The sequence below is a fragment of the Sarcophilus harrisii genome, chromosome 3 (assembly GCF_902635505.1).
Source record: "Sarcophilus harrisii chromosome 3, mSarHar1.11, whole genome shotgun sequence".
In the NCBI taxonomy this organism is placed as follows: domain Eukaryota; kingdom Metazoa; phylum Chordata; class Mammalia; order Dasyuromorphia; family Dasyuridae; genus Sarcophilus; species Sarcophilus harrisii.
The window spans coordinates 303,747,516-303,875,436 of record NC_045428.1 but is presented as its reverse complement, the minus strand read 5'-3'; the positions used below and the strand labels follow the sequence as shown (position 1 = coordinate 303,875,436).

The following is a 127,921-nucleotide window of genomic DNA, read 5'->3' as shown; positions in this document are numbered from 1 at the left end:
TGAGAAAGAAAAACAAGCTAACAACAACCAAAAAAAAAAAAAGTGAAAATATTATGCTTTGATCCACAGTTCTCTCTTTGGATGCAGATGTCTCTTTCCATCACTAGTCTTGAAATCGTGTAGAATCACCACATTGTTGAAAAGAACCAAGTCCATCATAGTTGATTATCACATAATCTTCTTGTTTCTGTGTACAATATTCTTTTGATTCTCCTCACTTCATTCAGCATCAGTTCATGTAAATCTTTCCAGGCTTTTCTGAAATCAGCCTGCTATCATTTCTTATAGAACAATAATATTCCATTACATTCATTTATCCCAACTGATGGGCATCCACTCAGTTTCTAGTTCCTTGCCACTATTAAAAAGGATGGCTACAAACATTTTGCACATGTGGTTCTTTTCCTTTTTTATGATCTATTTGGGTTGCAGATCCAGGAGACACAGTGCTGGATCAAAGGATATGCACAGGTTGATAGCCCTTTGGGCCTAGTCTCAAATTGCCCTCCAGAATGGTTGTATCATTTCACAACTCCATCAACAATGCATGTATTCCAGTTTTCCCACATCCCCTCCAATTTTTATCACAAAATAAAGGTCATAGAAAGCCCATAAAATGAGGTCACTATTATTCTCGTTAATTAGAAGATACAGAAAGGTATCCTTTTTATGGGAAAGGACATTGTAGTTTTGCTCTGCAAGAAACTAGGAAGCACACTCCAGGGATTGGGATAACTTGTGCAAAGGTACTAGTGATGGAATGTCATATTTGGGGAAACAGAAGGAAAGTTGACTGTTCAGTTAGTAACCAACAAAATAGAACAAAACAAAATAAATGAAGGCATGGAAACACTTGTTGCAAGTAAGTAGAAGCACAATGGGTAATATCTTTGCCAAGTTTCTGAACTTGTTTGGATACTAACTCATATGTCTAACTTTCCTTTTCTTCATGCCAATCTCTGATTAGTTGTCAAATCTCATCAATCCTATCTCCACAACCTCTCTTGTTTACATCTTTTCTCTTTTTATACTGCCTACCTTTATCACTACTCCTTGATCTATTACAACAATAACTTAGATATAGATTGGAACTACAGCCTTTTGATGGGATTCTCAATCTGTCCTAGAACTTAATCTTATATAGAATTTAGGGCACTTTCTTAAATTCACATAGATTACTCAGACAAGACTACCCCAAATTCAAGATAGTCTGTGGATTCAGTCACACAAACTATCTCATGAGCCCCCACAGAAGTATTTACTTTTACTAATTGGATAGAAGACAAAATAAATTGAAATTGTGATGGAGAGAGCCATCTGCCTCCAGTGAGAGGATTATGGGGACTGAATGTGGATCGCGATATAGTTTTTTCACCTTTTTTATTGTTGTTTGCTTACTTTTGTTTTCTTTCCTATATTTTTCCTTTTTGATCTGATTTTTCTTGTGTAGCATGATAATTGTGGAAATATGTTTAAAATAATTGTACATATTTAGGGAGAAAAATCTGGAACACAAGGTTTTGCAAGGGTGAATGTTGCAAACTATCTTTGTATTTTGAAAATAAAAGGAGCAGATGAAGCCAAAATGGCAGAGTAAAAGCAGGAACTTGCCCTATCTCTCCCCCAAACCACTTCAAATTCCTTTAAATAATGGCTTTAAACAAATTTTAGAGCGTCAGAACACCCTAAAAGATGGAATAGAACATTTTCCAGCCAAAGGCAAGTCAGCAGAATAGTTCTGTGATACCAGGGTGGGAGTCCAGTGTGTGGTCCCAGCATAGCTCTGGATTCAGCCCCAACCCTGGTTTGACTCCGGCCCCAGCTTAACAACAGCAGTACTGGTGGCTTCAGACTGTTCAGCCAGTGACACCAAAGGGAGCCAAGGTCAGCAGAAAAGGTCTGTGGAACCAGGGTAGGAGCCCAGCACGAACTCCCAGCACAGATTGCATCAGGACAGTCTCAGCCTCCACTCCAGACCCAGCCCTGGTCCCAGACTCAGTCCCAGCCCCATCTCCAACTCTGGTCCCCTCCCCAGCTCTGGTCCCAGATCCAGCCCTAACCCCAAACTCAGCTCTGGTCTCAGGCCCAGCACTGGCCCCAGACTCAGCCTTGGCCCCATCCCCAGCTCTGGTCCCAGACCCAGCCCTGGCCCCAGACCCAGCCCCGACCCCATCCCTAGCTCTGGCCCCAGACCCAGTCCTGGCCCCGTCCCCAGGTCTGGTCTCAGACCAAGCCCTAGCCCCAAACTCAGCTCTGGCACCAGACCCAGCCCTAGCCCCAAACTCAGCTCTGGTACCAGACCCAGCCCTAACCACAGATCCTGTCCTGGCCCTGGCCTGGAGGTAGGACTTCTGAATCAACAACTGTGCTGGAGGCTTCTGGACTTCTCAGCCTGGGGACACCAGGGAGAACTCAAAAGGTCAGTAGAGATGATCTGTGGCAACCGGATGAAAGTCTGTTGTGCAGCCCCAGTGCACCAGCACAGTTCCAGCCCTGATCCCATCCTAGGGGTGTTGCTTTAGCACACTAGATCTTATAGCTAAAATGGAGCCGAACACTTTGAACAGCCACAGTGGGATGGGACACTCCTAACAGCTCCAAGGCAGAAAAAAATGTTTGTGGTCAGATTCCTAGAAGGATCTCTGAAAACACCAGCACAAAATCCCTGAAGCTTGGGACAGTATACCCTTCCTCCTTTAAACAGAGCCCTACTTAAACAAAGACTTAAAAAAACATGTAATAGACTAGGAAAATGAGCAGACAACAACAAAAAAAGTTTCTGGCCATAGAAAGTTATTATGGTAACAAGAAAGATCAAAACACACATTCAGAAGATGATAACAAAGTCAAAGATCCTACATCCAAAGCTTCCAAGAAAAATAAGAATTGCAAGCCATTCTCTAATTGATAAATGGTCAAGGGATATGAGCAGACAATTTTCAGATGAAGAAATTGAAACTATTTCTAGTCATATGAAATGCAAATTAAGACAACTCTAAGATACTCTCTACTCTAAAATACAACTCTAAGACTACGCCTCTCAGATTGGCTAAGATGACAGGAAAAGATAATGACCATTGTTGAAGGGGATGTGGGAAGACTGGGACACTAATATATTGTTGGTGGAATTGTGAATGGATCCAACTATTCTGAGAACAATTTGGAATTATGCTCAAAAATTGTCAAACTGTGCATACCCTTTGATTCAGGAGTGTTTCTATTGGGTTTATATCCCAAAGAGATATTAAAGAAGGGAAAGGGAATCATATGTGCAACAATGTTTGTGGCAGCCCTTTTTGTAGTGGCAAGAAGCTGGAAATTGAGTGTATGCCCATCAATTGGAGAATGGCTAAATAAGTTGTGGTATATGAATGTTACGGAATTATTGTTCTGTAAGAAATGACCAGAATAATTCCAAAGGGGCCTGGAGAACTTACATGAACTGAAACTAAGTGAAATGAGCTGAACCAGGAGATCGTTATTCATGATAACAAGAAGATTATGCGATCAATTCTGATGGACATGGCTCTCTTCAACAATGAAATGATTCAGACTAGTTCCAATTGTTCAGTAATGAAGAGAGGCACCTATACCCAAAGAGAGGACTATGGGAACTGAGTGTGGTTCACAACGTAGCATTTTCATTCTTTTTGTTTTTGTTTGCTTGCATTTTATTTTGCTTTTTTTTTTTTTTTACTGGTTTGATTTGATTTTTCTTGTGCAGCATGATAATTGTATAAATGTATATGCATATATTGGATTTAACATATATTTCTACCATGTTTACCGTGTATTGGACTGCTTGCCATGTAGAGGAGGGTGTGGAGGAAGCGGGGGAGGGAGATTGGAACAAAAGATTTTGCAAAGGCTAATGTAGAAGAATTATCCATGCATATGTTTTAAAAAAGAAAAAGCTTAAATTTAAAAAAAAAAAAAGAAAGAAAAACAAAGGCATATATTTAAACAAGATTTGAAAATGTCATGTATTTCCTTCATTATATGCATCTTTAGGCTGATCCTTTTGATCAAATGTATTATTGCTATGAGTAAGTACACAAAACCTGACAAAGATTTCAGAGGCTAAAGATTGTATGTAAATTTTTTCAATAATTTTTCATAATTATTGAACCTCTTTGAAAGGCTGTCAAAACTATTTTACAATTAATGATAATATAAATAAACAATGAAATATTAAAAAAAAAAAGAAAGAAAAATAAGAATTGGGTTTAGGCCATGGAAGACCTCAAAAGGTACTTTGAAAATCAAGTAAGAGAGAGAGAGAAGACAAATTATAAAAAGAGTTGAGAGTGGTGCAAAAGGAAATGCAAAAACCTAATAAGGAGAAGAATGCCTTAAAAAGCAAAATTGGTCAATTGGAAAAGGAGGTACAAAAGCTCACTGAGGAAACTAATTCCTTAAAAAATAAAATTGAGCAAATGGAAGCTAATGATTTTATAAGAAATCAAGATACAATAAAGCAAAACCAAAAAAAAAAAAAAAAAAAAGAAAAAAGAAAAAAATAGAAAAAAAGTTTAAAAATCTCATTAGAAAAACAACTGACAGGGAAAATATATCCAGGAGAGATAATTTGAAAGTTATTGATCTATAATTCTGATGGACCTGGCCATCCTCAACAATGAGATGAACCAAATCAGCTCCAATAGAGCAGTAATGAACTGAGCCAGGTACACCCAGTGAAAAACTCTGGGAGATGAATATGAACCACTACATAGAATTCCCAATCCCTCTATTTTTGTCCACCTGCATGTTTGATTTTCTTCACAGGCTAATTGTACACTATTCCAAAGTCTGATTCTTTTTGAACAGCAAAATAACTGTTTGGACATGTATACTAATATTGTATTTAATTTATACTTTAACATATTTAACATGTATTGGTCAACCTGCCATCTGGGGGAGGGGGTGGGGGAAAGGAGGGAGAAAATTGGAACAAAATATTTGGCAATTGTCAATGCTGTAAAATTACCCATACTTGTAATATAACTTGTAAATAAAAAGCTATAATAAATAAAAATAAAAATAAACCATAAGAAAAGAAAGTTATTGATCTACCTGAAAGTCATAATAAAGACTCTGGACATCATCTTTCAAGAAATTATCAAGGAAAATTGTCCTGATATTCTAGAACTAGAAGGTAAAATACAAATTGAAAGAATCCACCAATCACCTCATGAAAGAGAGGGCTTTGAAAAAACTTAGATGTACCCATGACTCCCCCAGTTGTTTAGAAGTGGAATTAGAGCTAGAGAGAACAAGCAGACTGGAGGCTGAAGCACAAGCCCTTGGATTCAGATTCATTCATCCCATCTCACAATATCTTGGTGGTAGGCTCTCCTCCTTAGTTTCTCCACTGAAACCAAGACTCTGGAAGGCCTCTAGCTGAAACCCTAGGCGAGGAGACAAGATTTTGAAAGAGATAATAAAGAATCTGGACTTTAACACTTGGATATTCTTGTGGTGATTACCCTGCTAAAAAGAATGCTGCCCCAGAGACCTCTGGATAGATAGATAGATAGTCCCCCAATTACTTAGAGACCACAAGATTATCTTTTAGAGGACCATAAAGAAATCTTTAAAATATTGGTAAAATATGTGGAAAGAGAAACACCTTGATGATTAAAGGTGGATTATTTGCAGAATGTTGGAGGGGATGTGGGAAAACAGGGACACTGATACATTGTTGGTGGAATTGTGAATACATCCAGCCATTCTGGAGAGCAATTTGGAATTATGCTCAAAAAGTTATCAAACTGTGTATACCCTTTGATCCAGCAGTGCTACTATTGGGCTTATATCCCAAAGCGATCATAAAGAAGGGAAAGGGACCTGTATGTGCAAGAATGTTTGTGGCAGCCCTCTTTGTAGTGGCCAGAAACTGGAAACTGAATGGATGCCCATCAACTGGAGAATGACTGAATAAATTGTGGTATATGAATGTTATGGAATATTATTGTTCGGTAAGAAATGACCAGCAGGATGATTTCAGAAAGACCTGGAGAGACTTACACGAACTGATGCTGAGTAAAATGAGCAGGACCAGGAGATCATTATAGAGTTCAACAACAATACTATATGATGACCAATTCTGATGGACCTGGCCATCCTCAGCAATGAGATGAACCAAATCAGTTCCTGGAGCAGTAATGAACTGAACTAGCTACACCCAGGAAAGAACTCTGGGAGATGACTATAAACCACTACATAGAATTCCCAATCCCTCTATTTTTGTCTGCCTGCATTTTTTATTTCCTTCACAGGCTAACTGTACAATATTTCAAAGCCCAATTCTTTTTGTACAGCAAAATAACTGTTTGCACATGTATACTTATATTGTATTTAACTTATACTTTGACATATTTAACATGTATTGGTCAACCTGCCATCTGGGGGGAAGAGGTGGAGGGAAGGAGGAGAAAAGTTGGAACAAAAGGTTTTGCAATTGTCAATGTGGAAAAATTACCTATGCATATATCTTGTAAATAAAAAGCTATAATAAAAAATTAAAAGAAAAACAAAGGTGGATTATTGTTTGGAAATGTAAGGAATGGTAACTCCTTTTGATCAAGAGTCTCCCAGACAAGCTAGTTCTTCTAACCCTGCTCTGAACAAAACTTTTGGCTTCTTGGCTTTCATATGTTGTGAACATTGGAATACTATATTTCATAGACCGAAAGAGCTATAATTATGACTAAGGATAACTTACCTGTAAAGTTAAGTATAATCCTGAATGAAAAAAAATGGATATTTGGCAAACAGACTTTCATATATTTGTGACAAAAATAGCAGAACTAAAGGGAAATTTTGACATAGAACAAGCAAGAGAAATTTTAAGGTAAACATATAAATGTAAGCGACTCAATAAGGTCAAATCATTTACTTCTTATATATGAAAATATTACCATATGTGGGGGTAAATAAAAATGAGCAACTCTCTCATACAAATGAGACCAAAAAAAGGAAAAATAGCTACAAAAGAAGCTAGTAGGAGCAAGTGTGTACAGAACTAAAAACCTTACTCTCATTAGGAATGGCTTAAAGAAAGAACAACATATATATCCAAAAGTGTATGAAAGTCTCCTAACTTCAAAAAGAAATAAGAAGAGGATAGAGTGGGAGAAGAGCTTAAAAGAGGGAGAAGAAGGGCAGACTAGTAGGTAGATGTAAAATAGAGGAATCTAGAGTGACAGAAATAGGATGGGAAGGATAATAAAGAAAATAGGAAAGAAGAAAATAAACAAGTAATTATAGCTTTACCCATAAAATGGAAACAGATTAAAAATATGAACTCAATAATATGTTGCTTTCAGGAAATGTTAAAAAATGTGAGATACACACAAACATAAAATAAATACAGGAGTTGAATTTCTTAAGTAAAAAAAGTGAAGGTAGAAATCATGATATCAGATAAACTTAAAACCAAATCAGGTTTAATGGAAAGAGAAAAATAGGGAAATCATTAAGTGTAAGCTATATGAATAAAAATTATTTTACAATATTTAAAAATAACTAAATAGAAAAAAGTTGTAATAGTACTATAATGTACTATTACATTATGAAATGATGAGTTGGTAGAGTTACAAAAAATGGAAAAATTTGGATTTATAAAAGAAGATGTTATCCACCTTTGGAAAAACAGAATGTATATGTGCAAATAGATGTATGATTATGAATAACTATGTGTTATATATGTATGTATATGTGTGTATATGTATATATATTTATCTATACATAGAAATATACATCTATGCTTAATTGCAATTTTCTTGGAATGGAGGATAAAGAGAGGAAAAGAGAAAAATAAAGCAAAAAGTACATAGCAGAGAAAAAAAGAAAACCTACAAGGAAGCAAAGAAAAGATATAGTTTTGAGCATAATGTATTATATTTATTATATAGTCTTTCCTAAAATGAGAATTCATTATTGTTGTTTGAATTTTTTATGTTTTGTTGTGTAGTAATTTTTTTTCATTTATTTTATATTTATGCTTAAAATAACATTTTTAAAAGAATATAAAAGTAGATATCATCTATCTTCTGTCTTTTCACATACTCCATAGTTCATTGGTTCCAAAACTTCATCTCTGGGAAAATGAAAGTAAAAAAATGATGAAGATCATACTTAAACTACCTTCTTTCAAGTCCTCAGGGATGGGGCCAGAGGTGTATGGGGAAATAGCAAAGGTGAATGGAGAAATGGATATTGCTAGAGTTGGTTTAAAAAAAAAAAAAGGAGGCAGGACGGCAGCTAGATGATGCAGTAGATAAAGCACCTGCTCTGGAGTTACATTTAATGCTTACTATCTGTGTGACCCTAGCAAGTCACTTAACCCCAATCACCTCACCCAAAAAAAATTTTTTTTAAAGGAGGAAGGACAGGGTGGAAATACACCATTCCTTAGGTCCCTCTGTCTTTCAAACTCCTATTTCTTTTTCTAAAGCTATTTTGTGTTTTATGATACTTGCTATGTGGTCAAAGCACTCACCTTTCTTTAGGATGTCCATTATCTTCTGCATTCACGGATTGGGAGCTTCTGGAATAAGATACAAATCAGAACTTTAGAGAAGAGACTTGCTATAGGAAAACAGGAGAGAAACATAACTTCCAAGACCTGTAGAAGCTGTATGGCCAAAATATAGGAACAGGGATCATTGTGTGACCCTGGACCAATCACTGATTTTTCTTGGCCTGATGTTCTCCTCTATAAAATGAAAGGGTCAGACCAGATGGTCCTCCCAGGAGTTCTAAATCCTTGATACCCTGATTTGTAGGCAAAGAGACTGGATTTAAATCCTGGTTCTGCTCCCTACTACTTTTGGCATCTTGGGAAAGGCGTGTTCCCTTCTCTAGGGCTTATTTTCCTCAGCTGTAAAGTTAGGTGGTTATATTAGATGATTTCTAAGATTCCTTCCAGATTTAAATCTTGTGGCCTATAGCAGGAATAAGGAGCCAGGTCAGCCTCAGTATTTGGAATACAGCTCTAGGATTTCATATGGGAGGGTGGGGAGAAAGGACAGGATAGGAAAGATATGGTACAATGGAAAGAGAACTGGACCTTCTTTTATATTTACTTACCTGTGTGATCTTGGGCAATTAAGCAATTATTTAACTTTCCTGAGTCTCATTTCTTCTTCTGCAAGGTTCCTTCTAGTTTTAGTTTTACGATCCTATGATGCCATCTTTTTTTTTCCCTTTTTTTTAAATTAAAGCTTTTTATTTTCAAAATATATGCAAAGACAATTTTCAACAATCACTCTTGCAAAACCTTGTGTTACAAATCTTTCCCTTCCTTCTCCCCACTCCCTCCCCTAGACTGCAAGTATATTAAACATGTGTAATTTTTCTACATATATACATATATTTCCACAATTATCTTGCTGCACAAGAAGAATCCGATCAAAAAGGAAAAAGATGAGAAAGAAAATAAAATGCAAGCAAACAACAAAAAAAGGGAAAATATTATGTTGTGATCCACACTTAGTTCCTACAGTCCTCTCTCTGGGTGTAGATGGCTCTCTTCATCACAAGATTATTGGAAATTGCCTGATTCATCTCATTGTTGAGTTTATTGTCATATAATCTTCCTGTTGCCGTGGAGACTGATCTCCTGGCTCTGCTTAGTTCACTTAGCATCAGTTCATGTAAGTCTCTCCAAACCTCTCTGAAATCATCCTGTTGACTATTATGCCGTCTTTGTTGTGGCTGAGTCAGTTTTTCAGTCATGTCTGATTATTTGTGACCCTATTTGGCATTTTCTTGGTAAAGATACCAAGGAGTAGTTTGTCATTTTTAGGAAACTGAGGCAAACAGGATTAAATGACTTACCCAGAGTCACATAGCTAGTGTCTGAGGCCAGATTTGAACAGGAAGATGAGTCTTCCAGACTCCTAGCTACCCCATGCTTCCGATGTAAAAAATTCCACAATTATAAACTTACTCCTTCTGGTTCAGATTTATGTCCTGTTAAAATGTGAATACTTCTGAAAGAACTAACTGAAGTATCTATCAGTCATTTGAACCTTAGTGTCTGTGATTTCTTGGCTGTTCAGTCTACATCTGAGGAATGCATATTTCTTCCTAATCTACTATTCTTTCCATTATATAATGCTGACTCCCTATGAGGGGAAGAAGAAAAGGCTTCATGACGGGGGTGTCAACTAAGTTATTCTTTGAAGACAGGTAAAGAATTTGAAAGGTAGAAATGAGGAGAGAACACATTTCAAGCATAGAGGATAGTTTGTGCAAATGCATGAAGGTGGGAGATGAAATGTTAGAACTCAAGGAATGGCGGGTAATAAATTTTGGTGAAACATAAGAGTCTGTGGAAGAAAGTAATATGAGATAAAGCTGGAAAGGTAGCTTAGAGCCAGATTGTGAAGTATTTTAGATTCCAAACCAAAGAGTTGCCAATATAATTTGTGTTTTGTTGTCTTCTGTACTCAAAGAAAACTAAAATGACATCATGATGTTGGAATAGTATATAGTGTGTCCCACTGTGGCTGATCAGATCAATAAGAGCTTTAAAGGCTCTCCCATTTATCAGGCACAAATAATCCACGTGAACTAGAGACACTAGGGAGTCACTGGTGATTTTAGAGCAGAGAAGTGACATGATCCATCAGGATAAAAGAAATCAGATTTATTTAACTCCTATTTTGCTTTCATTTCCCCCAGGAAGAATATTTAAAATGAAAAGCAATGAACAATACTGTAAAAATGACAGTTCAAAGTTCATGAAGAAACAGCCTAACCCTTTTAATTAGATAACAAGGTACTCAAGGCATTGATATGATTTCAAAGCTGCTCATCCTAGAGCATGGGAGAGTTGCCTGTAGACTAGAGAATGCTAAATGTCCTAATTTTCTAAATGGGAAAGAGTATGTACTCAGAAAAACACAAAATGGAAAGTTTTATATTGATTCCTAGTAAATTTCTAAATCATATCATTACATTTTTGCTTTATAAGACTTGAAAAAAATGTGGTATTTCTTGGAAGTCAAAATAGGATAATCATGTTAAACTTATCTTAAATGTTATTGGTGAAAAAAAATAAATGTTATTGATGGGGTTTTCTTATTTGAAGCAAGGCACTGGTAAAGTTTCTCAAGACATTATAATGATTATCTTTTTAATAAAGTAATTTAAAATAAGATAATAAATAATACAAGAATAGTAACTAGAAATAGAATTATTAAAGGTTCAAAAACTTTATTTTCTTTTTTTTTTTAAATTTAATTTTATTATAGTAACTTTATTAAGAATCCATCCGAAATTTTTTTTTATCCCTTGCACTCCTTCTTTCCGATTTTCCCCTCCCACCCCACCCCTCCCTAGATGGCAAAGGGGTCCATATATTTTAATATGTCCTAGTATTCCTAGATACAATGGTGTGCGATCCAAACATTTCTTGTTGCCAAGGGAGAAATTGGTTCATAAAGGTAAAATAACCGGGAAGAAAAAAAAAGAAACAGTTTTTTTTTCATTTTTTTTTTTGGGTTGTCTTCTGCCATCATTGATCAATTGACAATTGGTCTCTTTGTCCAAAAATCCACTTCCACAGTTACATCTTCCTTAATATGTTGTTGACATATAAATGATCTCTTGGTTCTGCTCATTTCACTTAGCATCATTCTTTTCTCTCAAGCTTCTGTATTCATCTTGTTCATTTCTTACAGAAAATAATATTCCTTTCATATACCAAATTTACCCAACCATTCTCAATTGATGGACATCCACTCAATTTCAACTTCTAACCAAACAGGGCTGTCAAACATTTTGGCCAATACTGGTCCCTTTCCTTCTTTAGTATTTCCTTGGGTATAAGATAGAAACACTCTGGATCAAAGGGTATGCACAGTTTGATAACTTTTTGGGATAATTCAGATTGCTCCAGAATGGTTGGATTTTCCCAAACTCCATCAATAATTAAATGTCCAGTTTCCCATCCTCAACACTCATTTATTTTTCCTTCATTTTAAATCTGACAGGTGTATGGGTATCTCAGGTTTCTTAATTTGCATTTCTCTGATTTTGATTTGGAACACTCTTTCATATGAGTGGTAATGATTTCAATTTCATCATCTGAAAATTTCTTTATATCCGACCATTTATCAATTGGAGAATGGCGGTTTCTTATAAATTAGAGTCAGCTCTCTATATATTTGGAAATGAGCCTTTATCAAGAACCAACTGTGAAAATTTTTATTTTTCTTCCCCTTCTAATCTTGTTTTTAGTTTTGTTTGTCAAACTTTTTAATTTGATTAATAAAATTTTCATTTTTGATTAATAATGGTCTCTAGTTCATCTTTAGTCCAAATTTCTTCCTCTTCCCAAAGTCTGAAATAAACTATCCTATTTCCTCTAATTTGTTTATTCCGTTCTTTTTCAAATCTGGACCCATTTTGATCTTATCTTGGTTTGATTGTTGTGTGGATCCATGAATAATTTCTACCATACTAATTTCCAGTTTCCCAACGTTTTGTCAAATAATAGTTCATCCCAAAAGTGGGATCTTTGCGTTTTCAAAACTGTTTATATTGACTATTCTGTCTTGTGAACCTAACCTGTTCCACGATCAACTAATCTTTTCCCAAATAAAATGGTTTTGGGACTCTGCTTTATAATATATTTTAGATCAGGTAAGAGGCCACCTTCATTTGATTTTTCATTAATTCTTTTGAATTCTTGACTTTTATTATTCCATTGAATTTTGTTTTATTTTTTAGATTTTAAAATATTTTTTCTTGGAATCTGATTGGTATAGCACTAAATAAATAGATTAGTTTAAGTTTGTCATCTTTATTATTCCTCGACCTTCCAGAACATGATATTTTCAATTTTTAATACTTTATTTGTGTGGAAAGTTTTTGTAATTTGCTCATATAATTCCCTGACTTTCCTTTGGTAGTGATTAAATTTTTATCTTGACAGTTATTCTGAATAATTTCTTTTGTATCTCTTGCTGTTGGATTTTTTGGTGATTATAAAAAATGCTGAGTTTATGGGGCTTTTTTTTTCCAACTTTGCTAAAATTATGGATTATTTCTAATAGCTTTTTATGAAATTCTAAGGGTTCTCTAAGTTACCATCATATCATCAAAAGGTGATGTTTGGTTTCCCCTCCTATTCTGATTCTTTAATCTCTTTCTCGACTCTTTTTGCCAAGGCTAATGTTTCTAATACAATTTGAATAATAATGGTGACATGGGCCTTCTTCCTCCAGATCTTACGGGAAAGATTCCAGTTTTTCCCCATTGCATTCACTGATGGTTTTAAATATTTGCCCCTGACTATTTTAAGAAAAGTCCATTTATTCCTAACTCTCAAGTGTTTTATTAGGAATGGATGTTGGATTTTTATCAAATGCTTTTCTGCATCTATTGAATGATCATATGGTTTTTGTTAGTTTGCTTTTGATATATCAATTTGTAATATTTTCCTAATATTGAACCACCCCATTCCTGGGTTTCCTACTTGATCATAGTGTATTTTGGGGATGATTTTCTGTAATCTTTTTGCTAATATTTTATTTGTTTTAGTGTTTATAGAGAGGTCTATAATTTTCTTTCTCTGTTTTCAGCCTACCTGGTTTTTATCAGTACCATGTCTGTGTTTAAAAGGGTTTGGTGGACTCCTTCATTTTTTCAAATGTTTTATATAGCATTGGGGTTAATTTTCTTTAAATTTTGGTAGAATTCCATTAAATCTATCTGGTCCTGGAGTTTTTTCTTAGGGAGTTGGTTATGCTTTTCTATTTCTTTCAAGATGAGACTTTTAGGTATTTCTTCTTCCCTTTAATCTGGGAAATATATTTTTGAAGGTATTCTTCCATTTCATTTTAAGTTTCAATTTATTATAAAATTGGGCAAAATAATTCTAATTATTTCTAATTTCCTCTTTTAGTGGGAGTTCTCCCTTTTCATTTTAAGACTAACAATTTGATTTTCCTCTTTCCTTTTTTAATCAGATTTACTAAGGGTTTGTCTATTTTGTTGGTTTTCATAGAAAACTCTTGGTTTATTAATTAATTCAATAGTTTTTTTTTTACTTTCAATTTTTTGATCTCTTTTTTATTTTTTAAATTTCAAGTTTAGTGTTTATAGGGGTTTAATTTTTCCTTTTCTAGCATTTTTTAGTTGAAAATTTTGCCTTCTCTTTTCTACTTTATGCAAGTAACCCTAGAGATATAAATTTCCCTTATTACCACTTTGGATCATCCCCACATTTGAATGATTTCATTTTGTCATTTCAGGTGAAGTTATTAATTATGTCCATGATTTTTTTCCAAATCTTCTAGTAGGGAATTTTTGTTTCAATTATTTTTGGTCCTTTCCTGCTTTTTTGGGTTAATTTTTTTGCATCGTGGTCTGAAAAGGATGCATTCACTATTTCTGCCCCATTTGAGTTTGGGTTTTTTATGTCCTAAATTTGGTCTATTTTGTATAGGTTCCATGAACTGCTAAAAAAAAGTGTACTCTTTCTTCTCCATTTCTTTTCTCCAGACTTCATATCTAACTTTTTTATATTCTATTTACCTTTTGACTTCTTTCTTATTTATTTTGTGGATTTGATTTATCTAATTCTGAGGTGCAAGGTTAGGATCCCACTATTATAGTTTTATCTATTTCTTCTTGCAGCTCTCTTAATTTTCTTTTAAATTTAGATGCTACACCACTTGGTGCATATATGTTTAATATTGATTTCTTCATTTTTAATGCTATCCCGGCAAGAAATACCCCTTATTCTTTTAATTAGATCAATTTTGTTTTTGCTTGATCTGAGATCAGGATGGCTACCCCTTTTTGACTTCACCATATAGTAGATTTCTCCATCCTTTTTACCTTTATTTCCCTGTATCCCCTGCTTCATGTGTTTTGAGGAACAATTTGGGGATTTGGCTTTTAATCCATTTCTAATCCTTCCTCTTTTGGGGTGGTTACCCCATTACATTTATGTTAAAATTCCAATTCCGTTTATTGCCATCTTGTTAACCCTATTTTCTTTTTCCCTTCTCCCCACCCCCTTCCGGTATTAAACTTGGGCACCCTTGCTTCCAGCCCTCCTTTTTTTAATCCCTCCTCCCCACCTTGGGTTCCCCCCTTCTTCTCCTTTCCCTCTCAGTTTCGATTCCCTTCTGTGGCTTATTCCTTCCCTTTTCCTTTCCCCTCCTTTTCAATAGGATGGGAAGTTTCCCATATATTGAATATGTCTAAAAATTTTTTTCTCTTAAATCAATTCTTATCAAAATCCCCTAATTTTCCCCCTTTTTCTTAGAATAATGTTTCCTTTGCCTCTTTGGAGGAATGTAACTTTACCCTTTTTCTGATACAAGTCTTTCACCTCAATTTCTAGAACAAGGTAACATTATTTTTTTATACATCTTTACAGAAAATAGTTAAGATTTTTTTTACCTTTTTTAGGTTTTTCTTGAGTTCTATATTTAGATCAAAATTCTTTTAAGTTCTGGTTTTTTCACAAAAAATATGAAATTACTTATTTCATTGAATGTCTTCTTCCCTGGAAAAAGATCTCATTCCTTTGATTTATTTTTGGTTGCATACCAGTTCCTTACCGAATATCATATTCCCCGATCTTTTAATGGATGCTAGATCTTGGGTATTCTTATTGGCTCCTTTTATTTGTTGGGTTTTCTAGCCGCTTGGGTATTTTTCCTTTGTTTGAGGGTTCCAGCTATATTTCTTGTCTTTGATTTTAGGATCCCCTTTGTTAGTGAATCCTTTAATGCCCCTCTTTTTCTATGACTTCTGGGCAGTTCTCTTTTTTCTGGAAAAATAGTGTCAGGCTCTTTTTTTTCTTTTTTCTGGGGTCAATATTCTCAGTTTTCTCCTAGACCTGTTTTCCGGTCTGTTTTTTCCCAGAAGGTATTTCACATTTTCTCCATTGTTTGGTTTTGGTCTTGTTTGATTCTTCTTTCTCCTTGGTTTCAAATTAGTTCATTCTTATTTTTCAATGAAGTTTTTCTTCACTCCTTTTTTTATCTTTTCTAATTGTCCAATTTGTTCTATGGAATGTTTTTTTCCCATTTATTCTTTGATATTTTCTGTTTCAGTTCACTACTCTTATTTTCAAGTTTTTTTCTTTATCCCTCTGTCTTTAAATGGTGGGATGCTTCAGACTCTCTTAAGCCTCCTCTCCTTTTCCTATTTTTCTTCTAGCTCTCTTTGAGAGCCTTTTAATTTCTTCTTAGTTCATCTGTGCTGATGAACAGATGATCTCCTCCTGTGGGGATTCACCTGAAGATAATCTGTTTTAGTCTCCTCAGGGTTTAGAGTCTGTTCTCTGTATAAAAGCTGTCAATCGTTAAAGTCCTTTTTAAGTTTTTGCTCATTTTGTCAGAGAAGAATCAGAGACAAACTAGCAAAGAAAAAAAAGGAAAAAACCCACAAATGGAATCTGCTTTTTTGGGGGAGGGGCTGGGTGGCGTTATGGAGCTTCCTCTACAGACTGAGGGGGCAGCAGGGAGGCACCAGCAGGACTGTGCTGCGCCTGCGCTCTGAGACTCTGAGAGCGTGCTGAGATGCTGTGGGGGAGGGGTGGCCGGTCTCAAGGAACTCCAGCTGTTTGGGGTTGTATTCTTCACCCTGGTGTTTTAGCTTCTCTGCTGGGCTACTGACTTGCTGCCAGGGGCAAAGTATCCAATCCTGTGGTGAAGCTCTCCCCGCAGAGACGGCTGAGATCATCTGCTCAGCTGTGAGCTGCCTGCTGAGCTCTCACTGCTGCTGCCCTCAGCCTGTGCACGATCTAAAACCATCCCCTGCCCTCGAGCAAAAACAGACCTTTCCTGGTGAATCTCAAGGATGTCTTCTCTTGGTAACTATTTGTGGGGTTTTTTTTGTCAGGCATTAATTCAGAAGCTTGTAATGAGATGGGTTCTGAGAGAAAATGCGGAGCTTACACAGCTGTGTGCCTCCTCGCCGCCATCTTGGCCAGAAGTCCACAACTTTATATTCAAAGTGTTCATTAATGGCTGGAGAATTCCTAGTAAAGTGTTATAAGACTGTGAAATAATAAGGTTGATTCTGTGTCTTTCTTTAATTGATCATATTTGCAGTTAATTGATTTTATCTTGTTACTTCTAAGTCATGATTCATTGTCTCTGAACTTAGTTCAGAAATTCAATTGTCTTGTGTAATGAGTTAAATTTAGAAATCCAATTCTCTTATTAATCACTGGTCTAATCTTGTGTCAAGGAAATCTGTTATCTTTGAAGGAGGCAAGTGGACATCAGGGAATCTGATCTAGTGTCTTCACACTACCAAACTGTCTTTCGAGGATGTCAGATCTGTTATTCCAAATGTCTGGTCCATCATCTCCAATCTTGAACATTTCTTAATCACAGAAGGGAAGAAGGGAGTTATTACTAGCCCTCATTCCCAATTTCCAACAAATCATGTTGTCCTGATTCCCATAATGCTGTCTACTCTGTAACCAATTGCATTTTCCTCACTTTTGTAATTCTCTTTTAGTACTTCCAAAACTATGGTAAACCCTGTCTTGTGGTCTTTGGTCATCGAGAGGTCAGTGAACCCATTTATTGGTTATTGCTAACCTAACCAATAAATTGATCATGCTCAAGCCATTATCCTCAATTTGCTTTTAATTTTCTAACATAACAGCTGTGTCTGTTGGACATTCTTTTAAATCAATCACATGAATGAGTCATAGAGGGGATGCTTATCCAATGAGCAAATTACACAAAATAAATGTGATGGATGACAAAATTATGATTTAAAACAACCTTCTAAGCTAAGCTAAGCTAAGCCAAAACCAACACAATGAAATTAAGTGAGGTGGTGAAGGGAGGAAATAAAATTAACACATGCAATGGCCTAAAGGCATCACTATGGACACATGTAAGTGGGAAAAGTGAGTTGTCAATGTAGCAAAAATGAAAAAAAAAAAAAAGTAAGATAGCCACGTGTTGTGCTGAGGTGATAAATCCCTGAGAAATAGTTAATACTGAAAGCAGAAAGAAAGGAAGGAAGGGAGGGAGGAAGGAAGGAAGGAAGGAAGGAAGGAAGGAAGGAAGGAAGGAAGGAAGGAAGGAAGGAAGGAAGCATTTATTAAATACTTACTATGTTCTAGGCACTATGCTTAGTGTTTTACAAGCATTATTTCATTTGAACCTCACAAAAACCTTGGGAGGTTACTATTATCCCCATTACACAGTTGAGGAAACTAAGGCAGGTAGGTTAAATGACTTGTCTAGAGTCACACAATTAATTAAATGTCTGAGGTTAAATTTAAACTCATGCCTTCTTGACGCCTGCTACTGTGCCACCTAGCTGCCTCTGATAGAATCACAAATCTAACAAGACTTCTAAAAGTCTTATATTTACAATTTGTTTGCTTTTTTCTTAATCCAGTGCCAACCAGCCCTTAGCACAGTGCCTGACACATTGTAGTTGCTTAATAAATGCTTTTTGATTAATTAACTAACAACTCTAGCTTAAGGAAAAGCTAGTTTGGAAGCAGTTTAGTCAAGAAGTCTGTATGGCTGCTGAGTCTCACAAAACCCCTGGATCATAGATTTGGAGCTAGAAGGGGACCTTAGGAGCCATCTAGTTCAATCCCCTCATTTTATAGCTAATAAAGGTGAGGATCAGAAAGTTTCAGTCATTTGCCCAGGTATAAAATTATACAGGTAAGCTTTAGGAGAAATATGATTTGTAGGAGATAGAAGTGTTAATTTCAGCTAAGTAACTCATTTAACATTAAGAAATTCCCTTTAGCTTTAACTGAATTAATTAAATATAAACAGCCTTACCTTTTACAATTAGTTGACTAGGCAAGTGGTTGAAAGTAGCTCTCTAAACAAAATTTTAAAACAGGTCAAATCACTAACACTAACCTTGGCAATAACCCTATTGAGAAATGGGGCACTTTGTCCCCAGGCCACAGAAAGAACCTCCCTGTTCTTTCAGTGGGGAGAATTGGGAGGTGGGACTTTTCTATATCCCATAACTACACTGAACCCCCACTAGTGAAAAATTCCTGCAAAGGGATCTGCCCATGGCCTTTTGGGCTAATCCTGAAGGTTCTATCCTTTCTAGCTCTATGTTTCTATTATCCTACCATTACAACCACTTAGGTGAATCAAGGATCTCTCCTGAGGTCCCTGAAGAGAAAACTCTCTCTGCATTTTAACTTGTTAATGATTTGGCTAAGGTATTTGACATCTAGAGCATTGGTCTCCAGATTTTTTTGATTATACATCTTTATCAATAAAACATTTTGATCACATATTCCCAAAAATCTGTATATTTACTCATTCATAAGTTATACATATTTACTAACATTTTCCACCATGTTGTGTATTACAAAAATAGCATTAAATGAACATTTTAAAAGATGAGATAAAAATGAAATAATATTTGAACCTAAAGTTAATAGGGAGTCACTGGAGTTTATTGACTAGGAGAGTGACCTGGTCATAATTGTGCTTTAAGAAAAGTCACTTTGGCAATTATGTGGAGGGATTAGAGAGGGGAGAAACAGAGCAGCAAGAATAATTTGGTTTCTCATTGTTCAGTCATTTTCAGTTGTGTGTGACTTTTTGTGACCCTATTTGGTGTTTTCTCAGCAAATATACTTGAGTGGTTTTTTTTTTAATTTCTTTCTCCAGCTCATTTTACGAAGAAACTGAGGGAAATAGGATTGATGTGCCTAAAGCCATCTCACTAGTATCTGATACTAGATTTGAATTTAGGAAGATGAGGCTTTCTGACTCCAGTAAGGGCACTCTATCCATTGCACCACTTAGCTGCACCAACAATAAAATATAACAATATGCTAGCAGTGTAGGAATAGAATCAACAAGATTTAACTTAAAATTTGGGTATGTGGAATGAGGAGAGTGAGCAGCTAAAGATTACACTGAGGTTGTGAGCCTGTGTGACTGGAGGGATTGGTGTCTTCAGAAGTAATTAGGAAGTCTGGAAGAAGAGTCTGTTTGAGAGGAATGGGGTGGGGTGTCTGTGCATAATGGAATGACATCTGCAGTGAAGATCACAAACCATCTCATCTTGTTGGACTCACTCTGTCTCATCTAAAGTACCAAAAGAGTACCATCCTCTGAGGAGGAAGAGGAGGAGGAGGAAGAGGAAGAGGGGAGAGGAGGAAGGGGAGAAAGGAAAAGGAAGAGGAAGGGGGGAAAGGAAGAGGAGAAGGAAGAAGAAGAGGAAGAGGGAGGAGGAGAAAGGGAAGAAAGGAAAAGGAAGAAGAAGAGGAGGAGGAGGAAGAGGAAGGAGGGAAAGGAAAAGGAGGAGAAGGAGGAGGAAGAGGAAGAGGAGAAACATAAATGTGATGGGGGAGGCAAGTATATTTTCAAAATGAAGCCTGTGGTATTACTGCCATGAATGTCTGAATGGTGGTTAGGAGATTGAGAGCTATCTAAGAAGGGAGAAAGCTGGGAGCTTGCACAGCAGAGTGCTGGGGGGAGTAATGAGGAATAAAGGTAGCATATATTTGGGTTGAAGATAAGCCCTTTTCATTCTCTACTTAGTCAATCACATACTCTTTTGGATCAGGTTGTGGCCTGGAGGTCACAGGAGGGAACTGATACCACTGTGGAGACCACTGGACCACAGCAAGCAAAGTAATAGGCTTGTTGTCTCCACTGGTAAGGCCATGTCTGGACTTTGGTCCTCAATTCAAAAATTTTGAATAAGGGTCTGACTATGAGAGGCTAGATGAATTTAACTTAGAGACAAGAAGACTTAGGAAAGACATAATTGTTATATCTATGTATTTAATGCACTAGACTGTATTTCCTCATCTATAAATAGGACAAGATGGCTCCTGAAACCCTTCCAACTCCAAATGCATGAGTCCATAATTTTCCTCCATTGCTCCAGAAGATAAAACTCAGATCAACAGGAGAAATTTGGAAATAAAGGCCTTGAAGACCAATTTCAATTCAACAGAAGAAAGACCCTTTTAACAATGAGAACAGTCCAGTCTGGAGAAGACCTGCTTCAAGAGGCAGTACAGAATGTGAGGAATCCAGCAGTGATTGAATGAATGGCCACCTGTCAGGAGCGGTAAAAACTGGCTGAGACAGGATGACCTTTAAGGTCCCTTCCTGTTAGGGGAAGAGTGTCACAGAACATGAGATCAGAGATTTACTGCTGAAAAGAATATCAGAGAATAAGCTCACCCAACGTCCTCATTTTATAATTGAAGCAACTTGCCCAAGGTCACACAAATAATAAGCATAGATGATGATGATATGAACTTAGACCCTTCTGGCTCCAGACTAAGTATACTTCTACAATGCTAGGATATTTCTTGATAAGTGGGTGTTTGCTTGCTTGTATGTGTTTATCTGCATGCAGAATTATCTTTTACTTAATAGAATCTCATGTTTAAAGGATTCATCAACTAAGTCCCCAGAGCTCTCTAAGAATTTCCAAACTCAGAGAATTTAAATATTGTATGACACCATCTTGTTCTTTCTGTTGCTAAGGATTAGAGTATCTGGATCTTATTGTGTGATTGACCTACATTCCCCCAAATGGCCAGCAACAATCAGAACTTTCCCTATTTGATAGCATCCTGCTTTGATGATCAATGGCCATTAATGAAGACACCATCCATTAGTTAAATAAATACACACATGACTGGGAACAGAAGGCTTATGACAGAAAAAAAGACTAATTTTTTAACTATTATTAGATATTTTTAGGTTTCCAGGTAACTCCCTGCCTAGGAGATTGGCGGGGGGAGGGGGGGGGACTTTTTTTGTTTTTAAATTCCTGCTCTCTCTGCCTATTTCAAAGATGCTGGAATAAACCCTAAGAGAAGTCTGTGGAAAATCTAATATACATGCAGATAATAGGAAAAATGGTGGGGGTGTAGAGTGGGAGAGGAATAGGATAAAATAATACTTCAGAAGTAAAAGGAGAAATGTAGGGTGATTTGGAGCTGGTTGGTTTAAAATGCCATGTGAAGCAGATGATCCTACTGTCCAAGTTTAAGGAAATCCTTTCAACTTTGACCTTCAAGAATGTCTTTACATATCAGTCAGACCTTTGATCTGTGGGCATCAGGTTGAAGAGTCCAGTCTCCTAGGAAGCAGGATGGCCTCGTGGTAAAGGTTTTGGAGATCTGGGTTCCCTGGCTCTACCACCTAATCTCTCTGATCCTGAGTTTTTCCACTGCAAAAATGCAAGGATTGGATAAGAGAATCTCTCTGTGTCTTTTCTTCCCCCATATTCCTATAGCCTGGGATTCCTCAAGAAACAGGTTCAGTCTATTAGGGCCTTTTATAAATGTCAGTACAGGAAGCTAGACTATATTTATATTGACATCATGGTGGAATTTTTGATACTTTTTACTGTTGCCAAATTTTTCACAACCCACACATCCAGTTATGTGACCCTCATATAGGGCTGCCACAAACAATTTAAGATGTTTTGCTCTAGAAGATAGGATTTTAACTGGAATTTGAAGGAGGCCATGGGATACAGATGGTGGAAATGAGGAAGAGAGAGTTCCAGCCAGAAAAAATGCCCAAGGAAGTAGAATGCTGTGTTTGAAAAATGTCAAGGAGGGCAATATAACTGAATTGCAGAGGTGAGGGGAGTAAGATATAAAAAGGAAAGGTAGGAAGGAAACAAAGGGAAGCTACAAAGAGAAGTAGATAAAGCCCTGAGCCTAAAATCAGGAAAACTCCTCTTCCTGAATTCAAATCCTGCCTCAGCCACTAAATAGCTATGTGACCCTGGACAAGTCATTTAACTCAATTTGCCTCTGCCTCCTCTTCTGTAAAATGTGTTGGAAAAGGAAATGGCAAATCATTCCAGTACTGAAGAAGACACCAAATGGGGTCATAAAGCATCAGGCATGGCTTTAAAAAATGACTGTTGAAAGGGACAGGCTACGAAGGACTTTAAAAGATAAAAAGAGGATTTTGTATTTAATCCTGGAGGCAACCGAAAGCCACTGTAGTGTACTGAATGGAGATAGTGGTGACATGATCAGGAAAATCAATTTACTTGAAATATGTTTAAAATGATCGTATGTGTATAAGCTATGTCACATTGCTTGCTATTTTGGGGAAAGAAGTAAGGGAGAGAGTCAGGAAAGAAATTTAGGAAATAAGTCAAAATATTACAAAAATGAATGTTGAAAGCTATCTTTCCATGTAATTAGAAAAATAAAATACTATTTAATGGGGGTAAAAAGGAAAATCAATTTAACAAGCACCACTGTAAAGAAGCCTTGGCCTTCTCCTTGGGGATCTTCCTTGAGCCTTTATTCTCCAAGAGGACCAAAATGACCTCACTATGTTAGAATTGAGGTACAATGTGTCTTACTGTGGCTGATCAGATCAATACAATCTTGAAATGCTCTGCCACAGGTTGTTCACAAATAGACTCTATGAACCTTCCGGGTGCTTCTCTAACTGTGCATCTCACACTTCTGGTCTAATTCAATTCTGCTTTGCTCATGGAGAACAGTGCCTTCTCTGATGAGGACACACCATGCTGGGTGGTTTTGTGGCAGTGTGTCCCAAGTCATATAATCAATTCTAAAGTTCTTAAGAGAGACCTTGAGAGTATCCTTGTATTACTTGAAGATACCAGGCATAAAAAAAACAAAAAAACCAAAAACAAAACAAAACTCATTTAGTTTTGGAGCATGAGGGCTTGAGTAGCTATGGATGTTATCCAGTCCCATAGACTTCTTATAACACTCTGTATTGAAGTTGCTCCTTGAGGGAATTTTGACACTAGCTATTGTGACCCTAGGCAAGTCACTTAGCCCTGTTTGCCTCAGTTTCCTTAACTGTAAAAATGAGTTGGAAAATGAAAAGGCAAACCACTGCAGTATTTTTACCAAGAAAACTCCCAGATGGGGTTATGAAGAGTTAGATATGACTGAATGAGTATGCATAAAGTGTACCACATGGCAGGAAAAAAGCAAATAGGCAAGCTGTGGGTTGAATAGGTTTGAATCATTTACCTCATACCACAGCAGTTGGTTAATATTGTGACGATCAACAGAATCACAATTATGGCACATGCTGGTGTTACTAGCCCAAGAATCAGGAGGTTGCTCCCCGGGTTTTCATTTGGTTGTATCTCTGTAAGGAAATCATCACAGGGATTCAGTCAACCAAGTCATTGCTAAAACTTCTGTAGTTTGCTTCTTATTGTATTCATCTCCCCATTTGCTGCCGATACCCTCAGGGCCAGAAACAGTAAAACCGACATGTAAAGTCCCAGAGGTCATGGTATATCGTCCCAACAGCACTAACTCTTGCCTCACTTTCTTAGAAACTTGAATCATTTTTAGCCATACATTTAAGTGTGGGCACAAGTAAACTCCTAAGACTTGAAGAGATCATGAAGACATTCATCTAAGAATAGAATTCTTGTATCATAATTGCATACCACATAATTGCAAGTGTCTCAAGTCATTTTGGATTTTTTTCTCTCCTTTTCCTACCTTTTGTAATCCCCATATTCAGTCACTAAGTCCTAAAAATTCCCAAATTCATCTCTCTGTATTCATTCCCTCTGCCACCATCTTTTTCCATACCCTTATAACCTCATCAGTCTTCGATTTGTTCTCTCAGCCCTCACGCTCTCACTCTCTATGCCACCAAATGTTTTGTCCTCTTAAATGTTACATTTCTGCTCCTCAAACTCTAACAGCTCTCTTTCATCTATAAATTAAAATTTAAACTCCTTGCCCTTGAGAGGTAAGATCATCACAGTCTGACCATTATCATATTCCTTTTTTTTTTTTTTTTTTTTTTTGACATGAACCTTCATCTACAACCAGGTTGGTATACTCACTACTAAATATATATAAGCCTTCTCACCTGGTGCCATTTTAAATGTTTTTTATTAAAGCTTTTGATTTTTCAAAACATATGCATGGATAATTCTTTGACATTAATCCTTGCAAAACCTTGTGTTCCAATACCCCTCTTCCCCCATCTTCTCCCTTAGATAGCAAGTAATCCAATATTAGTTAAACATGGTAGAAATATATGTTAAATCCAATATATGCATACATATTTATACAATTATCTTGCTGCATAAGAAAAATCAAATCAAACCAGAAAAAAAAATGAGAAAGAAAATAAGATGCAAGCAAACAACAACAAAAAGAGTGAAAATGCTATGCTGTGAGTGTATACTCAGTTCCCACAGTCCTCTTCTAGATGTAGATGGCTCTCTTCTCATGAGATCATTGGAACTGCACCATTTTTAAAAACACTATTCCATTCACCTGAAATTGCTTTCCCCTCTTTTATCCCATTTGTACTCTCCATATAAATCCTATAATTTTTCAGGATTTGATTCAAGCCTATCTCATCCATGAGGCTGGATAAATTTATGCAGCTCTGTCTCACTTAAATCCAGAAGGATAGTTAAGATATCACTTGTGATGTCCTTGGTTCTCTTTGAGAATAAAGATTATTGAGAATAAGAGTTCTATATGAGGTCTTTACACGGAGAGAAGAACTTCCAAAGCAGATGATGTGAATTAAAGCTTTGTCACACATATTTTTTCCACATGCACCTCTCTGTCATGGTAAATTTAAGCCTACCCTTCCTATGAATGCTGTATGTTTTTGTGGGGAGTGAACCAGGTTTTTAGGAGAATATTTTGTATTACCTATCTTTACCATGTTATCTGAGCAAATACCTTTGATAAGAACTAATTGTGATTATTAGTTTGGTTATTGATACTATCAATTATGCTAATAGTTTTCCTGATATTAAACCAGCTCTGCATTCCTGGTATAAATCCTACTTGGTTATGGTGTATTATCCTGAGGATAACTTGCTGTAATATCTTTGTTAATATGTTATTTAAAATTTTGCATCAATATTCATTAGGGAAATTAGTCTATAATTTTCTTTCTCTGTTTTAACTCTACTTGGTTTACAGATCAGTACCATATCTGTGTCATAAAAGGACTTTGGTAGGACTCCTTCTTTCCCTATTCTTCCAAATATTTTGTACAGTATTGGAATTAATTGTTCTTTAAATGTTGGTAGAATTCACATGTAAATCCATCTGGCCCTGGAGATTTTTTCTCAGGAAGTTGATTAATGGCTTGTTCAAATTCCAATTCTAATTCTAAAATGGAATTATTTGGGGCAGCTAAGTGGCACACTATATAGAGCACCAGCCCTGAAGTCAGAAGGACCTGAGTTCAAATCCTGATTCAGACACTTAATACGGCCTAGCTGTGTGACCCTGGGCAAGTCACTTAACCTAATTGCCTCAGCAAAAATAAATAAATGAAGGAATCAATGAATGAATAGATGAATAGATAAATAAATAGACAGATAAATAAATAAAGTAAAATGAATTTATTTAAGTAATTTATTTCTCCCTTTGTTAATCTGGGCAATTTTGTAAGTATTCATCCATTTCACTTAGATTACCAGATTTATTGGCATACAATTCGGAAAAATAGCTCCTCATCATTGCTCTACTTTCCTCTTCATTGATGGAAAATTCCACTGATCCCACCAATGTGGAGAGTAATTTGGGACTATGCCCAAAGAGATATCAACCTGTGCATCCCCTTTGATTCATCAGTGTCTGTAGAGGATCTATATCCCAAAGAGATCATTAAAAAAAAGAAAAAGACCCACATATACAAAAATGTCTTTCATCAGATTTTTCTTGTGCAGCAGGATAATTATGGAAATATATTTAGAAGAATTGCACATGTTTAACCTATATTGGATTACTTGGTTTCTAGAGGAGTGAGGAGAAGGGAAGGAAGGGAGAAAAATTTGGAACACAAGGTTTTGCAAGGGTGAACGTTGAAACTATCTTTTCATGTATTTTGAAAAATAAAACGCTATTAATATTTTAAAACTTGAAAAGCTAGAAAAAGAACAAATTAAAAAATACTAATTAGATACCAAATTTAAAATTCTGAAAAATCAAAGGAGAAATTAAAAATTAAAGTAGAAAAATTTTAAGATAATAAAAAATCAAAAAAGAAATTAATAAAAAAAATAAAAATTGAAAAGAAAAAAAAAAGAAAATCTGATCTTGTGTTCAATCCTCTCTTACTTTTTTGAAAATTCGACATTGTTGAGTGCGCCCTCTTCTCTGAGACAATACTCATTCTTTCCTTGGTTTTTGTGAAACTATTCTCCACTGATTTTCTTTCTTATCTAACTGTTCCTTTTTTTTTTTTTTCAACCTAAGCATGGATGCCTCTCAAGGTACCCATTGCTACTCTTTTCTTTTTTCTTAGTATTCTCTATTGGCAATCCTATTCATTCCTATGGCTTCAATGATCATTTCTCTTCAGATGACTCCCAAGTTATATCTTCACCCAAAATTTATATCCAGAGCTCCAAAGTTCTATTTCCAAATGCCCATTGAATACATATCTCAATTTGGATTTCCATCTTAAATTCAACATGTTTCTCTTAATCACTTGTAAGCTTGTGTAGGTCTGGGACTATTTGTTGTTTCAGTTTTGTAGCCTCCAATATTCAGCATATCACAAGTACTTATTAAGATAAGCTGAGTTGAACTGTTTGCACTAGTATGCCTGGCTTTTTACTCATGAGAGAAAATTGTTAATGTAATTGTTAATATAATAACAGAAAATTGTTAATACCAAATTTACTTGCCACTAATTCCTTTATTTCTAGTATTGTCAGAATTTCAGTTATGTCTTTATGTCCCTACATTTAAAGCTGAATTACGTCCTAAGTTCCCCAGAAACAACCTTGTAAAGGAATGTAGCTTAAGCTGGACTTCAGTTTCTAATGACTTTGCCCCCTTCTATTGGGATTTATGGCATGAAGGGCAAAACAGGCAAAATAAAGTAATTTCCCTTGCCTAGATTGCCAAGAACCACTGGGGTTCCAGGACCAGACCTTGCTACCTCATATCTCCTCCTCTCCCCTCCCCTCCTAAAAATATAAAAAATCTTTCATGATCTCTTGGTTGGACAATCAATTATGCTCTTCACTCATGGGATAGCCCCAAGGTGGCAGGTTTACTGCCCAATAATCTCAATTAAAGACATTTTATCCTTCAACCCATGGCTTTGATTTATTTCCGGACTTGAGACCCATAATCTTAATTTAAATGTGTATTTACTACCCATTTAGAATATGAACTGTATAAGGAATCTTACTTATGTGCATAGTCTCAGATGTAAGGGGTTCCATTGACTCCTGTGTCTGTACCAAGCAAGTGATGTTTATCCAGGGGGAAGTACCATTAATGGGCAAAGACAAGATAGTGGTAACATTGTAGAGTTGGTTGGTATTATCTTGGAACACATGCATATCCCCAGGATACTTGGTTGAATTTGTAGTTTCTACTTTCCAATACATCTTCCGAGGCTTTGGATAACCTTGGTTAGCAGAACAGGAAATGTTCATAACAGATCCAATTTCTGCAGTCTTGTTGTCCAGTTGTATTATTTCAGGTTTACTGAAAGGGGCTAGAAAACATAATTGAGATATTAACATCTTTTTTTCCTTTCATTTCAAACCTAGATTCAGCTAGAGTTAAGGGTGGGGAATGGGGTGAGGGAATGGTCCTTGGCTAAAGGGAAAGGAGGATAGATATTCTTAGAATAACTTGGAATGTAACTGATGTTGCCATGACCACAGTTATGGATTAAATGGCAGAAGACATGGGTTCAAATTCTAGCTCTATTATTTACTACCTATGTGACCCAGGCTTCAGTTATGTCATGTGGAAAAATTATCTCTAAGATCCTTTCCAGCTTTCAAACTATGATCATCAGATTTCCAGTAACCTCTCTTTGCTCATTCCTTTTTTTCAGGAATGGAACTCTGAACTCAGAAAATATCTTCCTGACTCCAGATCCATTGTTTTTTATATAATTTGTCATGTAGCTGTCCCCTTCCAGTTTTAAATGCTCACTCTTATAGTCCTTAAGTCCTAGGAACTTATAATATCTTTCATTTCCTGGAGATCCTTAGAAATGTTTGTAATGTCCTTTATGCTCCAAAAGGGGTTCAAAGACCATAAAGGATCACCCCAAGCTAAGTTGTTATGAATTGTCCTGTTGACCAAAGTGAGAATTTTTTAAAACTATCTTTATATTATATTTATCCATAATTGCTTTTGTTTATTTGATTGTTCCTTTCCCAAACAGATATTCTCAGTGATTTTGCACATCAAATGGTAAAAAGCAACATGGATTTTTTATTTAATTGAATCTCTAAATATACCTGCAGTGGACTTTTCAGATACTGCTCTGCTTTGCCTTTATAAGGCTTACCAGGTAGTATTCAAGAACCATAAGTGACTACTTACCAAAGACAGACAGCTGAAAAGAAAACTGATGGATGACAACTGGTCCTTTGGACCCATAATGTTGGACAAAACATGTATACGTGCCCTGGTCCATAATCTGAACATTCTGGAGCTGTAAAACCCAAGTGTTTGGGTTTAACTTGGTTCGATTAATGTACTTGGAATTAACATACATCAGGTTCTCCTTTCCACGATAGAATTCATACAGAACACAGTCTCTGCCACCTTGCCAAAATATCACCAATTCTTCCGGGCCGATGTTTTGAGGATTCTTGAAATTACATGGCAGCTTTGTGGTCTTATTGAAAAATGCCTCGATTTCTAATTCTGTGGCAAACGCAACTAAATTGGAAGAGAGATAGACAAAAAAGGGAAAAAGAAAATTCACTTTCATTTATCCACAATAAATATATAATCCTGCCTTACCAGTGTCAGTATAAATAAATGATACCTGTGATAAATAAATGATATGGCTATATAGGTAAAGCTGTGCTGAAACAAAATGCCCAAGTGGGGTCAGCAGAGAGCTGGGAAAATGCGTGGAGCTGCTTAATATGGTACTTATCTAAGCTGCCTTTGCAGGGGATGCTAAGATCAACCCTGAGCATAGTTCTTGATAAAGAGGCCTTAGGAGCTAAGAAAAGAGGAGGAGGAGGGAGGGCTATGAACAGCAATCAGAAACTCTTAATTAATAGTTTGCTTTATTTGGCTTCAAAGGTCTGGTTAAAGCAAAGAACTAGGTTTGGGGAATTTATAAGAAATTGGTCATTGGAAAGCTGATACAAATAAGAACTTTATTATTTTTTGAAGCAAGAAGTCCAAAAAAAATCTCCACATACACTACATGGCAATATAAACAGATAAGAGGTTCATTGCTACAGATGCAAGAAACTTAGCCAGCACAAGGAGGAGGGAGTTGTGTTAGGAAGGTAACCCATTAAAAACTGGGATTTGAGTATCAAAATTATACACCCTAAAATGAGAACAGGTTATGGATGCCTGATAGAGGGAGGGAAGGGGAGTGGCATTCCTAATCAAGACCCAAATATGATAGTGAAATTTCTGGGGACATTTATAACCACCAGGTTTGGGTGAGTTTTGAGTAAGAGGAATTTCTTTATTGCAACTGGACAGAGGATTTGGGTTGACAATTTGAGGCAAGTACAGGGGAATGCTCACATACCATAGCAGATGGTCAAGAATTTTACCCAATCATTGATCATTAATCATCTGACTCTAGGTCAACAAATATCAGAACAGTAGAAAAGAACAACCTTGTCTATCTTTGCCCCAATGCTTTATGGGCATTAAGACCACTTAGCTTAAATGACTGCAAATTGTTGTCCTATTTTTATAATAAACAAACCAAAAAAACCCATAGTTTACAATTATCACATAATTATTTAAAACCTTTTTTTTTTTTTTTTAAATTTTAAGGGGGAAATTGGAAAGAAGTGCAAATCCAAGCTCAAACCAGGAAATGACTCACTACCAGCTCTACTGGGAAAGAAAAAGGCATGGGGAGAAGGAAAAATGACAGAATACAGAAAAGCCAAAAGTAAGAGTAGAGTTCAAAGTCAAAGACTTAAATATCAAAATGAGATGGGGCAAGAAAGCACTGCCAGTGAACCAGAACGATTGTTTTACCAACAAGTCCTTGAACAGCTAAATGCTGTGGGGAGGAGGGCGAGAGAAAGAGAGAGAGAGAGAGAGAGAGAGAGAGAAAATGATGGAGACACTGGATACTCCACATCTGGAGCTCCCCTTTGAGAAGAGTAACTTCTGTCCCTGACCCTTGGAACCTGCCCAGGGAAGATGGGAGTTACAAAAGATGGAAGCTACAAAAAACTATGCTTTTTTCACTAATCCCATGGAGCATCAATGTAAAGCCAAATCTTTGAAAGACAAAGAAATAGGAAAATCATGTTTAGTCCCTCTAACTATAAAAATTGACTTTTTTTTTACTCAGGGCCTTTGCACACACAAGTTGTCAGCTATATCTGAAAGACCCTTTCCCACCTCAGTTTCCTTTTGTGAAATCCCTGGCTTCCTTCAAAGCATAGCTCAATTTCCACTTTCTAAATGAGACTTCCTAATCTCCACTCTTACCCCATCCTCACATCCCCCCAGTTATTAGCACTCTTTCCCCATAAAATTATTTTAAATTTAACTTCTTGTCTTGGCTTATTTGTATACATGTTCAATCTCTCCGAAACATAAGAACCCTCAGCAAAAAGATTGTTCCTTTTTTTGTCTGTAAACTCAGTGCCTGGAACACTATAGGCACTTTATAAATAACTTTTGAATTGAATCAGGAGTTATATTGGGAAATCTGTGAGACTAATGGGACTATATGGAATAAATTGAGTGAAGACACTCTTATGGGAATATAGCCTTAAACCATGCCATAATTGTGACTTGAGACTTTACAATAACAATTAGAGTTATAGCTAAAAAAGTTGCAGGTGTTCCTTCCCTCCTGTTTCCCACCACCTCTTAATTAGCACTTAAATACCTTTTTTAGAGGCAATTTATTCTTTTAATTCTGGGATAGATTTCCACTATTAGAATGTAATACAGTACTCTCCCATACAATAGAAGAAAAGGCCAGGCCAACGTGGGGGAGAGGGGAAGCTTTTGTATTCAGGCTATTTAATCTTGTGTTTTGCAGTTTTAATTTTGTACTACTTTTACTGACAAACACTTGTCAGATGGTAGATGCTCTTTCTTGGGAGATCATAATAAACCCTATTTTGCTTTTTCTTACCCTGAGTCTCTGATTGTTTGGAGGTCAATATTATCCTACACAGAGACTAAAGATTCTTTTATTTGTTCTTTAAAAATGGTAGCTATATAAATAGTCAGTCTAGTTATATTGGATGCCATTTAGAATTTTTCTTAAATTTACTAAGTGGGGGATGTTAACCAAGAGAAGTAGAAATCCCTCCAAAAAATCCCTAAGATTTTTGTTTTATGAAAGTTGACAAAAGTGTTCCAACAAGTCACTGATAACAGACTGCTCAATCTTGCTGAAGCAAATAGAGTCTGTTGCTACAGATTGTTTTTTTAGAAATTACTAAGGATGAAGAGAATATTAAATCAGAGTTCTAATTCACTAGCATATCTGTATGAGTTTGAGATTACTGAGGAAAGGTTGCCATGTTAGTTGACTAGTAACCTATGTTAAGTTGACTAAGTAACTATGTTAGTTGACATGGGAAGCCCTTCACAATTTGCCTTCACCTTTTCTTTCTGAGTTTGATTGTGCATTACTTACCCACCTACTACTCTACCTAAATACTCTAAAATCCAAATAAATTGACCTATTTGCTATTTCCTAAATGCAACATCTCACCTTCCATCCCTTTGCCTTTGTATGGGCTGTCCCAATCCTACCCCACCCAAAACTTGGACATTCTCCTTCACCCCTGCCTCTTGGAAACCCGTGAGCTCAAGGGCTGTCTCTTTCAACAGGCCTTTTTAGAATGCTTCCCTCCCCTAAATCAATATGCATCTGTTTTGCATGTAAGGGCTTGCCCAAATCCTGTAATTTGGAGGAACTGTGCCCCTTACTATGTGACTATGTGGGTGGGGGGTAACCTGACTGGCTATGTTTAGAGAAGCCAAATCTTTAAAATTGACTAAAAGGATGCAGTCCCTTTCTTTCTAGCTCAAAGTTCAGTCCAGAAATGACAATCACTGTTCATTTATAATGTGGGCACCTAGACCTAAATTGATTAGAGGGGAAGGCCTTTCTTCCCCAGCTGGTCCTCGTGACTCCTGAAGTTTCTCTTGGTCTAGGATTTTTGGTTTCTGTTCAGTCTCATTTATCCATCTCAGTTTCAGGTGCTTCTGTGGTACTCACCTCAGGATTCAAGTCATTGGGACCTTGGGGTCTGGCTTGCAGGCAGCATTGTGCAGCCAGCCCACCTAGCATCCAAATACAGAGAAGTCAAGATGCCCAAGGCTTGAGCTTGAAGAGGGGACCCAGAAACTCTAAAAATCCTTGAAAGAGAAAATCTCCTTCAACTCTGCCTCAGTGAGAGACCGCCCCAGGGAATCAGATAAAATGGTTTACCTAGGTGGGACTGGTTGTAAAGAATTCCAACCCTATTCAAATGTAGATCTTCCATTCAATTCAATTCAAGCTGTACTCAGCCCCATCAAGAGCAACCCCCAGCTTGTAGCCAAGGCTCATAAAAGAATCAATCTAAAACCCCCTCTTTGCAGAGGTTCTAAACATGCCAGCTATGCCATGCTTGCTATGCCAAGGGCCTCTTGTCCACTGGAATACTTTTTCCAGTGCCATCCTCTCTTTACCCTCACTTATTTCCCTAACAAGACTTTATGCCTCTCTGTCAGGATTTCTAACCTTACTTCCCAATTCCTATAATTAAACCTTTCTTATCAATCTAGGTTTTCAGGTCTATAAATTCCTTTACAGAGAATCTCTGTGCTACCAAAAGGGAGTCTCCAAAACTCTCTACCCTTGTGCTGAATCCCAAGGGGAGCCAAACCTCTCCATTTTGGTTCCCTGGGCCCTGAACCTACCAGTAGACCTTACCATTTAACTCCCTGACCACCAGAAACCCTAATCTCATTTTGGTTCCCTAAATCTAGACCTCCTCAAGTTGAAGGGGTTTGAATTTGGAACTGGAATTGTGCTCCATAGGGGCTATGAACCTAATCCTCTTCCCCTCCCCAGACACTAAGCTGGTTCAAGGGGAAAGGTGATTGTATATCTATATGCTGGGAAATAAGTATATTTATTTGTTATTATACCTTTTGAAGTAAAGATTCCTTTGTAAAAACAAAACAAAAAAAAAACCTAACCTGTTAGGCGATAAGTAAAACTGGAAGACTGGAGACCACTCCTACAATTGGGGGAAGACCATTTGTAGAAACTTTAATTTCTTGCAGAGAATACCTGCATATTGAAAGTTACTCTTAACCTTCTTAAGGATACTGGGGAATCCTGGGAAAGACGTGAAATATAAATACCTGGCCTCCAGGCAATAGAAGCTAGAGTAGTCAATGTGACATGTATATATCCTGTTTTTATGTATTTGTTTATATGCTAAAATACCATCCCACATGGCAAGAAAAATGTGATCTCTTTGAAAACAAAGACTGTCTTTATATTTGTATCAGGGCAGCTACCTAGTACAGTAGAGAGAGCCCTGGACCTGAAGTCAGGAGGACCTGAGTTTTAAATCTAGCCTCAGACACTTAACACTTCCTAAGTCTCAAGGCAAGACACTTAACCCCAATTGTCTCACCAAAACAAAATTGTATTAGTATCTCCAATGGCCATCAAAATGAATGGCACATAGTAGGTAGTCAATGTATGACTACGACCAAGTCTTACAAAGCACTTTATTGTCATTATTTCATTTGAAATTCATAACAGCCTTATGAAGTAAGGACTAAGGTCCTTATACTCAATTTAGAGATGTGAAAATTGAGGACTGGAAATTAAGCAAGTTGCCCATGGTCACACAATCAATCAACAAATGTTTATGAAGTACCTATTATGTGCTATGGGCAGCTAGGGGCAAAAAAAGATAGAGCACTGCGCCTGGAGTCAGAAAGACTCATCTTTGTGAGTTCAAATACAGCCTCAGATTCTTATTAGCTATGTGGTCCAGTCAAGTCATTTAGCTCTCTTTGTCTCAGTTTCCCCATCTATAAAATGAGCTAGAGAAAGAAATGGCAAACCCCTCCAGTATCTTTGGCAAGAAAAAATGGGGTCAAGCCTGAAATGACTAAATAAATTATATGATATGTGTATAGACAACAATGAAAGTCCCTGCAAGGAACTTTCATTGTATTAGTAGGGCAACTGAATATATGCAAATATGGTCAAAATATATGTGAAATAAACGCGGTAATTTTTTTTTTTTTTTTTTTGGCAAGTAGAAGTGAAGGGTAGCAGCTTATACAAAGATCACATAGCCTATACGTCTAGAGGCTGAACCCATTCCTATAGGCCTTCTGACTTCAGGAAGGGGGCTCCCTATTCATTATGCCAGCAGTTCTCAAACTTGTTGGTCTTAGGACCCCTTTTACTCTAAAAATTATCAAGGAACTCAAAAACCTTTTCTTTATGTGAATTATATTTACCAATATTTATTATATTAGAAATTAAAAATAAATTTTAAAATATTTGTTACTACTTTCCTGAACAAAAAAATTATTGAGAAGAATGCAATGGTTCTACATTTTCTGCAAATCTTAATGTTTGTTTTAATAAAAGACAATTGGTTTGTCATATCTGCTTATGATCTCGTCTGTTGCTATATGTTGTTTTAGTTGAAGTTAATGAAGAAAATCTGAGGTCACCCAGTTGGAAAAGGGAGCAATATTTTTAAAAAGCAAATGACATCTTGATAATAATAATAGCTAGCATTTATATGGTGCTTATTATATGTCAGGTACTGTTGTGTCTCATTTGATAGAATATCTTATTTGACCCTTGACACAACCTTGCTAAGTAGATGCCATTATTCCCATTTTAACATGGAGGAAACAGAGTCAGGCTTGCTCAAGACTTGGTAAGTGACTTGCCCACGATCACATAACTAATAAGTGTGAGGCTGGATTTTAACTTGGGCTTTCCTGACTCTAGGCACCTATCTCTCTATCCACAGGGCCACTAATTACTGGTATTATTATGAAAATAGTTTTGACTTTTTTGAAAACCCAAAAGGTCAGTTGGGGAGTATTAAGGGGACTTTCATAGGTCCAGGGACTACACTTTAAGAACCATTGAATTATGTCATGCTACCTCTAAATTACATATAGCAGTTATTTGTGTTTTTGTCTTTGTTATACCTCAATTTCCCCGCATTAATTTCCTTGAATTGTTCTGCCTCAGTTTCCCTGAATTGTTGTGCCTCAGTCTCCCTGGTGGCAACCCCCCTTCCTGGCCATTAGGACTGAAATAATTAGGTCTGGGAGCCCTGACCATTAGTGTTCCAAAATGTCATAAACTGCAGCTGATTTAGCTCAGATATGTGGACATATCTCCTATCGCAGACATCCTGGCTCCTGGCCCTCCCAACTTATCAGAATTTATGATCCTTCCTTCCTTACCCCCACCTGCCAGAACAGAATTTATGGTCCGTTCCTGGAACTTCCAACTCATCAGTGCTCTATTCCCCCCTCTGCCTTTGTTTCCCTGATTGCTGGAGCCCTATAAGAATCCCTGGAATCCTTCACTTACTGCTGGTGAAGTAATCACTTTCTTTGAGACAAGAGTCCGATTCAGCCGGCTGGGGTCAACATGGATCCTGTTTTGCCTCCAGTCCAATCTCTCTTTCTCTAATAAAATATTGAAAACTTTCTAATCTCCATCTTGCCTCAGTTTCTCCAGCATTACAGTCTTATTTGATGAGGAGAAATAGTGAGGTGTCACAGTGGATAGAGTGCTGTGGTCTTAAGGACCTGAATTCAAATCTGGCCTCAGATACTTGCCAATTGGGTAAGCCACTTAATTCTGTTTGCCTCAGTTTCTGCATCTGCAAAATGAGCTGGAGAAGGAAATAACAAACCACTCCAGTATCTTTGTCCCCAAAAATTCCAGATGGAGTCTCAAAGAGTCAGTCATGGCTGAACAGCAACAAACTTATTCAATGGGACTATAAGCTCTCTGAAGGTAGAGGCTGTGTCTTCTCTCTATTTTGTATCTTCCCCCATGCCTGAGCAATGTTCTTTGTTGAATGAATTGAATAAAATGAATGTGTTATTTTGAGGAGGGATATTTGCTACCTCTAGGATCAACCTGCCTCTTAACTGCTGGCTGCTCTTAACAACAGGAGTAGTGATCACAGTCTTCTAGTTTTCTATTTCTGGGTTAAGTAAAACTTTCTCTTTAGAGTGGGTTTCTTTGTAACTTGGGGAGTTAAGAGTAGTAGAAATTCCCCATGCATTTTGCATAAACATTAACTTGTATATCCAGAATTAAAATTTTGAGAAATCCCTTATTAGACATTTACCATCACCACTATCATTAATAATAATAATAACAATAATAAATTATGTAACACTTTATAATAAGCCTGTGAAAGACAAAATTAAAATATAATTATTTCCATTTAATAGGTAAAGTTAAATGACTTGCCAACAATCACAGAGCTAGTAAGCTATGAAGTCTTGACTCAAATTCAGATCTCCTGATTCTAAATTTGGTGCTTTTTTTTCACTAAACCAAGTATATACCTAGACTTCCCCAGGAGTCCCTCCTAATTTAGTATTTTGTAATTTTCTGATTCACACAGATCAGATCTGGATTTTGATGATACCAGAGTCTCCATCTCCTTTTCCTGTTTTTTCCCCAAAAAACCTTTTTTTTTCATTTTTAGGTATGAGATGGTAGGAGAATCTAACTACCAGGGTAATCTGATATTTCTATAACTATGCTATTATTGTTATTAATTTATTTTCAAAAGGATCACAGAATATGAGAAAAAAATGAGTTTTGTCATACAACTCTATCTTTGCTTTCAAATGAAATATTCAGTCCTCGATTTGAGGTAGTGATCTTTTAAGCCAATTGCATCTCTTTTTTTTCTTTGGCTTTTGGCCTATTGGGCATTATGCTATTCATTAGCATCTCTATCATTTGATGAGCAATAACATCTATAACTCTAGTCTCTCTCCTGTACTCTATTCTCACATTATTAAAATACTGTCAGACACCTTTGCCTGGATGCTCACCATGTACAACACAAACCTTCTACCCTAAATGGCACCCTCTTGTAAACCTTATCTCTTTTGACTCTTTCCAGTTATCAAGGTTTACAATCTCATCCTTCTCAATTCCTCCCTTGCCCTGAAGCCTCATATCCAATCATTTGCCATGCCTCCCTCTTCATCTATCCCTCTTAACTCTCCTAACTTCCTTTTAAAACTCAAATCAAACCCCAGTTTTTTGAGTGGGTCTTCTTCAGTCCTCCCAATTCCCTCTGAGATTACCTTCCATTTGTTTTTTCTATTAGAATGTAAGCTCCTCTGGTGCTAAGTGAGGTCAGCAGAACCAGGAGAATATTGTATACAGAAACTGCAACATTGTGTGATCAATTGTGATTGACTTAGCTCTTCTCAGCAATACAATGATTCAAGAAAATTCTAAAAGAATCATGATGGAAAATTATATTCACATCTAAAGAAAGAACCCTGAAGTCTGAATGCAGATTGAAGCACAGTATTTTCACTTTTTAGAAATTTGTTTCTCATTTTTTCTTCTTTATGTTTTTTCTCTTTTGTTCTGATTTTTTTTTTCACAAGATGACTAATATGGAAATATGTTCAACATGATTATACACTGTGTGAGTTCTCCATGAAATAATCTTTTTGGCAAGTGTACATTTGGCATCTGAACAATGTGACCAGCCAGAGTTGTGCTCTCAGTAGTAGAGTTGGAATGGGTGGCAGTTTAGTTTGAGAAAGCACCTCAGTGTCTGGTATCTTATTCCTCAGAATCTTCAGGATTCTGATGAGATAATTCAAGTGGAAGCAATTCAGTTTCCCAGCATGGTGCATGTATAATCATGTTGAACACATTTCCATATGTTCACCAATGAACATAAACTCACACTTTTGCAAGATGGTCAGAAAAAGTGAAACAAGGATGCTCTCAAGGTCTCTCTTAATAACTTTAGAATTAATTACATGACATGGGAGACACTGGCATAGGATCACTCATCAGTATGATGTGCCCTCATCAGAAAAGGGGCTGTGCTTTACAAGCAAAGTAGAAAAACATGTGATGAAACTGTGCATACCCTTTGATCCAGCAGTGTTACTACTGGGCTTATATCCCAAAGAGATTATAAAGAAGGGAAAGGGACTTGTATATGCACGAATGTTTGTGGCAGCCCTTTTTGTAGTGGCTAGAAACTGGAAACTGAATGGATGCCCATCAGTTGGAGAATGGCTGAATAAATTGTGGTATATGAATATTATGGAATATTATTGTTCTGTAAGAAATGACCAACAGGATGATTTCAGAAAGGCCTGGAGAGACTTACACGAACTGATGCTGAGTGAAATGAGCAGGACCAGGAGATCATTATATACTTCAACAACAATACTATATGATGACCAGTTCTGATGGATCAGGCCATCCTCAGCAACGAGATCAACCAAATCATTTCTAATGGAGCAGTAATGAACTGAACTAGCTATGCCCAGAAAAAGAACTCTGGGAGATGACTAAAAACCATTACATTGAATTCCCAGTCCCTATATTTATGCCCACCTGCATTTTTGATTTCCTTCACAAGCTAATTGTACAATATTTCAGAGTCTGATTCTTTTTGTACAGCAAAATAACGTTTTGGTCATGTATACTTATTGTGTATCTAATTTATATTTTAATATATTTAACATCTACTGGTCATCCTGCCATCTGGGGGAGGGGGTGGGGGGGTAAGAGGTGAAAAATTGGAACAAGAGGTTTGGCAATTGTTAATGCTGTAAAGTTACCCATGCATATAACCTGTAAATAAAAAGCTATTAAATAAAAAAAAAAAGAAAAGAAAAACATGTGATGAGCAAAATTAAAGAAGCCATCACAATTGTTCATACGGACTGTTTATATATGTGTCTGGCCTGATTATATATGTGTCTGGCCTGTGGCAGAGCATTCTGACTTCGTATTGGTCCGATCAGCCATAATCAGACTGCAATTCAACTTTAACAGTGATGTCATTTTGGTTTTCTTTGAAAACAAAGGACAACAACCAACCAACCAACCATCCATATTGGATTGCTTATTTTCTTGGGAAGAGAGGAGAAAAGAGATGAAGGGAAAAAAAATTAGAACTCAAAATCTTACAAAAATGAATGTTGAAAATTATCCTTACATATAATAATGCTACTGGGGGAGAGGTGAAGACTTTAAGTTCCTTGAAGGCAGAGACTTTGGCACATAGTGGGTGCTCAATTGATACTTACTGACTGACTGTTGAGTGACTAACCTAATTAGGGAGAAAGAAGTGAAAATTGTAGAGAAGTTTTGAGGAATGTTTAAACTTATATCCGCAAACTTAGATGTGTCATAGGATGAAATATCTGAACCAAGTCAATAAATATCATCATCAACATCATCAATCATCATCATCATCATCATCCCCACCACTATCATCATCGTTATCCCCTTGGTTAATATCCATTTGCCTACCTCCACATTTACGCTGGAGAATGAGACATATATGTTTTAGACACAGCCAAGGAAGAAATTTGTTTTGCTTACTTATGTATATTATTATAAGGGCTCAGATTTTTTTTCAGTATAAGGAGGGAAGTGGAGAGAAAGAAAAATCCATTTTTGTTCATTGAAAAAATAAATTAAAAAAAGAAACAAATTTTGAAAAACAACTATTTGCATATGATACTATATTAGGGCTATCAAAAGTGATCCCAGAAGAATAAGGCATTAGTTTAGTGTCTATGTCTTAGAAAGAAGTGAGAGATTTGAAGGAGTCAGTGAAATGGTGGCAAAAAATTTAGAATGTTAGCATGTTCTTACCTGAAATCATGAACACCATCAGCAAAATGTTTTTCTGGTCCATAGTACTGTCATTAGAGAAAAGAAAAATAAAAATCAATTAAAAATTAAACATTGAATCTTTGTCTACATTTAAAAAATGAAAAAAGGGTGCTTGGAGAAAAGGAAAGATGGACAGTCATGAATATATAATCTTTACTATACTTTCTTGAATGTGGAAATTTATTGTTATATATTTTGACTTTTCCCTGGTGTTGTTCTAATGGACACATGACAATATTTATCCCCCTTTTCTGTCTTTCTTTTTCTATTTTGTCTTTTCTTATTTTAAATAAATTTTTTAAAAAAAGAAAATAATTAAAAATTAGATGTGCTCATTTGGTTCTTATTGAGTTCACTTGACTGAACTAAGTAAAGGCCAAAGAGAGCATTATAAACTCATAGCCATTTTTAGTAGTGCTTTTGGGAGTATACACTTCCCATCACTATTAAATCTTTTTTTTTTTTTTAGTTTTATTTTTTTTTATCTTTTTTTCTAACATATGCATCCATATTTATACAGTTATTTTGCTGCACAAGAAAAATCAGATCACAGCCAAAGTGGTAATAAGGGCAAATTTTATATCTCTAGAGGCTTACTTGAATAAAATAAAGAGAAGATCAGTGAATTGGGCTTACAACTTAAAAAGCTAGAAAAAGAGCAAATTAAAAACCCCCAATCAAATACTAAACTTGAAATTCTAAAATTAAAAGGAGAAATTAATTAAATTAAAAGTAAAAAAATTATTGAATTAATAAATAAAACTAAGAGTTGGTTTTATGAAAAAACCAACAAAATAGATAAACCTTTGGTAAATTTGATTAGAAAAAAGGAAGAGGAAAATCAAATTGTTAGTCTTAAAAATGAAAAGGGAGAACTTTCCACCAAGAAAGGAAATTAGAGCAATAATTAGGAGTTACTTTGCCCAACTTTATGCCAATAAATTTGATAACCTAAGTGAAATGGATGACTACCTTCAAAAAAGATAGGCTGCCCAGATTAACAGAGGAGGAAGTAAATTGCTTAAATAGTCCGATTTTAGAAAAAGAAATAGAACAAACTATTAATCAACTCCCTAAGAAAAAAGTCCGATTTTTCATGTGCAGCAAAATAACTGTATGGATATGTATACATATATTGTATTTAACATATACGTTAACATATTTAACATGTATTGGTCTACCTGTCATCTAGGGGAGGGGGTAAGGAGAAGGAGAGGAAAAGTTGGAACAGAAGGTTTTGCAAGGGTCATTGCTAAAAAAAAAAATCAGATCAAACAGAAAAAAAAAAAGAGAAAGAATAAAATAAAATGCAAGCAAACAACAATAAAAAGAGTGAAAATGCTATGTTGTGAACCACACCCAGTTCCCATACTCCTCTTTCTAGGTACAGATATGGCTAGCTTCATCACAAGATATTGGAACTGGTTTGAATCATCTCATTGTTGAAGAGAGCCACATCCATCAGAATTGATGTTGTGAACCACACCCAGTTCCCATACTCCTCTTTCTGGGTACAGATATGGCTAGCTTCATCACAAGATCATTGGAACTGGTTTGAATCATCTCATTGTTGAAGAGAGCCACATCCATCAGAATTGATCATCATATAATCTTGTTGTTGCCGTGGTTCTGATCTCCTGGTTCTGCTCATTTCACTCAATATCAGTTCATGTAAGTCTCTCCAAGCCTCTCTGAAATCATCCTGTTGGCTGTTTCTTACAGAACAATAATATTCCATAACATTCATATGCCATAACTTATCCAGCCATTCTCCAAGTGATGGGTATCCACTCAGTTTCCAGTTTCTTGTCACTACAAAGAGGGCTGCCACAAACATTTTTGCATATGTGGGTTCCTTTCCCTACTTTCAGATCTCTTTGGGATACAGACCCAGTAGAAACACTGCTGAGTCAAAACTAATAAATAAACACTTAATAACAATGATAAAAGAGAGATAAGAGAACAGAAGATGACATTTTTTTCAGCGATGTTATTGAAGGCGTTCATGTTCAATACCAGCCAAGTCCACTAGTTTTGAGTCTTTCCCAACACTAAAATCAGTCTGTTAGTCTATAATGATTGGAGATTGTGGGAATATCTTAATCTGTTTGTTTTTTTTTTATCAATTTAGATAATTCAATATGGAAACTTCCTCCAACCATACAGAGTGGCAGCTTGTTTATAACTTAGAGTTGTTTAGAGTACTTAAGAATTCAAATGCCTTTTTCATGGTCTTACAGATAAGTTGTATCAGAGATACCATTACCTTATTTCTCTTTTATCATTGTTATTGTGTTGTTTTAATAAAGTACTCTTCTGAAACCTCATTGTTTCATGGAGATGATTTGGGATATTCAAAAGTTCTGCCAACCAAGCACAATTGCTGGAGGGTCCTACCAAGCTGAAAAGATCAGAAAAGTGCAGAAAGGAGACTTACCCCATGTTGCTTATCCAAGAATCAATCTAACTAGGTTCAGACCAAATGAAGAACTTTTTCAGCCAATAGAAATCCATGAAGAGCTGTCTTCTTCAGTACAGAAGAAACACCTGCTCAGAGATGAAATCACAGATACTTAAAGCTAAAATAATAAAATAATCCTCATAATAAATAAGCTTATATGGCATTTTCCAAGCATTTTAAATACATTATATCATCTTCCTGAAAACAATGAAAGGTAAGTGCTAAAAAAAAAAAAAAAAAAAAAAAAAAAATCGAATTAAGACAACTCTGAGGTAGCATCTAATATCTCTCCAATTTACTAAGATGACAGGGAAAGATAATGGTAAATGTTGGAGGAGATGTGGGAAAACTGGAACACTAATGCATGATTGGTGGAGTTGTGAACTGATCCAACCATTCTGGAGGGCAATCTGAAACTGCGACCAGAGGGCTATCAAACTGTGCATACTCTTTGATTCAACAGTCTCACTATTGGGTCTGTATCCCAAAAAAAGATCATAAAAAAGGGAAAAGGACCCATATGTGCAAATGTGTTTATAGTAGTTCTTTTTGTAGTGGCAAGGAACTGGAAATTGATTGGATGTCCATCAGTTGGAGAATGGCTCAGTAGATCGGGGTATAGGAAGGTAATGGAATATTATTGTTTTATAAGAAACAATGAACAGGCTGATTTCGAAAAAGTCTGGAAAGACCTACATGAATTAATGCTAAATGAAGGGAGCAAACCAGGAGAACATTGTATATAATAACAAGAAGATTATGTGATAATCAGCTGTGATGGACTTCACTCTTCTCAGCACTATGGTGATTCAAGGCAATTCCAATCAACTTGGAATGGAAAATGCCAATCACATCCAGAGAGAGAACTATGGAGACTGAATATGAATTGAAGCATAGTATTTTCACCTTTTTGTTTGTTTGTTTCTTGTGTTTTTTTTTCCACCATTTCTTATAGTATAATAGTAATCTATTACAACTACACAACTTTGAAATTACTCCCTCTGTATATTTGTTTCTTAGAATATAGTTTTAATTTGCCTGTGTTTTTCTCTGTACTTGATAGCAATCAAATGAAAAAGTCTAAAGTTTTGCCTTATCTTTTCAATTAATGCTGTAAGCTATTAAAGCTAAAATGAATTAGAAAAGAAAAAATAAAAAGAGTACCTGAGTGGCCTGAAGGATTCATGAAAGTAGGAATTGCTTGTAATTGACAGGATCTGGGCAACCTTCATGGAAAGAGTGGAATTTGAAGGGTATCTTGAAGAGAGATTTCAACAGAAAGACCTCCCGTCTTTCTATACTATGTTCTACATATGTTCTTTGTTCTACACACATATGATGGAAGACAAAGTCACAGAGGTCTGATGAACTAGAGAAATAATTTGCAATTCATTTGCTGAGCATGGCTAAAAGTCACACTTAAAGAAATGATTTTTGGAAAGACAAGTTGAAGCTAAATTGTGGAAGTCCTTAAATATCAGACTTAGGAACCTACATTTTCTTTGTTAAACAATGAGGAACCAAGAAAGGGTATTTTTCCTTGTGCTTTGCTTTTTTAGGAAGGAAAGGAACCAGACAACTCTTATGCATTAGGAATATCCCTTTGGGCATAGATATGAAGCACATTTGTATGAAGGCCATCTTCAATCATCCTGATGTAGATTTTGCTACTGGACCCAGATGACTGGAAGAGAGAATAAGGTTGGTGACTTTGCATAGCTCTGCCTCATTTAAATCCAATTCACTTGCAAGGGAAGATAGCACATTTGTCATCTCATTGGTCCTCTTTGGAGAACAAAGGACAAAGACATCATTAGTATGATGCACTAACTGAAGATGGAAGGAGGAATTGAGAGCCAGAGAGATTAGTTGGGTTGAAAAATGACTATTCCACCTTACTTCTAATTCTGACCCAAGAAAATCTTTCCCTGTGATCCCTTGATCACTGGCAAAGTTGTAGCTCCAATTCCATTTCCTAGCCCTAGAGCTCTGGACCTGAAATCAGAAAACAGCCTCAGAACCTTACTAGCTAAGTGACCCTGGGCAATTCACTTAACCAGTTTGTTTCAGTTTTCTCATTGATAAAATAGGGATAATATTAGTCCTGACCTCCCAGGATTGTTGTGAGAATCAAATGAGCTAATATTTGCAAGGCATTTTGCAAACTTTAAGATGCTACGTAAATGCTAGCTATTGTTATTGTTCTTATTATCTATTCTTTGTTTTAACTCTTAGCTCAAGTTGAACTGTATTCTTGACTTAGTTTCCCAGATCTCTAAGGAACAAGTCTAGTGGCATCCTGCTCCCAGAAACTTTCTTGTTTCTTCTTTTTGTCTCTCACTCCCCACTTTCCCCATCACCGCACATTAGCAATGTAAATTACATATTCTTAGCACTTAATAAGTCAATTCCAATCACATCAATATAGGTTTTTGGCATTAAAAATGAAACTTAATTAAGTTTTAATCACGTCAGTTTATTTTACAGATGAGGAAATTGAATCCAATGGGATTAAGTGACTTGCTCAGAATAAGCCCCAGAAAGTGAATATTTTAGGATGGATTTGATTCAGGTCTTCCTGATTCCAGATCTGGCAGTCTATCCATGGCACCACCTTGAAGCTCAAACTTCATTTACTAGCAAAGTTTAAGATAAAATCCAGATTTTCTTATTAGCTAATAATGAAGATTATGGACCAAAGGTATGGACTCAGTTATCCCCTTTACATCTAGTAAATGATTAACTAACACATTCTGGAAACATCATTTAGTCCTGTTGTCTGGATTGCCTGGATTTGATCTCCAAAAGTTGGTTTCATTAGAGGAAAAACACTGAATTGGGAGACAAGAGACACAGACCCAATCTGCAAGTTAAGGGGCAAAAGATTTATCATGCTGACAACAGTGGGTTAGTTCCAGAAAGGATTAGCAAAGGACCCAAGAGAAATAAGACAGATTTATAAAACAAAATTGATCAGAGCTTCACCTTACTTATTTGCTAGTTTTATGGCTTACAAATAGATCTGAAGAATGATCTATTCATTACTGTCTCAGAAATGTCATTATCACTGACCAAGAGATTAACCATCTGAAGTTAGTAATGTTTGTAGGACTATTCTAAGGCAGAAGATTTTGAAATCATTGACAGACAGATTGTTAGAACAATAGTATTGTTAGGTCAGAGGGCCTCAGGATCACTAATATATCTTCCCTAAAATCTAAAGAAATAAATATTATTATACTCCTAGGCCAGAGGACTTGGGAGGGAATCTTGGGATCACAGATTTTAAAGCCAGAAAACTTTAGAATCATTTACAGATTGTTAGACCAGAAGCCCCTTAATGACAGGGGACTTCAAAATCATTGCTGTCTCCCCTAGAAGCTATATTTACATCACCAAGAAGAATGGTTCTACTCTGAGTGCTCTCTTGCTCTCTCTAGTTCTCTTAAGTTTGTTTTCCTCTAGGCTTTGAACAATTCATCTTCAAATGACCAGCACTAGATAGCTGTATTGACCAGCTTTAGGGATCTTTCTCAATCCACATCTTCAATCAGCTTAAACCCCTCCCAATGGGATCCTGTAGGTGTCCCAGCTTAGGGATGGGGACATTGGGTTAAGATTTGGGTTAATATTACTGAGAAAGAGACCCCACAAACAATTCAGTTTGATACTTGTCAAATTGTAGAATTATAGAGGCTTAAATAAATATTTGTGTCCTGATAGAGAAAGAATTTTATACAATTACCTATTTTGAAATAATGTTTGATTTGCTACAATGCCTGGATATTTAAAAAACGCAAATCAAAGATTAAGTTGAGAATAGATATAACAGGTATAGCTCTCTTAGGAAGATTTGGAATCAAGTTAAGGACTTAAGGCAAGCAATAGACATCAATGCCTAAGAATTGCTAAAGTACAGTACAAAGAGTCTGGACAAAAAGCAATTTCTATGTCTATGCTATAGGTTGTCCCATGCCCAGATAGTGAATTACCAAAATACTACTAGGTTAATTGCAGTACTTTATTCTACCTATTCTCTTCTGTGAGGGAATAAACCAAGTTATACTAACTCTTTATCTCAGCTCTGGAGATCAATCAGCTCATCTCTCATGGCTGGGTGTGTTGTGCCACAGTTCCCTTTTATTGTCCTCAGTTTCCCTAATTGTCCTGATTCAGTTTCCCTAATTGTCCTTACTCAGTTTGCCTTAATTGTTCTGCCTCAATCCCCCTGGTTGCAACACCACCCTTCCCTCCTAATCATTAGAACTGATATAATTTAGGGCTGGTTACACTAAGATTATAAATTGTAAATCCAGACAAGGAGAAAAACCTTATATCTTAGACATCATGACCCCAGACCTTCCCTACTTATCAAAATTCTGGTGCCTTCCTCTATCCTGTCAGAACTGGATTGATAGTCCATTCCCACTCATGCTCTGACTCTGACCCTGCCTTGGTCTACCAAGCCTTGTGCTTGGAGCCATATGCATATATACTTCATGGGAAATACACATTAGCTGCTGGATGCTTTGGACATCAGCTCTGGGGGCAACATGCCTCCAGCATAATCTCTCCCTCTCAGAATTAAAATATTAAAAAAAGTCTAATCTGTATCTTGCCTCAGTTTTTCTGGCATTACAGGTGAAAGATTCCCAAATATAGGGATTATAGTAACATATGCCTGAGTCTGGAATGTAACTGATTGATGGTGCTTGTTGCATCTTCATTTCAAATAAAACTGCTTCTGATGAATCAGTGACCAAAGACCTAAAAGGATTATCATTATTAGAGTTAAAAATTCTGAGGTAGACACTTTCAAATTGGTTCAATTCATGGTTTAATGGTATTTGGTGATCCAAAGTTATTTATTTTATCATTTGCATATTTGGAGGACTGCTTATGTTATTCCGCCTACTCCCCTGTTTGATCAGATTGATACAAAGGACAATAAAACAGATGCAAATAACAATGATTATTCTAACAAGACAGTCTTGAAGGTTAATGAACTCCAGAGTTTTGGAGGAAAGAAAATCAGGAGAAATCAACAAGAGTAGAGAGAAATATACTGTTTTAGAAGGGGATGTGAGTCTGATTAATGAAGTTTATTAAGAATGATGTGTGTGTGTGTGTGGGGGGGTCTTTAAAGGATTCAAATAAGAGGAGGGATTGAGTGGAACATCTAAATGGTGATCAACTCAGGAAGCATGCAGAACATTTTTGCAAAACATTCACATTCCTAGTGACTACTTATTCTAAATAATTCCTCCCATGACAAACAAGATAATAGAAAGATGAAGTGCCACACCTTCAAAGATCCCTTTTGACCAGACCTTGCTCCCTCTTTAGACCCCATCCCTTGGCGTTGATCAAATACCTTTGTTTCTCAAACTTTTCTCTTGTTGCTGGGGAAAGTTCCCTCCAAGGCTCTGAAGCCCAGACACTGAGAGACAGAGCCAGGGGTAGTTGGGGACCCCTTGTTAGGGTCTAAATAAATTTGCTGAGAACTGCTCACTTTTGCACCCCCTTTCTGATGCCACTTTGGTTAACACTGGGTGTGTCCTTTCTCATGAGAAAGCAATAAATCCTTTTTTGCCTCTCCTAAGTTTCTGATTGATCAATTGAAAGGGTGCAGTGACCATTACCACACACCTCGATTCTCCCCTCAGCAGTGATTCAGATGGTTTCCCCCAACTTCGAGAGAACAGAGTTGAGAATTTTCCAGTCCTAGTGATCTTGACAAGAGAGAATAGGCAACATAATATGAGGGAAAGTGTTGAGGTGAAAAACACTCCAACAATATTAGGGTCCCCCAGGTTGGTGTGACAGGTATAGCAAAAGAATTTGCAAATTCAGTTTGTCTCCAAACTAAGGTACAAATATTTGTTAAAGTGCTGACTAGGGGCTATTTAGCAAAGAATCAGGAGCAAGAAGAAAATTGGACAAAGAAAGAAAAATTAGTTTCTTCAAGTCACTGATATGCTAATTTTATGGCTTAGAGATAAAATTGAGGAGTGGTAGAAGTAGAGTTGCACCCTTCATTAAATTCTATGGCTTAGAAGTAGAATTGAGGAGTATTGAATTCTATGATTTAGAGGTAGAATTGTACCTCACTATTGAATTCTCAGAAACTTTGTTATTACCTGCAGACAGATGGTTATCTGACAGCCAAAACTGTTTGTGATACTCCCAAGGCCAGTTGCCTTAGGGTTATTGCTACATCCTCCTTAGGAGCTCCACCACATCAAAGGGACTAGCATTAATACTATCTAGACCAGAAAGCCAGTAGAATAATGAGTGAGAAATTCTGTTTAAGTTTATCTGCTCTGTCACTACCAACAACTTTAGGTAGTTTTAACTTAATCTGAATCACAAATATATATCATACCATGCAGTGATTAACATTTTTTAATGGACTCTGTCATCCCTCCAAAGCTAAAAATCAATCCAAAAAATTAAAAGGGAAAAAATATTAATTATAATTATAAAAGGGTAAAGAAAGGGTATTTGAACATTATGGCTGAATGAGAAAGCATAGCTACTATCCCTCCATTATCTTAAAAAAAAAAAAAAGAATGCATGAGAATAAAAGAGTAACAACAACAAAGAGTAATAACAACAACAAAATCTTCAGAGAAAATTTAGCAAACCAACAATAAGAAAAATGAGCAAAAACAATGAGAAAAGGAAATTGAGGAAAATTTTTTGAGGAAAAAAAATACTACAGAAATTACCATTAACACCCTCAAAAATAATAACAGCAGAATTGTAAAAACAAACAAACAAACAAAAAAAACACTTCCAAAATGATTCAGAAAAGCCAAAAAAAATTGAAAAGATGAAAAAAATGAGGTTAGAAATTAGGGCTCTTAAGAAATTGTTTTTAAAATAATAGAGTGGAGAATTTTGAGGAAATGGCAGAATCTCTTCAAAGCAATGGTTTCTCTGAAAAAGAGAACAACAGAGATGAAAAATAGACATTACTATAAAAAATAACGGGTAGGATGACTGAATGGGAAAAAGAAATCCCAAAATGTCCTGTTTCAGTTATGGCCTAGAGAGAAAAATAAAAATAACAAAATCTTCCTTGGGTTCTAGTAAAACTTTATGCAATTAGATTAGGCTTGATCTAAACTCAAAATATCTACTATAAATGAATATATGAATGAAAATCATCCTGATTTAGTTTTTTACATGTAAAAATACAGGGAATTGAGAGTTCCAAACTTGATGGAGGGGAGAGAGAGGAGTGGACCTTGAAGTTGTCCTCTTGAAGAGGGGACCCTGAAACTCTAAAAATCCTTGAAGGAGAAAATCTCCTTCAACCCTGCCTCAGTGAGAGATGATAAAGTGGTTTACCTAGGTGGGGCTGGTTGAGTCTTGAGCTAGAGAATTCCAACCCTATTCAAATGTAGATCTTCCATTCAATTCAACTCAAGCTGTACCCAGCCCCATCAAGAGCAACCCCCAGCTTATAGCCAACTTGAGCTGTCCCAACCCCCACTAAGTGATTCAATATAAAAGAGCCAAACTAAAACCCTCTCTTTGCAGCAGTTCCACATGCCAGCCCCATGTATGGCATGCCAAGAGCCTCTGTCCACTATAATATTCTTTCCAGTGCCATCCTTTCTTTACCCTCACCTATTTTCTAACCAGACTTTATGCCTCCCTGTCAGGATTTCTAATCTTACTTCCAATTCCTATAATAAACCTTTTATCAAGCTAGGATTTTAGGTCTGTAAATTCTTTTACAAAGAACCTCTGCACTGCCAAAAGGGAGTCCCCAAAACTCCCTACCCTTGTGCCAAATTCCAAGGGATTGCAGGGGAGCCAAACCTCTCCATTTTGGTTCCCTGAACCCCGAACCTGCCCCTAGACTTTATCATTTAACTCCCTGACTACCAGAAACCCTAATCTTATTTTATTCCCTAAATCTAAACCTTATCATTATCACTCTGATTTTGGGGGGGAATGCTTGAGAAATTCTCCTTGAATCCTCTCTGAGAAAGACCTGCCCCAGGGAATCAAGATAAAGTGGTTTCATTCTGGTATCTTGGTGTCACTAGTTGAGTCCAGGACCCCTACAACTTAGCCGGACTGGAGATCTAGATTTCTATTGACCTCTATTGAGTTGAAAATTGGCTTAACCACTCCCAGTAAGCTGTCCCATTCTACTGGAAATCTAGGACTGGGGGCAGTAATCTCATTCAATTGAAACTTCTATTCAATTCAAAGATCTCAGTCTGATTTGAACTCAAACTGCCTCCAGCCCTTAGCAAAGATTAAAAAAAAGTTTCAAATTCCTTATAAAAAGGGGCAACTTGGGGCATTTTTTTGCAGAGGCCAAACAGCACAATTGCCTTGTCAAGGAACCCTTTTCTCCCCTTGGCATAGGTGCCTGTGAGAACCCCCTGCCCGCTGAGAAGATATTCATTTCAGATTAACCTCTATCTCTCTAACCTATTTCCTTAACAGGACTATATTCCTCTTTACCCCTCTGTTGGGATTTCTCAGCTAGGAACTTTACCTTGCCACTGAGGAAGTCAGTATTCCTAGCAAAGGCTGACTTCTCAGTCCTAAAATTAAACTTCTTTTTGCCAGTCTACTTTTTTGGGTTTGTAAATTCTTTTACAAAGGACTTGCACTGACCAGAAGGGATTCCCACAACTCTATGCCCTGCGTTGAACCTCATCAAACTATTACTCTGAGAATATTCCCAGCTCCAAATTCAAAACTACTTAGTAATGTTTCAGAGCTTCTATACACTGATTCATTCTCCCTTTAGACTAGCAGAATTTATCACATGACTTTTTATGATGGAGAGAACAAAAATAGTGTATTCAATAGATTCTTAAATCTATTCTCTCTAATGTGTGAGAAAGTATTAGTATATATATATATGTATATGTATGTATAATTTTTAAAAACCCATCAAATTACATGTTAACAAATATATCAAATCCAATCACCGAGTGAGTGAATGAATGAATGAAAAATGTGTTAAGCAGTTACCTTGTCCTAGGCATTATGCTTAAGCCTTGAGAATATAAATATAAAAAGTAAAGCATTTCTTGTCTTTGAGGAACTTACATTCTAATAGAGGAAGACAATACAAATAGTAGAATCCTAGGCGAGGTCAAGAGTTTTGTTTTGGGAAGTAACAGGGCTGGTGAGTGTAGTCACAGAGGGATTGTCAAATGTCAAAATCTTTCTAGGAACAATAGTATTTATATGATTACTGTTCTCAAAGCAAGAGATAGAAAGAAAGAGGTGGAGAAGAAAGGCAGTAACAATGTTGCATGCATGATAGAATACAGAAAGATGACTAGAATACAGTGTAGCAGTACTGATCACTGATATATAGTAAACGTTCTCAATGAGGAGGAGATAGTCCCAGAGCAGGAGCTATGGAAATCAGACCTATAGGTGGAGGGTGTCCCAGCAGCATGACATGAAGATGGCCAGATTTCAGTACTGCCTCAAATCCCCTTGCCCACAGAAAGGATTAGGTCTCCCATACAACATATCTGCATGAAACCCAGAATCTTTTCTTAGCAACCATAAGTAAAAGCCCAATGCCTTTCATAGATGGGAAAAGTTTCCTGGGCCATGGCGATACATATCCCCTCAGGGTTAGATGGGATATGACTTGTGGGGCACCCGTGCCTGGTAGCAATTCTTTTTTCTCCCCACTTTCATTTTCTATTTCAGTTTAATCATACTTCCTCTTTTTAAAAGTCCTGCCTAAAAAGATATGCCCTTAGTTTTCATGCCCCATGTACATGTATACCTTTCCAAGCCCTGGAAAATTTCATTCAAGATCATTTTCCTACAAACTCACTCTTTGCCCTCAAAAACTTCTGGGAAATATGGCCCAAGCCTACCAAGACACAGAATTATACCCAAGGAATATATCACCTTGATCCCAAAACATCATAAAATGAGTGGACTAGACTTCTAAAGAGATTCCTTATATCAAATTAGGTAAAGGAAGATTTTGTACCACATTCTTATCTGGACTGGGAAAAGAAAAAATAAAAAAAAAGAATAACAAGTAAATATGAGAAATTTTGAATTGAGTAGAATAGCTGGGCCTGAATGGGGTAGGTTGTTTCAAGGGAGAACCTGTGGGAGACCAGGACCACATTAAAGTAAAGAAACAAACTGCAAAGATTAGGTGCTACTTTAAAAGATAAGGGGGGGCGGGGGAGTACAGTTTAATGAGAAAAATACAATCTTAGCATTTACAACATGAAATATGAATCTATCAAACTCCTAAATGAAATGAAAAGAATGGTAAAATGGACAAGAAAACCCAATAATTTACTGCATATGCATCAGATACACATCTCAAAGACAAAGAATAAAACTGAGGTGACATAAAATGTATTATGCTCTAAGGGATTCCAGAAAAATTAGAATTTGCCATCATGATTTCAAACAAGGATGAGTGTGGTGTTCTCTTCTTTTCTAAAATATGATGGTTCTCTCTGGGTGTAGGTTTCTTGGGGAGGTTTTCTGGAGGCAGCTTTAGTTTCAGTTCCAAGTAATAATCACCTCAAACGCAGCCAGGGATTTAAGTACAATCTTTTATTGTCTCTTGGTTCCGAGAGCTCTTGTTGCTAGTCTTTTGCCTCTGCCAGCTTCTGCCTCTAGCTCAACTCCAACTCCTGGCAATCTTCTGAACTGACTCTCCCCTCTCAATCTTTTCAACTGAACTCTCCTGACTGAGCTCAGCTGTTTTTATGCTCTTTTAGAGGTGTAAACTCAAAGGTTGACTCCTCCTCTAAGAGTGGGATTATGGGAGATGTGAATTTGGATATCTCATACTGAACCCTGAAATCTCCCAAACATGTGAACTAATGTGTGAGCTAATGTGTGAATTCTCAAAGGTGTTAACTTAAGCATTGTTTCTATCAATTCTAGTGACTTAACACCTTGTAAAGATTCTCTTTAATGTGTGAACCAATAACCATTGTTTCTATCAATTCCATTGAGTTAACACTAGGATTTTAACACATGAGAAAAACTTGGACAGACAGACAGACATCGAGAAACAGGGAGATCATATAATGTTTAAAGGTACCATGAACTATGAAGCAAAATCATAAATGTATATGTGTCAAATAGTATAGCTCCTAATTTCTTTTTTAATTTATTTTTTGATTGATAAAAGATGTTTTCATTACTTCCTACTTTCCCCACATTGAAAAAGGAAAAAAAATCAAAAGTCTCATAGTAAATATGCATAATTAAACAAAACAATTCCTATGTTTATCATATTCAAAAATATCACTCTCATTCAGCATTCTGAATTTATCATTTCTCCCTCAAGAAGTAGTATCTAAATTCTTAAAGGAAAAAGAAAACCAAATAGAAAAAAAAATCTGACAGTAATATATTATAAAGGAATCACTATAATTATAATAATTTTTAAGGAATTCAATTTCAAAGCTATATAAATCTAGATGCAAAATAAGCAAGACAAAGACAAGCATGTATATGAAGAATTTTTGATGATATATTTAGATGATATATAGGTATAATAAAAATCATTTTGAAAAATTGGACATTTCTAAATTGGAATATTCAAGAACATGCATATTTCTCAGTATTATCTGATCCATTCACAAAATATTACTTCTGTGGTAAAAAATGTAAAAAGACAAATAGTATTTATAATCCATTAAACCATAAAATGACAATAACTAAAAGAATCAGGAGCAAATGATACATATGGCAATAAATGAAGGAATCAGGAGCAAATGTTACAGTCTTTGGATAATAAATGTAAAGCTGGAAGAGACTTCTGAAGCTATCTAATCCAATCCCCAGACTTTACAAGTGAGGACCAAAAAAACTTAAGTGATTTATGAACACAGGAATTAGCAGTGCAGAATCTGAACCCATTTTCCTTTACATTGCAGTATTTACATTTCCATTATATTGCAGCAAAACTGACAGATTAAATTACATGGACAATTAACTACAAAAATAAATACCAAATTGTCTTGTAAACCAATTAAACCAAATTGTCTTGTCTTGTAAATACCAAAAAATCTTGATAAAACTAGTAAAGGAGAACGAATTGATGTACATTTTTCCACTATCAGTGGAGAATTGTTAATGAGATAGAAGAGCATTTCAGAAATGGGGAACAGACAGATGGAAGGAAAAAAATGGAATATCATATGTGAGAAATAGAAAATAAGCTAGTAATCATATGGATGGAACTCTTTTCAACGAGAGAAAGTACTATGGGGACTGAATGTGGAGCACAATATAAATTTTCACCTTTTTTTGTTGTTGTTTGATCACTTTTTTTCTTTTTCATTTTTTTTCTTTTGGATTTAATTTTTCTTACACAGCATGATAAATGTGGAAATATGTTTTGAAGGACTGCACATGTTTAACATATATTGAATTACTTGCTGTCTAGGGGAAGGCAGTGAGGGGAAGGGAGGGAAAAAAATTTGGAACACAAGGTTTTGCAAGAATGAATATTGAAAACTATATTTGTGTGTATTTTGAAAATAAAAAGTTATTATTTTAAAAAAGACTCAATCATAGTGTGTGTGTGTATGTGTGTGTACATATGTAGGTGTAGGGGGGGGTCAGAGGGAAGTGATACACTAAAATACTAGGAAGAAAGGAAGAGGCTATGTTATGAAGGTCTTTAAATACTAAACTATACAAAGCAAAACAAAAAAATCAGAGGACACTAGGAATATATTACCCTAGTATGACTGGGGAAGAATTTTTAATTTAATTTTAAAGTTTTTTTCATCCACAAAACTTTGTCTTCTCTCCCACCCACCCCAACCAGCTCTTAACAATAATGAAAAAAAAAGAGAGAACCCCTGTTACAAGCATGTATAATCAAGCAAAACAAATTTCCACTTTGGCAATGTCCCAAAAGAAATGTGTATACATTTATTATATACACACTTCTACATACATGCATACATGTAAGTACATATGCATGCATATTATATATGTGAAATATATAATATGAATATGTGAATGAATATAATATAATTATAGTTTATTTCATTTGAATTTATTTTATTATTCATTTATGGAATAAAACAGGTATTTCCATAACACAGAATAATGGGGAGGGGTGAGAATTGCATATGAAACTACAAAAAAAATTTATTTTTTCCCTTATTTTCCTTTTTTTATAATGTTTTAAATATTTTTATAAACATATATAAGTATATTTATATAATCATTAAATATATTTAAATGTATATTATGTAAATATAATTTATAAATTTTATTATACTGTATATTTAAATTACATATTTAGATAAATTTAAAATGTGGATATATATGACTGTATTTAATAATATATAAATATATTTGCTATGTATATTAGTATATTTAATAATATATAACTACTTATAAATATATACCAAATGTATCTAATATATGAACTTGGGATCATGTCATTATTATTATTATTATTACAATATTATTATTACCATTATGATTACAGTTATTGCATTTATATAGTACTTTAAGATTTTCAAAAAGCTTTATATACACTTTAACTCATTTTATCATTATATGAGGATTATTTGAAAGAAGTAGAGATGTTTAGCCTGGAGAAAAAAAGACTTATTAGGGACATAATAACTATTTCCAAGTATTTGAAGGTCTGTCATCTGAAAAGCACTTCAACTTGTCCTCCTTTATCCCACTGGGCAAAATTGGGAACAAATGAGTAAAAGATGCAGAGACGAAGATTGATATAAAGAACACCTAAAAATCAGGACTATCTGGAAGTGTGATGGGCAACTTGAAAAGGTAGAGAGGCTCTCTTTTACCACCTCATGTGATATCTTCAGTAAAGGTGGGATGATTTCATTGGGGAGGTGTTGGAGACAAGATTCTTGGTCCAGTACAGGTTATACTACGTAGTTTTCTACTTTTTTCAACTTTTTTTCAACTCTGAAATTCCATGTTTAGATGATCTCAGGGTTCTTTCCAATTCTAATATCCTATGAGTCTACTATTATTCTAAATTTTCCTCTACAACCCAAACTCTATTGTTTCACTTTCATTTGCATTTTGATTCCAGTTCTCCCTTTTGTCACAGTGAACCATATTCCAAATTTTGTAAAGCATAAGAATCATAGAATGTTATCACTTCCTAGAGATTTAAAGTTTATCTCATCCAGGGTTCTTATTCTGAGGTATGAAATTTGTGGATAGATTTCAAGGGATCTATGAACTTGGAGGGGGGAAATTCCATCTTTATTTTCACCAGTTTTTGAGATTTGGCATTTCCTTCAGTTATTTAAAAATATCCTAAGGAGGGGTCTGCCCAAAGGTTTCACTAGATTGTCAAAGGAATCCATAACACACCAAAAAAAGTAAGACCCCTTAACCCAGTCCAACCTTTTACTTTATAGATTGGGGAAATGATTATTTGCATAAAGCCAGAACCTAAAGTCAAAGATCGTAAGACTTAGAACTAGAAGGAACCTTAGAGATCACCTAGTTCATCACCTTCCCTCCATTTCATAGATGAGAAAACTGACTACTAGAGAGGTTAAGTGTTTGCAAAAGGCATAAAACCAGTAATATAAACAGTAATGTAGAACCTAAGTGTTCTGACTCTAAATTCTGAATTTTTCCCATCATACCAGATTAGCCTTCTCTGCATGTCCTCATGTGGCAAATGACATTTGCCCCTCAATTATATCTCTATACATTCCAAAACATCCCATTTGGAAGCCCAAATCAGAGTGATCACCTAGGACATTATCAAAAGAGAAGGAAACTTTAAATATAACTTCCATATTGGGGTAGAGAAGACTTCCTTATTTGTTCAGAAATAGTTACATTCAAATTTGTCCCCAGAATCAAGCTGCCTTGAGGGCAGAGTAGGTAACTACTGACTTTTGTGACCTCAAGTGCCTCATTCAGAAATAGCTGTGGAATATTATTTCTAGACTTCTCACTATCACTCTTAGATTTTGGCTAAGGCATTGAAAGTTACTTCACCAGTGACACTTTTTCTCTGAGGGGAGAAACTTGTGAAATAATTTTCAGCTATTAACAGCAGAACACTAATTATGGAAATAGTCTCTTAGCAGCAACCTGAGAAAATGGAATCAAAGCTTATAAACAAGAAATAGGAGTGTGTCTTCTTAGGCATCTCTCCTCCTCTGAAAAGGACAGTGGAGAAGTGAAGGCAAACAGCTGACTTTAGAATCACAATCTTTCAGAATTACTCCCACACTCCCAAACGTTAAAAACAACCATACTTAGCTATTAACTCTATGAAGTGGGAGTAAAAGACAAAGGGAGAGCTGAGAGGATTAGAGTGACTGTAACACTCTAACTCTGAACCAGGGCAGCTGGATTAAAAACAAAAGGGATAGGAATTTGGGAAAATAATTGTTACATGGAATTTTTCTTTCAAATTGAATCTACTCTATTAATATTAATAAACCTGCCAAAATAAGAATATCCAATCCAAGAAGCAGTATCCATTATGTGCAAAGCAAAGAGAAAATGAAATAATCGCTGACCTCAGGTAATTTATATTCTACTAATAGCTGATAGTTATATAAATAAATAAATAAAGCTATTGTTATAGCTATAATAATAGCTAGCATTTATAGAGTATTTCAAAGTTTGCAAAGAACTTTACAAATAACATTTCATTTTATTTTCCAAACAACTCTGGGGGACAGGTGCTATTATTATCCCCATCTAATAGAGGAAGAAACCTTTTCTGCTACCTTCTATATGTTGTTTTTCTCATTAGAAAGTAAGCTTGCCTGACATTGCAAGTAAAATGCTTCATAAAACTTAAAGTGATTTCTCGTAGTGATTTCATCCTGGATTGATAGCACACATTGGGATAGAATCCATTCAAAATTTCAGCTCACAGATTTCCTCAGAGGTTTCCATTTATTAGAACCATTTAAGTGATAAGATGAATTTACAACAAAAAATGTTTAAATAACATAGAGGAAGAAATCATTATGAAAGCTCTGCCCTAAATACAGGGATACACTCTTCCATGGATTTTCACAGCACCCCCTCTCCCAGTTCCTTACTGTAAGTCTACTCCCCCACCCCTCCTGCTTCCTCTTCTCTCTGGGGGAAAAATCCTTCTAGTCTCCATTTAAGGAGGACCTCTAGCAGTTATCTCATTACTAAGAAGGCTGGACTCTGGGACTTCTCTATTTTGCCCCAGAAACCTCTTCAACTTGGAATATCACTTTAATTCAAGAAACCAAACTTTAAAAGTATCTTTTGTCTTTGTGGCCCCTTCCTCTGATTGAAGAGCTCCTCCAATTCTTCATTTATTTTTAGGCTGCACTCTGACTTCACCATACTCTAGTTGCTGGGCATTTTCATGCCCCTCCCTTTCAACTTTCTTTAATATATTATCTTCCTTCACTGCAATATAATTTCCTCAGAGCAAGAAGTGTCTCTTTTTTTTTTTGAGGGGGAAAAGTCTGTATTAATATTCCAGGGGCTTAATAAATATTTGTTGATTGATTGATACATAAAACATTAACTTGGAAAGGGACCAGGCTGTTGTACTGCTTCCCAGATTACTTTTCTGCCTCCACAATAGGGAGAGATGGAGGAGAGTTCAATAGGATTAGGAGGTAGGAGACCTTGTTGCAGGTCTCATTATGGTCTGAGAATCTCAGGAGAGGAATTGTAAACTGAAGTTTGCTGTGTTTCTTAGGATAGGAAGCAGAGCTGAGGGGGAAAACTTGCATGAGCCAAATCCCCTATCCTATCTCCCAGCACCTCCTACAGTGTTAATATAATCTTATCTGTTCTACCACAGGATCTGATCTGATAATAGATATTATACAAGTCAAAATACTGAAAACCAGAGATTGACTAGTAAAATGGTAAAACCTTTTTCATTCATGGCAAGACATACTGATTAGTTCTGTTTTTGAGATTCTCTTGTTCAAAAAATAGTCTATATACATGTGGGCCATATTTTTCCTAGCTCTCCTATGGGCTTTGGGACTCCATGATGATGCCATTGACTAATGATTCCATTATAGGAAAGATAATTTTCTGAGATTGTTCTTGAAAATCCAGGAATCATTATGATAGATTATCTGCAATTGTTTGTGTGTATGTGTGTATTTTCCCTCTTAATTATATATGTATGGCATTATTGGTGGAGTTGTGAACTGATCCAACCATTCTGGAGAGCAATTTAGAACCATGCCCAAAAGGACTATAAAATTATGCATACTTTGATCCAGCAATGTTTCTACTGGGTCTATATCCCAAAGAGATCATAAAAAATGTTTGTGGCAACTCTTTTTGTAGTGGTAAGGAATTGGAAACAGAGTGGATGTCCATCAGTTGGGGAATGGCCGAGTAAGTTATAGATATAAATGTTTTTTTTTTTTAATTTAATAGCCTTTTATTTACAAGTTATATGCATGGGTAACTTTACAGCATTAACAATTGCCAAACCTCTTGTTCCAATTTTTCACCTCTTACCCCCCACCCCCTCCCCCAGATGGCAGGATAACCAGTAGATGTTAAATATATTAAAATATAAATTAGATACACAATAAGTATACATGACCAAACCGTTATTTTGCTGTACAAAAAGAATCAGACTCTGAAATATTACAATTAGCTTGTGAAGGAAATCAAAAATGCAGGTGGGCATAAATATAGGGATTGGGAATTCAATGTAATGGTTTTTAGTCATAGATATAAATGTTATAGAATATTATTATTCTAGAAGAAACAATCAACAGGATGATTTTGAAGAGGCCTGGAGAGACTTATATGAATTGATGCTAAGTGAAGTGAGTAGAAGAAAAGAACAACAACATTTTGTGATGATCAACTGTGATGGACTTGGCTCTTCAGTATTGAGGTGTTTCAGGCAAATTCTAACAGACTTGTGATAGAAAGAGCCATCTGTGTCCAGAGAGAGGACTATAGGGATTGTGGAAATATGTATATGAAGAATCTTAGATTATTTGCTGTCTAGGGGAAGAAGTGAGGGAAAAGAGTAAGAAAAACTTGAAACACAAGTTTTTACAAGGGTGAATGTTGAAAACTATCTTTGCATATATTTTGAAAACACAAAGCTATTATTTTTTAAATTATGTATTTATTGTCATAAGTACTTATTCTCTCCCTTCCCCTCCTCCCATTGAATTTTTTTTTTTTTAAAAAGATGGTGTCCATCATTTGTAGAACAAAATCCACAACTATTTAGAATTGGATCTTGCAATACTGATTAAAGGCAAGAACTGTAATTTCTCTGAACCTTGTAGAACCTGGAATAAGAAGATAGTGTGGTTCAGTAGAAAGATCATTGGCATCCAATTTTGTTGTTGTTGATTGGTTTTGCTAATTTCTCGCTTCTCCCTCATTCTTCTTTAAGGGTACATATATCATAAATCATGATTCTCTGGGAAGGGAGAAAAGCTACAGGAAAAAATGTAGGTTATAGAAAAAATAAAAGATATTAATTAAAACCTACTTTAAAAAAAAAGAAAACACTAACTCTGAAATCAGAAGAGCCAGGTCACCTGTATGATCTTTCACAAGTGGCTTCACCTCCCTGGCCTCCTTTTACTCATCTGTAAAAAGAAGTTGGCCTATAAGGGCTCTGGTGTTCTTTTCAGCTCTAGATCTATGGCTCTATGGTAGATTAGGAGAGATAGACCTGCTTAGTCTTCCCAGAGCAGGTTCTGTATTGTACAAAAACAGTTTATCCTCAACCTCATAGCAGAAGACTGGACTTAGAGGTAGCCAGAACAAGAAGTTCCCTAGGCAATAAGATTTGAGAAATTTAGAAAGGTTCTTTATCCCTTTCAAGGAAGCTAAATCTGGGTCTTGCTAGCATCAAAGCCTAAAGTTGACATCTTCTTAATCATTCCATTAAGTCCTAACTAAACTGCAAATGTTTTAACTGATATCAACCCACTGGCAATCATTATAAATGATATTTCAGTGCCTCGAGTCCTTATTAAACTGCAAATATTTTATCTGTTAGGGGAACATATTCACTTACTAACACTAATACTATTTATATATAATTTACATTTAATTCACATCTTCTAGAGTTCTTACATGCCAGTTCTATTTAGCATGTGAAGAAACTAGAATGTTCCAGTGGGAAAATGGTTGGAAGAGACATGTTTTATTGTGTCCTACATCCAAGCTGGTCAGTGTAAATCCCAAGACTGGGATCCATGATATAGTAAAGTACCTGTGTTTAAAGTCAACAGCATCAAAGCTCAAATTCTTTTATCATTTGCCATTTACTACTAGTTGTGGGATACTGGCCAAATCACTTCCAGTCTGACTTTGAGTTTCTTCATCTGTTACAAAGTAATGTTTACCCTATCACACTGGGTTGTTCTAAGTAGTTGGAGTAGTTGGAGTAGTTGGAGTCTTTGAGATTCACTCATCCCTTTTCTGACCTGTGAAAAATGTGTATTGTTACTAAGTTAAATAATGAAATCAAAAATGCAAAGGAAAGAGGAACCTACTTGGAGCAAAAGATCACCACAGAGGTAGGACAGAATGCTTTCTTCTCTCATCCCAAGCAATCTTTTGCTGACAGGTGGGCATTTCCACTGAGCAGAATGACTAAGGATACAATTTCAGGGAGCAAGAGAATGAAAAGTACACAGGAAACCCCCTGATGTCATGACATCAGTGTCATATTTTTAGTAATCTTCCCTGTCTACAAAATGTCATCCTGAAGAGATCTCCTTCCCAGAGACTACATAAACACACACACACACACACACACACACACACACACACAATCACTAACATTAAGAGAAATGCAATCAAAAAAACCCAGATTTTTCTACTTCACATTCAGCAAATTGTCAAAGATGACAAAAAAATATAAATCAGTCAGTTTTAGAAGAACTGTAAAATCTAGGCACATTTTGGAATTATTCTATTTTAAAAAGTGACTAAAATAGACATACCTTTTGATTCAAAGTTCCTCACTAAACTTATACCCCAAGAAGATCAAAGATATTCAAAGAAAAACATCCCATTATGCCAAAATATTTATAACAGCACTTTTGTGGTGGCAAAGAATGAAAAACAAAGAAAACACTCATTGAAGATGCTTATTGGAGAATGGCTAAACAAGTTATAATGTATGTGTATAAAATGTCAAATAATGTATAATGTATAAAATGTATAAGATGTATGTATTATAATATATAAAAATGGCAAATATGATAAATTCAGAGAAACATGGAAATCCTTACATAAAGTGATGCAAAGTAAGCAGAGCCAAGAAAACAATATGAACAATGCTGACAGTAATATAAATATTACAGTATTATAGTAATATAAATTAGACAGTAATATAAATTAGAAAGAGCACTCACCAGAAAACCATCAAGACAAATGCTGCAAAATTACAAAGAGCAAGATTTGCCCCAAAAGGAGAAAATATAAGAGAATAACATTCAGTTTTCCTTTAATACAGGTAAGGATCCATGCAAGTGGCAAAATATTGCATAAGTTGACAGATTTGTTTTTTAATGTAATGATTGGTTTTGCTGATTTTTTCCTTCTTCCTTTTATTTTATTTTTTAAGTTTTTGTTATAGGATAAGATAGATTTCTATATCCAATTTAATGTGTATGTTATTCTCTCTTACTCTGATAAAAGAAAGGTTCACTCACTTTCCTTCCCCTCTCTCTTTACAAAAGAGTTTTTTTTTGACTCTTTTATGGCAAATAATTTATGCCTACCGCTCCATTTCCCTTTCTCCCATTACATTCCTTTCTCATCCCTTTATTCTATTTTTTAATTTAAAAAATAAAAAATAAAACTTTTTTTTAAATCATAAAGCATAGCTTTCAGGAAAAGAGGAAGAGGAAGAATATGAGGGGATGAGGGAGAAATTGGCAATGTAAAAATAAAAGATGAGGACAAGAGGACCTGAGTACAAATCCAATTTCAGACACTTATCAGGTCTTTGACCCTGGGCAAGTAACTTAAACCCTATTTGCCTCAGTTTCTCAACTGTACAATAGGGACATACTGGAGAAAAGAGGAAAACAAGAAAACTTTGTCCATAGTTCACAAAGAGTCCAGACATGACTGAAAGACTCAACAACAACAAATAAAAGATATTGATCAAAATTTATATTCAAATAAATGACAAATATGAAGAATTCTGAGAAGCAATGGAAAAGTTAAGTAGAAGCAAGAAAGCAATATAGGCAGTAGTTACAATAATATGAACTTTTAAAAAATGAACTGACCATTATGTAAGTATAATGACCAAGCAAGCATAGTTGTAGAAAACAGATGAGAAAATGTACCTCCCCCTCTTTATGAGCTATAACCATAGGATATTACATAAACTCTTAGCAAACATGGTTCAATATAGGAATCACAGATATAGAGGCAGAATATACCTTAGAGGCCATCCACTACAATGCCCTGATTTTGCAGATGAGGAAACAGACACAGAAAGATAAATTGATTTGCCCCAGGTTACACATGTAGCAAGAAGCAGGCTTGAGATTTAAACTAGATCTGGGATTTAATGAAATTCCTCTAACTCCACAATCCAGTATCCTTTCTACCATATCATGTAATCTCCTTAGTTTTGCTGAGCTGTTTTTCCCTCCTCTTTGCTAATTTTTGTTACAGGGATAGCTTCCTAGGTAGGATATTTACCATAGACTATCAAAGGTGTAAGAGCCTTCATAAATCACCTTGCCCAAACTCCATATTTTATAAATCAATCAAGCAACAAATATTTAGTTTTGTTATCAATAGTATTTTCTTTTCCAAATATGTGTCAAAGTTTTCAACATTTATTTTTGTAAAATTTTGTGTTCTAAATTTTTCTGCCTCCCTCCTTTACTCCCCCCCCCCAATAAGACAGCAATTAATCTGACATAAGTTAAATATTAAGCAATAAATACTTATTAAGTACCTACTATGTGTTATAGAGGTGATGTTAAGTGCTAAGGATATAAAAAAAAGTAAAAAGATAATCTTACTATCTAATGATTAGAAAGAATTATAGGTTTACAATTCTGATGGACTTGGCTCTTTTCAACAATGAGGTGATTCAGATCAGTTCCAGTGGACTTGTGATGGAGAGCCATCTGCATCTAGAAAGAGAACTATGGGGACTGAATGTGGATCACAATATAGCATTTTCTCTTTTTTTGTTGTTTGCTTGCTTTTTGTTTTTTCTCATTTTTTCCCTTTTTGATCTGATTTTTCTTGTGCTACAAAATGATTATGGAAATATGTATAGAAGAATTGCACATGTTCAACATATATTGGATTACTTGCCATCTAAAGGAGAAGGTGGGGGGAAGGGAGGGAGAAAAGATTTGAAACATAAAGTTTTGCAGGGGTGAATGCTGAAAACTATCTCTGCCTATATTTTGAAAATAAAAAGCTTAAAAAAAGAATTGTAGATTTAGAAGTAAAAAATACCTTAGAGATTTTTAAGCTTTTTCTATTCATGACCCCTTTTCACTTGAGAAATTTTTACATGACTCCACATATATAGATATGTAAAATATATTTTAAAAAAATCTACTGATACTAAATCATAATGTTGCGGCCCTCACATTGTTATGAGACTTCATATGGATTTCTGTTTGGGAAGATGGAATTTAGAGATTAGATTAAGAAATGGATGTAGTATAAAAGCAAAAGATATCCATTTTCAAAAGAACATTTAAAAAATAAAGTTTAAAAATAAAATAATACTGAAGGGAGGTAGTAAGGGATGGCATTATAGAGAAAGGCAAATGAATTTAGTCAGGAAACCTAGATTTAAATCTAAGTTCTGCTATTTGTTAACTGATGAGGTTAGTCACCAAGACTAATAAATAGAAATAAATTTGGGAGAGCAATATATTATAAAATATTATATAAAAGTTTGTGACATGGAACAACCATGACAAGTCATCTCACAGATTACAAAGGAGTGCTATTTATTATGTAAATTAACACAGGAGTTAGGAAGGAAAGAGTTGTAACAATTAATAAGGGTAAAGGCAAGCTCCCTCACAATTAACCAGAAGAAAGACTCCATTAAAGGAAAACACCATGAGATGGGAGTATACCATTGACTGGCAGGCTAATAATAATGGTATCTTTTTCCTCGTTATACCTATAACGAGGAAAAAGATACCATGAGACCACGGACATGAGGAAATGAGAAGATACTATGAGGTAAGACATCAAGATGGGCTGAATCTTTTTAGGCTTTAGCAAAGATCTACTCCAGAAGCAGATATATATAGGACAAATATAACCTTCAGGGTTTGATAATATAATTTGGCTTTCTGATTGGATAAGTAAAGGTGGGGTTTCTAGAGACCCCCCCACTTGGGGTGGAACTGTAATGAAAGTATACTTGAACAAAAAGCCTACTTAAGGCTGAGAGATCCTATCAGTATCCTTCGTGCTCACCCCAAGGAGTGTAATTATCAGTGCTTCAGGTTTTCCTTGTTAATGCCCACTTAACTATCCAGGACCTCATAGCTAACAGTAAGTTAATTTACTACTTTAGACCTCACTTTATTCATCTATAAAATGAGGAGGACTTGTTAGATGGTCTCTAACATACATTCCACCCTGTGATTCTTTATTACCATTCCATTGTAAGTTCTTTGAGGGCAGAAATTGTCTTTTTTTTTAAACTTCCTAGCACTTAACACTGTATCTAGGTCCTATAGCACATAGTAAATGCTTAATATATGTTTATTGCTTGCTTGTTTGAGCTATAAAACATAGAGTTTGGAGGAGGTAACTTTAATAGTCCAAGATAAGTATTGTTAAGCACTTCTCTGTGAAAGGTAGATGATTTTTCAGATACCAAATAAAGAAAAGAAACTAATATGGTTCTCTTCTGGCAGGCACATTCAGCCCTAGATATTCCCAGACTCTGAGTATAGGCCCTGGGGGTGGTGAGTTCTTTGAGTTCTAGGGAGAAACTGGAGAAACCATCAGTGAAAGAATGTTCTCATTTACTCTTTTGCCCTAACCACTAGAAAACTTCCTCCAGTGGGTGTGGTGAGAAGGGAGAGGAGGGGGATCAGTGTGGTCAGAACTGTTACCTACCGGTTTCTGCACTATCCCAGAGATGGGACTTTTTTTCTTTTACCCACTCAAATAAACTGAAAAGATCTTTTCAAAGGGTAAATCACATTTCTCAAGAGCTGAGAGGGTTTGATGTCAGTCTTTCTACTCTAAAGTTCCTGAACATGATGGTGCTTTCCTTATACACTTTATTTTCCCTAACCTACCTCATAGAGAACCAAGCAAGAAAATTTAGGCAAAAAAACTTTAAAAACATTAAAAGGCTATATAAATATAAGTCAACATTATTAATGCTATTATTGGTTAATTAAGAGATAATTACTACTGCTAATAATAGCAAATGAGAATTGTGAATAATAAAGTGGATCACCACCCAAATAGAAATCTCTCCCAAGGCAGCCAGCTGCAATGGAATTATAGCTACTAGATCTAGTAACAGAGGACCTAACTTCTAACTATATCTCTGCTAATTACTAGCTCTATGCAAATCTCTTTAAATTCCCTGGACCTCAGTTTCCTCATCTGTAAAATAAAAGTTTTGGACTAAGGACTATGGACAACTTCTAAATGAGTCCAGATATCTTTTTCAGTCCTCAAGTTGAAACTTCCTTTCATTTATCCCCTGATGTTCTTTGGTCTTACTTCCTTCCCTTCCTGAATACTCTTCATATAATTTCTCTGTAAAATCCACTGACCTTTCACTTAGGCCCCCTCAAACCCACAAATTTCTTGGCTACATCCTGAGTCACTGAGGCCTCACTTCCCCTTGACCATACAGTGCTTCTTCATGTGTACTGGAAACTGTAATCTTCTACAAGGATATCAATAACTGCTAAGGGAGGGAGTGATTCTGATTACTTATTTTTTGATTCAGAAGGGTCTTTTTAGTTTTCTCATTCTGAGAAATCACCTGCCTACCAGAATTTAAAGGAGAAGTAATTCTCATTACCTTGTCTACATCAACAGAATCATCATGAAAAAGCTGAAAGGGGCCTTAGACAACATCTGATCTTAATTTGGCTTCTCTTTACTTTTGTTCTTCAGTCTAATTAATGAGGTTTGGGGTCTCTGGATGCGGGTAGGTAGAGAAAGCCTGAAGTACTGATAAAATTATTCCCTAAGGCAAGCAGGGAAGGACACTGCTGGGGATCAGATCAACCTTATAATCCCAATGTCTGTGGAAGTCATGGGTAGCCCCACCTTACTGTATCCAACAGAAAGCCAACTTATAATGTTAAACCCCTTAGGTTAAATTTCCCCTATATTCTGCCTATATCCCCCACCATTGGATTAACCTGCTAAAGAGAAGTATCTTTCTTCACCTCCTTCCTCCCCCATGTCTCAGGGAATCCTTCTCATTCTTACAACTAACACTCTTTTAGTTTTAAACCTAAACTCTTCTATGTATTTAGTTTGTCAGTAAATGACATACTTCCACCTCATGGAATATTCCCTTTCTCCTAGTTAATCGAATTGCATTAGGGAATTTGCCTTTCCATTTTTAAAACCTTTTCCTTGCTAACTATATGCTCTCCCAAATCTATTTCATATTTACCATTTCTAGGATCTATTGTATCTCTTCATTTTGTCTGTAACCTCATCATAAATAAATGTACTTTTCAGTAAAGAGAAAAGATACTGGGAATTTGCCACATAACTGAACCCCAATATTTGCTGCAAATTGCTCTCCTTAATCTCATCATTTGGTGTGCTATAGCTCAAACTCATCATAATAATGTTATCTTAAATATCTAATAGATCACTGGACCTAATGTCAGGAGACTGGGGTTCAAGCATTTACTTATTTCAAGAGCTATATGACCTTGAGCAAATGACTTAACCAGTGTGAGATTTACTTTGTTCTTCTCCCCTATCAAATGAGGACTATAATCCATATATAACTCCAGGTGACTCTGAGGAAAGTGCTTTTGTCAAATTCTAGAATTCAATTTTATATTAATTAGTATCACTCAAACTAGGTCCCATACTGTTCCCCAGCTTTTTTTCCACTTAGCATCTCCTCATCTTTGCCCTAGCTGTGCCACATGCCTGAAATTAATTCCTTCCTCACTTCTGCCTCTTAGAATCTTTAACTTTCTTTCAGGCTCAAGTGCCACCTCCTACAGGAAGACTTTCTTTTTTCCCCCTTATTATTATTATTTTTTTGAAATTTATTTTGTTTGAAAAAAACAGTAACAACAACAACAACAACAACAAAAAAAAAAAAACAGAAAAGGAATACAAAACAAAATAGAGCAAAACAAAAGAGAACTTTGTCATGTGCCCAGCAGAACATCAGGGAAGATTCAAAATATAACAACAAATTTTCCCTAAATTGTCCTAAATTCAGTTTCCCTAAATTGTTCTGCCTCAGTTTCCCCAAATTGTTCTCAGTTCCTTGAATTGTTCTGCCTCAATCCCCCCTGGTTGCAATCCCCCCATTTCCTGTTCATGGCCACTCTGGCATTCTAAAAGAGTCATAAAATATAAATGTATAATCTCAGATAAGGGAAGATCTTCTAGTTCAAACATCTTGGTTCCTAAGTCCTCTTAAATTATTAGAATTTATGGTCCTCACCTCCCATTCCTGTCAGAACTGGATTGCTGGGAAATTCCCATTCTCAGTGTTCAGACTCCATCCCTTGCCTTTGTCTCCCCTGATTGTTCAGAGCCATACATAACTCATTGGAATCTCTCATTCAGTGCTGATGCTGAAGGCTTTAAGACATCAGTCCTGGGACCAAAATGGATCCTTTGGTCCCAGAAAATCTCTCCCTCTCAGAAACCCCCCCAAAATACTAAAAAATCTCTAATCTCTGTCTTGCCTCAGTTGCTCTGGCATTACATAAACACCTCTAATCAAGGGCTGGGGGAAATGGTGCTTCAAGCTTCCCTTCAGCTCTCTCCCCTCTGACTAGGGACCCCAAACCAAGAGCTCCACCCTCCAGCAGTGTCTCTACCTGGCTGCTTATGCACTCCCCAGTGCTGGTTCCTTCTTGCCCAGAGCTACCTCTCAGCAGCACAGCTGGACCTGGTGATCCCCATCAGTCAAAGTTCCCTCAGTCTTCCATGGCACTCTAGGAGGTGAAAGTGTCTGTGGTTCCTGCTGAGCTCCAGCCACACCTAGCTAGCCTCAGCGATCCTGCTTGATATTTTTACAGAGCTGGCCTGGAGGTGTTTGCACTTCAGATTGTTCTTGTATCCCTGTTTTGCCCCAAGTATTCTTGATTTTTCACCAGTCTATGTTCACCCTGAGGCACAAATTTATTCTATTTGTGGGGGAAATTGGAAGAGCTTGAAATTTACCAACTTCTGGCCATCTTCCCAGAATCCTCCCCCAGGAAGGTTCTCTTGAGTTATCAATACTCTCACTCCCTTCTCAAATTGTGTTTGTTTATCTGTATTACTTTAGTAGAATGCTTTTAGGATAAAAACAATTATTTTTTAAATTTTGTGTTTGCATTCCCCTTGCCTAACATGAATTGAATATACTAGTACTTTTTTTAATTGAATAAATGAATCCTTAAGATCCCTGCTGTCTCAAAAAACCTCAGCAAAAACATGAATAAGTCCAAACCCTCAAACCAAACAAGTGATCCAAGAATCTCTTTTTTCTCAAGTTTGGTAGATTCATTTTCATTTCTGACTAATTGGAAGTAAATTTTCAGAAATTGACAATATGATTATATAACATTTTTAAGGAGCAAGCAACCAGGAAATAGAACTGACAATAATTAGTGATGACAATAATCAGAGATCATTTAAATTAACTTTCTCATTTGTAAGAAGAACCTGAGGCCCAATATACATTGTTTAGTTACTTGCCTAAGGCAAAACAACCCTTAAGTATCTAAACTGGGGCTACAATTTAGGCCTTCTAATTTTTAGTTCCATATTCTTACTACACAGTCCTATCTAGACAGACCTGGGTGAGGAGTAAGGGGAAAGAAGCCTGAGCACAATAAGTCTTATCTAACATATTCTCTATGAAATCAATAGGGCTGCTCACAATTGATTCCCCTCCACCCCCACCCCAGGCAACTGCGGGTAAGTAACTTGCCCAGGGTCACATAGTAGGAAGTGTTAAATGTCTGAAGTCATATTTGAACTCAGGTTTTCCTGACTTCAGGCCTGGTGCTCTCTCCACTGCACCACCTGGCTGCCCCTCAACAGGACTTTTTAAGGGTAAAAAATAGTTGCTAGTCAATAGTGATCAGTGTTCCCTGTACTGCTTTTTTCTGTATCACAAGGTCTGTGATATTTTCCACTTTTTGCATATCTTCTCCTCCCTATGATAGCTTATTTTTTTTTAATATAACATTTTATTTTCAAAATATATGCAAAAATAGTTTTCAACATTCACGCTTGCAAAACCTTGTATTGTAAATCTTTCTCCCTCCCTTTCCTCCATGCCCCTCCCCTAAACAACAAGTAATGCAAAACAGGTTAAATATATGCAATCTTATGAAACCTTTTTAAATGATTTCTTTAATGTTTCTAAAATGACATAACCTTCAGCATGGATGCCTTTGGTTTGTTTGGTCTAGCTGTTATTCACAACTTTATCAGTGTTCTTTCTATTGTGTGTGAAACACAACAGAGTTTTGGATGTTAGAGTCCAAATTTGGTGGTTCCTCAGTAGTTGATGATAAAAATATATTGCTGTAGAAATGTTGAAAGATTTTTCCATTTTATGACAATTTGTTTTCCTCTTGTCAGTTTCATTTGCAAATAATCTTGGTATGATGTGGCCATTTGATTTCCCACAAGTTTTCTTTAGACTTATTTTCACTTCCACTGTTTCCCTGTATTGTCTTCTTCCACAATGTTTTAGAAATACATTTGTAAAATTCAGTATAAAACCAAATATTGGCACCCATCACTCTTTGCTGCCAGAGTCTGTTGACTAAGGTAAGCTTTGAGATCCAAAGTCTTTTCCTTGTGGAAACCATTTCTTGGTGGTTAAACTTCTGCAGGAAATGGTGGTGATCAAGATCAATAACTTTGCCTTTCAATTTCCTTCTTTTCAGCATTGATATCTCATTTGGATGTCAATATAAAGCTATTCACAGTGTTTTCTTCTCGTCTTTAGCTGTTTCTTTGGTTAGATTTTAACTTTGACATTTTCTATAAGTGAATGAATGCATCTATACAGCTGATACTTATGATTACCACATCATTAACTCCTTTAATATTAAAATAATTAATTTCATTTTTTTGTTCAGTCCTTACCTATAGAGGGCCAGGAGGTAAAACTTCATTTCAGGTTTTGAGTCTTACAGTAACTTGGCTTACCAAAACTCCCTTATTGAAATAGCAGAGACTATTGTCAATATAATAAATTAATAATCTAGGGATTGAAGCAAAAAACAAACACTACTCTTTGGATTAAAAACTAAACCTTTGAATTTAGGACAGGAAAGAATGTTCACAAGGAGACTAAAAGTATTTGGGAGAAAGGTACATGAGATAATGGTATAATAAACTTTACTCTGATGCACATCTCAACTATTTACATCTCTAAGTAACCAAGATCTGGAGCTTAAAGGGTTTAATCATTTACATTATAGTAGAATTTTGTTAGGCTATAGGAATTTTAAAAGAGTGTACTTTGTATGAAACCTATGAACATTTTAGGTATATATATATTGTGTCTCTGATCAATAAACTTTAAAGAGTCCATAACCAGGACTTCTCTGCCTGACCCCAGTATGTTACATCCTTCATCACTACAGGAAATGGACTCCAACAATTACCAAATCTACTACCTTCTGACTCTCTTCTGGACAAACATATCCATAATACATAACATGAAGATTCTGAGTTACTTATAGAATTACCACCTTTTTGTATGTCTCAAAAATGAATCCTATTTTATCATTTTTGCCTTTAACATAAAAATTATAACACATAAATATATTTATTTCATTCAGAATATTTCATCAATTTCTTTGTTCTTCTTTGCTTTCCTTTCTCATATTCTGCAATAGATGTTGACATGTTATCTTAATTTTATAGATATAGAGCAGGAAAAGTCATCTAGTCCAATCCTCTCATTTTATAAAGGAAGGAAATGAGACCAGAGAAGTTGCCTACAATTTCATTAAAAATTAGTGGAAAAGCCTGCATTTGAAGTAGAAGCTTCTGACTCTAAATCCAGCATACTTCTCCTCTGTCACACAGCCTTTCTGTGGCTGTCTTTTTACTCATTGGCCATCATGAACATTGTAATACAATTGTATCTATTAACATGATTTTATTGACTTTTAATACAGAATAAAAACAAGTCAATTCCTTTGTCTCTCCAAAGAGAAATTGCAAACCATTCTTCCATTTTAGATGCCACTTTCTTCTAGTTTCACTTATTATGAAAATATCAAGATGGATGTAATTCACTTTCTTAAATCTTATGTTTATTTAAAAATTCACATTTTACTGTACCTGTCGTTAGGTTAATGTTTACAGATGGTCTAAGAGCTATAATTTTTTAGCATTGTCTGTCCCCTTTTTCACCATTCCATCACTGTTACTGTGAAATCAGAAAGGAATTTGAGTATCATTTTAAAGTTTTTCTTTAATTATGAGGCTTCTATGGCCAAAGGATCCATCACCAAGTATTCAGAATACTGGAAATGAGCCCTTCTATAATTCCCTAAATGGGCCTTCCTACATACCCTGATTTTTGTGTCAAGACCACAGACACTTGCTGTAACAAATGATGAAAATGATAAATACAGAGAAGCATAGAAAGATGTACACAATTTGGTACAGAGCAAAGTAAGCAGAGCCAAAAAACAATACAATAATGTCAACAGAAAAAATAACCATTAAAAAATTAAAAGTGAATGTTGCAAAATTACAAAATGCTAGCATAGATGAAAAGAAGAAATATAAGAAAATACTTCATCTCTTTGCAAAGACAGGAGGTCCAAGAGTATGATACATACATGACAAATATTTTCAGATTTTTTTCCAAGAATTTATCAGTTTTACAGATTTTAAAATATTTATTACCTTTTAAAATATATATTATTTATTATGATGAATAGTTCCCTGGGAGGTGCAGGAAAGAGAGATACTAGGGGAAATTTTGGTGATGCTAAAAGAGAGAGAGAGAGAAAAGAAAAGAAAGGAAAGGAAAGGAAAACATATCTTTTACAAGAGAGCTGTGGAATCTTTCTCTAATTGAATTCTGGGACCAAATCATTATTTATATGCAATATTTATTTAAGATATATGTACTGATGGACCACCTCCATGAGTTGTTCCCCAAGTAAAAAAATCATAGTCTAGATAATTGTTATTCTTTATTCACTAGTATTTTGCTGCATAAGTAATTAAATCTAATGATTTTGAGGGATTATGGCTCTCATTTAATAGACACTACAATATTCTGGAACTTGGTGCAATCAGCACAATTCAACTGCAGATTTCAGGATTATCTAGAGGATTTCATCATCCATAGAAAGAATCTCTTCCACTTGGATTCTGCAAAAGACATTCTCCATAACAACAACAACTGTCATGCTTTAGTAAGGATCTTTCTCTTTTGTGCTTCACTGGATTTTGAAGATCAAATGGTCATTGATCAAAGTTATTTCTGTTGACTCCAAGAAGCACTACTTTCCTTAAAAACTCAATTCACATATCATCTTCTCCATGAAGTCTTTTCCAATGGCTCTACTTGCTAATTCTCAAACCCTCCTCTTCCTCTCAAAAAAAGAAATGATCTTACATTTACATAAATAGCTATATATATATATATATACACACACATAGCATCCTATAGCATTAGTATAGCATCATCATTGTCATGTCCAGTCCATTCCTCATTTTTTATAGGTGAGAAAAATGGGTTCAGGGAAATTAGTGGCTTACTCAAGGTCATTCGGCTGGCAAACTGGAAAAGTAGGATTTGGACTGCTCTTCCTAAATATAGGTCTAGCATGTATCTACTATGCTATATTATCTTCTATTTTGTCTTTATCTTCCTGGTGTCTTAATAAATGGCACTTAATAAATGATTGTTACCTACTTGATTCATTGTTGAATCTATCTGGGAATCTCATGTGATCTTAAATGGGTGTATTAAAGATATCCTGCTGAAGGAGAGTTTATATAGCTACATTTGTTCTACCAAGTTAAATACTAATTTATAACCAATAAGCAATAAACAGTGGAATCTAATGTGTTCTGCATCAGCCAATTGTGAAAAGATATGGTTCACAATAGCATAGGTTTTTCAGAATACTTTGTTTTCATTTTTAATTGAATATACTCTTGATATGCATATAGATTATTTGCATAAAGATTTTGTAGAGATAAGAATATGGGCAAATGCATCAATAGGTATTGATATCTTCTTGAGCAGTAATATCAAATTCATTCCAACTAGCCACATGGCTTGCAATACTCCCAAATGTGGCCCAAAACCAGATTAAAATGTAATTTTACAAAATGAATAAAAATATAATAAAACACAGATAATAATAATTTGTGGTTTTCTAACCTCTGTTTTTTATTTGAATTGATATTACTGCTTTCAAGCAATTCTTTTTGGTAATAATAACATTCTGTAATTTTGTTCCCTAATCATTTTGTATTTTCCACTCTTTTAAATACACTGACACTCAATTCCTCAATGACCTCAAAACTGTTCTGCCTCTAGCCCAAACTTCCTCTGCCTATATTTGGTCTGGTCCAATTGTTCTTCCCATTTTTGTTTACTTCAGTGCTACTTCCACTTTCTCATATAACACATCAATGCCTGGATGAGGAAATGACACTAATTCAAGTTTTTATCACCTCCTACTCAGGATGTCGCAATGTCTTCCTTACTGTGTTCTCTACGTTTAGCCCCTACTCTCTCCAATCCATCCACCATATAATAGTGCTAAAGCACTTTCTGACTATGTCACTCCCCTGCTCATTAAATTTCAGTGATTCCCCAAACAACAATAACAACAAAAAACAACCAACCAAAAAAAAAAAAAAATACTCTGGTATGGTAGACAGATATTGAGAACAAAAAAGAAGCTTTGACTATTGCTTATGAAAACACTTGAAAGAGAGAGAAATTTCAACGAGGGAATCAAGGATATGGAGAATCTGGCACTTGAACTGGGAATAAGGAAAAAAAAAATTTGGACAGTTAAGAACAGAAAAGAGTATATTCCAAAAATGGGATATGACTTACTGAAAGCATGGGGACAAGAGAATATATGACATTGATGAAGTCCTGGGTTACTAGATGGAGTTGGCAGAGAAAGCCTGAATCTGCCTACGGCCCACACCATCTTTGCTGAATCCCTTTTGGGTTAGACCAACTGGTTTTCTGCCTCATGATGACTTTTCTCTTATCCCCCTCCCCCACCATGCCTAATGGTGTCTTTATTGTTCTTATACCTAACTCTTTTAGGGTGCTAAATCCTTTTTAGTATTTAGCCTGCCAGTCAATGGTATATACTCCCACTCCATAAAGTATTCCCTTTCTCCAAGTTTATTGTGAGTTCCACTGGGGAACTTATCTTTTTCCTCGTTAATTGTTAGTCTCTATCTTTCTCTCTCCCTCTCCATCTCTGACTCCCTTTCCCTTTCCCTCTTCCTCTCTCTCTTCTTCTCCCTCTCCTTCTCCCTCTCCCTCTTTCTCTCTCTGTCTCCATCTCTGTCTCTCTGTCTCTGTATCTGTCTCTCTCGGTCTCTGTCTCTTTCACTCTTAACTTTATTTTTCTTGAGAGTTGTTTTTTTAGGGGGGAGATCTATGTTTTCTTTCACAACATGACTTTTATGGAAATGTTTTGCATAACTTTACATGTGCCTTCTTAATAGGGGTGAGAGTGATGATAAAGGAGAAAATCTAGAACTCTTAAATTTTTAAAAAAACAAATGTTTAAAAATGGTCTTAAATATAAATAGGGAAAAATAAAAATATTGAATAAATTAAAAAAAAAAAAGAAAAATGAGGTACAGGAAGGAAACAGGGTATAATAATATATATATACAGGGTCACTGCACTTAAGGTCCTAGATCCAGACTTCAAATCTCAGTTCTATCAATTAATCCCTGCATGAATCTAGGCAATTCATTTAATCTTTTAAAAGGACCCTCAATTTAGAGCTAAAAGGAACCTCAGAGACTACCTCACTCAACCTCTTCATTATATAGAAGAGGAAACTGAAGCCTAGGAAAGTTAAGGGTCTTGTTCAAAGTCACATAGGTAGAGGAAGCTTCAGAAGTAGGACAGCTGGGCCCTCTGATTGTAGGTAGCATTCTTTCAGTTGACCAATCCTGTCCCAGTTTTCTCATCTGTAAAAATGATAATAATGGACTGGATAATCTTTTGAGGTCTCTTTAAATTGTAAAACTATGATCTTATGATTCTAAGGGGTCATATTCAGTTTTTTTTTTCAGTCATTGCCAACTCTTTAAGATCCCATTTAAAGTTTTTTGGAAAAGAACTGGAATGGTTTGTCACTTTTGTCCCCCCCAGCTCATTTTACAGATAAGAAAACTGAGGCAGAGCTGTGTGACTCAGGGTCACACAGCTAGTAAGTATCTGAGGTTGGATTTGAACTTTGGTCTTCCTGAGCGTCCCCTGGCACTTGATGCATTATGGTGTCACTTAATGGCCCATTTCTGGTACTCTGTAGTTAATAGCTGCACACATCCAATCAATGCTTCATTCAGTTTTGGTGATATACTGGACAATGCAGGTTTACTGTATTGTACTGTACTCTAACAACAACATTCCTAAGATATGTGCAATGGGGTTTGCTCCTTATAGCTGCTCTAAAGTTATGAGCAAAGAACTCTCCTGCTACAAAAGAAGGAAACTGATTTCTGACAGTGACTGAGTCTAGAGTTTCATATGATAACAGCAAAAAGAGCAGGTGCTCCAAGGACTTGAGTTCAAATCTTACCTCTGATACTACTTGAAGTCAGGGAAGTCACCCAACCTTCCTGGGCTTGTTTCCTCAACTGTTAACAAAGCAGGGGCAGGGTGTGGATAGAATGGTCTCAGAAGTTCCTTCCAGATCTAAAACTATTATACCAAGTATTTTTGCTTGGCAGAAAATAGTAGCATTGAGTTAGGTCAAAAATTTAAACTTACTCATGGTGCCCCATCCATCTTTGTACATACATAAGAAATTGCTGTAGGAAAAAAAAATCAAAATATTGTATTTCTGGTCTCTAGCTTTAAATTTTTAGTTGTAATTATGTGGAATCATAAATTTCCATGATCAGCACCTCAGGTGATTTAAAAGAAAAGTCCCACAATTTCCTAAGCAACAGGTTGAAGAAAAAGAAACTCTCAGTTCCATGTTTCTAGAGGAACATTCTTAGAAACTTAATAGGTTTTCCTATTATGGGAATAGAAAGGGATGATATACTCACATTTAAAATTTTCACTTCAAGGATCTTTTTTATTTGTTTATTTAAATCTAGTTTCAGATCGTCTAGGGTTTTTTTCTTCCCCTTTGGCTGGAAACAAAAATTCTAAAGCCAAGATATTTGCATCGTCTTTTCCCTCAAACCGACCTCTCTTGAGAACTTCCTTTTTTTCTATCCGAGACACCAGCATCCTTACCAGTCTAAGAGATCTGACTACCTACCTTAGTGTCATCCTAGATTCCTCATTCCTGCTCTCTCCAAGTCAGTTGTCAAAACTTATATTGAGAGATTTTGTGGAGGTGGATTCATAGTTATCATCCTAATTCTGGCCCTGATTTTCTATTTGCTCAATAATTGCCATAGTTTCCTATACATACCTCAAGTTCCTTGCCTTGTGATTCTATCATCCACATAGCTGCCAAAGTAATTTTCCAAAAGCACAGGTCATTCTCCTACTCAAAAAAGCCCTTTGTTCACTCACTGCCCATAAACTTGTCCATTTAATATATAAATAAATCTGTCACAATATGTCCCCCAAACTACCTTTCCAATCTTATTACATATTATTCATCTTCACATACACTGTGGTCAAGGAAAACTGTCCTTTCTGTTTCTCATACATGACATTCTTCTAGTTTCTGCTGTTGCACTATCTATCCCCTCTTTTGGGGATTTACTCCATCTCCTCTCAATATTGAAATCCCTTGCTTCCTTCCCAACTCAACTGAAGCACTACTTTCTATATTACATGAAGCCTTTCCTAATTTGCCCTCCATCTTCAATCCCATTCAATAAACCAACAACTATTCATTAAGTATTTACCATTTGCCAGACATATACTAAATGAAGGAGATCCAAAGAAAGATAAAAATAGTCCCTTCCTCAAGGAGTTTACATTCTGATTAGGGAGGAAATAACATGCAAAAATATTGTACATAAAAGATATATACAGTGAAAATGAAAGTTTGAGATAGCTTTAGCAGCTGGAGATGTGAAAAAGCTACTTTGCAGAGGGAAAGATTTGAGCTCAGTATCAAAGGAATCCAGGAAATGAAATGGAGAGATTTCCAGACCCTTAGCATAACCAAGAAAAGATGAGAGTCATGAAATAGAATATCCAAGGTAAGCAACAAGAAGCCTATTGTCATCCGTCTAGAGGGAAATAAAGTGTAAGAAGACTGTAAAGGTTATCAAGGAACAGATTAAGAAGGGTACAGATTGAGAAGGGTACCTATATATATATATATATATATATACATATATGTAAAGTATACATAAAAAAGCAACTTTAAAACCCCTCACAATTTGTCCCTTTAGGAATTTTCCCCTATAAATGGAGATCATTAATTTTTCTTCAAATTAATGGTCTTAGAACATTGCCTGGGCATACTGTGCTTTTAAGTGATCTGCCAATTTAAGTGATCAGTCAGTATATGGCAGAGGCAGACCATGAGTTCTAAGATTCCTAAATTGGAAGCAAAGTCTCTATTCCCTGTATCATATTAATTTTTAATAATTTAGTGATGGGGGAGAGGACTAAAACCTTCATCAAATTTGAGCCAGACATTCCATTACTGGGCACATATCTGCAAGGAGGCTAAAGACAGAAAGGTCTAATAGATACCAAAATGTTAACAAGATAATGATGCCATACATTTTATTAAAATGGAGTTCAGACCTGTTTCTTCAACTCTATTTTATTTCAAATGTTATAACATTTGCCAGTCTTAAAGTTCTATTTAAAAACTATCATCACTACCATCATCATCATCATCACCCACATTCCAGGTAAATGAAGAAAATGCACTAGCAGCTAGGACTGGGAAAGTCCTCCTACAGAAGTTGGAACTTGACTTGAGTTCTTAAAGGAAGCCAGAGAAATTAAGAGGCAGAAGTAAGATTAGAGAGCATTCTCAAAAACATATGGTCAAGACTTCCAAGTCATGTGAGCAAGAAGAAGGAGTAGATGCTGTTTTAATTTCCCTAAGCCCTCAAACCTCTCCAAAACAGGAATCATATACCAAAGATAAAGCAACTTCAAGTATCTCTAAGGTTTAGGACACTTAGAATTCAAAAGAAAGTTTTAAAAACAAAACAAAATATGAACTGACACATATTGACCCTGAGCTCTTTTAGCACTCTTCTCCTACCTCCCACACGGCTTGTTCTTGACCACAATAAAGTACTCTCTTCTCTTTTCTTTCTATACCCTTTCGTGGAATGATCTCATCAGCTCCCATAGATTCAATTCCCATTTATATTCAGATTGATGTAATACAGCTTCTAGGGAAGACAGCAATGATTTTGAAGCCCTCTGACCTAAGAATGCTCTTGTTCTAACAATCCTGTTTGTCAATAATTATAGAGAAACATAATGGTATTTCTTCCCTTAGATTTTAGGGAAGATATATTAGTGATCCTGAGGCTCTCTGACCTAAAAATGCTATATTGTTCTAACAATCTGTCAATGATTTCAAAGTCTTCTGGCCTTAGAATAGTCCTACAAATATTATTGACTGTCAGATGGATAATCTGTTGGTCAGTGATAATCAAGTTCCTAAGACAATAGTGAATAGACCATCCTTGAAATCTACTTGTAAGCCATACAATTAGCAAATAAGTAACATGAAGCTCTGATCCAACTCTGATCCTTTCTCTGGATTCCTTGGCTAATGTCTTCTGGAACTTAGTCCACTACAACTAGTGTTACAATTACAATAAAACTTTGCCCCTTGATTAGAAAATGGGTTCAAGCCTGCAAATTCTTTTCAGACATTGGTCTGTGACCCCAAACTTTTGAGGTCTCCTTCTCAACCTCAACATTATGACTCTCATATATGTAGTTATCTGTAGATACAGACATAAACATAAACCCAGCTGTATTCTCTCTCCTGACAACCAATCCCTCATCAACAACTGAGAGATGTATATTTTACCCCCTAGATGGCTTGTAAGCATCTCTACTTCTGCAAGTCCTAAAAAGAACTCACTAACTTTCCCCAAAAACTCATTTATTTTCCTACTAACTTAAGGATTCTCCCATTCTTCTAGTCACCCAAACCTGTAAGCTCACAATCATCCCTATCTCATCCCATCCTTCATCCCCCTACCTCCTCCATTGCCAAATTGATTCTACCACCAGGTCATCTCTCCCCTATATCTCCTTTTCCTCCAACACCAGAGCCATCCTTTTAGCTCAGATCCTCATTGTCTCTTAATTGGTCTCCCTGAATCCTCACTATTCTAATCCATTAAGGAATTTTTCTAAGGCACAGCATAAAGCCTAGCTATTCCCTGGCTCAAAAAACCCTTCAGTAGCCCCCTGTTATCTCCATCCTCCCACTCCACCTTAAAGTAGTCACTTAAAGTCATTCACAACTCAATTTACCTTGCAAGGTTATCAAACATTATTCCCTTTTTTCCTATTTCAAACAAACTGACTGATTTGCTCTTTTTCCTGCACTATATTCAGGGGGTGAGGATACTGGGTGCGTGGACAAGTCATAATTCCAGGAAAGGATCATAAGCTAATCCTGACAGGGTAAGGGTCAAGATAAGAAGGTGGAGGGCAGGAGACATCGAAACGAGGGGCAATACTCAAACAGAGGGGGAATTATCCCAGCAAGGTTCCTGGATTTTATGACATGATGGTATATAAAGGATATTGAAGCGCCTAGGTTTTTTGTGACTCATTTCTCCCAGTTCTAATGGCAAGGGGTGGAGTGGAGTGGTCAGGAGTGGCCATAATAATTTTATTCAGGTCTAACGATTCAGTGCATAACATAATTATTTTCTGAGTAGCATTTTATATTCTGGGGATTTTCTGAACAAGATTGTGTATAATTTACCTTTGTAGTAGTTCAAGGGATTTTTTTTTCTTACATTCTCTCTAATCTTTAATACCTTCCAAGAAGATAACTGAACACTTCCCAATTTGAATTCTACTTTGGTTTTTCTACTTATTAATATGAATTATATAGAAACAAAAATTTCATCAGAAGTCTTTTCTCTCTTTATAGTCTCATCATTACTAGAGATTCTGCTGTTAGAAAACTTCTACTATCAGAAGTTTTTAACCTGGGATCCATGAACATGTTTGATTTTATTTTTTAAAAATAGGTAACTATAGTTTATTATAATTGGTTTTCTTTCAGATCCTATTTATTTTTCTTTTATGACTTTAAAGACAATGTTCTATAGTCCTTAGAATTAGATTGCCAAAGAGATCCATGACACGCAAAGGTGGAGAACCCCTACCCTAACTCATCAATTTGCTGATACCAAAGGAAGAAGAGAATCTAACTTGTACTTGAAGCTGTAAGCTATAATAACTATAGGTGAGTATGTATGTGTGTGGAGGGAAAAAGTGGAGTGGGAGGATGGATTGACTTCTGACATTCTCTGCAAGAAGATCTGATAAATTCACACTAAGATATTAGAGTCTTATTAATATTTTGCCTTTTTCTGAAGTATTTGCATTTTTTAAAGAGTATCAGGAGAGAAGAATTGTTTAACACAGTTAATAAACTCTAAATGGTAACATTTCAGGCATGAGGATAAGAGATATTTGGGATGGGGGCTTGTGGCTGATCCTCATATTATATCCAAGAGGCGACTTTCTTTTTTAATACGTCTGGTTAAACCTGGGTAAACTCACTGATTTCTAAAAGTCAGGTAGGTAGGGATGGAGCATAGCTAAGTATTTTTGTAAATTCCCATCAAAACTCGGAATGATCTCTCCTCCTACCTCTCCCTCAATTTATTTTAGTAAGAAGGCTCAAATGAGTCAAATAATTTCAATGGAACTTTCAAATACTTTTGAATAAAAAAGCTCTTACCTTTCAGTTAAGGAAGAGAGAGAAGAGAAAAAGGGAAGGAGACAGAGACAGAGACAAAGACACACAAAGAGAGACAGAAAGTATCAAGCCAACTGTAGCCAATCACCAGAAACCTCTAAATTTCTAAATCCTAAATTATTTTTTCACAGATAATCAATAAACATTTATTAAGTTATTACTATGTGCTAGGCATCAAGGCAAGTGCTGAGAATACAAAGAAAGGCAAAAGGTGCTTTCCTGTTCTCATGGAGCTCCCACTCTAATGGAGGAGACAGTTTTTTTTTCCATACACACACACACACACACACACACACACACACACACACACACAGAGGCATATATATATATACATATACACATAATATATAGACGCCTACATACACACTTATAATCAGAAGGAAAGAATTAGCAGTAAGGGAAGGAGAGCTAATTAAGAAAGGTTTGAAGATTTTAGCTGAAACTTTAAAGAAATCAGGAGGTAAAGGTAAGGATGAATATTCCAGGCATGGAAGAGAGCCTGAAAAAAATGCTTGGAGGGGAGAGATAGTGTCTTGTTTGAGGAATGGCACAGAGGCTTGTGTCACCAGATTATAAAATAAAGGTATAAAAAAATACTGAGAACTAAGTGTGGATCACAACATAGTATTTTCACTTTTTTTGTTATTTGCTTGCTTTTTTTTTCCTTTCTCAAGAATGATCTCACCTTAGTTTAATTTTAATGGTCAGTTATAATGAGTAACCATAATTAGGTGAAATGCCCAACATATCTTACCTTTAACCAATCTTGGAGCTGATGAGTAAATTCCTAAATAGCCCTTGTTTTTCTTTCTCACTTCTGCCTATAAAAGTATCTTTTGTTCCTCTACATCTTCACTAACTGCCTTTTGGAACTTAAGACAGCCAGTTAGTGGTATAACACTAAAATCTTTGCCTTGATTTAGAGATGATCTAAGCCTATAAATTCTGTTGAGACACCTTATGACACGGGTCTGGAACCCTAATATTTTGGGGGTTCAGCTTCTGCAACCCAATCATAGGAAGCTACTAGAGTCTAGTGAGTAGGGTGTGATATGATCAGACTTGTGCTCTAGGAAATTCACTTTAGTAGCTGAATGGTGGATGGATTGGAGTGAGGAGAGACCTAAGGCAGGCCGACCCACCAGCCAAGCTATTACAATAATCCATGTGTAAGATGATGAAGGTCTGTTCCATAGAGGTCAGTGTCAAGGAAAAAAGGGAATATATTCCAGGGATGTTGCAAAGGGGAATTAGAGAAGCCTTGGCAACAGCTTGGATATGAGGGGTGAGAAATAGTGAGGATTCCAGAATGATTCCTAGATTGGGAATTTAGGAGTATGGTGGTATAGGAATGGAGGAGGATGAGTTCTGTTTGGACATACAGAATTGAGTTTAAGCAGTCCACTATACATCCAGTTTGAGATGTCTAAAAGATAGTTACAGATTAGAGATCAACAGAGAGATTGGAGCAGTATTGGTAGATTTAAAAATTATCAGCATAAGTTCTAATAGGCTTCTGATAGAAAGTGCCATCTGCAACCAGAGAGAATTATGGAGATTGAATGTGGATCAAAGCATAATATTTTCACCTTTTGTTATTGTTGTTTGTTTCCTGGTTTTTTCTTTCTTTTCTTTTGGTTTTTCTCTTTTGATCTGATTTTCTTGTGTAATATGAGGAATATGGAAATTTATTCAGAAGAATTGCTATTTCAGATTGCTTGCTATCTAGGAGAAGGGGCCGAAGGGAGGGAGAAAAATTTGAAACACAAAGTTTTGCAAAAATTTTGAAAATTATCTTTTATGTATTTGGAAAAATAAAATACTATTTTAAAAAAGAGAATCATCAGTATAGAAGTAGTAATTAAATTTATGGGAGTTGATGAGATCACTGAGTGACATAGTATAGAGAAAGGAGAAGAAAGGGAGACATGATCTGAACTGTCACTTTGACAGGTGGAAAAGTTTCATTTTAGACTCTGGATTTTTTTTTTTTTAAGTTTTAAGCTCTGAAGAATAAAAATAAAAGCAGAAAAGGGATTTCTCAAGGCATTTAAAAGAGTAGTCAGATAACTAATTCAAATGCCCACAGCGCAAGAGAAAAGAAGAATATGATCAGAACTGAAAGGAAGAATACCTTCATCTAAACCTAATGGATGTGGCTTGATCTCAGTGGGCATGTGAATATATGAGAATGTCTTTCTTTTCCCCTCCTATTCCTTCTTTCACTTTTCAATTCCCTCTTTCCCTCAGTCCATTTTCCCTCCTTATCTAATACAGGATCATAAATTTAGAGCTGGGAGGGACCTCAGCAATCATCTAGCACAATCCTCTCCTTTTACAAATGAAGAAATTGAGTCCCAAAAAGGAGAGATGGCTTGCCTAACATCACAAAGTGAGTAAGTACTAGGACCAGGATCTGAATTCAGGTTCTCTTACTTTAAAACCATCATCCTGTTTACTTGCCCTATGCTTCTTGGATTTGAACTCAGATTCTCTGGCTCAAAATACTCAGCATCCTATTTACCGCACCAAACTATGTTTTACATTAGTTGTTCTTAACCTTAAAAGTTAGCTGAATGAAACAAAATTCAAAAGCAGCTAAATATAATTGCTTTGGGAATGTTTTGTGCCCTGCAAATTGATTGAATCTTTCCTTTCAGTGGTTCACTGGCCTTTGGAACTCTCTCTCTGAATTAGATGTATTGATCAATCAACAAGCATTATAAAGCACTTACTGTGTGCCAGGTATCATGGTACATGTCAGGGATTCATCTATAGAAATGAGGCAGTCCCAGCCCTCAAATCCCTGGGAAAGAGGTAGTAATGGCCACAGAAAGAAAGAAACTGAGCCAGAGGATCCTTCTATTATCTCCCCTTTTAACACTCTTTGTGACAAACTGCTCAACAACTTTCACTTTCAGCACAGGCTCAGCTTAGGCACATCATTCTGACCATCTGGTTACAACAATTATTATTATTATTTGTTACATTAATTATCAGCAATTACATTATGACATACTAATTAACAATTATTCATTATGCTATATTGTACTAAGTATCTGTATTTATTGATTTTATTTATTATTATTATATTTATCTTACATTTATATAGCACTTTGAGCTTTGCAAAGTACTTTACACCTTATCTTATTGGATCATAGGACTTTAGAGTTGGAATGAAATTTAGGATTCCTATAGTGCAATATTTTCATTTGACAGATAAACTAAAATCCAAAGAGTTTAATAAAGTTCTTTGGCAGCAATTTGAAACCAATAGCACACATGGCTTTTGCAGGAGAAAGAATCCTAGACTTGGAGTCAGAGGCTTTGAATTCTAATCTCATTTCTGCTATGTATTAGTTGTATGTCCATGGAGAAGCCACTTAATTTCTTTGATTCTGTTTCCTCATCTGTAAATGGAGACTAAATGACCATGAAGATCTCTTACAATTCCCTATCTATGAGAAAGTTCAGTCTTGTTTTAATTTTAGATAATTTATGAATACCTTAAAAAAATAACTAGACTCTCTCACTCACCCTATGATGGCTTGATCCTTTTACTTTCTCCAAACAGGGAGGCTTCTTCACCTGGTGCCTGGTGCCTGGCAGTTGCTTTCTCTGTAGCTAGGCAAGGATGCTACACTGAAGTCTCTCTGTAAAGTAATAATTTCTCAATCTGTACTGTTCCTCTTTTTAAACTGTGAATTTCCCCACCCTTTTAGAGACACTAACTCTTTCCTCCCCAGTTAGAATTGTGTAATTTTTAGCCTGTTTGGAAGATTCTTGATGACCCAACTAAAAATACAATCAACCAACCCAAAGACCTGGTTTTTCAGTCTTGATTTCATAATCAAGTCTGGGGAATTTGTTGAAGATAACCAAGGGGCCATGAATAGAATCCAGGGTGAATCACAGATGAGGTTCAAATTGCCCTTTCCCTGAGCCATTCACCACAAATCTTTCCTGTCCACATTTCTGGAGGCATGTGGAAATCCCCTCCTTAGATGAAAAGTAGGGTGACCATAACAGGAAAGGCTTAAACCAAGAAGCTGAATAAGTAACACCAAAATTACTTTGCATTTACACCTCACCTTACCACTATTGAATGTTTGCGCCCATCCTAGAGTTCCCAGGTCCTTTCTTGCTCGAATGGGCTTTCTATATCCCTTCCATAGATTCACTGAAGTCAGACAACATTCATAGTTTTAAATCTAAGCCAAACAGCCATCAAAATTTGCCCTTTATGATCAAAGTTAAAGCCTTTTACTTTTAGATAGAGAAATAAAGGCTCCAAAAAATCACTCTGGTTCATGCTGCTATTTCTCTTGTCCAGACTATTACAGTAGTCTCCTAAATGTTCTCTTTAACTCAAAACTCTCCTTTCTCCAAACCATCCTGTTACACCTACCAAATCCATATCCCTAAAGCATCAATCCTGTTCTAAAAGGCTCCAGAGGCTCCCTCTTGTCTCTTGTCAAACTCTTGATTGAAATGAAAAGTAAAGTTTATAACCAAGTCTATTTTTCTTTCCCAAGCTCAGTCCATATTATTCTCCTTCACATACTCCTATGTTCCTCTTCAGCACATTAGCTAAAATGGCTTACTTTCTGTTCCTCCTACAGAAAATTCCATCACCCAGGCTGCCTAGAATACAATCTCTCCTCGCCATTGCCTCAGAATTCCTAGTTTCCTTCAAAGCTCAAGTACCATCTATCACACAAGGCTTAATATAAATTCCCCCCAAGTCGTTAGAGCCTCTCTCCTGCTAAAACTGTTCAGAATTTACTTTGCATATGTAACATGTACATTCTGGCTCATTGCCTCAGGGTCAACAGAATACTTTTCCCCTTAAGGTTCCAGATTCCTCTGCTTCCACCATTAGAGGTTGATCACTAGTATACCATCCATTTAACTATCTAATATCGATTAGCTTTTTCAAAAGGATATTGACTTCAAAGGCACAACTACAATAAATTGGCAAACAAAAATGAAAACATTCTCCCCTTCCCAACACTTTTGGAATAAACTGTTTCCTATACTACTTCAACCTCTGAGGGAGTGATCCAGAAACTTAGCTCAGTTCCTACATAGCATTAGTGCCACCAAAATTCATGTCCAGATGTAGCATTACTGTTTAATGAGCCTGGGTTTCAGCTAATTGTTGGAGCGTCCCAAAGATCATTCACAAAGGTCACTCCTTACTCCTCAAATCATCAATGCTATGCTGGCTGCAAACCTGAATTTAGGAATGACAGGAGACAGAAAAGCCCTCCAGACCTTTTCAACCCACAAGATTGTATGGGTTTGTATGCTTTATTTCCATCTTTCACATAGAGCTCCTTCAAGTGCTGAAACAATGAGCCTTTGAATGCCTATGAAGCCAATCAAAGCACTTTAGCTTCAATGCCAGTAACAGAATGTTCACAAAAACTCATTATTTCTGGGACACATCCCTCTTAAGTTATCACAATTTTCTCAGAAGCAGCTCCCTAAAATTCTCCTTGGAAAGAATCCATCTTTAAAAGTTAATGGAGATTGCATATGCCCTAGACTCCTATTATCTATATATTTTATATTTATTTGTGTACAGCTAGTTAGAATGTAAAACTCCTTGGACAGGGACTGTTTTCATCTTATCTTTTAGTTATCTTAGGTAACATACCTAACATTACCTAACATACCTGGCACACTTGTTGTTGGGTTATTTTTCAGTCATGTCTGGTTCGTCATGATCCCATTTGGAGTTTTCTTGGTAGAAACATTGGAGTGATTTGCCATTTTAGGGTAAAGTGACTTGTTCAGGGTCACATAGCTAGTAAGTGTCTGAGGTCAAATTTGAACTCATGAAGATTAGTCTTCCTGATTCCAAGCCACTATCCATTGTGCCACTTAGCTGCCTTATTTGGCCCACAGGAAGTGCTTAATAAACAGGAGGGATTTAAATAAATGTTTGGTAAATGAATAAACAAATGACCTCTCCCCTGCCCCTAAAATTTATTTGTTGTGTTTTTTTTCATGAAAATTACAGATAATTAGACTGCTTTATAAATTAATAAATAATAATTTAAGATGAAGTTTTTCTATATTGAATCCCACAAAACTGTTTACATCCCTGGAGTAGGAAGATTTTCATATAAAATTATCTAAGTTCTATATTCAGTCTTTTTTAATTCTTGCATCTTTTAATTTTTAGTAAACTTCCCAAGATTTAATATTTGCTGTTGCTCAGTAGCTTTTTAGTTATGTCTAACTTCTTGAGGTTTTCTTAGCAAAGATATTGTAGTTGTTTGCCCTTTCTTTTTCCAGCTCATTTTACAGATGAGAAAACTGAGGGGAACAGGTTCATGTGACTTGTCTAGGGTCACACAGCTAGTAAGTATTTGAGGCTTGATTTGAACTCAGGAAGATGAATTTTCCTGACTCCAGACTGAGTGTTCTATCTATTGTGTCCCTATATTCAATGTAAGAGAAAATAAATTCTAGAACTTATTATGCACATATGAAATAAAATAGAGCATTGAGTATATTATAATAGGATAGTATATTATTTATCAAAATATTGCCTTTACCCCTCTGACAAACTTCTCACAACCTCCTGGGCAATGTATACTTGAAATCTGCCACTCAAGTCTTCCTCTCTAAAACTGACTTTCTTCTACTTTCTGTGTATTTTATCTACATATGATCTCTCCATATGCAAATTCCTTTGTGAACAAGGATTTTTTTTTTTTTTTTTTTTTTTTTTTTTTTTGCCTTTCAGTCTGCATGCACTGTCCAATTCTATATGCTCAGGACACCTAGAACCACTAAAACACTGCCTCTCTCATTTCCTTCCTCGGCTCATTAGCCCCCTTTCCCAGTGCTTTCAAACAAAACAAAGAACCACACAATTAATTTTTTACTTAAACAACTCCAACATTTCCAGAAATTTTAGGTCTAGAGTTAGTTACTATGCATCTGTCCAACCAGGGTTTTATTCTGGGAGAGGGTGGTATCACACTAACCTTTGGTGAACCCGATCTTTTATCTTAACTTGGTGGCAGTGGTTGAAAGTGTATGAGGCCATTCCTCTGATTTGGGGCCTTGTGGTTCTTGAGGAAGTGGGGACATAAAAGTCATCAGTAACCACCACTCCTCATTACTTTTGTTCCTTTTGTCCTTCCTCAGAAGGCAGCTAAATGATGTGTTGGATAGAAGACAAGAAGACTTAAGTCTGACTCTTAATTCTGTCACTTGTTGTTGTTCAGTAGTTTTAATTATGTCTGATTCTTTGTGACCCCATTTGGAGTCATTTTGTGAGGAGAGGTTATAGACAAAATGAAGATATAAAATAAATACCAGAAATGGTAAATATGAAATAGATTTGGGAAAGCATATAGTTATCAAGGAAAGAGGTTTTAACAGTTAACAAGGGAAAAGACAGATTCCCCAGTGAAACTCACAATTAATTAGGAGAAAGGGAACACTTCATGGGTGGGAGTATACCATTGACTGGCAGGCTAAATCCTAAAAGGGATTTAGCACCCTAAAAGAGTTCAGTTAGCTATAAGGAGAAAGACACCATGGGGCACGGTGAAAAGGATGAGAGGAGAAGCATCATGAGGCAAAATGTATGTCAGGCTAACCGAAAAGGGCTTCAGCAGAGATGGCAAGGGCCATGGACAGATTTAGTGGGTAATTTAACCTCAGGGGGTTGACATAACTGGGTTCTCAGATTGGATACAGGAAGATGGGGTTACTCAAGACCTCTGCAGGGATGGGATTGTAAGGCAGAGATGCTTACCATCAGTACCCTTCCCTGCTTGCTTCAGGGAATAATCTTATCAATACCTCAGGCTTTCTCTGCCAATCCTACCTGGCCACCCAGAACTTCATTATTTCCATTACCTCTTATCTTGACTAATACAGTAGCCTCTTAATGACATCACAACTTTCAATTTCTCCCCTTTCCAATGAGTTTGCTACAAAGATATAGTTTCATATTCCTAAAACCATGAGTCTGACTGTCATAAATATCTTCAGCAGCTCTTTATAACTTAAGATAAAATTTAAAACTGAGACTTTTGTTCTTTGAAACACAATCCAGGTGTCACCTCCTACACAAGACCATACTTCTCCCACCCATTCTTAACCTTCTTGAAATTACTTTGTACTATTTGTTACACTACATATTTACTTCTCTGCTGGGCAGTAATAAGTTATTTATATTTACAACAATGCAGCATTGTGCAAAGAGTTAGGATACAATTGTAACCCAGAGCTATAGTGCACTTGAATTTATTAGAATTACTGATGGAGAGTGTTGGGTGCTCCCTTCCCTGGGCTTCAAGGAATCATTTTCTACCCTTAAAGGGAATCATATATAAACAGACTTGCACATCAGGTTACAATGGTAGGACAACACAGAAACAACTATGTGCAAAGTATATATAGGACAAATTGGAGATCATCTCAGAGAAAAGCCAATCCATTAACATTAAAAGGGATAGTGAAAGACTCCTCACATAATATGGAATTTTAACTGGAACTTGCTAGAAGCCAGGGTAGCCAAGAGATGAATGTGAGGGAAATAGTTTCAAGCACAAGGGACAGCCAGCAGTTGAGAGATAGAATATCTTGTGCAAGGAATACAAGGGGGCCATTGGTTTTCAGTGGAGGGAATAGGGTATTTATCATGAGAGCAGTTGACCAGCATTCTACAATGTAAACTACTGTTTCTATTTTATCATTGCACTTCCAGTAGCTAAAACTGTGCCTAGTACATAATAGGTACTTAATAATGTTTATTGAATGTAATTGTAGGACCTCTCAGTTCCTGTAGTGTTGGAGATTATGAGTTTAGGCTCCCCAAGAGACCCCAAGAAGGATCTCATCCAAAAAGGGATTGGCCAGACTGAAGACCAAAGAACTTGAGAGGTTGACTGAAAAGAAAATGATAGTTTTATTCCAAGGTAGGGAAGAAACCTATGTGCTGGATAAAAAGTCATGCAGTGGGAATGGGGAGAAGCTTCTAGATAACACAGTGGATAAAGATTTAGACCCTAGAGTCATAAGAATCTGAGTTCAAATCTAGCTTCAGTCACTTACTGCTGTGTGACCCTAGGCAGATCATGTAATCACAATTACATTCTCTGATCCCTCTCATTCCTCCATACAAACACACAAAAGATGTGTAATCTTTTTAGTCTTTGGAGTCTAAGGAGAATTTGGGCTCCTTCCAACTTCATCTACATAGATTACACAGTTAGTCAGCATCATTCTGGACAATTTAGGATCAATTAGTACTTTCCCCCAGAACAGTAGAAGCAAAGGGAATCAACCTCAGAGAAAAGGAGGGGAATATTTTGAATGTAACTAGAAGGTTTTGTTACTAAATTCTGTTATGCTTCAGTTTCCCTGAATTATTATGCTCTGAATAAAATTATTATAGCCCCACTCTTTTTCCCTAGTCATTAGGACCAGGAGAATTGAGGCCCTGAAATACCATTGAGTCATAAAACTCCAGGTGTCTTATCTTAAATGCTTGCTAGGATAATTCTCCCTCCTTTTGAGTATTGCCCCTGGCCTCATTGTCTCCTGCCCTTAACCTTCTTATCTTGACCTCATCCTATCAGGACTAAGTTATGATCCTTTCCTGGAATTATGGCTTGTCTGCTCACTCAGTCTTATTTGCCTTATGCAGGCCATATATCCTGAATGACAAAAAAAAAAAAAAAAAAACAAAAAAAAAAAAAACCTAGAAAAGGTCTCTGCCTCAATTGCTCAGGGTGGAATGATTTTTGGATGAGTCCCATTCAACTTGCTAGTCTAAACTCTCCACATTAAAATATAAAAACCAATCTCTGTCTTGCCTCAGTTTGTCTGGCATTACAGTTTCAGGGCAGGAAGGAAGAGAAAAAGATCAAATATCTTTTTTTTTTTTAATTTTAAAAACATTTTTATTTAAAGTTTTGAGTTCTAAATTTTATTCCTCCATCCCTTTCTTCTCAACTCCCTGAGATGGTAAGCTATCATACAGGCTATATGTATGTAATAATGTAAAGCATTCCCATATTAATCATTTTATACAAGAAGACTCAAATAAAAGAAAAAACATGAAAGTGAAAAATAGCATGCTTTAGTATTTTCACCTTTTTGTTGTTGTTTGCTTACTTTTTTCTCATTTCCTCCCTTTTTAATCTGATTTTTCTTGTGCAGCATAAGTGTGGAAATATATTTAGAAGAACTACACATGTTTAGCCTATCCTGGCTTACTTACTGTCTAGGGAGAGGAATGGGAGGAAGGGAGGGAGAAATATTTGGAACACAAGGTTTTGAAAGGGTGAATGTTGAAAACTATCTTTGAATGTATTTGAAAATAAAAATCCATTATTAAAAATAAACAGAAAAAAAAAAGAAAAATAGCATGTTTCGGTCTGTATTCAAACAATATCAGTTATTCCTCCGGAATCAGAGAATATGCTCCATTATTAGTCCTTTGGGATTGTCTTAGATCATTGCATGGCTGAGAATAGCTAAGTCATTCACAGTTCTTCACTGAAAAATATTGCTGTTACTATGTACAACATTCTCCTGGTTTTGTTAACTTTACTGATACATATTTACTGTGAATATACAGTTTAAATAGTTTTACATAAAAATCTTCCTGCTCCAGGGATATAAACAGTTTTGTGAGAGTAAAGGCTAGGAAAAAATATAGACTTCATTTAAGTCTTTCTGAAATCATCCTGCTTATCCTTTCTTATAGCACAATAAAATTCCGTTACAATGATATACCAAGCTTGTTCAGCCATTCTCCAACAGATAGGATCTCCAATTCTTAACTACCATAAAAGGAATTGCTATAAATATCTTTAGCATTAAGGATGTTTATTTGATTCAAGAGTTAAGATTGAGGTGATCATAAGAGGAAGTTGCAGGCAGTAATGAACTGGAGCTGTTGGTTCTTACTGGCTAGAGAGATTGTTAAATTTTCACTGTAAGCATTTATACCTCATCTATTGGTATTGGCAAATACCACAAGTCAGGGTTTGATTTATTGTTCTGATATTTAGATTTAAAATAGTGATGGAGAAAATTAAATGGGTAGATGAAAATTAAATTTAAAATTGTCTCCCAGGAACATTATTTTTTTCCCCAGTGAGGAATGTGTAACATTTATCAGCACACCATTGGTTGAGGACAACCTGAAGAAGAGTTCCATTACATGATGTGGGCTATGTGGGCAAGGATGAGGAAAACCCCAGAACCCCTAACATGCTAGCATTAAAGCAACGATAAATTGAAAGGTTATTCTCCACTTGAGGGACAATCCCAAACCCTAGCAGGATTACTCCTTTTCCTTTGAAGGAGAGGGAAAAACCTATTAGTACCTAACAAATTTACTGAAAGGTCTGGCTCAGACTAGGGAATCTAAGGTTTTCTAGAATGGTGGGGAGGACCCTCCAAAAAACTATAATTAGAAATCTGGCATATGACAAGGAATTGAATATCAGGGGAATTCAAGAGCTTTGGGGCCCTAAGGGGAAGGCACATGCTGAATTTCAAAATGACCCCCTAGTATTAATCTAAAACCATGGTGTCAAGTCACACATGCATTTATCAATCCAAAGTCAGGATAGATTTGTAATATGTTCAGAACAACTGAACCCTTAAGCTGAATTGTAATTAAATGCAAGAAACATGGTTTACTTCCAGATTTTTCACTTAACTAGCTTTATGATTCTGCAATATTTTACCTTTTTAAGATAGAACTACCATATTTTTCTTAAAAGATGATTGTGATAGTTAAATGAAATAACAGGTGACATTCATACAACATTTGAAGAGCTAGTTATAGCTTGCTTCCCATAATCTCATTTGATCTTTATAACGTCATGTGAGATAAGTCCTGTGGGCATTATTCTTATTATTTTAAGGAGAAGGGAACTGAGTCTTAGAGAAGATTTGACCTTCAAACTCAGGTCTTCCTGACTCCAGGTCTAACAACAAGAGTCTATCCATTGCAACTACCTAGCTGTTTATAGTTTCCCTTGATTTTGGGCACCGAACATTTCACTAAATTTCCATGAGCAATGCATGACTTTACTTTAGCTAGTTCCTTTTCAGAACAGCAGCTATACATTGGAAGAGTTTTAGAGATGGGATTTAAATCCAGTTCTCTCCAGACGCTATACCAAACAGCCAAAGATAGTGTATATAAAGTGTTTTGTAAACCATAAGGTGCTTTATAAATATGAACTCATTATTATTCTCATTCTTCTCATCTTATGTCCTACAAAGTTCAGGTACAGGAAGGGAATGAGAAGGTATTTTATAAATATTATCTCATTTGATCCTCACAGCAACCCTGGGAGGTAGGTGTTATCATTGTCCCCATTTTTCAGTTGAGAAATCTAAGGCAGACAGGTTAAATGACTAGCCCAGGATCGCACAGCTAGTGAATATCTGAGGCTGTATTTGAACTCAGGGCTTCCTAATTCCAGACCCAGGCTCTATCTATTGCTCTGCCCCACTGCCTCTAGAAAGATTCTGGAACAATTCATTATTCTTTTATGCATTATGTTTATCATTTAATTTATCTCATTTTTTTTTATGGGGTTCAGATAGAAATGGCTGGAGGATAAATTATTATTCAGTTATAATTCTTTTATATCTGTTGTTCTATAAACTAGTACACAGATGTATAAAAGGACCTGCTTTTTTGTTTTGTTTTGTTTTAATTTATTTTTTAATACACATTGCTTTATGAAACATGTTGGGAAAAAAAATCAGAACAAGAGGGAAAAACCATGAGAGAGAGAAAAAAAAAAAAACCAAGAAAAAAGAAGTGAACATATCATATGTTGATTCATTTTCAATCTCCATTATTTTTTTTCTGGATACAGATGGTGTTTTCTATCCAAATTTTATTGGGATTGCCTTGGAGGAATCTGCTTTTTGTAATTGAATAAGGGCATTGGGATATATTCTCACCTGTAGACTCATCAAAAACATCTTTGGGACAACTCCAGTAACAAACAAAATAAGGATGACATGCACCAGGTCCTGTTGCCATAATGTCTCTGTATTTTGAAATCTTTTCATTTTTTTTTGTGGCTGTCCTTCAGTCACTTTCAGTCATGTCCAATTCTTCATGATTCCTCTTACAATTTCCTTGGCAGACATATTGGAATGATTTGCCACTTCCTTCTCCGGTTCCTTTTACTGATGAGGAAACTGAAGCAAACAGGGTGAAGCTTAGAGTCAAAGCTAGTAAGTGCCCAAGGCCGAGTTCAAACTCTGGTCTTCCTGACTTCAAGTCTTAGCATTCCATTCAGTGTGTCACCTGTTTGCCCTAAGCTTTTCATGCCACTGAGTTCCGAGATTTGTAAGCACTTGGTGTGATGACATTTGTTGTTCTTCAATTTTAAATTATCTGAGTGTTGGCAATATTCATATTATGATTCTAGTCATTATTATGCTAACAATAGCACATTACAAGGCAGGAGATGAGGTTAAATAAGAATTTCAGGACTCAGTCATATGCCATGAAAGAATTTGCTAGAGATATAATCTAAAAATTATCCAGGGGACAGGACTGATCACTACTGGGGAAGTCAGGAGCTTTTGGTAGGCTGGTAAAGCAGGGCAAAATTGTAAAGGAAAAAGGAATCCACAAATACTTGGAAGCAATAAATGAGCAAAGCAGGGCATAGCTAGAGGAAGGTCAGGCATAGCTCAGAGAAATTTAGTGAAATGTTTAGTGCCCAGAATCAAAAGAAACTATAAGCAACTTGGTAGCTGCAATAGATAGAATGCTATTAGACCTGGAGTCAAGAAGACCAGAGTTTGAATCCTGTCTCAGACATTTACTATGTCACCCTGATCAAGTCATTTAATTTCTGTCTGAATCCGTTCCCTTACCTATACAATAGGAATGACAAATGACAATAACGTTACCTACTCTCAGGATAGTTATGAGGATAAAATGAGATAATATTTTTTATAGGGCACTTTGAAAACCTTAAGTGTTGTTTAATCTATTGATTGTGTCCCATTCTTTGGGATCCTGTTGTGGTTTTCTTGGCAAAGATATTAGAATGGTTTACTATTTCCTTCTCTAGCTCATTTTACAAATGAGGAAACTAGGTTAAGTGACTTGCCCAGGATCATACAGCTTGTAAGTCTCTCAGAGTTAGATTTGAATTCAGGTCCTCCTGCTCCCAAGTCTGGCACTCTATCCACTGTACTGCCTAGCTATCCCTTCTATAAATGCTAGCTTTCATTATCATTAAGGAAAAGGATAATCAGAGATTTTCTGTAGGCAGAAGCATTTTTCTGAGTCAACCCAGGAAGAGAAAGTGACTTGCCTGGAGTCTTGCTTTAAATCTGCTCCAGTTGATTGATTAATGTGAGATTGTATACAACATTTCTATACCACAATGTGTACTTGACCATTCCTTTTTACTATATGAAAAATGATTATGCTCTTGAATGGGTGTTGTAGACATCTGACACTGAATTCAGAGGATGGATACAAATGGAGAAGTGTAAAAGGAGATGAGGAAGAAAAGGAGCCCCAAACCAAGATCTCTGCTGGAGAAATACCCCTTCTTGATACCCGTTGTAAGGGCAGGGGAAAGTTACCTAAGAAAGAGTGACGAGGCCTGATGGAAATAGAATCTTCTGTCTGGGGACTTCTCTGACCTGGGGATGCCCTATTTTGCCACAGAGGTACTCTTTTATTTATGGAACCTCATATTCCCCTTTGAACAGAAGAGTAATATTAAGGTTAAAAATAGCTAAGTAAATCTGTCCTGATGGGCACTTGAGGGCCAACAGTTGGACATTCCATCCCCAGGAGAAGTAGAGAAGCAAGGAAGACCAATGAAAAGAACAAGACACATTTCTCATTAAGGAAACTTTGAGAAATGGTTTGATGAGCAAGTTTTACCAAGTTGGGAACTGAATTTAGCCTAAACATTAATCCCAGTTCCTGCAAAAAAGTGAGGAAACACCAAAAAAGGAAATCCACTCTTAGGTTAAATTTGGGGAAATGGATCTCTGGGATTATTGCTTTATTGTAGATAATCTGACCAAAATACCTCCTCTGGGTTGTATCAAAGAGCATTGTTACAGTGGAACAGAAATGTCATTCTATGTCACAAGTTCCCTATTTTACAAGATCTGAATTTCTGACAGAAATCAGGCTGCTGGGAGTGAACATGGGCTGCTCAGGTGACTGATGATTGCTTCTCTTAATGATGTCCTTTGTTCTGAAAACATAGACCATGCCTCTAGACAAACACTCAGGTTTCAGGCAAACCACAACTGACCAATGTTTGAACAGTCATATCAGTTCAAAGCGAAAGACATTTAATTAAACAATATAGCATTATAAATGACAAGGGACATGCCCCTAAATAAATAATGGTGCACTCTCCTATAGGTTGCCATGCTAGCAACAAGAGAAGAAACACATGAGTAGGAAATAGTAACGGCAAGGGACTATGTGTGGATGGAACATGGATATGGGGATCATGGATCATATGCATGCATAGGATCAATGCAACTTGGTGTCCTGGGATCTCTTTTGAAACCTTTCTTTGTCACTGCTGCTGACTCTTCTCCCAACAAAGCATCAAGAAGCTACAGGTTGTAATACTGGGCTTCTGGGTTATGCTGTTTGGGTCTTCTCTCTTCTTCCTAGGCATCATACTGGTTTTCTCTTGCCAAGCTGTCATTTGCTGGTCTTCCTAATCTGAGTTGCTCTTTTGGGGTCCCTGTGTTTATAATTTCAAAAATCTGATTTTCTTTTTCTCCAGACACAAAAATTATCCTTTAGAGGCAACTAAGTGGAGAGAGCCCAGTCTGAAGTCAGGAGGACCTAAGTTCAAATTTGACCTCAGACACTTAACACTTCCTAGCTGTGTGACCCTGGGCAAGTTACTTAACACCAGTTGCCTCAAAAAAAAAAAAAAAAAAAAAAAGTTGTCCTTTGCTTTGTTGTTCTTTGACTTCCTTTAGAAAAGTTTTGTGTACCCCTGCTCCTAATAACCTATTGATTTTAAGATACTTTCATGTCAGTATAGCACAAGTTACAGATGTCAAGAACACACAATCTATTTTTCCTCATTGTTATTCAGTTATGAATAACATGACCCTATTTGGGTGTTTGGGTTTGTTTTGTTTTGTTTTGTTTGGGAAAAATACTAGAGTGCTTTGACATTTCCTTCTCCAGTTCATTTTATAGAGGAGGAACTGAGGCAAACTGGATTAAGTAATTTACCCAGAGTCACACAGTTAATAAGTATCTGAGGCTAAATTTGAATTCGAGTGGTGACTCAGATTTCAGGCTCAGGACTCTATCTACTACATTACCTAGCTATTCTTTGCCTCTTTATCATTTGGCTAAGAATAAGTAGAAATTTGGAATTGCAGGACATGAATTGAAATTCTGGCTCTGCAAGTTGGTCAAGTTATTTCCTCTCCCTGGGTCTCAGTTCCCTTATAGGTAAAGTTCTTAAATCTTCCACCATTCCTAAATCTCATAAGTATAGACAATTCAAATAGATTAAAAACAAGTACACTTTGTAAATACGACATCTTGCTTTGTTCCATTTGGAGGACAGGATCTCAGAAATACTTCTGTCCAAGTACCCAGGTGTAGTAGTTCTATCTCTCTTTGACCATTCAAAAAGTCTGATTTTTCAATCGATAGCCTTACTCCACTTCTATATTCAGGCTACCTGAGCAACAGATATCTCCTGGACACATGTTACTGTTTCTGATTTAGATATCTCATCCCCAGTATCTACTTCAGTTAGCTAATTCTCTTCTCTTTCTTTCCAGAAAGGAAAGTTCTCCTTTCATTTGTTGTTCTTTGACTTCCTTAAGACAAATTTTCTTTCTTGACAGATATCAGAAATACATCTTGATTTGACAAATATTGACTAAGCCCCTAGAGCAATATACAGATGTATAAAATGTAGTTACTGGAAAAATTCATCCTGTCCGATTTCTTCATTCTATAAATAAGAAACTGAGACACTCCCTCCTCCTCCCCAATAAAGTGATTCATTCAAATTTATAGATGTAGTTGGAGGGTGGCAGGTAGAATTGACCATTCACTCCTGATTAATTGAGTTCCTGCCAGTGCCTTCAATTAAGGGCTCTATAACAAAGATAAAGAAGGTCTTAAACAATGAATAAAAAGGATTTGCCTTGTAACTTCCTTATGAGGTATTTAGTATTCAGATCAAAATTTTTGGGATTGAAGGCTGCTAGTATTGGTTTGTCGAGAATTAGTCATGTCCCTGATGTCCTTTTAAAAAGTTAAGACACTTTCTTGCAGACAATGAGAGAGGAGACAGTTGAAGATTGTGACTTCTGGCAATAGAGAAGAGAGCGAGCTATGGAAGAAGAATCCAAATATGATAGGGAATCATTTCAAAGCGGGAGAGGAAGGAGTTTCCCTTCTCCTTCACTATCAGGCATGACTTCTGGCTGCAAAGCCCCTTCTTTACCCAGTAAAAAACATCCTATCCAAAAGACATTAAAATTGACAATTGAGAAAGGAGACAACATTGAGGGATGTTATATCTGTGAATTGAAAAATCATTCCTAGGTTTCAGAATTTGACCCTCAGGGAGGAACTTGTCTAGGGAGTGAGGTGCCTAGCAAGTGATATGAAGACAACCATTCATTGACTATCAGTATCGCGCATCTTGAGGTTGTAACCAATAGACCGCTGAATTTGAAGTCAGAAAAACAGACTCAAATCCCACCTCATGCATTCATCAGCTATATGTCTCTGGGTAGGTCACTTTGAAATCTCAACTTCAATTCCCCCCATCTGTAAATAATCATAATGACCATATTGCTTTCCTCATAGGGTTTCTGTGAAATTCAAAGGAGATAATGTTTGCAAAGTGCTTTGCAAACTTAAAGAACCACATAACTAACAGTTATTCTCATCACTGACTTTTTTTTCCAGTGGTCATGTTGAGTAGCCAACATGATTGTATAGCCCAGTTCCTGTCAATACCAAAGAGTCATATGCATTGTGGATGACTCAATAGGTTAAGGGGATATAGTCAGTGCTTGTAGAATAGTGCACATATCTACACAGGGTTAAATTTAGCAAAATTGAAGAATATCTGCAGCTCCAAAGATAGACAAATTTAAATATAATCAAGTGGGAATTTTTCACTTTAATAAGACAGAGGGATAGATGGGTAATTAGTGGAATGAGTAACACATTGTTGTTTAGTAGTTTCAATCATTCCAACTCTTCATAACATCCTTTGAGAATTTTTAACAAAGATACTGTAGTGGTATGCTGTTTCCTTCTCTAATTCATTTTACAGATGAGAAAACTGAGGCAGTCAGGGGTAAGTGACTTACCCAGGATCACCCAGCTAGTAAGTATTTGAACTCAGGTCTTTCTGACTCCAGCCCAGTGATCTTACTACCGTGCCACCTAGCTGCCCTGAATAGTGCATAGAAGCTGATAACAAACAAAATTTAATTTGAGAGGCAGAATGGCACAATGCACCCAAGGGGATTCTGCCCCTCACAGTTCTAGATGTGTATCTTTGAGCAATTTATCTCACTTCTTGAGCCTCAGTTTCCTCTTATATAAAAAGGTGGGGGGGAGGGGAAGTTTGTTGATATCTATAGTACTCACAGCACAGACCCAGATAAGATATAGTACTTTACATTGGAGTTTTTTTTTTTCCCCTACAAGACTTCAGGGTTTTTTAGAATTTTTACTTTTGTAAGAGATTCTCCTTCCTTATTACATCTGACTCAGACTAATTTTAGAACAAGTCCCTAAAAATACACCAAACAGGGGAGGTCAGTGGTTTACAAGAAGTTTTAGGGGAAATGATTCAAAAGTATTCTGGCAAGGGGAAAGCCAGCCAGGGACTTAAGAAGAAGATGGATACTGCCTTCACAAAGCACTTAATCAGCCTGTAGATAACCAAGAGTTCTTATCATAAAAATTATCCACCCATCCCTGTACACGCACATATATGAAGATGTGCAAACTTGCATTCACTTCTATACTTATAGGGATATGTGTGTATGTATGTGCATGTGTGCATGCGTTTGGGATAAATCCCTTTTATACATCTAACATATGGGTAGAATGTTGGACTCTGAATCAGAGTTGGATAGATCAGGTCAGATGTGAAAGCATGCTTCATTCATTAGAGCTCTGGGGTTTTAGAAACAGCTTGAGCTAAGGACTTTCAGAAATTATTTCCTCTTATCTGGAAGAGAAGCAATCAACAGAACATATTTTCTTTTTCTTTTTTTTTTTAAATAACTTTTTATTGACAGAACCCATGCCAGGGTAATTTTTTACAAAATTATCCCTTGCACTGACTTCTGTTCCGATTTTTCCCCTCCCTCCCTCCCTCCACCTCCTCCCCCAGATGGCAAGCAGTTTTATTATACATGTTAAATAGGTTACGGTAGATCTTGGATACAATATATGTGTGCAGAACCGAACAGTTCTCTTGTTGCTCAGGGAGAATTGGATTTAGAAGGTATAAATAACCCGGGAAGAAGAACAAAAATGCAAGCAGTTTACATTCATTTCCTAGTGTTCTTTCTTTGGGTGTAGCTGCTTCTGTCCATCCTTGATCAATTGAAATTAAGCAGAACATATTTCCAGTGAAAAGACTCACTGGTAAACCTGGCAACACATAAACACAATTATATGTAGGCTTTCAATGTCAAACAATTTACATTTTCGCCTTGAAATTATATAACATTTTAAAGCTTTCAAAGTGCTTTATGTGGATTTAAAGCTGGGAGAGATTTTAAAGGCAAGCTGGCTTCTTTATTTTAAATCTAAGGGAGCCAGGGCAGAGCATCTGTGACTTGCTCAGGGTCACATTGTAAAGACATGGTAAAACCAGGATTTGATCAGACTTTATTGCCTACCTCATTTAGCTCTCATAGCAGCCCAGCAAAGGTGGGGACATTGCTACTGAAGATAACATTACCCCCTTTTTATAGATAAGAAAACTGAGGGTTAGTCATAAAGATTAAATCCAAGGTCATCCAAGAAGTAAATTGCAAGGGAAGGCTGTGAATATCTGCTAAAGAAGTGGATCATAGATTCAGACCTGGAAGCCATTTAATACAACTCTCCTCTGTCTCTGTTTCTATTTCTCTATCTCTTCTCTGAGTCATTCTCTGTCTCTGTCTATTACTCTTTCTGTTTCTAGTACTCTCTTAGTCTCTTTCTGTCTCTCAGTCTCTCTATTACTCTCTCAAATCATTGTTTCTATTTCTCTGTGTGTCTCTGTCTCTCTCCGTATACACACACACACACACACACACACACACACACGTGTTATATGGCGATTTATTCAAGGGAATTAAGAGTTTGCCAATAAATTATAATAATAAAAAAAGATACTAAAAAGATAAAGGGGAACCACAAGCAGCTAAGATCCCTAGGGGAAAAACAGGAAGGAGGAAAGAATACTTTGGAGTAAGAATCAAAACAATGAAAAAACAGTAAAAGAAACAACCAATCCCCAAGAGCTGGAAACCTTCTCAACAACAAAAACAACCACAAATACAAAGTTTCTTCCCTACTGCAGGATGTGGAATTGAACTTCAGAGACAATAATGAGTGAATGCAGGAGGGACCAGAGCAGGGAAGTGCTTTCTACTCTTTTGCTTCCCCCTCCTCCCAATTTACAGATTGTCTGAAAACCTTCAGTTCTGGTAATATCTCATGGCCAGAGCTCTAGAACAGACCTCTCATTTTATAAAGAACTGAAGGACAGGGATTAAATGAATTTCCAAAGATTATATACAAAGTAGAAGAGCTAATATTCATATTTAAATTAAGACCTCTGACTGGAAATCCATTTTTGAATTTGAATTTTGACTTCAATGTTTAGGATTTGATCCCTTTGTTAACTACTTATTACTATAGTGATTAGTGGGCAGCTATATGGATGCCGTGAATCTAGTACTGGGTCTGGAGTGAGGAAGACTCATATTCCTGTATTTATATCTGACCTCGAATACTTGCTAGCTGTATGACTCTGGGGAAGTTACTTTACCCTATTTACCTCAGTTTCCTCATATGTCAAATGAGCTGGGAAGAAAACTTCAAATTTCTCCAGTATTTTTGTTTAAAAAAATACCAAATAGGGCCACAAAGAGTCAAACACACAATAGTAGGGATATAGCATTGGTTTATAAACAATTCCCTCATAAGTCAGAGGTGGGGAACCTTTTTTCTGCCAACTGCCATTTGGATACTCATAACATCATTCAAGTGCCATACAAAATTATCAATTTATAGAACTCAAGCAATGGGAGGTAGTTGTACCCATCTTTCAGCTCATCATCACCTGAAGTTGCCTTAGCAAAGGATTCTGAAGGCCTTATAGGTCTGTTCTCCACTCTTATTTAATTTAGTTAATAACAAACTCATTTGCATAAACTTATGATTTATCAATCTGGAGGCAGTCCAACATAACTTGGAAAGGGCACTGGATCTGTAGTCAAAGAATCTGAGTTCAAATCTACCTTAGACACTAATTGTAGAAACTTGAATCAAGTCACAATTTCAATGGACCTGTTTCCTCATGATTTAGTTCTTTAAGATTTCATGTAGTTTTTAGAATATTTTTATACCATAAAAATTGTATCATGTATATGAACATATATAAAACATTTATTATTTACCTAACATTATATTAGATGCATATAATATATATATATAAACTCTCAAAATCACTCAGTCTCATTTCAAAATAAGTTCCTAAAATTCTACTGTAAAATGAGAGAAGGCTCGACTTTGAGGCCTTTCTATATGTATAATCCAGTGAATCACAGAAAGGGCTTTAATCTTAAGAGTGCTTATCTTGTCCAAATCCAAACTCGGGAATCCTGAAGCTTACACTATTATTTTTACATTTCTTGTTAATGAAAGAATTGTGCATTCTCAGGCATAAAGCAGTGTCATAAGGCCATAAGGGCAGTACACACAGGGCTTTGGGTTAAAAAAGTTGGAAAACAAGAAGGGGAAAGTGGTACAGAAAATTAGGCTGGTGTGAAGCCAATCCCAGGGAAAGAGTGAGAGAGAGGAAGGGGAGATGGTGGTAGAGAAAAAGATGGAGGGAGGGGATGTCAGATTAAAGGACATTTCTTTTTGGAATTTCTTTCTGGGACAAAATTTCTTTCAGGAAAGTTTTTCCCCTCCAGCAATGTGGAGAGTAGTTAAAATAAAGTTGGGGGGTGGGGGTGGGGGTGGGGGTGGGAAGGGGAAGGGAGGGTCTCCAGGAGCAGTTCAGCCTGGGTGATTGGGAGGTAAATTAAGAGCCTTCCTGTTCACCTGAGAGCAAGGGGCGGAGCAGGAAGCAGCTGAGGCTTTGTTTGGAAAGGTGAGCAGAGGATCGAGTGCTGCTGGTTAAGATGTCACCCCCGGAGCTTCTTGGTCTGGGAAGCACCGCACAAGTTTGCACAGCTTCCTAGAAGGGGGCTTTTGGAAGGCCCCAAAGAAGACCGGTCTTTTCCGGGCTGCCTCAGATGAAGAAAATAACTGGACTCTGGAGATCTTGAGCCGAAAGGGGCCATGAAGGGCCCGGAGCCGCCTCCACCTTTCCTCCTCCTCCTTCTCACCTGGCTCCCAGTAGGTGAGCCCTGGGGGTAAGCGGGCTAGTCTTTCCAGGCCAGGGCCATGTGGGAGCCATTGTTCTTTAGCTGGGCTGGGAGGCCTGGGTGGAGATGAGAGTAAAAAGAGCATGGGAGGGAATGTGGTGGCCCCAATCCCTGGAGCTTAAGAATGTGATCAAGTTTCTGTTTTGAAGAAACCTGTTTTTTCCTTCTCTGTTAGCTCAGGCCCAGGAAAGACAGGTGCAATTGAGAGAGGAGCCCAGAACTACTTGAGTAGGTGTCTATCTGAACTTCCCTCCAGCTTTTTTTAGTCACTCTCTAGGTGGAAGCTCTGCTGAGACTAGAAACAACTCTTTTTCAAAGCCTCCCTCCCTTCCATTCCCTCTTTTCTTTTATCTTATACATTCCTTTTTATTTGAAACATACTATTGTTTTTAAAAAGCAGATGATGCTGTTCTTTTCCCATACTCCTCCGCTGAGCCCTCTTTTGTAATGAGTAGAGTCAAGGAAAATAAACACTACCAGTCTGCACATGTTTCCTTGGACCTGTAGATCACCACCTGTTTCCCATGAGGAGAGGTTTGTTTTATCATCTCTCCTCTTACTTCTCCCAAAATGGCAATATAAATAGTAATTACTGGTACAGGAGATAGGAACTTGGCCATTAGTTTCATGTGGGAAGCTCCTAGCCAAGAAACTCCTAGCAACTTCTCTATAATAGTTACTATAGGCATAAAAGAGTGATTCTATTTAAAAAAAAAAATCATACTTGGCATAATATAGCAGAACCTTGCCCGGGATCCCTTAACCCGTTTGCCTTAAATCTACTGGAGAAGGAAATGATAAACCACTCCACTATGTTTGTCACTCCCCCCACCCCCTACCCCCCCCCAAAAAAAAACCAACCCAAAGAGTCATGGATTGTCAGACACAATTTAACAAGGAGAACCACTGATGATATATATAAAGAAAAGTTAAAAGAAAATAATCCCTGCTCTTAAGGACCTCGCAACCTAATAGATCCTTAATAAATGTTTATTTGTAGAAAAAACTCCATCCTTTGCTAATCACTTTTCCTTTTCTGCCCACTCATTCTTGTCAGTCATTTTACTTATATTCCTATTTATTTTCCTCTTGCCATTCATTTATCTAGCTATGTGGTTTATCCACTACCTGCTTTGGGAAATGTTTGTATGTTTCTGATGCTGTGTTAAGAGTCATAATTATCTACTTTCCCGAGTTTAGGAATGAGTAAATAGAGCAGCTAGGTGATGCAATAAATGGAGCTCTAGGCCAGGAAGTTCAAATGTGGCTTCAGACACTTATTACCTATATGACCCCTGGCAAGTCTCTTAAACTGCCACAATTTGCTGATCTCTCAAATGGTCTGGAGAAGAAAATAGCAAACCAGTCCAGTATCTTTGGTAAGAAAACCCCATGTTGGATCATGAAGAGTCAAACGTGACTTAACAAGAGCAACAGTTGTTTGCTTGCTTATTTGTTTTTTTTCTCTTGTGGTTTTTCCTCTTTTAATTTGATTTGTCTTTCACAATATGACAAATATGAAAATATGTTTAGAAGAACTGCATATATTTAACCTATATCAGATTGCTTGCTGAATTGGGGAGGAGAGTGTTGGGGAAGGAGAGAGAAAAAATTTGGAATACAAAGTTTTACAAAAATGAATGTTGAAAAAAACCCCAGCAACAACAATAAGACTAAATAAATGCATATGCTATTTCAGTGAAAATACCTTGGACTTGAAATCAGGAAGAACCAAGTTCAGATAACTCCCTAGATTCTTATGTGATACTGGTCAAGTCATATAATTTCTTTTAGTTTCTCTGCAAAATGAGGGGTCAGGCTTTGTGACTGCTACTATCCTTTCTAGTTCTAAGTCTATGATCCTATTGATTCTATTGATAGTTAGCAGACCTAAATTTGAATCTCTCATCTAAGTAACCATAGGGAAATTACTTTCTTCTCTAAGTCTCAGTTTCTTGTGTAAAACAAGAGAATTGACTAGATGATTCCCATTATCTTTAGTTTCAATAATCTTATCATCTTAAAAAGTTGATATGAAATTAGAATCTGTGCTTCCCTACCCTCCCCCCTTAAACAGAAAATGATTTTTCAAACCAATCCCGAACCCTAAGGTTCTTCAGTGCTATTTCTTCCCTTTTTACATGTTTTTGCTTCTTTTTAAGAGTGTCTGCTGTCTGACCCATTATTTTATCATGTCCTTCCTGTCCAGTTCCTTCCAGTGATCAGCTCAGAGATTGTTACAATAAGAATTCTTTGTGGCAGGGAGAGGCAGAGGGAAAGGAGGAAGGGAAAAAAGAAGGGGAGGAGGGGGGAAGAAGTAAATATGGTTTTATGGGAGTTTTTTTTAGCATGTTCAAGTTTGCAAAGTGGGTTGCTCACAATAACTCCATGACAGAAACAATGAAAACATATTCATTCCCTCTTTCTAATCAGGAAACTAAATTTCAAAGAAGTGAAATGCTTGTCATACACAATTAGTATGTGGCTCAAGTATTTTAATTCAGGTTCTTGAAATACAAGTAGATTATTCCTTCTACTACATGATACTATTGACATCACAAACACACACTTCATAGATGTCAAAAAGTTTAAATCCCCATTTAACAAGCTTGATAGAGCATAGAAACTTCTCAGGCAGAATTACCAATCCTTTTAAAAATAGAATCTAATTCCCATTCTAAGATACAAGAAGACATTGGGGAATCATGTTCTTGGGAATTTTAGGGGCTCAATGTTACCCAGAAGGATCCTAAGCTTATAAGATTAAGGGCTGCAAGAGACCTAAAAGACAATTGAATCCAACCCCCTAATTTTTATAGATGAGAAAACAAAAACTGAAAGATTATGAATAGAATCACACAGCTGGTAAGTGTCTGTGGTGGGATTTGAACTCAGATCTAATTAACTCCAAGATAACCCTTTCATCTACCACACTGAATTATCCATATCCCTTAGCTCTGTGAGTTTGATAGTTTTTATGCACAAGACAAAGGCAGTGTGCTTCTGTTGGATAGTAAAGTCTGGGTTCAGAATGAGGAATCACTTGAAGGCTAAAGACCTTTTATTCTTGAGTTTTTCATTTTACAAAATCAACAACAACAACAAAAAAGCCTCTTCATTTTTAAATGAAGAAAATGAAACCCAGGGTATTTAATCCAAGGTTATGTAATTCTGGACAACAAGCATCAGAGGTAAGATTTGAATATCACCTCTAACTCTAATACCAGAACTCTTTCCACTTCATATCAAGTTACCTCCTTTGACCTGAGTTCAAATCGAGCCTCTGAAACATCCTGATTCTATTACCCTGGAGTCAAATCCTTCTTTGGTATTTTAGTGTCCTATGCCACTTTTTAAGACTAAAACTCATGAAAAGATGACAGATCTGTATACTAGGAGAGAATTTTCTTAGTGGGAGTTCCCTATGTCTATGAATTCATAAGTCTGAACAAAAAAAGGGGGGAGGGGGAAACTAAAGCTACAAATAATTAAACTAGACCTAAATTAAAGCAAGGGAGTTCCCTAGCATTACTCTATGATATTTATTCTGCTATTAGGCCTCAGTTTAGTGGATGACCTCTATATTTGTCAGATTTCCCTACTTTCAAATATCTGATACCTCCAGTGCTGGGCTCAGTCTCCCCAACTAGGTGTTAGATCTTCACAGGCAGCCTCCTCTTCCCCAGTTTCCAGTTAAATTCTCACATAGGAAACAAATTCACAGACTTTTGAGCCAGAAGTTTAAGGGCTATCTAGTCCAACCCATCTTTTTTTTTTTTTATTTTTTTATTTTTTTTTAGTTTTGGTTTTTAGAAAATTCTGAATTTAGCAAATACCAAATGAAATGAGTATTTTCACATTCAAAGTAGAACAGAAAAAATAAATTGTACATGAAACTGCAAATCTTTTATTATACTTTTGGTTTTCATTTTTAAGATGAAATAAATTCAATATAAAACTTTTAAAGCTGCCCTGCTTCTCTTTATTTCCTTTTGGCCTTCAGTTCTCTTCTATACATTAAAAAAAAAATGCTTCAGCAACTTTTTTCCTCTCCCTTTCTTTTCTTTTCTCTTCCTCCCTCCTTTCCTTTCTTCTTTTCTTCTGATGATTTAGGAGAGCATTTCCTAGTTCCAAATGATGTGTGGGTTTAGCATCAAATGATGAGATATTGATGTTCAGGTATGAAATGTTGGGGTTTGGTCATGTGAAGAATTCACAATGGCCATTTTCTTTGGCAAAAGAAAAGTTTTTTTAGGAAGAGAGACAAAATGAAGAGATACAGTAGGCCCCAGGAATGGTAAACATAAAATAGAGTTGGTGAGCATATGGCAAGGAAAGGCATTTTAACAATTAACAATGGAAAAGACAAGTTCTCTAATGGAACTTATAAATTAACCAAGAAAAAGGGAATGCACCATGAGGTGGGAGTATGCCCTTAACTGTCAGGCCAGAGGAGTTAAGTACCCTAAAAGAGTTAGTTAGGTATAAGGAGAAAGCTATACCATGAGGCATGGTGGGGTGAGAGGAGAGACACTACATAGCATAGAGGAGGGAGAAGGAGAAAGACAGTACAAGGCAAACTGCTATGGCCAGCTATAACCCCAAAAGGGATTCAGCAAAGATGGTTCGAGACATAGACAGATTATAGGGGAAATTTATCTCAGGAATTTGATATAACTTGGATTTCTGACTGGACACAGCCAGGCAGACTGCCCAGGAATCTCTACAGAGAGTGGGACTGTAGTAAAATTAAACTGATTCCCTTCAGTTCCCTTCCCTGCTTGCCTCAGGGAATAATTTTATCAATACTTCAGGTTCCGTCAGCCCCACCTAGTTGCTCAGGACCTCATCACTTCCTTCTTTCTTTTCTTTTTTTTTTTTTTTTAAATCTCTCCCTCCTTCCCTTCCCTCCTTCTCTTTCCATTCTTGTTTTCTTCCTCTCCCTTTCTTCTCCTCTCCCCCTCTGTACCAACAAATGGCATAGTAGATACACTACTAGATTTAGATTGAAGATGACCCGAGTTCAGATTTTGCCTCAGAAGGCTGGAAAAGACACTTCTCATGTCAATTTCCCTATCTCTAAAATAGGGATCATAATATATTGAAGAAAAATATTAATGCTGCCTTTCAAAAACTCAAGTCTGACCAAAAAAAATTTATTCAATTTAACATTAATCTATATTCAAAATATTTCTAGTTTGAGAAGAGTTGTCCAAATTGACAGTTTCCTGTATACCTCTCTACACCAAGACAATATAAGGTAACACATATAGGAATCTTCAAAATAGAAAATCACAGTATGTAAAAATACAATTTGGGTTAACATTCCAAAATAGTTGAGTAACCACGTCATTCCCTCCTGGGTAGTTCCCTTAAAGGAATCAATGGAAGATCCATATCAAGGGTACCTTAAGTTTAGTAATAGAAGGGATATTTTCCTTTTAAATTTAAAACATTTTAAACAATTTTTTTTTACATTTGTTTAAAATTTTTCATTTTCAAATTCTCCCTCCTTTCTCCCCACACCCACCCCACTTCACCCCCACTGAATAGGCCCATGTGAAGTTGTGCAAAACATTTCTGATAAGTCATGTTGAAAAAGAAAATATAGATTCCCTTCCCCCCCAAAAAAAACCCTCAAGAAAAAAAAGTAAGTAAAAAAATGGCATGCTTTAGTCTGTATTCAAACATGATTTCATTTCTTTCTATGGGTATAGCATTTTTCATTGTAAGACCTTCAGAGTAGTCTTAAATCATTAAATCACAATATTGTGATTGTGTATGTATATTCTTTTCCATTAAAAAGAAAAACTTCTTGGGATTCATGCCTCATAGTGATATTGTTAGGTCAAAGGATATTCATGATTTTATAACCCTTTGGGCATGGATCATATCTTATGATTATTTATCAATTGGGGACTGGCTCTTTTATATATATATATATATATATATATATATATATATATATATATATGTATATGTATGTATATAAATTTGACTCAGTTCCCTATACATTTGAAAAATGAGGCCTTTATTAGAGAAACTTGCTTCAAAATTCTTTTTATAATTACTATTGCTAATTATTATTTTCCTCCTTTTTATTCTATTCTCTCTTTCCTTTCACCTTGTCCCTCCCTAAAAGTGTTTTGCTTCTGACTAGCCCTTCTCCCAATGTGTCCTTTCTTCTGTCACCTTCCTCTTTTCTCATATCCCTTTCCCTTTCTATTTTCTTGCAAGATAAGATAGATTTCTATACTCATATTGAGTGGGTATGCTGTTTCCTTTTTGAGCAGCCAGTTCTGATGAGAGCAAGGTTCACTCAATCACTCCCCTTCCCCCCTTCTCCATTGTAAAAGCATTTTTTTCCTCTTTTATAATAGATAATGTATACCACTCAACCTCTTCCTTTTTCTTTCTCCCAGTACATTCCTCTCCTTATCCCTTGATTTTATTTTGTTTTTTAGATATTATCACTTTCAACTCATATTCAACTCACAACTGTGTTCTGTCTATAGCTACTTTTTCTAACTGCCATAATAATGAGAAAGTTCTTATGAGTTTCAAAGTGTCATTTTCCCATGTAGGAATATGAACAGATAAATTTTGTTAAATCACTTAAGATTTCCCTTTCATCCTTATGCTTTTCCCGAGTCCGATATTTAAAAGTCGAATTTTCTATTTAGCTCTGATCATGAATTCTTGGAAGTCCTCTATTTCTTTGAATTTCTACTTTTTCTCCTGAAGGATTATACTCAGTTTTGCTGGGTAGGTGATTCTTGGTTGTAAATCTAGCTCCATTGATCTCTGGGATATCTATTCCAACCTTCCAGTCCTTTAATGTAAAAGCTGCTAAATCTTGTTATCCTCATTGTGGCTCTACTATACTTGAATTGTTTGTTTCTAGATGCTTGTAATACATACACACACACACACACACACACACACACACACATACACACACATATATATATATATATATATATATATATAATTTTTTTTAATGACTTGGGGTTTCCAGAATTTGGCTATAATATTCCTCAGAGTTTTCATCTTTGAATCTCTTTCAGGAGGTGATAAGTGCATTCTTTTGATTTCTATTTTACCCTTTGCTTCTAGAATATCAGGACAGTTTTCCTCAATAATTTCCTTTTTTTTCTTTTTTTCTTTTTTTTTTTGCTGGGGCATTTGGGGTTAAACTACTTGCCCAGGGTCACACAGCTAGGAAGTATTAAGTGTCTGAGACCGAATTTGAACTCAGGTCCTCCTGACTTAAGGGCTGTATGTCCAGGTTCTTTTTTTTTGATCATGGCTTTCTGGTAGACCAGTAGTTTTTAAATTATCTCTCCTGGATCTGTTTTCTAAGTCAGTTGTTTTTCCAATGAGATATTTCACTTTTTTCCCCTATGTTTTCATTCTTTTGGATTTGTTTTATTCTATCTCATTTCTCAAAGTCATTAGCTTCCATTTGCTCAATTCTAATTTTTAAGGAATTATTTTCTTCAATGAGCTTTTGTACCTCCTTTCCCATTTAGGCAATTTTGCTTTTTTTTTAAGGCACTCTTCATTAACTTTTTGTATTTCCTTTTTCATCACTCTCATTTATGTTCCCAATTTTTCCTCTACATATCTTCTTACTTGATTTTCAGAATCCCTTTTGAACTCTTCCATGGTCTGAGACCAATTCTTATTTTTCTTAGAAGCTTTGGATGGAGGAGCTATGATTTTGCTATCATCTTCTGAGTGTGTTTCCATCTCCTTTTCACCATAGTAATTTTCAATGGTCAGAATCTTTTTTCTGTTACTTGTTTGGCTGGAAAACTGTTCCACTCCATCTTTTTGTGATGCTTTAAACTTTGTTTAGAGTCATTACTTAAAGATATTTGGAGGGATCTGGGGAGAACTAGGCAAATTCCATCATCTTGGCTCCATCCTCTCTTTGCAGTTCTGAGAGCCATCATAAATACTAGCTTTCACGTATTTTCTGGCAATTTCTCCTCAAATGAACAAAAAAGTAACAAAAAAGAAAAACAAAATCCTTGAAATAGATATAAATAGCTAATCAAAACAAATTACCCAATTAGTCACATCTAAAAATGTGTGTCTCATTCTGTTTCTTGAGTCCCTCACCTGTCAGGTGCTACTCATGCGTGCTAAAACATGGTTTGTTGTGACATTGTTCAGAGTTCTTAAAACTTTTAAAATTGTCCTTACACTATTGTTTGTAGAGTATCTTAATTCTGTTCACTTCATTCTGCATTATGTTATGAAAGCTTGCCCAGATTTTTGAGAAACCACCCCTTTATCATTTTCAGGGCACAACAGTAATCTGTAACATTCTTATATTGTAATTTATTCATCCATTCTCCAATTGACTGGCATTTCCTTAGTTTCCAGGAGGGAAGAGAACAAACATTTATTAAGTGTGTATTATGTGCCAGGAATTATGCTAAGTACTTTGCAGATATTATCTCATTTAATCTTTACAACCCTAGGGAATAGGTGATATTATTATCTACATTTTACAGATGAACAACTGAGGGAGACAGAGCTTTAGATCATATATCTGGATCTCTGAAATATCTCTGAAGCTGGATTTGAATTCAGTCCTTCCTGATCCCAGCATTTTATCTATTGTACTACTTAGCAGTATCTACCAGTGCAAAAAAAGCTACTTTAAATATTTTTATACATATGCATCTTTTTCTTCTTTTTTTGATCCCATAATACAAATCCTTCTTTAAAATGTATTATTTTAAATGTATTTATTTAAATGTAAATTATTTTATTTAATTTAATGTAAATTATGTAAATTATTTAAAATGTATTAAAATATAGACTAAAATAATTTAAACTAGATGTAATTTTTCCTTGGGATGACAGAGAATCATTATAAACATGAATTGCTACCCAGGCTACACTGATAGTAATACCCTCAGAGATCAGGTCTGAGGTGTATATTTTTTTGACATGTTTTTGAGGATTTAAAAAAAAATAGTATTTCTGTCTTTTCTCTTGCTGTCAGCCACTTCTTATTACTAACTGCACTTAAAAAATCAGATGATTATGTATTTAATATATCTAAATAGCGTCTGGATAAGATCTGAGGGACTCTCCTGTAAAGGAGTATATTAACTTTGTTGTGAGGTCTTTGTGACATATTTTGGGGCCTTGTTGTTGGTAACAGAAAATCACTGAAAGTTTCTGAAAAGAAGAGTGATATCATTTTTGGAAAGACCAATTGGGCTATGGTGGGTAGAATGTCAGGTCTTCAAGATTAAGAACTTTTGTATAAAGATCCTAGATCTAGAGCTGGAAAGGACTTCAAAAGCCGTCCGGTCCAGAGAAATTCAATGAGTCTGAACTAGGAGCAAAGTGGGGAGGTAAAACCAGGTCTTCTTTGTGATTGTGACCATTTTTACTGGTGTGGTGTGTGCGTGTGTGTCTTTGCAGCCTCAGTGTCTGGCATATTATATTGTATAGTAAAGTATTTAATACAAGTTTATTTCAATTGAATGGATTGGGGGAGGGGAAAGGAAGGTGGGGAGAGAAAGAAGAAAAGAAAAGAAGAGGAGAAAGGGGAAAAAAAGAGAATAGAGGAGAGGAGATGAAGAGAAAAAGAAAAAAGGGAAAAGAGAGAAAGAGAAGAGGAAAAGAGAATAGAAGAAAAAAGAGAAGAGAAAGGTGAGAAGCAAAGGGAGGAGGATTCTAAGAGAGGAACTTGAAAGACATAACTCCAGAGATCTTTTAAAAGAAGAACTGATGAGACGGGCAGCTAAGTGGGCTGGTGGATAAAATGCCAGGCCTAGAGTCAAGAAGATATGAATTCTTTCTGAGTTCAAATCTGGCCTCAGGCACATAATAGCTATGAGATCCTGGGCAAGTTACCTTAACCCTGTTTGCCTCAGTTTCCTCTTCTGTAAATGAGAGCTGCAGAAAGAAATATCAAGGGCTTCAGGATCTTTGGCAAAAAAATCCCAAATGGGGTCATGAAAATTTGAACACATGACTGAAATGTATATGGAGAATGAAATCAAAGATGACTTTTCCTGACCCTATTTATTTCCAAGACAATTATCAAGGGAAAAAATGTAAGCTATCAAACAACCATATCACTAATTAGCAAAACACAAAAGATTCTAGATGATAAAACTTATAAAATTTGAAGGGTAGGAGAAAAGGGGAGATAGTAATAGCATTTCTACTCTCTTTATCCTTTTCACCCAAAAGAAAAGGAGCCATTTAAACATTTTTAAAAAGGGACAGAGAACAAAGGGAAGTTTAGTGGGAAACATTTTGAAACTAACATATTGAATATATTTACCTTTTTTTTTTTTTTAAAAAATAGCTTTTTATTTACAATTGCCAAAACTTTTGTTCCAATTTTTCCCCTCCTTCCCCCCACCTCCTCCCCTAGATGGCAGGATGACCAGTAGATGTTAAATATATTAAAGTACAAATTAAATACACAATAAGTATACATGACCAAACCGTTATTTTGCTGTACAAAAAAGAATCGGACTCTGAAATATTGTACAATTAGCCTGTGAAGGAAATGCAAAATTCAGGCAGGCAAAAATATAGGGATTGGGAATTCAATGTAATGGTTCTTGGTCATCTCCCAGAGTTCTTTTCGCTGGGTGTAGCTGGTTCAGTTCATTACTGCTCCATTGGAACTGATTTGGTTCATCTCATTGCTGAAGATGACCAGGTCCATCAGAATTGATCATCATATAGTATTATTGTTGAAGTATATATATATTTACCTTTTTTAAAAAATCCTATTTTTTCTATTTTTGCTAGTATATTAAAAGTTCATGTTTATTGATTTTTTTCAAATTCAGAAAAACAACATAAAAGTTGTTTTTAAAAAATTTTGACAAGTATACCTATCCAGTATGATTTTTTTTTTTCCTTTCAAGTTTTCTAAAGCCAAGGTTTTGCTGTACTTTCATTGGCTCTCATCCCACAAAACTATGGCAATGCTAATGTTTAACTAATACTCATAAATATTGACTTTATTAATAATAATAATAATAATTCATACATTAAAAGTTACAGATGCAGAGTATTTTTCACATATATTATTTCATTTGATAAAACCCCCTATGATATATGGAATACAAATGTTATCTGTAGTTCTTTCCTAATGATGTGTTGGGGGTGCAGCACCAAAATGTTGAAATTGGTAGCACTAAATGATGAGATTTAAGAAGAGTAATTGGCATCAAATGTTGGGGTTTGGTCATGTGAAGAATTCACAATGGCTATTCTCTTTGTCAAAAGATAGGTTTGTTTAGGAAAAGAATCTAGAGACAAAATAAACATAATAGATTTGGGAGAGCATATAACAATTAACAATGGAAAATAAAAGTTCCCTAGTAGAGCTCACAATGAATCAAGAGAAAGGGAATACTTCATGAGGTGGAAATGCTCCATTGACTGGCAGGGTAAGTCTTAAAAGGGATTTAAAACCCTAAAAGAGTTATCTATAAGAAGGAGAAAGATACCATGAGGCATGGTGGGGGGTGAGAGGAAAGACTCCACAAGGCAGAGAACATTGTGGAGGGCTAACCCAAAAGAATTCAGCAAAGATGGAGTGGGCCATAGACAGATTTATAAGGGAAATTTAACCTGACATAACTTGGGCTTTCTGACTAGATGTAATAGTTGAGCTGATTCCCATTGGTACCCTTTCCTCCTTGCCTCAGGGAGTAATTTTATCAGTACTTCAGGCTTTTTCTGCCAACTCCACCTCCTAACCCAGGACCTCATTATTTCCAAATACATTTATTCATTTGATACAACCACCTTTGATATAAGGAATACAAATATTATCCGTAGCTCTTTTCCTTAAAAAAAAAAAAAAAAAAAACTGTATCCAACAAAAAAAAGAAAATGAGATGAAGTTAGATTAAAATTTTTAAATAGTTGATTTTATTTTTAAAAATGTTTTCTTTTCATCAAATTTATAGTTAATTTAATTGACTATAAAACTAGGTATTTGGAAGAAGATGAGCAAAACTATATTCAGCTTACAGTTTACTATGGCATACTGGGTAAATGTCAAACATTTATTGTAGTCACTTTATTGAAATAAATGTTTAATTTATGCCTTCTTGCTGACAGGAACTAGAAACAAGATCTTATGTGATATTCAAAATCAAGGAAAAGAAAATATATTTAAACCTTTTTGAGATACACCTACCAACTTTTTCCAGATTTGATTTGGAACCAGATCTGAAAACTTTTTGAAAAATATTTAAAGGGTTAAAATACTTAGGACTTGGAAGATAACCTCTGAAAGGAAAAGTGAATTACTGGGGATGGGGAACAGAAAAGCCTATTGGAGATAGAATTGGAACCAATGAAACTAAGATAGAGGTGAGGGAGCAATGGTAGACTACCAGTTGGAGGCCTGAAACTGGAGATGAAATGGCAGATACAAGGAAGGGCCAATAGGCTAATAAGCCTGAATCATAGTTTGTGGACAGGAATAAAGTTTAATAAATCTAAAAAGGCCTGAAAGAGCTAGTTTGTGAATGGTTTTAAATGCCAAAAAGCTTTATATCTGATTCAGTAGGAATACATTGAAATTTTTTTTTCCCAGAAGCAAATGTTTATAATCGTCTGATAAGTACACTAAGACCCCAGATATTGAAGTAGAAATTCACTAAAACAAAAACTTCTGGAGAAATTAGATAGCAGCATAGAAGAAATTAGAGTTATAGATCAGTACCTCACACCTTATACAAAGATAAAATCCAAATAGATTTGTGACCTATATATATGATGTAACATCATACGCAAATTGAAGAAATAGAAAAAAAATACCACAAATATGAATAGAAGAGTTCATAACCAAGCAAAAATACAGTGTCATAAAAGATAAAATGAATAATTGGGATTATATAAAGAAATTTATTGAATAGAATGGTGACATAGTCAGATCTATGCTTTTGGACAGACATTAATGGTTCTCATTTTACAAATGAAAAAACTAACGTCATACTTTTAATAGCAAACAGAACTGGGACTTGAAACCAAGTTTTCTGACTCCCAAGTTTTGCTTCCCCACACTCTGCTGCTACAAAAGGCACATTCATTGCTGGGTTAGGAGTGGCTCTGCTAGTTCTTTCCACTCACTTAAACGTCACTCTGGAGTGTATGACTACATGATGGGGAAAAGGAAAGTAGCAGGGATGGGGCTGAGCTAGAGCTGCTAAAAAGACAAGAGTGAGGAGGTATCTCAGCATAATTGTGAATGACTTGGGAAGCCTGAAAGCACTTCTGTTCTATGAGTGACTGAGTGCTCCTACACTTGCTTGAGGGAACCCAAAGAAGTAAAGAATTATGGCTGGTCAGTTTCCTGATGTATAATTCAAGAAATCAGGTCCTTCCTTTCCTCCCTTTTAATTCAAAACTGTTGACATTGTTATCTAAAATAATTATTTTATTATTGCTACTGGCAAATAAGTCTACTCAATTATCTAGATTAGAGATAAGCTGCCCGTGGCTGAGTTTGCATAATCTTTTCCTCCACCTTAGATGTGTTGAAAGCTAGCAGAGGGCTATATTTTGGAGCAGAGGAGGGAAAAGGAGTGTCATATGTGAAAAGTAGCAAGATAGCCATTTTGACTGGACCATAGAAAGCAGTAAGGAGACTAATGTATGCCGAGACAACAGTCCAGGGGAGAGGTGATGAGAGCTTCACTTAAAATGGTGGCAGCATGAATAGAGAGAAGGATTTGGGTGCAAGAGATGTTGTGAAGGTAGAAATACCAAAATTTGGCAACTGACTGGAAATAGAGGAAAAGAAGGGAAAAATTAAGGATAACACCGAAATTATGACCTGGGGATGCTACAGGGATGGGTAGGACTCTTAAAGGAAATGATGAAGTTAAGAGAGAGAAGTAGGTTTGGGGAAAAATCATTATCTTTTAATGAGCTTTGTTTTGCACACGTTGAGATTGTGATGTCTGTCAGACAAGGCACTTGGCTTTGTACTTTCTGGGATGCATTTTCCTCAGTCAACAAATGTGTATGAGGAAGTCTACATGCCCAGCCAGACATTGGGCCAAGCACTGGAAATACAAAGAAAGGCAAAAGATAGTCCCAGCTCTCAAGGAGCTCCCAGTCTAATAGAGAGACCATTCAAACAACTGTACAATTAAAATGTAAACAAGATAAATTGGAGTAGATTATTTCTAAGCTCTCATTTAGCTCTAGAATTCTATATGTAAGGGAACCTGGATTCTAGTCGTGACCTTGCTGCTTTGGGAAAGTTTGGGCATAGGATTGTAGAAGGAATCCTGGAGATCATGTAATCCAGCTTGCTTTTTTCCCCCCTTTCCTTTCCCTTTCTTTCCTTTCCCTTTCCTTTCCCTTTCTCTTCTTTCCTTTTTTTCCCCTTTCTCTCTTTTCCCTTTCCTTCTTTTTCCTTTTCACTTTATCTTTATCTTTTTCTTTCTCTTTCTGTTTCCCTTTCTCTTTTCCCTTTCCTCTCATCTTTATCTTTTTCACTTTATCTTTTTCTTTCTCTGTTTCCCTTTCTCTTTTCCCTTTCCTTCTTTTTCCTTTTTCCTTTATCCTTTTCTTTCTCTTTCTGTTTCCCTTTCTTTCCCCCTTCTCTTTTTCTTTCTCCCTCTCCCCTTTTCTTTCTCTTTTAACTTTCACTTTCCTTGTCCTCCCTTTTTTCTCCCTTTGTCTCTCAACAAGCCTATTCCTAGCTCTCTTTTTCTAATATTGAAGAAAAGAAGAAAACCAGACTGTAACTATAATGTACATAGGCAAGCAAAACAAATCCCCACATTGTGTGTCAATTATACAAATTCTGTAATTTGAGTCCATCCTCTTACTGTCAGCAGGAGGGTAGCTTACTTTAGCATTGGTACTTTGGAGCTGTGCTTGGTCACAGCCTTAATCAGAGTGTGTAAGTCTTTTTGAAAATTTGTTTCCCATTTAAAAAATTCTAAGGTTAGTAAACATTAATTAAAACGAACATTTTCAAAAGTACAGAAGAGAAAGGATTGTACATATACCTTGCTTTTCATTCTTTAAGGGCTTTCCAGGTTATCTTTACAATTTTGTTGTTGATATTCAAGTTCTTCTTTTGGTTCTGTCCATTTCATACTCTTCATACTCATTCAAATTTTCCTGGGTTTTTCAAACCTATCTCATCATTTCTTAGGAAATGAAAACATTCCATTACATTCATGTACCACAATTTGTTCAACCATATCTAGTTGTCAGGTTCTCCTTAACTTCCAGTTCTTTGATACAGTAAAAACATCAGTATTTTGGGCCATAGGGGCCATTTTCCTCTTTCTTTGATCTCGGGGATAACCTGTTTATTTGACAGATGAAAAAACTAAACCCTAGAGAAGAGAAATCACTTTTCAGAAGTCACAAAACTAGGATTCAAATTCAAGTTTCCTGACTCCAAATCTAGTTTCTTTATACTATGTCATCTCTCTGTCATTAACATTTCTAGGCTTCAGTTTTCTTGTCTATAAAAATTGGGGTTAAATAATGAAAAGCAGGGATGTCTATATTTTAAAAATGTGTATGTTTGTGTTTATACATACATACATACATATATATATATATATATAGTTGCTATGGTTTGTTTTTTGGGGGGTATATGTGCCAATATTTTTCCAAATAAAAGGTAATATGGTGGACTTTAAAAGAAACAGATTCAAGACCTGCCTCTGGTACCTATTAATTATAAGAAAGATTCTGGGAAAGTCTCATGTCCATATGTATTAAGCACATTTGCATTGGTAGAAGGAAATCCCAGCAGCTTCCTGCACTGAAGAAATCACAAATCTGATCAAAAAACAAATTTTACTCCTAATTTTTTTTCTTTTACCTTCATTGTCTACATTTTTTGATAGGGGAATAAATCTTGATCTAAATGTTGTATAATTCTTAGACTATGTAAGACATAACAAACATCAGACTGTAGGGTAGTTTAAAGATATTTTTCAATTTGGTGAGTGATAGATTCCCTAGTAAAGTTTCTTCTCCTGGAGTCTAAGGCATCAGGGAGAGGAAGAGGCCAAGAGGTAAATATGGTGACCATAAAATGTTAGATCCAGATGAGTCCTTGGAAAGTATCCTCAAACTGCTTATTTCAAAAATGAGGAAATTGGAGCCCCAAAGGAGAGTGAATGATTTGGTCAATGCCAAGGGCTTGATGGAATTCATCTAAACCCTTCCTTTTTGAATCTCCTTGTGTTTCCAGTTCTAAAGTATGCCAAAATAGGTAACTTCTTTCAAATCCTCATTTTAAGAGGAAAGGGAAGGGAAAGATGTGAAATCCCATCCTGATATAAAATCAGAAAAAGGTCAGTTCAGAAAGAAATGGGAGAGAAAGGTATTAGAGAATATGAGACTGGAACTTCCCTTCAGTTCTTTCAAGTTCTATAACTATGCTGAAACAAATGTTTTGGTCATTCCCCACTTCCTTCCTTTCTCTCACAACTTGGAAAGTTCTACTTGGTAATGAACCAGTGACCTCTACCTCTACCCAAAAGCTAGCTAAGTGGAAGAGTGAGATAACTTTGGCTCTGGAATCAGGAAGACCTGGATTCAGATGTGGTCTCAGATACTTTCTAGCTGTCACCCTGGGCAACTTATTTAGCCTCTGTCTGCTTCAGTTTGCTCATCTGTAAAATGGGAATAATGAACACCTACTTCTAGAGCTATTGTGAGGTTTAAGTGAGATAATATTTGTAAAGAACTTTGCAAACATTCAAATACAGACACATGCTTGCTAAAATCCTAGATTTAAAGTTAGAAGAGACTTTAGAAGTCATCAAGTCCAATTCATCATGTCTAGACCCCATTTGGTGTTTTCTTGGTTCTTTTTTTTTTTTTCCTCTTTGCTGGTTACTTGGTTTCCTTCTCCAGCTCAAGTTGAGAAACTGAAAGAGACAGGGTAAAGTGGTTTTCCCAAATTAAGAAATTAATGACATAGCTAGAAAGTGTCTTAGTTAAACTCTGAACTCCAAAAGTTGTGACTGGACTGGGTATTCTATGCACTGAGGCTAGGTATTCTAGACTGGTATTAGCAAATCACTAAATCTCTTAACTTCCTCATTTAGAAAATGAAAGAGCTAGGTATCTTCCACCTTTGAAATTCTAAAAAGATGAAGATACTTTCTTTTGCCCTCTGTTTTGTTTTTCTTATTTCCATTCTCTCTCCCCATCATTATTTATCTTTTCTTTCCCACTCCTTCCTATGAATTGGGCATAACATTTTTTCAGCCTCCCCCTCCCACCCCCATAACAAGACTGCTATAGTTTCATGTACTCAAGGAAATTGAGGAGGTGAAAGGCCTAATGATCTCTTCTTAATTGGGAAACAGTTAATTATATCATCTAGAGGGGAAGCTATGTTGTAAGTAGAGTCCATGAGCTGAGATTAGAATCTTGGCTCTGTCATTTACCACCTAGAGGAGTAAGATACTCACTGGGAATCAGTTTCCTTATCTGTAGAATGAGTTTTGAGCTATAAGATCTGTAAAGTTTCTTCCATCTTTAATATTTTATGATTCTTTTGAGATTGGGAAGGGACTTCCCCAAAGGAGTTTATTGTAATTGTAATGCCAATTAAATCTGATTAAAGTCCAAAAATTTAGCAAAGAACCTGAAACTAGAAGACACCTTTATCCAGTTCTTCATGTTATTGATATACTAATTTTATGGACTAGAGGTAGAACTGAGGAGTGATCTCAGGAATTTGGTTATCACTGACCAGTAGACCTAGGACCAGAAGACTTTAGAATCATTGACAGATTGTTAGAACAAAAGCATTCTAAGGTCAGAGAATCTCTGGATCCCCAATTTATCTTCCCTAAAGTTTAAAGGAAGAAATATTATTATATTCCTATGCCAGAAAACTTTTGACAGTCATTGACAGATTGCCAGAACAATATACTACAATGCTGGGAGGGAGGGGACAGGGGTGAAGAGACCTCAAGATCACAGATTCCAAAGCCAGAAGACTTAAGAAGCACCCTAAGGTCAGGAGACCTTAAAATTATTGCTCTCCTAATTCTATGAAGAATTCTTTTAAAGAAAGTGTTTTGTTCCAGGAACTACTGGTTTGGAACAAAATGAAACACTTGCATTATAACCTTTACTTTAAAAAAAAAATCTATTTTCAATTTACAAATTAATGGCTTAAAATAACACTAATTTATTAACTAATTGTTAATAAATGACATCAAATTAATAAACTGATTTCAAATTAATTCTGTTTAATCTTTTCAAATTTCAATTCATTCTATAATTAAATATTATTTTTTTCTCCCCCTCAACACCTTACTGCTCTCTCCTATATAGGAATGGATATATTTGACCTCATATTTGACAGTCCTGGGAATTATGGAAGTGCAAGGTATAATATATCTTCTCAAATACTTTAAGGACAAATATACCAAGAGTCCATTAGTAAATAAATGTCTACTATGGATCAGGTTCTGCCTGAAAAGAAAAGAAAAAAACAGTCCTCAAGTCCTTATTCTGAAGGAGTTTATAGTCTAATGGAGCAAATAGTTTACTTTAAAAAAAAAAAAAAAAGCACACACACAAAAACCGTGTATCGATAAGTTATATACAAGATAAAATAGAGATAATACAGCACAATTCCTGCTAAAGTTAGTTCCCCATTCATTCCACTGCTTATTTCCAGGCATTTCCCCAATATTTCCTACTTCTCTTCCCCTTCCACTCCATAATAACTTTCCTCCAGATCTGAAATCACCATCAAATCAATTCTGCTATTTTAAAGTATTCCCTTGTTCTCTGGAGAGCATAAAATATTCTTTTCTATACCCCTTCCCTTCATGCAACTGTTTTAGCCCCCAGGATATTCTAAAAGAGTCAGCTAAAAACCAACTCACTGTAACTGCATTGCTTTTCATTCTCCTAAGTAATCTGATTTAATTATATAGTTTTCCTATTTGTAATTCACCTCATTTTTCTTTATTCTTAATCAAACACCAAGAAGCTGGAGCACTGATTTAGACCTGCTTTTACCATGGATTTGTGTGGTACTTTACTTTGGTTTCCTTATCTTTAAACTAATTGGGTTGAAATCCATGTTTCTAAAGTCCCTCTTAGCTCAATAATAGCTATAATTCACTTTTATATTTATATAAAATTAATATTTATGCACATATGAAGCAGTAAAAAAAATACCAGAAGTATTAAATAGAAATAGATTGGGGAGAGCATAACTGTAAAATAATATTGTAGAGATTTGACTCATGGCATAAAGAAATTGTCATTGGCATCCATCCCAGATTACAAGGTTTGTTATTTTGTGTGTTTAGCACATAGACTCAATAAATACAGCTAAGGCAAGGCAGTCATACTGAATGAACAATTTGCTTTTCAGGGTACACAACTTTTAAAGTCTCAGAGGAGTGGAGGCAGGATCTATGAAATAATGGGAAGGTGTAATGCAGAAGAAACTGAGCAAGACAGAGATTAGAGACCAATTCAATAATTTATTAAATGGAGAGAAATACTGGGACCAATGGATCCATGTTGATCCCAGGGCTAGATGAGACTATCATCTCAAAGAGTCTAGACCTGAGTATTGGGGCAGCAAGCTTTTTATGGAATAACAAGAACAATGACATTACCCGATATTCTAATGACTTCTGAAATGGATAAACCTTTATCTTGTCAAACATTAAGGAATGTCTATAAAACCTTTATCTCAAACATTAAAAGGGGATGTTTATAACCTAAGGCAGAATAATGAAATAGGACAATTGGAGGAACTGGGTCACCCCATTAAAAGAGAACTTTGGCATAACAGAGGAACCAAGGAGTCCAGATATGTCTAAAGATACGTCAATCAAGTTCTCAAAGGTTGTTGTGACTGTCTTTAAGATGGTAACTAGACAGTTTCTGGTATTGGAGTTCTAGACAATGGAAAACCAAATGGATTGATGAAGAGTTTCTGCTTCATATAATAAGAACTTTGGCTTCACTTTATTCTATATAAACCAGACAGCCCTGAAGAACTAGTTTCCTTTTGGACTCTTTTGTGTACTTGATTATGGTTGATAAAAACAGGATGGACTCCTTTTAGCATTTCCTGATAAGGGAAGAGAATAAGCTGGTTTTAGAGTTTCCCATCACATACACATGCATTATATACACACATAAATATAAGTTTAGTAAGTTTTGAAAGCAATCTTTACATGTTATTGGAAAAATAAAATGCTTTTGAGGAAAAAAAAACCAAAACAAAAAAAGAAAGTGTTTTCTTCGAAATGATTCTGGCTAGGCAAGAATCGCAAAAATCCCCTTTTTATTAGATAAGGAAACTGAGGCTTTAGAGAGAAATTAAGTGACTTGCCCTCAACTTGCACAACTAGTAAGCATCAGAGCCAAAGCTGGAATTGGAACTAAGTATCTCTAGTTCATTAAACTTTCCTTTCCACTGGTCCATGTTTGCTGTCCTAGTCTGAGTTTTGTTTGCCAAAGGTGGGAAGTCAGGGCTATTTGTTTTGTGCTTTATAAAACTGGCTTCTTTTGCCTGGCGGATGGGCTGAGGGAGAAAAGCTGGATTTATGCTTGACTGTTTCCTCCCAAATACTTTCTGATGAAGCTGGAGGGAACTGTTTCCTTTACTGAAATTGTGGTCCCTTTTAAGATTATCACTCTTAGAGATTGTGTCCCCTTTTCTGATCTCAGAGATCAAGATCTCCCGGGCTCCAAGGAGTGGAGACAGAGCTCAAACCTTTCAGCAATACTATTCAGGGACAAATCAACTCCCATAGAAATTCTAAATTCTCATTCAATTGAGGAATCCTGATCTGATCAACTTGGGCTGTCCCAGCTCCCACTGTCCCAGCCCCCATCAAGATACCCAATATTACAACCTCCCTCAACTAAGGTCTTTGCAGATGGCCCATGTACTTTGCTAGGACCCTGCCTGCTGAGCATTCTCAGAGCCAAAATTCCATTTCCAAATAGATCTTTGCTACTATAGAAGTCAGCCCCTTAGCAAACTGATTTCTGTCCAGCAATAAACTTTCATTTTGCAACTAATAATTCAGGAATGAGTGAATTCTTTCACTCTAAATCTGTGGCCAATTAAAAGGGGATATTTAACAACTCTCTTATTGCCACTAACCTCTCCACCACCAGGAAATGAGAGCATTAAAACCGAACCATTATCAGTTAGCTATTCATTTGAATTCATGACCTCTTTAGCTCTTAAAAATAAAATGTCCCCTCCGGTAATTAATCCTTTTTCACAGTTCATTATAAATTATGAATGGACTAGCATCTGGTTGCTGCCAGGGGAATTTTGCTATTAGTGTGAAAGGATACAAGAGTTTGTAAATAGGTGATGTGAGACACTCTGGGTCACCTGAAATTATTGGATATATACTGGGGTGAGGAGGCAGGAAATGCATGTTTTGATCACAGGCTGCAGCATCTGACCCTCTATTTCTAAAAGGACCCAATTGTGCTCCATTCATTCCACTGTTTTCTCCCAGCCTCTTTCCCAAGCA

At 36.1% G+C, this 127,921-nt stretch overlaps 1 protein-coding gene across 2 annotated transcripts; it reads right to left on the bottom strand.

The window, feature by feature from the left end:
* Window positions 1–7,974: 7,974 nt before the first annotated feature.
* CD86 (CD86 molecule) lies at window positions 7,975–87,492 on the bottom strand. Of its 2 annotated transcripts, none has more exons than XM_031959729.1 (8): window positions 87,228–87,492; window positions 43,330–43,439; window positions 40,872–40,918; window positions 29,339–29,680; window positions 28,182–28,493; window positions 24,008–24,128; window positions 8,504–8,551; window positions 7,975–8,101 (listed from the first exon to the last, which is right to left on the bottom strand). In XM_031959729.1, the coding sequence occupies exons 2-8, from the start codon at window positions 43,332–43,334 to the stop codon at window positions 8,044–8,046; spliced, it is 933 nt and encodes a 310-aa protein (XP_031815589.1). In that variant the 5' UTR covers window positions 43,335–43,439; window positions 87,228–87,492; the 3' UTR covers window positions 7,975–8,043. The 2 variants fall into 2 exon arrangements, with proteins under 2 accessions (XP_031815589.1, XP_031815590.1); XM_031959730.1 differs by lacking the exon at window positions 87,228–87,492 and adding an exon at window positions 44,518–44,596.
* Window positions 87,493–127,921: the final 40,429 nt, after the last annotated feature.

What these genes read in the sequence shown, in the direction of transcription:
- CD86 (XM_031959729.1), bottom strand. An exon ending in ATCTGAGACTATGCACATAA is followed by an intron (nt 24,129 to 28,181) that starts GTAAGATTCCTT and finishes ATTTCCTTACAG; the next exon opens with AGATACAACCAAATGAAAAC. An exon ending in ACCAACTGCTGTGGTATGAG is followed by an intron (nt 8,552 to 24,007) that starts GTAAATGATTCA and finishes ATCTTATTCCAG; the next exon opens with AAGCTCCCAATCCGTGAATG.